The sequence below is a fragment of the Colias croceus genome, chromosome 23 (assembly GCF_905220415.1).
Source record: "Colias croceus chromosome 23, ilColCroc2.1".
In the NCBI taxonomy this organism is placed as follows: domain Eukaryota; kingdom Metazoa; phylum Arthropoda; class Insecta; order Lepidoptera; family Pieridae; genus Colias; species Colias croceus.
In genome coordinates this window covers 1912633-2034528 of record NC_059559.1, presented here as the reverse complement: position 1 = coordinate 2034528, position 121896 = coordinate 1912633, and the positions used below count along the sequence as shown (strand labels likewise).

Genomic DNA, 121896 nt, shown 5'->3' with positions numbered 1-121896 from the left:
GCATGACTGCATTTCTAGAATAAATGCACTTCTAGCATGGGCTAGCATGCATGCATTTCTAGCATGAATGCATTTCTAGCATGGGCTAGCATGCATACATTTCTAGCATGAATGCATTTCTAGCATGGGCTAGCATGCATTTCGAGCTTGAACGCATTTCTTGCATGGGCTAGCATGCATGCATTTCTAGCATGAATGCATTTCTAGCATGGGCTAGCATGCATGCATTTCTAGCATGAATGCATTTCTAGCATGACTGCATTTCTAGCATGAATGCATTTCTAGCATGCATGCATTTCTAGCATGAATGCATTTCTAGCATGGGCTAGCATGCATTTCTAGCATGAATGCATTTCTAGCATGAATGCATTTCTAGCATGACTGCATTTCTAGAATAAATTCATTTCTAGCATGGGCTAGCATGCATGCATTTCTAGCATGAATGCATTTCTAGCATGGGCTAGCATGGATTCATTTCTAGCATGAATGCATTTCTAGCATGAGCTAGCATGCATTTCTAGCACGAATGCATTTCTAGCATGAATGCATTTCTAGCATGGGGCATTTCTAGCATGAATGCATTTCTGGCATGGGCTAGCATGCATTTCTAGCATGAATGCATTTCTAGCATGGGCTAGCATGCATGCATTTCTAGCATGAATGCATTTCTAGCATGAATGCATTTCTAGCATGACTGCATTTCTAGAATAAATGCGTTTCTAGAATGGGCTAGCATGCATGCATTTCTAGCATGAATGTTTCTGTAGACATTTCCTGCCAAGAACTACGCAGTTGTGGAATAAGTTACCAGCTTCAGTGTTTCCTAATTATTACGATATGAGCACCTTCAAGAAGAAAGCCTATTCCTCTCTTAAAAATCAGCAAAAAGCTTCTAGAGACCCTGACACTGCGAACGCTCATGGGCGGCGACAACCTTGCAGAAGGTGAGTCGTCTGCTCTTTTGCTGGATTTGACATAAAAAAAAAAAAAAAAAAAAAAAGTAAATAGCACAGATAATATAGTAGATACTTTGCGGACTTAAATAGATTATTTTATTTTTCATATTAATTATTAGATATGTTATATTAATGGAATAGTTGCTGAATTAACAAACGTTATTTTCCTAGGACACGCATACAAAAAGTTTCATCAAAATCGGACAAGCATTTTTCAAGGTTACACACCGTGACAGTATGATTTGTCAAATATAACAAGACAATATTTAAACAAACACTTAAAGGAACATATTATTAAGAAAATAACATAATATTATGTATTTTAACCGTAATACAAAATCTTGCTGCACATAAATTGATGCGGTTTATGGTATGTGTAAGTTGGTGAGATTTTAAGAAACTTAATTTATTTCGTTTTAACTTGAAACAGTTATTACATTTTTAACTGTTATCGTACCGGCCATAGAGTTATTAATGTATAGACATGACTTTTAAAATCAAAGTTTTGAAGGCTACAGGTTTTATGAATAAGAAAATAACCGGGAATACGTACGCAAATTTATTTTAAATAATATTTATTTATTTGCTTCTTATTATTTTGTAGTACTTTTAATTTTATTTTGGGTTATTACTCACACATTTGATAAATTACAATAAAAAATTAATAAGACATAACAAGATATTACGTGAGAACTTTTACCTAGTTCAGAAAATATCTAGACGTATAGGAACATGCTTATTTCTATTATACACATGTATTTACTTTTCGCATTTTTTTAACTAGATATTGAACTACCTCAAATATGACACAAACCTTACAAAAAGATTTAAAAATTCTAGTCTATTCCTTCGCAACTCTATACCAAAGACATTCCAGTTTAATATTACCGTATGCACACAAACAAAAATCGAACACGTACGACGCACACATTCAAATAAAATACAAACTACACATGCATTCCAAATTCAGATGCACCGCGGAACTGAACTCTATGTCACGCGAATACGGTACAAATTCACATAACAGTAACTTATCGAGTTTGGTTTTTGATACCGTATTTTCCAGCTAGCGACACTGTGTTTATTTTGGTAGTAGTTTAGAGGCAATGCGTTGCAAGAGCAACACAGTGTCCAATTGTGTTGAAGTTGGAGTCGAGTTTACGAACATGCAGCGTTGGCATAGACACAATATTGACCTGTCGTTTATAGCGATTTATTTTTTTAATACTTTTTGGTGTCTTGTTGCGTATTATTTTTTGAACTGTTTATATTTTAATTATTAATTCCTGTAATAAAAAATAGAGCCAAACAAGTAAGCGTCATAATTAATTAAGAATTTGTACAAAGTCATTATATTGTCTTCACTTCATTCACAGCGTCCTCCTGAGTAATTTTAATTCCATTGAGTTAACTATTATGAAATAAGTTTTAGTTTTTTAATTGGTGTTTTTTTTAATTATAATATTATAATTATAATATTTCCTAAATGGTTTAATGGTTATGAGCTTTTTGTATGTTTGTTCCAGCAAAGCTATTCAATTGAACAATCGATATTTATGTAACTTTTTAATTTGTACACCGATTTATAATGACTTCAATTTATTACTATTTTAAATACATTTACCACACGGAATTTACTACATTTTTAATCTATTATAAAATATTTTCAAGTATCAAGAGCTACAGTCGCACTACACAATTTTCAGATTTAGCATTTAAACGTACGGTCTGCATGAATTATATATTTTTTGTGATCTTGACTAGGCATGCTTACTGGGTTTACTCGGTTTTATACTAGTTTTTTTACAGGCTTTACGTGGATACTATCTATCGAAATTGATTTTATAAAACGGTTGGACTTTTTGTTTGTTTGTTACGTTTTAACTTTGAATTGCTAGACCGATTTTAATAACTATTTAACCATGGACTTAAAATAATACTATTAAGATACAAAGTATTAAAAATTCTTCTTATAACCGAAATAATCAACTTTCTTTTTATTTTCGTATCTCCTAAACTACTAAACCATTATTGAAAAATCTTGAAAGTTGAACTACTATTTAACTACCTAGTGGAAGATTTTGGGACGAACAATAAGCTCAATGCAATGCAATTATTTCCGAGAAATGCATGAACAAGCAAACATGCATGCATATAATATGCCTACTTATTTGTGTGTGTTGGACTGTATTGAATGTAATTTCTATAGCAGTAAAAATTATTAGTATAAATCACTGATCCTGACTTCACTTGGGGTTAAAATAGGAAAAAGAATTGTTTCTTAGTACGTGCTAATATCTGGAACAACGGGTTCGATTATAAAAATTGTATCACTGACTAGCTGCTCCGCGCGGTTTCACCCCCGTGGCTCCACTCTTGTTGGTGTTAGCGTGATGATATAATATAGCCTATAAACCTTCCTCGATACACGGGCTATCTAACACCGAAAGAATTTTTCGGACCAGTAGTTCCCGAGATTAGCGTGTTCAAACAAACAAACTCTTCAGCTTTATAATATTAGTATAGACTATAGATCATATAGCTAGAGCGGAGCAATGCGGGTATCACGCATCAGTATCAGACACGGTATCAGATAGGAATGAAGTAATAATAAATTTTTTAAACACATTTTTAAATACCCTCTTTTCTCAAAATCGGTTAATAAACATATTAAAATTTAACACAAAAATATATCTAATTACATATTAAAAGTAATATGAACGGACCTTAGGCTAAACAAAAACTGTGCGGAAATGAGACAGACAGATGGAGTGGGAGCGAGACAGTGATATATGGTAAGGCTTTAAGTGCGAGGGAGATAGGGATATAATTAAAACTTTTGTCGCGTAGGATTTCTGAGGGAAAGGATGGTTGGAACAACGAAATGTGTGGAGCCGTTTAATTTAAAATTGATATTGATAATATGAAATGTGGAAATATAGGTAAATTTATATTCATTACCTATGTAGTTTTATTATAATTATCAATTATCAATATATGTCGTCGTACTTAATTCTGCGTTTTCACCATTGAAGTAAGAAGATTTATTTATTTATTTATTTATTTATTTAGTACATAATATTGGTTTTACAAAATCTCCAAACGAAACAAAAAGAAAAGTTATTACAACATTGTACAAATTAATATTGATGAAGCAGATTTTTAAACAACAAATAACCCAAAAGTCTGATTTTAAGTACCTATATTTGCGTTCACAGTTTTTGACGTGACAACGTCTTATAATTCGATAAAGCCGGCTGCACGCACGAAAAAACATGACTCATGCGGCGTTACCTCGCTCTGACTTATCTGAGGCGTTCCATGTAAGGCTTGAAGTGCGAGCGAGAGCACGGAACGAGCGACAAAGAAGCACAATCGGACGTTGTCTCGTTCAACTATCGTCAGTAAACCGACTTTACAGACAACCAATTTTTTTAACTTTAACTTATCTTAATTCTTAACTAATTTAAATTTTAAACATATTTTAAACAAGAAGAATACAAATTTCAAAAACAGCTAATTAAAATGCACTTTTCAAAAATTATTATAAAATATCGACTCCACACCATTCCCTATTCTGTTTACTGAGAATATATTTCAATGAATTCTCTTTCGTACCCTCTTAACCGATTGTGTTGTAAAAGTGTGTATGGTGTTAATTTTTTGGCACTTTAATGTCAAAATTAAAAAAGAAATTGGCTTGTTGACTTTATTTAAAACTAGCGGTCCGCCCCGGCTTCGCCCGTGGTACATGTTTACGCTTTCTCTAGATAAGAACCATCCTCGTACTTCAAGGAATATAATAAAAAAAGAATTATCGAAATCGGTCCACCCGTTCTCGAGTTATGCGCTTACCAACACATTTTGCGATTCATTTTTATATATAAGACTAGCGTTCCGCCCCGGCTTCGCCCGTGGTACATATTTACGCTTTCTCTACATAAGAACCATCCTCGTACTTCAAGGAATATAATAAAAAAAGAATTATCGAAATCGGTTCAGCCGTTCTCGAGTTATGCGCTTACCAACACATTTTGCGATTCATTTTTATATATAAGACTAGCGTTCCGCCCCGGCTCCGCCCGTGGTACATATTTACGCTTTCTCTACATAAGAACCATCCTCGTACTTCAAGGAATATAATAAAAAAAGAATTATCGAAATCGGTCCACCCGTTCTCGAGTTATGCGCTTACCAACACATTTTGCGATTCATTTTTAATAATTTTTATATATGTATAAGAAGATATATAAGAAGATTATATCGCCCCGGTTCCACCTGGTAGATATTTTTTGACGAATGTAAACAATGCAAAAATTATTAAAACGTGTTGAGCCATATTATACCTACTTATAATTTATGATTATATATTTATAATAGGTACTTAATATAACACGACTTTCTTTCATATAAATACAGATTAAAACAAAATTTTACTGAACCGATTTTAATAAAATTTTGCACACTGTGTTTTCTTTTATTCAGCTTAAATTAAAAATAGATTCTAATCATCTAAGATCATCAAAAATGGTTTAACTATTTTTTTTTTGCAAGTTCAACATTTGCAAACAATTGCTAAAAAAACATTTGCTAATAGTTAGAACTTAGAATATGTATCTTTAATACATATTCTAAGTTCTAACTATTATATATTAGCTTCTTATAATTAAAGGTTGTATTAAAATTACAATTATTTTTCCCATCGAACCCAGGTACACGACGTGGTCACAAAATGTCTATTGTAGTGTGAGTCACCCCTAAATTTTACCGGACTGCGGAGGAATCGTTTTTCGAATATGTATTTATAAATTGTATGTATGTATGTATGTATGTTTCTTTGTAAATTAAACGGCGTGATAGGTTTTAGCTTCAGAGGTATTTATTTATTTGTTTTTTCTGAAGGTTACTGTGTAGGTACATAAAATTACAATTTAAACAATGACATGTCTTCAAAATATTATATTTTTCTTGGTAGAAAATTGGTTGGGGCATAAAAATATATAATAATTTCGCAACGTTAACAAAAGTTAAACGTAGAAATTATTATTTCGCGCTGAGAAGTAATTTAAAATACTTACCTTAATTTATTATTCAACCAGAAACCAAAAAAATAAAAACGTTATGTAAATCACTACATAGTATAAAACAAAGTCGCTTTCTCTGTCCCTATGTCCCTTTGTATTCTTAAATCTTTAAAACTACCCAACAGATATTGATGCGGTTTTTTTTAATAGATGGATAGTGATTCAAGAGGAAGGTTTTAGTATATAATTTATTAGGTTTTAGACAAAGCGGGCGAAGCCGCGGTTGGTGAGCTAGTTATTAATAATGTAATGTGAGATATAAATAATTAAACTCAAAGTATTTGTGTGCAATTTGCAAATAATAATATAGAATGAATAAAAAAATCACTCCGTGTGGAACTAAGCTGTGTCATATCCATTTTGTTTAAATTGCTGTAGGGCTGTGACCACATTGGACGATTTTATTGTTTTATATTATTTTAATTAATTTTTTAAACTTATAAAAAATATATTAAAAAGATAATTATGTTTGATTTTACGCGAGTATGCGTGTGCGAAACGTCGGGAAAATAATATAATAATAAATCGCATTTTAAATCCGTTAAAACTTAAAATCTTTAATTTCTAAAAGATAATAATGTTTATTTTATAACAGAGTTTTCTGTTTATTGGTCATCAAGTTATTTAATATTTATGAAATAGTAATAACATTAGTTTACAGCAAAAAGTATATTTCATCAGAATCGATCTAGTTGGTAGTTCAATTGAAATAAATAATAATAAACGAAATTAAATAATAAATATTAAACATGTAGTAAAGTATTATTTGCAAAACCGGAATAATTAATACCTACCTCAGATAATACAATAATCGTATAATAATAATCATTAATAATCATTTGCTTATACAAGTAACATGTGCTCAGTGCTATTATCGATATATCGATATTCTATTATCGATATCGACGTTAATATTATTATTACAATACATCTGTTACCAAACTGAAGGAATCGAATGCCGTCCTATTTTTTACGACACCACGAAACAATGTTGTTTACAAAAAGCGTCTTAATTGCTATGAACAAAGAGTTTATTTTCATTTGTACGAATTATAAATTTACGTCTTCAACAAAATGTGCGCTTGTGTGCGTGAGTGTGAACAGTGAACACACTACACGATTTTTTATTGCAATTAATTATTTTAATCTGAATAATAATATAAAGATGTTTTTTAGTTTCTTTGTTAATCTATATATATAAAACTCAAAGGTGACTGATATAGTGATCTATCAACGCACAGCCCAAACCACTGGACGTATCGGGCTGAAATTTGGCATGCAGGTAGATGTCATTACGTAGGCGTCCCCTAAGAAAGGGTTTCCCGAAATTCTTGCGGGAATGGGGAAAAACGAGGATTCACGTACAAAGTCGTGGGCGGAAGCTAGTTACTTATATATCTCCAAAAGTACTTTACTGTTTACGAAAATGATTTCACTATGTATTAGATACTAGCGGTCCGCCCCGGCTTCGCCCGTGGTACATATTTCGCAATAAAAAGTAGCCTATGTCCTTTCTCGGGTATCAAAATATCTCCATACCAAATTTCATGTAAATTGGTTCAGTAGTTTAGCCGTGATTGAGTAACAGACAGCATTCGCGCATGCAAGCGTTCGCATATTTATAATTTTATAATTGTAAAATAATAATATAGGCTACATTTTTGAAGTGAAACTTCTGTAGGCACCTGAGAGTAATTTCAAGGTCGCGTCATGGCAATACCGTCACGTCATGGAGTAAGGCGACGATTTTGGTATCTTGAATCTTGCCAAAGAAGTTTCATTTCTCACGCGTGTAGTGTGCTTGGGACACGTTGTATTTTTTTACAACCCAGGCGAAGTCGGAGCAAGAAGCTTGTATTCATATATATAAACTTTATATATATTTTTCTGTCTGTCTATCAAAATCAAAGGTTGGTACTTCCAGAGATCTATCTCCCCGTCTAAATTTATCCAAATCCGTTCACCCTTTTCGACATGATAGAGATACAATCATTTCGAATTTATTATATTAATAGGAAACTAGGAAGAAGGTAATCATGTCTAACTTTCACGGTTAACTTTAATAGCTTGTAGTGAAAGTGACGTTAAATAATATCATAATTAACTAGCAAATACACGCGGTTTTGTCCGTATTTATGTGGTATTTATGTATTCAATAATTTGATTGCATGCTCTAAGATTTGTAATAAAACTAGGAAATACTTACAAAGGTACAATATTATTTTATATTATCCCTTTATGTTTGTGAAAGTCATGAAAATTGGTTTTATAATTTTAGTGTTTAGTCAAGACAGACAAAAAAAATCTAGGTATGCTTTTATATGCATTATATTATAATGAGTTGAAAATTTGTAATTAAAACATTAATTACAATTCTATTAATATATGTATTAAAAAACACATTTAAAATTAAAACCATGTTGCAATAAACCGTAAAAATTGTTAAACATATTTTCAATGTTATAATAAACTAGATTTCCGCCCACGGCTTCGCCCGCGTTTTCAAAGGAAAACCCGCATAGTTCACGTTTCCGTGGGATTTCCGGGATAAAACCTGCTCAGCGAAATGCAGCTTTCTAATGGTGAAAGAATTTTTTAAAATCGGTCCAGTAGTTTATGCGTGAAACCATACATACATATAAAATTACAAACCTTTCCTCTTTATAATATTAGTATAGATTAATAACGCAAGAATAAAACTGCATCTAATAGTATTATATTATCTGTGGCAATATGTATTTAAATTTATACATTCTGTGTGTCTTATATTTGTATGTTTGTCGTTGCAGCTTCTCGGAATTACTACACCTGTTTTGAAGAATTTTTGTGCTAAGGTTTACTATCATTAGCGTTACAGAAATATAAATATAATTAATGATATTAAATTATTAAATAATTACTTATGTATATCATTACCTACTCTAATCATTATAATACTTACTTGTTTGTAAGTGTGGATGTTTGTCACTCTTTCACGTAAAAAATGCTGCACGGATTTGGATGAACAAGGTCATAATATAACAGAGTTATAGAAAGACTTGATTTTGAGAATTCGTTCGCAAGTGCAACCGCGCGGCACAGCTAGTCAAAGTTTGTTTTTTGTATGAAATCGAAACAAATATATCATTCCTGTCAACCTTTTAGAAGTATTAAATTAAGTAGCCTATATTTAAATCATTCTTAAACTATTTTCAGTACAAATTTTGTCAAAATCGGTACTATGGTTTAGCCGTGTATAGCAAACAAACTTTCGCATATATGATATTATTAATTATTATATAGGACGGTATATAAATGTATAATATATTTGTATAATATAAAAATTGCGGCAATAACAATTAAAATTTAAACTGCACTTTTTGCTAAGTCGGTTAAAAATAAATTCCCGTCGTTTGTAATCAGCCGAAACCATAGTTACTGCGATTGTCTATGTGTGTGTTATCTACTCGGAGTATAGGCGGGTGCACACTGTATGCAGAATATATTTGTTTTTATTATTATTGTAGTAATTTATTTTTTATTTCTGTTTCTAAATCTAAGTTAAATATTAATATGTATAGTGTATACGTATCAAATGGATATTAACAATAAAAAAATATATATATCAAGATATTTGATTATTTCACAATAACTTATAGAATAGGTAGATCATAATTAGTATGTGCAAAAAATAGGAAACGACCAATGTAACACATTTATAAATAAATAGATATTTATACTATCTTTAAAAATATAACCATTTCTTGGAATCTTATGTTCTTATAATTGATAAAATATGATAATTGATAATGATTAGAATATATTATTAAAACCAATACGTAAAAATATTCTTATAATTTTAAAAGAATATATTTTTTATTAATTATAATAATGATAATGCTTATAAAATGATAATTTCCTATTATTCTCCGCCATCGCATTTCTTGTTTATAATAATTACTTAACTGTATTATTCTGAATAATATGCAGTTATTATATACATAGGTATTTAATACAAGTTCATTAAACCAATTTAGTATATTCGACAATTTATTCTCTACTCAAATTAGCGTAATCAAATATTTTTATTCAAATCAAAAATACTAAACATTTATACTATCTTAATTTCAAAACAGTGTTCGTAATAATAATATTGCAATAATAAACTTTCCAATAAATAAATAAACGGAAATAAGAAATAATTTATAAAAAATTAAATTAATAAAATATAATGTGTACACGGCCTTACGGAGCAAGTCTGTGTTTCGATGTAGAAGTGCCAAGGTTGTCAACCTTGTATTTAAATAGTTATCCGACTTGCCGAAAAGGATAATAATGTTTGTATATTAATTTTATTATAATTTAGTAAAATGTCTGTTAATTATGTTATATTGCGGTTGTAAATTATAAAATTAAATAACGTTTGTAAATAATAATTTTAAATATGAAAATACTTTTACTTTCATTTGATAGCTATGTCCTATAGAGAAATGGGTGAATGAATGAGTAAATGAATTTCATTTTTATAAGTTTGTAAAAAACTTATAAAAAAATGATATATTTCACTGAAGGTGTTGGAAGTTTATAAGTTAAATCAATTAAATAATACAATGGTTAATAATATTATACCTACAATGAAAAGCATAAAATACAACACATTAAATAATTACAAAAAAACCTCCTTCTTTTTTTGAAGCTGATTAAAAATACCAACGTTAACGAAATAAATTGAAATATATGAATAATAATGAATATGAAATAAATTAAATCTCAATTATCATAAAATATCATAATATTAAATGAAACACAATTACTCATCATTGTTTTCAAATTTTCATACATTCATACGCTTTATTTTATACATTTCCTAATAACAACTCATATTATTTTCTAAGAATTCAATATACAATGCACATCTAAATAATGTAGAGGCAATTTACTATCTCTTGCTATGACGTTTCATATTATTGTTGTGATACGTATGACCTTTATAAATTCGGAGATACATAATTGGGCAAAAACAATTAATATAAAAGCCAGAATAACATTTAATAAATAAACACGGAAAAATAATTAAAATTAAAACCATCAACCCTAGAGTCTCTGCGTGTGAGCGAATAAGCTATACAATGAAAGCACACAGATGTGGTCTTGCCGTCCGTCGAGGTGGCCGCGTTCTGTTTGTCAAAAATGTACGCGAACGAATTTTGAATTATTTTTGTCAAACGCCATATTGTTTTTATAGCCGATAATTGTCATCCGATTATACAGCCAGTGTATTTTTATTAGAATAATAAGTTTTGTGTATTATTACGATAGTTATATTTAATTGTTAATAAACTAATGTATAGATAATTCGTTAGTGGCAAATCGAACAGTGATCGCTGCTGTGAAAAAAGTGCGCGTAGATATGTTTAGTGATTTAAAAATAGGTTCGCTTGAAAAATAACTGTTTTGGCGTTCACAATGCAACATCTTGTTTTTTTGTTGCATTCAATTATTTTGAATAGAAAATGTGATTTGTGAATGGTGTTTGGATTACCGAAATAATATGGAGAAACCATCGTACAAGGTACGGATATTTTTAATTTTTTACGTAATATTATATTTCTGAGGTTTCATGTTTTAAATTTCGAAACAAAAGGTTGGCTGTAAGGGCTATAGTCCTTTGCCTCGTGGCGGGATAAAAAAAAAACTATAAAAAGAGAGCATGTGACATTTTTAATAGAATAAGTACATAAATTATAGATTAATTATTATGGGAATGTTTTTTTTATTAGTCATCTATTGTCTATGTCCTTCATTGTCTATTTTTGAAAATTCGGTTGTATTTATAATTTTTAATTTGTATAAACGGCTGTAATTAAAGAAAAAAATGAGGTTTCTTTGTGTTTAAAAGGAAAGAAAATTGTTATTAATTCGATGTTTGCTTGTGTGCGTCGAGCGCTAGGGTTGTGCCATAAGCTGAATATTGTCGATATATTTATTTTATATATTTTATAAATATTTTAGAATTATAATATATAAAGTAGGTAATTAGTGGTAATATTGATGATAGTGAGATTGATAATAATTAGTTTATAGTTAAAGTTTGTTGAGAGAGGGGTGGGGGAAAGAGAGGGGGATATGAAAGAGACAATAGCATTATAATTTCGAATTTGTTATGTATGTTTGTTTATTGATTGTGCATTTAATTAATTTAAATATTAATCGGGCACAATTAATTAGTATAAATAAACATTTCTTTTGTTTGTTTTCGTTTGGAATAATGATTTGTTATGTATTTTTTTATCTTTTATGTAAGTACCTAGATACGACTGTTATTTAATAAATAATGAATTCGAGAATGTTCGAAACGTTCACTGCAATAGATTAATTAAACTGGAATAGCGACTAACGTGAAATTGTAATTTTAAAGATTTAATGATATTATGACAAAGGCGCCATGGGAGTGAAACCGCGTGGCTTTTTAACCGACTTCAAAAAAAAGGAGGAGGTTATCAATTCGGCCGGTATATTTTTTAAAAGTAATCTAGATACTACATAATAGGTATATCATACTAATACTAGCGGTCCGCCCCGGCTTCGCCCGTGGTACATATTAACGTTTTCTCTACATAAGAACCATCCTCGTACTTCAAGGAATATAATAAAAAAAGAATTATCGAAATCGGTTCAGCCGTTCTCGAGTTATGGAATTACAACGAAAAGTGGCATTGATTTTTATATATTAGAGAGGTCGATCAACTTTTATTGGTCCGACGAGTACGGATCATGTCCCTGAAGGATAATTAATAAACATGAAATCATAAAGAGTTAAATTCGTTTTAATTATATTCCTTTTAATATTTTCTAGCATTATTGCGAACAATATTTTACTTGTTTTATTAATTTGTGCGTTGTTTCATGGTTGTCGAGGGACTAAATGCAATTTTCCAGTACTATCACATTTGTCCCCATGCCTTAATGCATTAACAAACTTCGCATCACGAACACATACTATCACGACCATAAATACCAAATACACTCCTTGTTTCAGTACATAATTATTGACATCCAAACATACAAACCATTTTTTTTTTATTGGATATAATACGATTTTCAGGCATTTTACTTTTGTCCCCATAAATCACCTACATGACACAGGTCTCACAGACAACCGTAATTTAGTTATGAAACCAAAACACATATGGCGCGGTAGATTCCTAAACAACAAGCTAAACACAATAATTAACTGTCGGGCTCAAACGCCACTTTGATTTGTATAAAATCACGGCAACAGTCGTCCGAGCGTTGTTGGTGAGTGTGGGGTGGCTTTTTTGTCAGTCCGTCAGACAACTGTGATTAAAACGTAAGTACTTGATGCATTGTTATCAATTATACTACACGAGATGCGCTTTCGTCTATATTTTAGTGTGAGCTGAGATTAATATATAAAATAACAATAGTATTTGCTTGGCGGCTCAAAATTTAAAAAATGTCCCGCGGACAACCAGTCACTTGGTCAACCAAAGTGGTTGTACCATGGACAATTTGGTTGTCCCTAGGACAATAATTATATAAAACTTATACTTTAACAGTTAAATAGTTCATGTTTTGTTTATTACTCGGCTGTTTCGGGAACACATTTTTATTACGCGATTTTATGTCTAGTTTAATTGTAATTTTAACATTTCAAAAATCAAGACGCTACTACTACAACTAAGATGTCCCCATATGAAAATCACATTATACTTCATTCATTCAGTTTTATCGAGAATCAGTTCATTTTAATTAAGTAAAATCAATAATACGATACGTAACAACCTCGCCTTAATAGTTTTTTTGTAAAAAATATCACTATTTCCGCTTTACTGAAACTTTTTTATCTATGAAACATTATTTGGTTGTTCAAAAGACATCATTCGTTTCAATTTTAATAAAAATATTTCGTATTTTGGGTGTAAATAGAACAAATATCAAAATATTATTTATTATTTAATATTAGAAGAATTTGTTTTAATTCTTAAGGGAATTTAACATTTAAAAAAGTACTATTGTGTAAGTTGTCCAAAGGACATTATTTCCCGTGAATAGATCTGTTCGTGAAGTTAAATCCACAAATGTATTTAATCAACATCACTGCTGCTTATATAATCTTAATCTACGAAGAATTATCTTCTAAATGAAATAGTAAAATGCTGAAAATTAAGTAAAAAAAAAAAATACGAGAAAATTATGATCGGGACCTTTAAAAATTGATTGACCCAGAGATAATATTACATGTACATCCATACTAATATTATAAAGCTAAAGAATTTGTTTGTTTGAACGCGCTAATCTCAGGAACTACTGGTACGATTTGAAAAATTCTTTCGGTGTAAGATAGCCCATTTATCGTGGCAAGCTAGGCTTTATATTATAATCACGCTAAGACCAACGGGACAGGAGCGGAGCACTGCGGGTAAAGCCGCGGGCACAGCTAGTATATTTTGATAAAATTTAATTGAAATCTATCAAAAATGTTAAGCATTTGTTATCTTATAATATAAAAATGAATCCCAAAATGTGTTGGTAAGCGCATAACTCGAGAACGGCTGAACCGATTTCGATAATCTTTTTTTATTATATTCCTTGAAGTACGAGGGTGGTTCTTATGTAGAGAAAACGTTTATATGTAGTACATATTATGTACCACGGGCGAAGCCGGGGCGGACCGCTAGTACCTAATATTTTAATCAAAATAATAATAATTATTTATTACCTCAGTAGTCAGTACCTATTTTATCAACTTCATACATTTTAAATGTTATGTTATCTGACTCACATAATAATAATTTACTTGATTATTTTTTCTCATATTGCTATCTCATTACCTACACTAATTGTTATTAATCTGTCATAAATATACCCAAATTGCTGAACCCATTTTGATGAAACTTACAAAATTGATAATCGTAAAATATTGCGAGTGACATCGCGTGGTAGCACTAGTTAAGAATTAAACTAGTATTGTAGTAACTACACATTCAAAAGAGTATCATACAAAACAATACAGCTATTTTTAACCTCGCTCGTAAAACGAAGTGCGCGCAGTTGATTATAAATAGACGGTCTAATTTTGATACTTTTCCCGTAGTGATGAATAATACGTATTTGAATTTTAATTTGATTTTTAACTAGGTTTTGATGTTGGGTTTGCTCGTGTTTTAGTTTTTTTTTTATAAAATACAGATTAATGCATATTTCATTAAAAATATAAAAAAATATCAACCCAAACAAACATGCATACAATATCAATTTATGTATTTTTATTTTGTCTTCTTATAAGGAATTCCTTAGGTAATATGCATTTTATAAAAAACAAACATTTTAATTTTTAATAGATAGTAATTGTAACAAATACTTGTATTAAAAAAAATAATTATTCATTATGAGCAATAACTAACTGTCATTAGTATTCAGAAACTATTAGAAATTCTCGAAATTTAGTGAATTTGATCATTTTCTGTATCAGTATAATTTTCTTTTTTAAACACTTGCTTACGTCTCATGTGTTATTGACCTGTGGGCTGTGCCGTAAACGACATGGTTTTTACAAATAAGTAGGTTTATTTCCTATTTTTGAATTCAAGATAAAAAAATAATCACATAATATCATTTTGCTAAAATGACAGAATAGTATTTTTTAATTTTATTTCTTGTTTACAGATAATATCTCTTTGATAATTTGTAGCTATGGCAATTTTCAATTCCAATAACATTCTATATTTTGAATTTATCCCAAAAAACAAAAAGTACTATATAAATTAGGTACTTAAGAAAAACAAGACTATTATAAAAAAAATATTCAAAAGCATTTTATATACCTACCTCTTATGTACATATAAGTAGCTACAATATATTGTATCATATAAATACAAGCAAACCCATGTGAAAGAAGTTAGTTGAAATATTGTCGTTCGCGTTTGGAAACGCGCCAACACTTCTTGAGAATTGTTAATTTTATAGAAACCTATATATAATACGTATATAAACGGCATTGCTGCAGAATGATTTGCTGTTAATTAAAAAAACTAACAAAACATTAAAAAAAATATGTGCGCGTGTACTAGTGTACACACGTAAGAAGTGAAACTTCATTATGACCATATTTTTCAAAAAATAATTTACTACATATGTATATGCAATTTTACAGAAATACGTCGAATCACGCGTGGTAGGGATAAGAAAAAGATCGCGGAAAAATGTCACCCGTAACGAAAAAATGTTACACTAAATTTTTTTCCAACCCCGATAAAGAAGTTTCACTTCAATAACTTTTTCGTAAAATATTCTTTGACATTTAAACGATCAAAGATGTATGCGCTCTTAATTTTTGAAGTGAAACTTTAGGAATACATGGTTGGATTACATTATATTAAAAAACACCATAAAACATTTCAATAAAACATCCCACTCGATAAAAAAAATTGACACACAAATTGGCGCCAAATCCGCCATATTTCTTTTCTTAATGACATTACTCAGGTCAATGAAAAATCTAACAACTTTCAAGGTAGAGTAAGAGTAAAGACAGGCTATTATATAAACTTAGTTTTAATATTACTTTTGTAGCAAAAATAAAACTTTATATTGGAGATACAAATAACTACGGTAACAGCTGGCGAGTGAAGCCGCGGGCGAATACTAGTTTATTATCCGACTGCGCTAAAAAGGTTATGTTTTTCGATTTTATCTATACCTATAAAAACTAGCTTTAGCAAACGTTGTTTTGCCTTACTCTTATCAATTAGGGGAATGAAAAATAGATGTCGGCCGATTTTCAGACCTACCCGATATGCACACAAAATTTCATAAGAATCGGTGCAGCTGTTTCGGAGGAGTATAGTAATATTGTGACGAGATAATTTTACATATAAATCTTTACTAATCTTATAAATCTGAAGAGTTTGTTTGAACAATGTCAGAAACTACTGGTGTAGTGCTGGTGGTAGCTGGTGTTTCGGTGTTAGATAGTCCATTTATCGAGGAAGGATTAATATTATTATCATCACGCTAAGACCAACAGGAGCGGAGCAATGCGGGTAAAACCGCGGGGCACAGCTAGGACATAATATTTGTCTTACATCTAATAATGTACAAAATGAAAGTTTTCTAACCAGTTTACTCATACCGGACATAACCATGGACAAACACACAAAAAAGTCAAGCATGAGTCGCACTAGAAATCGTAACAAAGGAATAAACTTTGTGAAACGCTGCCCTCATCCAATATAATATGGAAGAAACATTATACAGAATAGGGTGTTAGGGATAGGGTTTTCACTGCACAAGTTATTTATTTATTTATTTTTTTAAATATTTTTTTTAGATGTGACGATATTTTTTGGACTGTGCAATAAATGTATGTTACATACAGTAATGTAATAGTGGTTATTATTATGTGTGTTTTTTTGAAATACAATTTTTTTTAGTTGGTAATTTATTTATTTTTTATTGAAGTGAAACTTCTTTATCGTTGGGAGTAAAATTTCAAGCTCGCGTCATGGCAATACCTTTTAATATTTTTATGGTTGCCTGGAAGAGATTGCTTTTAAAATGTACAATGAGCCGCCTATTGTACACTTTTCAATTTTATGTATTCATTTATTTTAAATTTCTCTTACATGTACAATGAAAGATAAGATGTCATAAATAAATAAAAAATACCGCCACGTCATGGAGTAAGGCGGCGATTTTGGTATCTTTGAATCTTGCCAAAAAAGTTTCACTTCTGACACGTGTGCACAACGCTCTTTTTTATTTTTAAAGTCAACATTTACATTCTGTTTCCAGTCATTTTCAAATTTGTTGTGACATATAATTTAAGATAAAATACAGCAATCGCCTCCTTTTTTGACGTCGGATAAAAGTATTAAATCAATACCTATACAAATAATAATTATTATGTTCTTGTTCTATTACGTTGTTTGTACATACAATGTAATAATTAATTTAACTCAGGTATTTGCGATTATTTCCTAATTGATGTCTGTTATAATACAAACCGTTTAGAGGAAAAACATTGATTAATATTTTTAAGTGACTGTGCCAGGAGGAGTATGGTTTTCAAGTGCATTATGTATTTATGTTTATTTAGATGGATTTTTGCTTTTCAGTCACAATATTTTGATCAAAGAGTATTAAATATTTAAAATTTTAAATTACAGGTTTTTAGCGCCAAATCATATGAATTTAGAAGCCAAGACAATGATTTACTTCGACAAATCAAGCAATTTTTTTAATATCTTTCTTCTTTCGTACTTCGGTTAGTTTATGAGACAAAGAGTAGATCCTTATTTAAAGAATCAAAACATATCAAAATCAGTTCAGCAATTTCTGTTTAATAATAAACAGGCAGATTTACTTTTGCTTTAATTAATGAAGATCTAATCTTTGTTATAAGTTTATAACTATAAGTATTTGAAAATATCTGGCACTTAAAGATAAAAAATATTGTAACGGGAACATTTTTTATCGATTTTTTTAATATAGTAATTTATTCAAGCCGCGTACCAACCTTATAATATTAGAGCGGGAGAGAGATACACACCGTGCGGGTGCGAAAGAGACGGGTGTATTCATAATGCGCTTTCCTTTTTATGTCAATATCGAGTGGCGAAACTATGTTTTTTTTTTAATGTTTCTTAAATATCTTTTATAGTTCAGGATACATCGCCCATTTTTGCAAGTGACTACTATCAAGCTGATTTTCCGTTTGTAGCTTTATTTTTATGAGACACCGAATAATTTCGTGTACGAAACTCTCGATTGTGGTAGCTAACAGAGATAACAAGGATAAAATTTTTTGATTTGATGGTTCTCAAATATTTATTACGCAATTTGTAGGACAATATGTCTGTTGAATTATATAAACATTAACTAAGTGAAAACAAAAAAATCAGCTTGTTAGTAATCATTTATGATGACCTCGTTATCGATACACTTTGGAAAGGGGGACTCTTTGAACAAACCATAGATTTTGTAGGACAAATATTTTTTCGAATAATTTAGGTAATTATCTTGAGATTGAACAAAAAAAAATATTCAGTTAGTAATAAATATTTGAGAACCATCAAATCAAAATTTTTTATCCTTGTTATCTCTGTTAGCTACCACAATCGAGACTTTCGTACACGAAATTATTGGGCGTCTCATCAAAATAAAGCTACAAACGGAAAATTAGCTTGATAGTAGTCACTTGCAAAAATGGGCGATGTATCCTGAACTATTAGGGTTCAAATTTTTGATTTATTTTTTATTTTTAAATGTGTAGTTATTTGTTTTGTAATGTTTTGTATAGTTTTGAATTGATACATTTGCATTTTAAGTTTAAATTTGTGATTCGATTTTAATCTTAGTTTCAGTGTATTAAATAAACGCACTTATCTATGTACAAATTAATCTTAAAAGCAATAAGAACAGTTTTGATAATTATGTACATAATAGCTTTCCGCCCGCAGCTTCGCCCGCGTCTTCAAAGAAAAACCCGCTTAGTTCCCGTACACGTAGGATATCCGGGATAAAACCTATTATATGTGTTAATCCAAGAGACATATGCACTGATGGTCGGTGAAGCTCTGCAACCGGCCTTAACTAAATAAGAGACAACACCGGGGAACAAAGTAGTATAGCGTGTGAGATGCCAACACGGTCATACTTATTTATAGACATTATTAACTGTTTAAACATATGGTTGTTTCTTTATAATTAAATATTTTATAGTTATTTTAATTTTTAATAATATTGAGAGCGAAGTGTTTGTAAGTTTGTTTGTTTGTTGATCTGCAACGGATGTGTTTCTTTGTATACTTAAATAGATACTGGGTTGTGTAATTTGTGTAAATCTAGATTTAAATCTATCTGTACAAAGTTTCATCGAAATCGGTTTAGTGGTTCTGGTGTGATTCTACAAAAAGTAGGTACTTAAAATATGCAGCCCTTTTGGTTAAATGGCCTTACCTATGAATAAAATATCTAAAAATAAAAATACATCGAAATCCGTTCAGCAATACACAGACGCAGGCATAACAAACACAGTTACTTTCGTATTTTTCACATTTATAACATTGTATTATTATCTACACTAATATTATACAGAGGAAAACTTTGTTTGTTTGTTTGTTTGATTGTAATGAATAGGCTCATAAAATACTGGACCGATTTTAAAAATTCTTTCACCATTCGAAAGCTACATTATCCACGAGTAACATAGGCTAGGTTTTATCCAGGAAATCCCATGGGAACGGGATCTATGCGGGTTTTTCTTTGAAAACGCGGGCGAAGCCGCAGTCGGAAAGCTAGTAAACAATAAACGATTAAACTTAAACGTAATAAATCGCATTTTAAATCCGTTAAAATGCTATCTATTTTTTATTACCTACTTGTATCTTATCTTTCTTATCACAAACTGTAAACGAAATTTTTACAAAATATACGTCTTAGACAAGCTATCCGCCCGGCTTCGTCCGGTGTCCAAATGCACTTAGGGATCGCGTACATCTAACGGTGAAAGAATTATTGAAATCGGTTCAGCAGTTCCTGAGATTAGCGTGTTTAACGTAACCAGCTGTATACTATTTCTAGCTGTCCCGGCAAACGTTGTACTGTCTAACTCTTTTCAAGGTATGAAAAATAGATGTTGGCCGCTTCTCAGATCTACCCAATTACAAAATTTCATGAGAATCGGTCCAGCCGTTTCGGAGGAGTATAGTTACTAACATTGTGACACGAGAATTTTATATAACTAATAAAGAAGAGATTAGAAAGCTGAAGAGTATGTTTGTTTGTTAGCTTAAACGCCCTAATGTCCGGAACTCCGTAATTTAACTGTTAGATAGTCTATATATTATATCATCGCGCTAATACCAATGCGCGGAGCAATGCGGGTAAAACCGCAGGGCACAGCTAGTCATGTCATAAAATCGCTCCGTTGAAACGTGATAGAAACAAACATACTAACATTAGTAAGAATTAGAAGATATATTTGTTAAAAATAAAAGGCCGAGTCGCCACTGTGCTCAAACCCTTTACAACTGACTCATATCTTGAATAATGAAAGATAAGGATGTGTGCACACTGTTGTTGTATTTAATTAATTAGAATGAATGAATATTTCACATCGTTATCCGAATAATATATTTAAACATCCATACCATTTAGCAAAAGCTTTACGAGCCTATGAGATTTGCAAAAATAAAAAATAAGAAATTTCTTTTGGAAGGAAACATAATTATTATGAGTTTGTTAATAATTACTATAATAAATTTAACCTAATCCAAATGATAATCACTCAATCATTTATACTTACCGATTATTACTGTTGTTTATATTTGTTTTCCATTTTTTGGCTTCGACGTCGAATTTTTGATTTTTGTTTCCATACAATCAATAAAATTTTTATTTTAAAAAAATATTAAATATGTACCACAAAACAAAATCTGGTTTCCTTAACACTAAAAGCGACTCGCTCAAGTTCATTAGAAACACACACACACACATACTGACTTCTCATATACTAAAAACAAACAAAGAAGCATACTACAAGAATGCGCCAATGTGTATCGAGCCTAATGTATATCTATCCCGCTCGCACGTTCACTATCTACCCGGGGCGGTTTCAATTTTATACTTATTGATTCAGAGGCCGAGTTGGGGAGCGTTAGCATAAAAACATAAAAAAAATGTATGTAAAACAAAAAAAAAAAAATATAATTATTATTAGAAAACGGAATGTTTTTCTGATGAATTAGAAAAGTTAATCTTATAGTCGTAAATTTTTTAAATAAATTTTCTAATGTTGTTTTTAATTTTGAATTTGTGGTAATAAATAGAATAAAAATGCGTGAAATATGAATTATTGGAAGTTTTAAAATTTTAATATGTACCTGTTTATATTCTAAATGTATATTGTATTTAATTTAATTTTTATTCCAGTCAATTAGGTATTAATTTTAGTTTAAAAGATAAAAGTGACAAGTAAAACATTACTTATTACTAGCTTTCCGCCCGCGGCTTCGCCCGCGTTTTCGAAGAAACAGCCGCATAGTGTCCGTTCCCGTGGGATTTCCTGGATAAAACCTATCCTATGTATTAAGTTACCTCTTTATATGAGTGCTAAATATTTTTTGATCGGTTTCTAATTAACATTGTAATCGGTTCAGTAGTATTTGCGTGAAAGAGTAATAAACATACACACACACATCCATCCTCTCAAACTTTCGCATTTATAATATTAGTAGGATAGTAGGATATAGCGATAGGATATTAGGATAGGATTGCCTAACTTTTTTATTAGTTTCTTACTTAATTTAATAAATAACTGTTTTTGCTGACGGTATTTCACAAAATGGCCACATCCGCAGTTTGGATTGCCTGTAGGCTGCGTTCACATACGCACTAAATTATTTATGCTAAATCGCATAATTTGTGTTAATGTGTTTGTCCGTGCATACCTCCGAAACTGTGAAACATTGTGAATAACGAACGAATGATATTTTTATGAACATTTGATTCTCTAGTATTGTATTATGGACTTGGTTTTATTTGTTTGTTTTGAAAATTTGAAGTGTAACTTTTTTAGGCACGTTGAGAGTAAAATTTCAAGTTCGCGTCATGGAAATGCCGTCACGTCATGGAGTAAGGCCACGATTTTGGTATCTTTGGATCTTGCCATAGAAGTTTCACTTCTGACACGAGTGCTCGGCGCATACACTCTTTAAAAATCTAATAAATTTAATGAGTTAAAATTTTTAAAATGAAATTACTATGTTTCTTTTTCCTTAATCTTCGTTAACCAACTGAAGGAAAATAACCGGTCTTGTAAGGCTTCCATAGGGTTGAGAAATACTTATTTCAATGTACCTACATACTTTTGAAAACATAAGTAATAAAAAAAAAGATGTGTACACACGTAAGAAGTGAAACTTCTTTATGACCTTATTTTTCAAAAAATTACGTCGAATCTCGCGTGGTAGGGATAAGAAAAAGATGGCGCGTAACGGAAAAATGTTACACTAAATTTTTTTCCAACCCCGATAAAGACGTTTCACTTCAATAATTTTATTATTACAGCTGCTTCAGCAGATTAAATTTTATAATATTGTTTGAAAATAAGTTTTTTTTTACCCTGCAGGTTTTGATTCCCTTGTGAATGTCGAAAATTGCGAAGCTGTATCTTTTGACTGCGTTGGCTTATACGTTTGATTTTTTCACAGCTTCTAGGGACCGTAGACTTGAGTAGTCAATATAAAATTCAGCTTGATACTTCCACGCGTTGGTGGGGAAAAGGTTCTTGACAGACAGACAGACGGATAACAAAGCAATCCTCTAGGGGTCTGTTTTTTTTGCTTTTTTAGGTTCGAAACCCTAAAAATTGAGCTAAATCTACGTTATTGGAAGTTCTGAAATACATATTTTTCATAATTTATTAGTAATTTAAGTAGTTGATCAGCCTTCTGTGTCTTACCAGACCGAGACATTACATATTTTTCTTCTTCGTCTCAACCGGGAATCGAACCCAGGACCCCTCGGTTTTACGCTCTCGTCAACCACTGTACCAAGGAGGCGGTCAGGGGACTTTACTAACAAATTCTTTTTTTTACAGCTGGTAGGAGCGCCATGCGGTCAACATGGTCAATACACATTTTACAAAGCGCTGAGATTGACTGGACCTCTGGAAAGGATCATAGCCATAGGGGACTTCTTCTTCGTCAGAGTGTGGCAGGATTCTGAGCTGGTGTCCATTGGTAAGTGTATTGGACAATCATTTGGATAATTTTTTAAGAAAAAATGTCAAAAAAATGTCTTATAAGCCAGTTAATACGGGAGAGAAAAAAAACGATAGATTAAAATTATGGGAATTTTGGGAAAAATAACAAAAAACATGACTTAAAAAAATAGACTTATTTTTACCTCGAATGAAATAAATCTGTAAAGAATAAATAGGACAAATCTATTTACACACACTATACAATAGGTACGATATTTATTTTTATGCTGGGTCATTGTAATAGTATTTCGTAATGTTAAAAATGAAATACCAGTTAGGTACCTATCTACTTTTGGATAAAAAACCTTCTTTGTTTCATTTTTTGTATTCCATCTCCAGGGGAACTGCAGCTGCTCTGGACGGACCGCGTCTCCGACCAGACCCTGGTCTCCCTGCGCCTTTACTTCCTTCCTGAGAACACGCCTGATGGCAGGGGACAGCATGGCCAGGTGGGTGCAGATTAGAGCTTCTAGAATATTCTAGAACTGTCTAGAATTAGGGGGAACGAGAGCTGTAAAAAGCAAGAAAACAATTAGGTACAGTTTAGAGGTATAGGAAATACTAGAATTAGGGGGTGGTACGAGAGAAGTAAAAACCAAGAAAAAATGGTCTTTAAAATGGTCAGAAATGGACAACATTTTAATGGGTCTACCCGGAAGGTAGTTGAATAAAAAACAATCATCATAATCCGTTCGCTTAGTCGACAAAAAATACGTAAAAAATAACACTATAAAAATTATTGTGGCAAATAATTATTGCACTCAAAAGTCAAAACGTTAGATTATGCTAAAGATATATTTTTTTATTATTTTATTATGTTCTGTTCATCTAAATAATACCTACCGTACGGACTACGTAGATGTTCAATTTTTAAAGAAAAAAATAATAATATAGAGAACAAAAATATATCTCGAGCAAAATACCACAGAGCATGCAAAAAAATCTTTATATATCTTAATGTACAGTATATTTTCTATGTAAATAGGTATCTAATTTTATATACTAAGTAATCATTTACATTAATTCGTAAGTCACATTTCACACAAATTCGTTGAGGCGTTTGAAACTATACCTAGCCAACTGCACAAAATAAATCTAATCTTCCTAACTGCATCTAGTTAAGAAAAATCTAAAATGTTCACAGTATAGGTAGTATAATAAATAATAATAATATCTGTGACAATAATATTTATCATGTTAGAATATTATCAAAATTGATCTAGCAATTAAAAAGCTACAAAGCAAAACTTGACAAACATGAATATTCCACTAAACGTTATCTGTGCGAAGTGACAAAAAAAATTTAAACAAAGCATTCAAAATGTCGAAAATCAGTCGTTCTTCTGTCTCGCTCTTACCCATAGCGCTGTCTCGCTCTAATCCCTATTTGGTAACGCCAACTATTTCATGGATGAAATTACTGTTCGTACGATTTAATTCATAAGAAATAGCGATTTATTTCATAAGCTGAAGCGTTATTATACGCGCTTATTAGCTTTATCTGTATGTTTGTGTGTAAGTGGATTCGATGTTGACCCACTTTAAATGGACAGATTTAATTTTAACTTGTACACTTATCAAGGATCGGTGACAATACAATACATGAGGATATCTTTATGAGTTTATAAGCGTTTCACATTAACTGTGTATTATTTTAATAATTTCGGTAGAGTATTTTCGATAATTATCGAAATTTAAATTGAATTGAATTGGTAACTTTCATCACTGATATGACTATATTTTATTGAAACAATGTAAAATACATACTATTTTTATAAATATGTTTGTTTAATAAAAAAATATTATTTTTCGTCATCACAAGTCGTAAAAAGTGACAAAAAAATAATAAGACGTGTTTTTATCAAAAATCGAAAATATTTAAAAATAGAACACTCAACATTCGAACCAAACACAACCCCAAGTATATAGAGCAAGGAGAATTGATCCTTATAACATTGCAATAACGGTGAAATTCCCCTGCACTAGTGCTAGAGTAATTTTCTAGTACGTTATGGGTTTTGGTACTGCGGTGCAATCGTTTTGATATTTTGATTATTATTTTTAATGGCGATAAATGAATAATAAAAAATAATTTATTGGCAGCTTTGAGATTTACGATGTTTTGCCGTGATGATGTGAGATATGCATTTTAAAGTCGATTTCTTTTGTGTGGAAGGAATGTTCTCAATTCTATATTTTATTTATTTTTAAACGTTGTAATAAAAGATTGTGAAAGTGATTATATGCAGCTTTTAAATGCAGAAATAGAATGTTAATTATGTTATTTTTTATTCTCAAATTTTTTAAATATTAAAAAAAATATACAATTTTCAAATTGTTGCAATATAATTACATATTTCAATTTTGCGCACTATATGATCACTGTCATGATCTGTGACTGTCACGGTCATGATACCTGTACATTAATTGCCTCGTACTCGAACTGAATGAATTTTTATTGATAAGCTTATTCTTTCATAATTATCTAATATCTATGAAAAAATATAAAAAATATATAACCATACCACATATATAAAAAATATATAACAACTTACCAATTCTCACTCAAACACTAAAATAAACCGATTAAAATTAATTGACGATACGAGTTAAATGTACGAAATAATAATAATTTATTCAAATATTATAAATATCAAAGTATTTCACTCGCGCTATACAATGCCACGTCGCGTTGGCTACATGAGGATTTTAACACAGGAACTGGCATGGAGCTGTTATTGTTCCTTTTTTTATTTATTTTTAATTAACATACTCGAATTTGAATTATTTAAATTTAAATTAATTAAATGTTGATCTTATTAATAACTGGTTTTTGATGAGTTGAATGAAATAAATAGTACATTATCGAATTTTGATCGTATTACTGATAAATGTCAATGTACTTGTGGAAAAAACAATGAACCGATAAGGTTTAGATCAAGGAAATATTGATGACTAAATATGGCGACCATTTTGATGTCAGGTGCAAACTTATCGCGAGACGCCAACGAGGAGTTTTAAAATGTTATTGTGATTAATGCTGTGGATATTAATGTATAGCAAATATCTGTAATAAATAGGTAGATTTTAATTATTTATATTGAATCACTTATAATATTATACGAATATGTAGTTATTAATGGCAATAAAAGTTATCAGTATACCTACTTTATAAAATGTACTAAAGTTTTAGAACGTCATGGTATAATTCTATTTATAAGTATGTTTCTTTATAAAAACTATACTTAATTTAAATTTTAATCCGTTTTTTTCCTTGTTTGTTTTACGAGCTTTTTTACATATTTTTTGTTAATTAAACGTGATTTACCTATCTTCATTTTAAATCTCATCTTTATTAAATGCTCGAACTCTTTATGATCACTTTTTTGTGTTTTCCGAAACTTGGCACACATCATCATTTTTCGAAGTCGGTAAAAATTCGAAAAGTCTCGTCCTATTTACGATTGGTTCGGATCTAGGTATTCGTATCTTATCGCGGGTTCACTCTCCGTAAATAACTGATAACCGCTAACGTTAGAGTACAGTTGTAGAGAGAAGTTTAATTATTTGTTTGTTTGTTTATCTGTACAGAAGAAAAGAACAGGTTTGCTTAGTTCAAAGTACTTGATATTTTGTTGTTTTGTTGACAATTGAAGACACAAATTTATTCCTACAATTATGCTTGATTATAATTATTATTGTAGTGAAACTTTTTAGGCGAGTTGAGAGCAAAATTTCAAGATCGCGTCATGGCAATACCGTCACGTCGTGGCGTTAGGCGACGATTTTAGTATCTTTGAATCTTGCCAAAGAAGTTTCACTTCTGACACGTGTACTTTGCACACGATTTTTTTTATTATTTACTAGCGGTCTGCCCGGGCTTCGTCCGTGGTACATTATAACGTTTTCTCTCCATACGAACCAACATGGACTTCAAGGAAAAAAGAATTATCGAAATCGGTCCACCCGTTCACGCGTGATGCCGCGGCGGTGACCAAAAACGGGTTTCATTTTTATTAGGTACTATTTATTTCAAAGGCAAAATATAAATATTTTCATTTTAACCTGAACGTCATTTCCGCCAATAAATTTAAGTATCTGATAATAATAACAAAACATTCCAAACATTATGATACATATGCAGATAATTTACATAATTTTACGCTGTAGCTATAAATAAAAAAAATTGTATATTTATAAATTATGGTCGGATCTAAAACTCGATATGTTTCTTTGTATTATTTAACCTGACATTTTAAATACCAGTGTCAAGAGCAGATTGACAAGTTGTATTTATAAGTCTGTTATAGATTTATGAATTTTAGATCTAATAGAGAGCGAATATTAGATAAGGTTTTGTTTGTTTGTTACGATTTATGTTAAAAACGTGTCTGGTTTAGGTAATTATTTTTATTATTATACCTAAACTATATTTTAATATACAAAAGAGACATCAAAATATAAGCATGCAGTAGTGGATTTCAGATTAATTATTTTAAACGTAGCTGCGAATATGCAATATCTGATGTACAGCATTTAACCGTATAAAAAATACACATTTTTACACGACTGTACTGAAAAGTAATAATAATGATATTTTGTAAGGCGAACGAAATACCTTTTTTTAATGTTCGCACAGATAAGCGATACAGTGGTTCCCAACGTTTAATAATTGAATTGAATTAGCTGGAATTTATTCAATACGTTCGTTTTATCACCATTTAATCCACACTTTTACGTACATAAAACAGTTAATTAACGCGCGTTTTAGCTTTTTACGACTACAAATGAAAAAGGAATAAAGTCGAACTATGTATTCCCAGACGAAGTCATTGGACGCAACTAGTTCATAAATGCTTAATTTCCTGTTAATTTATGTATTCAGTAGAATTTATGCGACAATTTTTTCAAAGTATTTTTATGTTTTGTATGGAGTAAATAAAACACTTATCTACCTACTAATAATAACTAACCTTACCTCACTACGTCGGTAATAGTGTTTATCAGATATCAACAAAACTGTTATTGCATTCGTATAACAATATCGATTCTGAAAATTTTCCGTATTTGAAGACATATTTTTTGTCCGTATATTATGTCTTTTTTACAACATTACTTCGACTATAAGCAAAATTATTTGTGTTCCGTTTTTAAAATAGATTAATATATGCATGTTATATCTCTTTCAATAAGGTTATTTGACATAAGAACGAAAGAAAAACAAAGGTTTGAACAACGACAGTTTATAAGTACGTTATTCTGAATTTTACAACATAAAATTAATTCATTGTAATAAAGCACATTCCGTTTCTTGTTTACGTGCGGCGACGTTTGATACCTATCTTCGCGTTTACATATCATTATTTTTAGTCTATCCGTTCCCGAGCATTCCAGTCTCATACCCATATACGTAAACAAAACATCTGCAACGTATAATTGATATGTTTACTTAAATAAAATTACTATTAAGTTTATTGTTTGGTGTTTCGCAGTTTTGAATATACATTTTTTGTATCAATAAGTACGGAGGCAGCTCCACGGCCTTCCCTTTTCCGTTCAGTAATTATTTATGAACATGACACAGGGCTGCCAACCTACGCGATTATATTTGTTTTTTTAGCGTGCTGTGGTTGGTAACTTGTAAGTTAGGTGTGGGATTCGATACTCGATGTGATTTTTTTATTATAGCTATTAAGGAAATATTTGTAAGTAATTAAAGATAAGTAATTGAGGAAATCCTCACGATATTATTAAATATGAAAATAACTCTGTCTGTCTGTCTCTTCTATACACCTCAACCACTGAACCAATTTAGATGAAATTTGGTACACAGATACTTTGATACCCGAGAGAGGACAAATAATAGTTTTTTATCCCGCTAATCCCAATTCCCACGGGATCACGAACTATGCGGGTTTTCCTATATACACAGGTGAAACCGCGGGCGCAAAGCTATTAGTGTATATTTTCATCAATATTTTTGTTAAAATGGAATATGTTATCATATATATATATCTATGTTATTCTCAATACGTGTAGTAATAAAATATTAAATTTGGAAGTAGCTACGTAAACGAGGACTTGACCATTCAAAAATGTGTGAATGTCGAATGACTATCACTACATAGTATAAAACTAAGTCGCTTTCTCTGTCCCTATGTCCCTTTATATGCTTAAGTCTTTAAAACTACGCAACGGATTTTGATGCGGTTTTTTTAATAGATAGAGTGATTCAAGAGGAAGGTTTTAGTATATAATTTATTAGGTTTTAGACAAAGCGGGCGAAGCCGCGGCCAGAAAGCTAGTTTATATAAAAGCTATAATAACTAGACCATACAGGCTGATTAGTTTTACATAAAATACTTAATATATTTCTGACGAAGCCAGTCGTGCCGACCTTGGCCCCAATTTTAAGAGTTTTTACTTTATCTGTATATTTTTAATTTTTTAATCTATGGTTTTTAATAAATATGTTTATTTATGTACAAATAAATATTTATTATACTTACCTAAATATTTTAATTTGTAATTGTAATTAAACATAAGATATTTTAATTGTCTATAAAAAATATACAAAGAAACAAATACTGTATTTATCTATATCTATACATATACATAATAAATAATTATACCTTATTAGCCTGGGCGTAAAATAGGATACTTTTCATCCTGGAAAAATACGTGGAAAAAAAATAAATCTTAATTTTTCAGTTTTATCCATAGACGTCGTTCTATAGAACCGCGAACACACGTTGCGTTATCCGCAGTGGATTCTTTTTTTATAAGATGTCATTATCAGAGTTACTCAAAATGGAGAAATAAGCAATCCACGCGAAGACGGACATCCGCGCGGACGAAGTCGCGGGCGGAAGCTAGTTCTAAATACATATATTATCTATACTAATGTTATAAAGTTTAAGAGTTTGTTTGTTTGGTCTGATTTGAAAAATTCCGGAACTACTGGTCCGATTTGAAAAATTCTTTCGGTGTTAGATAGCCCATTTATCGAGGAAGGTTATAGGCTATTATATATCATCACGCTACGACCAACAGGATTGGAGACACGGGGGTGAAACCGCGGGGCTCAGCTATAGTTATAAATAAAATAAAATCGTTTCCTAATAAGTAGGTACTTAGAATATTCGTAAATTTTATCATATTTCTAAATAGGTACGGTATAAAATTTCATAGCAGATCTTCCTGCTTACTGCTTAAGTACCTCAATAACTTAAATAACATTATGCTCAATATGAATACAATAATTAAATCATATTTAATATCACTGCTTGACCGATTTTGATGTAATTTTGTGCATTCGGTAGGTCTGAGAATAAGTAAAAAATTATTTTTATACCCCTAAGTAGGTTTACGTAGCACTTTTTTATAAATTAAATACAAATATTATAATTCGTATTAGTTAGTAGTAACTCGTAATGCCATTCGCATTCCAAAAATAATTCCAACTGGCTCGAATCCGTTCCAATATTTGTAAGATTACACGTTCCAAATTCAAATACCTACTTCCTGTTTGTTCTCAATAAAATAACTGTTCTCCAAAAAGGTTGAATTGTTAAATAAAATTAATATTAACAGTCTATTCTCGCCCTAAGTGTCTAGTTAGCGCAGATTATATCTTAAAAAAATAAAAAAAATCTCTTACGTCACCAGCATTGAGCACCAGCCCTAATAAAGTTGAATTTTTATTCGAAACACAATTTTCTCAAATCTCAACCTTATCTCACTAAAATTAAAGTTTTTATTTCGATACCGATACTTACAGATTCTACTCACGCTCGACCTGCAAGAGCATTCCAATTTTGAAACGTTCTAAATTCGTTTTCAAATATTTGATATTCGACTTTATCTGGTTGTATTAGAGTTCGCTTTTGATTCCGTTTTATTGCGGTTTTGTTAATGTGTGCGTGACCATAAAATTAGTTGTTTCTGTGTGCGTATATTAAAGGTTGGTTTGTGTATGGAAAACGGTTGTAACTTGGATTTTATTATTGTCTTTCATATCAATTTTGACATTAAATTATACATGTTATAAATCTTTAAATTATTTTGATTGTATAACGATATTATTTATATAATCGTATTTGTAACGGTATTGCCAATAGAGACGTGATCCTAAAACTTTACCCTTCAACTTATCTCTAACAAATTACTTCGTAGAGATCAAATGATATATGAATTTCATTTAAACAATCTTATTTAAAAGTCGTGAACTGATAAACTTTAACAGACGTTTGTTGTCAAAATCAATGTAGAATTTTGATACAGTTAGTAGCTTTCGTATCGATTATATTTAAATGCGTGTAAGATGTAGATCATACTTTAAACCTTTAAAAATCAAAGGACATTCTTTTAACTACCACATCATTACGAATTAAATACAATAACGATCTCTAAATAGATGTGAAATAATCATTTCCATCACAAAATTATAATACGTATAAAATATAAAAGAAACAAAGTTGCAACCGTGTTCCCGTGCGCCGCATAAATATCAACAATGAAGGTAATTTCTCTGAACGCTCTAGCCCCGCACCTGGCTTTGCTTGTTTTTTTTATTTATTTATTTAATTTATTGCACGTGCTAATATAATTACTGAAATGTATGTACGGAAGATTTTTTTACGCTATTCCATAGTAATGTAGGAAGTGATATTTATTTATATAAGATTTACTTAGATTACTAGTTTTTAGTGTGGGTTTGTGTTTGAAACGTGGTTTAGTGATTAGACTGGATAAGTAGATAGGAAACCTGCATTAATATCGATCCATCCGTTTAGGAGTTACTTCAAAACTACTTATAAAATATAAATTATAATATGATTTTGGATTATGTTAACTGTATTTCTTGTGTTTTATTTTACGCGAGTATTATGTACATTTGAAAAATAAAGACTTTTAAGGGTTTTAAACGTGATTTATTCATTAAGGGCCGATTTTTCAATCCTTGGTTAAAATTTATCCGTCCAATAAAGTACTACACGAACATTTTAAAATGTCACCTTTAAACTGTCATATACGGACAATTAGAATATATTTTTGAAATGGTAGTTTAATGCGTTATTCGATGAATAAGTTTTAACCAACAATTGAAAATACAGCCCTAAGTAGTAAATAGTGTTATTTATAATTTAATATTACAAATTAATAAAATTGTTAATATACATACAAATTATTCCAATCTACCTATAATCCAGAGTCAAAACAAACACATAAATAGTAGGCAGTAAAAAGAAGCAGATGTATGGTTGACAGTCACTCCTAAATTGATGAACACATTTCGATAAAATTGAGTATACATATAAATATTAAATATAGTGACACTATTGTTCTTGTATTTCTATCTACATGCATAGCAAGTTGTGTAGACCATGAGCTATCTACATATCACATTTCATCAAAACCGGTTCAGTAGTTTTTGCGTGACTTCATCTTCGAAGAAAGTCGATCTGTGAAACAGATGTAATAATGCATCTGTCACATACCCCACATGGGACTTTTAAAACCTAGATATAATATATAAAAAATAAAAACCGGCCAAGTGCGAGTCGGACTCGCGCACCGAGGGTTCCGTACAAACCTGCAATTAAAAAAAATATATTATGTGATGTAACTAAAAATTTTTTGGTTTTCGTAATTTTTTCTTTATCTATGCTATAAGACGTTGCTTCGTACCAAATTTCAAGATTCTGAGTTCACGGGAAGCACCCTGTAGGTTTTGATTCCCTTGCAAGTGTCGAAAATTTGCGGCATAAACGGCTGTATCTTTTGATTGCGTTGGCTTAGAAGTTTGATTTTTTCACAGCTTCAAGGGACAGTAGACGGTAGACCTGAGTAATTGATATAAATTTCAGCTTCATACCTGCACGCGTTCCTGAGAAAAAGGGTCTTGACAGACGGACGGACGGACGGACAGACGGACAACAAAGTGATCCTATAAGGGTTCCGTTTTTTCCTTTTGAGGTACGGAACCCTAAAAATTATCAGAAACAACCTGGTTTTGTCTGCTTTCACGGACAAAACCACGGGCATAGGCTAGTATTTCTATAACCGATTTGATATTCGAGTACATAAGCAACCACCTTGCAAAATATTAGCAAAATCTCTTCAGTAGTTTTGCTCCTATGAACAAAACCACGGGCATAAGCTTTCTATTGCGTATGTGTTATTGTACGCAAGCTACAACATCTCAAAGTTTCATCAAAATCTGTTCAGTCCTTTGACCATGATTGAAGAACAAACATACACACATTCATAAAAAAACATTAGCATAAATAACACAAGTAATTATTTTTTGCACAAACGAAGTCAGGCTAAAAGTTTATAGTTAAAAGCATTAAAATAATTTATTTTATATTATACATATTTCTGTGGATGGACAAAAAATAACAAGTCAAACATCAGCCTTCCCCTTGTGGACGACGCGCTGTGGTATGTAACTGTCTTTATTTTAACCGACTTTGATAAATGTATGGAAAAAAAATGAGTGCGTGTACAAGTGTACACACGTAAGAAGTGAAACTTCTTTATGACCTTATTTTTCAAAAAAAAGTACAGTATATGCAACTTTACAGAAATACGTCGAATTACGCGTGGTAGGGATAAGAAAAAGATGGCGCGTAACGGAAAAATGTCACGCGTAACGAAAAAATGTTACACTAAATTTTTTTCCAACCCCGATAAAGAAGTTTCACTTCAAAGAAGTATATTTTTAACTGTGATCCGCTTCTTAAATTAATACAGAATCATTGCAAAAAACAGTAATGGTAGATATGGTTTTAACTTATCTATACATATAATAAAATCGTAGGAAAGTGAAAACTGTACATTGAATATTTTTTTAAAAGAATACCTGGGCCGTGATCTATAATCGATATAGAAGCCAAAAACATAGTTTTTAGAATTTTTGTCTGTTTGTCTGTTTGTCTGTTTGTCTGTTTGTCTGTTTGTCTGTTTGTCTGTTTGTCTGTTTGTCTGTATGTTTGTGCGAGCTAATCTCGAAAAGTACTGCATAGATTGACTTCAAATTTTGCATGAATATTACTAACAGGTCGGGTGAGGCTATAGGCTACATATTATCAAGCTATCATCTACGGGGGAGGAGCTGTGAACCTTTATTTTTCTTACGTATTCCGTGTATTACGACAGCGTACAATCTAAAGACTCATGTTTAAATGTTGGTTTCGAGTAAGCCATGCTATTATCTAGCTTTACAAAATAAAAACTATGTCATTTACGTAATTTGGGCAGAGAAACAGTTTAATGAATTTAGTAGTATAAAGACAAATTAGAAACAGCGCCATCTATTAAATGTTATAAAAATCAAATCAATTTACACGTTAACTATTGGAAATTAATAATCAAATGACGCATATATAAATGTTGTTTGACAATATCTAGATTGACACTATAAAAATTATGCCATTTAAGTAACTTGGGAAGAGAAACATAGCTTAAAGAATGTAAGTTGTATAATGTTAATTTTGTAACAGCGCCATCTATGAGATTTCGTAAAAATAAAATCAATTTACATGTTAACACTACTGAACACAATGTTAAAAATTAATAATTTAAATATAATTATGTTATTTATTTATTTAACTCTTTAACCCATATCTTCCGTTCCCTATAAGATATATTTCGTGTAAATAATAAACTACATTTTTTTTAAAGTGAGGGTACCTACTTAGATGTTTATTATTTTAAGTAAAAATAGACACCATTATCTACAGTTAATCTAATGATTGTGTTCCAAAGAGTATAATAATATATTGTTGTGTTCATTAGTTACAATTTTTAAAATCTTCGTGTTTTATAAATTTACTAGCTTACCGCCCGCGGCTTCGTCCGCTTTGTCTAAAACCTAATAAATTATGTACTAAAACCTTCCTCTTGAATCAGTCTATCTATTAAAAAAACCGCATCAAAATCTGTTGCGAAGTTTTAAAGATTTAAGCATACAAAGGGACATAGGGACATAGGGACACAGAAAGCGACTTTTTTTATACTATGTAGTGATATTTATAAAGCAATTGAATGCCATAAAACCAAAAATATCAAATGCAATCTTCGTGTTTTGTGAATTTTCACCATCATGCGTTCCCACAAAAGGTAAGTTGTTACTTACAGGTATTTATTGAAATGAAATGAAATGAATGATTCTTTTATTATTTTGAGGTGCATTGGGAACAGTAGTTTTTGATAAAATTTTATTTGTAAGTAGCTTTTTTTATAGATTTACAGTTAACTTTTGATTTTTTTATTCAATGCTAATAAAATTATATCGCCTTTGGAAGACGATTTCTGCTGATATTTTTACTACACCACTTGAAAATTGATGATTTGATGATAAAGACAGTAGCAGCGAGGATTAAGTGGAAATTAGTAATCATCCGCTTCGTCAATTTTTGACTGAAGTTAATGTCCAACGTCCAATGGTTCAATCATTGGAAGTATCTCGGGAAATTTTGGAGGATATTTTTCAGGAAGGAGAGGAGGGGCAGCCAACCACATATCAAACTACTACGTTTTAGTACCGAAAAAAATGTTATTGCCAAATGGAACGTAAATTTTGCACTCACAACTTTACAAGTAATGTTTTTATTTTGACTTTGCGGTTATCTGATTATAATATTTATCGTTATGGCTATCGACGTACCGACCGTACTGGGATCAGAGTAGGTACATGATATACAGTTCATCATCCAGGATTGCTTAGAGCATTTTCACACTGAAAAAGATGTTTTCTTTGAATCGTAGTTGCTTCATTTATTTATTTTTAATCATTTTAAATAATATGTTTTATATTTTATAAATATATCATTTTCATTATTTAAGTAGATAAAATAAATTATGTAACGGTTTTATAAGAAAACACATTATATTTGTTAGGCGACGGTGATTTCTTCCAGGCAAAAGAAATCATCTTCAGGATGGAATCATCCTGGATCATCTTCAGAATCATCTTCTGAATCATCTTCAGAATCATCTTCAGGATGGAATCATCATCATGGATCCAGATGGGGGTCAAGTGACGCGGGCCACGTACCACAAACATGCTTAGTTTGTGGTATCGAGCGCGAAAGATAGTCATCGTGTTTTTAGTAAAGTTACTATGTAAACTAACGTAATTTAATACTTAGGTACATATTCTATAATGGTGTGCTCAAACTGTTAATCTACATATTTTAATTTAGATTATTATTTGATACTAAGTAATGTAGAATTTAAACCACATTCATGTTTTCTTCAGATTTTAAGATTTTCTTATCAGAGTGTTCAATTTTAATGTACCTAGTTAAATTTTATAAGAGACAATAATTAAGAAAATTTTAAAATAAAGTGTCACGTATTTTTTTTAAACAACGAATGACGAAAAACGACCTAATCGCGGACGAAGTCGCGGGCAACAGCTAGTATTAAAAAATCCTGCATAATGATGGTTCGAAACCGGTCGTAATCTTTACGTGTTAATTTAAAAATTAAATAAAACAAATTAAACACGTTACGTATCGTTTTAACTTCTAAACTGTATGTTTTTATTTGTAATGTATCTTGCTTGAACAAATACATTTTTAATAATTTTGACATTATGTATGTCTAAAGTTGCCCTCTTAAATTGCAATAAAGATTAATTAAGGTAAAATCGATTAAGTCGACTTAGAAAATTCTCCTACCATTGGAAAGCTACCTCCATATTTACCGAGTAACATATAGGCTAATTTTATTTGTAAGTTTTTAGGGCAAGATTCTTTATTTCTTGCATTATTATAACAGTTACATACCTCAATGCGCCAACCCTTCCCCTAGCGAGGGAAGGGGGCGGAATTAAATGTGCGAAAGGGACAGACGATGTCCTATTAACAGGGAATGTATGGAGTCGTATTTTATACATTTTTTATTTTCAACATCATTTTTTTGGAATATTTGCATGAAGTTTAAAATTTAATCATAATACTGTTCTTGCATAAGCTAATCCTGCTATGTGAAAGCAAACTATTAAAAGGTATACTTAATTAGGTTTTGTATGTACGTAAATAAAACACCCGTACACTCTACAGTCTACACGGGTAAGATTAGTATTATTATTCATTAAACAATATTTTTTACAGAAGGTACGTCTAACGTTGTTTATTTTTTTACTATTAGCGAGCCCGCGAATTAAAAAAAGTATTTTAAAGTTAATGTGTTATTCTGATACTCAATTTATATCACTGCCAAGTATCATCAAAATCCGTTTAATGGTTTTCCCATGAAGGAGGCATACATCGATCTAGTTTATTAATAAGATATATTCATGCGAGTAGCACCGCGTCGCGTAGCTAGCTTGTAATATAATAGATAATAAATAACAATGAATACGTCACAGCGTAAATACATAATATCTTATCTGCTTGTTGACAATACATAGATATCTCAAGAATTTATTTTTATTTATAAACTTGTGAACAGAATAATTATTAACCGACTTTGAAAAAGATGTTATATTCCTATATTGTCTATTTTATAATATGGTCGTGAATTTTCTCTAAAATTCCGATAAATGTTTGTCAAAGTTCGTAAATTTAAAATTGAAAACAAAGTGGAAAACCTTACAAAAAGTATTAAATTAAATGGCTACTTTAATATTAGAAAACAACAGAATAATAAATGTGAAGTAACAAACACAAAGGCCACACAAAGGCTTCAGCTAATGTTTTAAATCCAATACAAAGTAACGTTTTAATTGCAATAATTTCATTTATTTACGGAGTTTCACATAAAAACTCGTTTCTTTTATATGTATGTGAAACACACACTATCGCATTTGATTTAACGTAGTAATAATAATTCGAAATTTTATCACTTGTTCGTAGTTTTTACGATTATTATATACTACTTGTGTATATTAACATATATCTAAATCTGTTTGTCCTAAATATACTAAAGAAGTTTTTGATAAAAAAGAATCAAAGCTTGCAATTAAAATATATACAGTACTAGTTTTTAATTATTAGCATAATATAAAAATAGGTACTAGTATTATATTGTTTGAAAAATTTTATAATATGAAATATGAATTTATTTATATAATTAATATTTTGTCACACTTGTTTATATATGATATCAGATATACGTAAGATAGTATACATACTTATAAGTGCAAAAGTATCTTTGTCTGTGTGTTACACTTTCACGAAAATATTTGAAAACCCAGGGTCAAAGATTTTGGTATTCTAGATCAAGATGAAATTGTTCGCACGTGTAAAACCGCGGGGCAATGTAAGCAAAAATGCAACATGCCCTGTATAGTTTGGTATGAAATTCCATGTAGAGTTTAAGTAAGAAGCCTTACCTAATGTATTTGTAAGTTTATAACATTATTATTATTCGTAAAGTACAAAAAACTTGGATACATTAAGACAAAACCAAGATACGTTTATTAAAACAAAAATAAAATTCTAAAAATAAAATTATAATCACACATCGACTCCATGTATTTTTTGTTCCGCAGTAAATAATGAGCGTGCTCCGGCATTTAGGGTTGACACAGGATAATTATTTATATTAATTTGAACGTATTTTTCTTTTGCAATACAGTTAATGTGTTTGTAAATGCTGCACCGATTTAAATGCGATTTTGATATAGAAAAACTTGTTGTATGATAGTGATAAGAATAATTAAATAGAATGCAGTTTATTTGAATGTAAGAAAGTAAATCTATACTAATATTTAAAAGCTGAAGAATTTGTTTATTTGTACGCGCTAATCTCAGGAACAACGTCAGATTTGAAAAGCTTTTTCATTGTTAGATAGTCCATTTATCTAGGAGGCATATAGCTATTAGCTACCATCACGCTAAGGCCAAAGAGCGGAGCGGAAAAACAACAGAAACAAGAGCGGAGTAATGCGGGTAAAACCGCGAGGCACAGCTAGTTTAGTTATAAGTATTTGTCTTCACTCTAAGTACCTATTCATTTAGTTAACTTAAATTATTTATATTTTAAACCTTCAAGAGATAAATAACAAAACCTTCCAGAGAAAAGTTTTATTGAATATTATTAAAAAAAATCTTTAAAATTAATAAATAAAATATCAAAGTCACAGCCCCGTGCCCTCGAGTTTCGCTAAACTCGCTCCGGATAACGACGCAACTGAGATTTCCAGTTCATTTTCTATTTTTATGGAAAAATTTTAGTATTGGATTAGTTTGTTTGTTTAAGTTTTGTTATGATTAGTGTGAAAGATTTAAGTGATTCTTTGTTAGAGATAACGAAAAATTAAAATTTACTTATGTTATTATCAATTTATTAAGAAAGAACTCACTCAACTCACAACAGTAATCAAGTAGTGATTTTATATATGAAATTATCGTAACGGATATAAAGGGATTTTGTCGTTATCATTTATTTTAATTACTTTCATTTTAAAAACATATTACGGAAACTATAATATCTATTGCTATGAAACAGAATAAAAATACGATGAAAATAAATAGATAAATTAGCTATAATCTTTCAATTTTATTATTCTCATTTATATATTGCTAAAATGCTAATTCATATTATAATAATGAAATACGTATAAAAATATTAAAAATAATATATAAAAACTCATTTGCGCACTTTTCCTCTGCGTCCGATAATGTTTCGTAAGCGGAATGGTGTAGCGCGACTGAAAGATGTTGAAACTTTAAATTATTTCTATTAATATTTAATTATTTGAATATAAAATTTATTTAAATTACACTTTATATACTTATCTATTGAAATACACTGTTCAAAGTGTATGTATTAGTAGTTATGTATGATGTTAAAGTTTTATCGATAACAGTGTATCCGTTTTATGTTTAATGTTTACATTAATAGTTTACACTTGTAATTAATTTTCATATCTATAATATTAATCATTTTTTGAAGGTTTAAGTGTATTTTTAACGGATTAAATATATAGCATAGTTTTATTACGATAAAGATATTATGTGAAAGTTGTTTGTTCGTCCTTCCCACTTCCTGTCTCCGCGGTTCAGTGGTTAATGTATTAATTAAAAGGTAATGGGTTCGATTTTTATTGAGTAAATAAAATATGCTATATAATATTATATAATAGCATAGATTTGTAGGTAAGTTTGAAAAGAATATTTAAAGAAAATTCGATTTTTTAATGTATTTAGGACAAATGTGCCATGAATTTGAATTATAGGGTGAAATGACTTTTATTTTTCTCTCTTTAAAGGGACTGATAGGGGTGAAAAAAAAATATCGTCTCAAAAAAACGCATAGAAATTGATTCATCTCTTTGCCTTGTACTAACATATAAAACAGGTAAACGAATAGCTTAAACTACTTATTTAATTCTAGACCATGTATTTAATATAAAAATGAATTTCAAAATGTATTGGTAAGCGCAAAACTCAAGAACGGATTAACCGATTTCGTTAATAATTTTTTTGTAGTATTATTCCTTGAAGTACGAGGACGGTTCTTATGGAGAGAAAACATAAACAATATGTACCACGAGTAAAGCCGGAGAGGACCGCTAGTAACGAATAAAAAAATGGCATTGTTACGTAGGTACGTAACCGTTCGCGACGTACAGACAAACAGACAAAAGAACAAAGCAGCTAGCTCGCTTCATAAACACGCCTTAATTAAATGACTACTTATCGTTAATTAAGAATAAAAAAATCTTATCAATAAATTAACCGGTTATACGAGTTTGCATTTGGGTTGATTCGGAGTGTACACGGGCGTTTGTAACGCGGCTTTTTAGGAGCGTATTTTAGTAACATCTACTTTTTGAAGTGAAACTTCTTTTGAAATAATGAAAATTTCAAGGTCGCGACATGGCAGTACCGTCACGTCATGGAGTAAAGCGATGATTTTGGTACCTTTGAAGTTTCACTTCTGACACGTGTGCTCGGCACTCACGCTCTTTTTTAGTTACGGCTACTTTTTTACTTGCACTAGATCTCGCCCCGGCTTCACACTAAGACTTTTTGGTAAGATATGATCTAACGAAAAAAAAAAACATTAATATCCGTTCAGCCATTCTTGAGTTGTTTCAATACACGACTTTCTTTCCAGTAGTCGAAATTAAAACATAACCAAAAATAAAATAATACGTACCCATAAACAGAGTCACGAAATTTAAACTAACTTTGTTTGTAGCGATTTTATCATGATGACTCGAAAATAGATATGTATATTGATTTAGATGATTTTACCTTTTTAAACACACTTTTAATTAGCTTCACTTGTATGTTTGTATAAGTAACCGATTCCTTTAGGCCGGTTGCAGAGTTTCACCGACCATCAGTGCGTACGTCAGGTGCGCTTGTCATATTATGTACTAGCTTCCGCCCGCGACTCCGTCCGCGCAGGATAAAAAGTATCCTATTTTATGCCCAGGATAATAAGGTATAATTATACTAAGTTTCATCGAAATCGAACCTTTAGTTTTCACGTGATGCCTTCACATACAGACAGACAGACAGACAGACAGACGGACAGACAGACAGACAAAAAATTTTTTAATCACATATTTGGGTTTAGTATCGATCCAGTAACACCCCCTGCTATTTATTTTTTCAATATTTTCAATGTACAGAATTGACCCTTCTACAGATTTATTATATGTACTAGCTGTGCCCGCGACTTCGTCCGCGTGGAATAGCGACTGCCTAGTAGTTACTACTTTACATACAATTATTTAGTAAACACGTACTACCATAAACAATTCATAGAATTGTTAATAGAATTTATTACTAATCTAAGCTAAAAAACTTACGTACTTTCTGGAAATCCGGGGCATTTTCCGGGGATATCCGTGAAATGCCTGTAAAATATCTGGAAAATACCCCGGAAAATGTGTGAAAATGTCCGGGAAATACCCGGAAAATATCCGGAAAATGCGTGAAAATGTTAGGGAAAAGCGTGGAAAATGCCTGAAAAATCTCCGGAAAATGCCAGGGAAATGCCTGGAAAATCCCCGGAAATTTCCTGGGAATTACCCAGAAAATTCCCGGAAAATATCTGGAAAACGCGTGAAAATGTCCGTAAAAGCGTGGAAAATGCCTGGATAATCTCCGGAAAATGTCAGGGAAATGTCAGGAAAATGCCTGGGAAATGCCTGGAAAATATCTGGAAAATATCCGGAAAATGCGTGAAAATGTCCGGAAAAAGCGTGGAAAATGCCACTTCAAATTTGCGAAGTAATTAAAGCAGACAACCAAAAAAAGAAAAAGAAAGCTAAAATCTTTCATATTAATTAATGATATTCATATTTCATATTATGTACTTAATGTATGGGAGGGTTTAAAGATATTTTTTTTGATGTTTCTCGATTTATTTAAAAAAAAATGATTACGGCCATTATTAGGTTAAGTACTTTCGATATCAGTTTAAAGTTTTTTGTTATCTGTAATACTTACAAAAAAAAAATCGCCTGTGCATACTGAACGATTACACCTTGTACATGAATGCCTTAGCAAATGTTCGCCGTGATTATTTAAATGATCATAATTTTTTTTATTAATGAACCAATTGACATGAATTAAACACTAAATGACAAAAAAAATTAACTACAGTTTTGGGTTCGGGATCAATTTAATAATTAGTAATTACACCTGCTAATATTTTTTTACATATTTTCATTGTAAAATCGTAACATAATTTCCTTTATGTATTGTTCTATTAACACATAGATAATATCTTCCCAAGGTACTAAATTTTAATAAAAAAGTTGTTTTTGTTATTTATATCTAAAAAAGAGTATTTATATTAGACAGAAATAAACATAAAATTTTTATAAGTTTTATGGAAGCTGAATGTAATGCAAATGGGCAAATATAAAAGTAAAATTAGGTATTTAAAATAAATAAATGTAACAACTACCAATTACAGAAAAACTTCTTTTTCGGTTGAAAATTGCTGGATCATGAGTATAATTCTTTATCTCTTACCTTGGGCAGTCTGGAAGAGATCGCTAGTAAGCGATAAGACCGCCTTATGTACATACCGTGTTAATCCATTTGGTATGATTGTAAATATTTTACTTGGTGTGGTACGTATATTACCACACCAAATAATTGATAAATAATATGTACTCTGATCCCAGTACGATCTGTACCGCGATAGCCATAACGATAATAAAATAATCAGATTACAGTAAAGCACGATTAAAAATCATACTTGTACAGTAGCTGTTGTGAACGTGCAATATTTACGTTTCAAAATAACATTTTTTTTTTGGTACTAAAACGTAGGTAGATTCTCACGCACGCACGCTGATACGTGGTTGGCTGCCTCTTTTCTCATTCCCGAAAAATATCCTCTAAAATTACCCAAGATTCTTCCAATGATTGTACCATACGTTGGAAATTAACTTTAGTCAACAATTGACCACGCGCCAGGATACTTATTTCTACTACATCCTCATGCAAATCGTTAATTTTTATGAACATTTAATCTGTAAATAAAAAAAATGAAAAGATTACTTTACCTAATTTTATTAAAAAGCTACTAACAAATAAAATTCTATCAAGAACTAAAGTGACCTTCTTTGGGCGTTTAATATAGTCTTGTAAAAGTTATACATAAAAATAAAATTTCATCATTTTCTTATTTTGTCGTAACTTCAATTCTAATAAAAAACATGAGTCTAACTATATAATTAATTAATAAAGAATAAATATAAAAGCTACAACTTACCTTTTGTGGGAACGCAAGAAGGATTTATTAAAATGTCACAATTAACTGTTAATAGTGTCTTGTTTGACATCAAATAATGAACATCTACCCTCACTTGTAAAATTTTATTTAGTATATTCACATAAAATATAAGCACCTGAAGTGGACTCTGGGAAGACATGGGTTAAAAAGTTAATTAAATAAGTACAATTAAAAACCCCACCAACATCATATTATTTAATTTTTAATTATAAATTTGCAAGAAGCGTTAAACATGTAAATTGATTTGATTTTAATGAAGTCTCATAGATGGCGCTGTTTCAAATTTGTCTTTATACTACTAAGATTCATTAAACTGTTTCTCTGCCAAAATTACGTAAATGACGTATTTTTTATAGTGTAAAGCTAGATAATAGCGTGGCTTACCCAAAAACAACATTTAAACATGAGTCTTTAGATTGTACGCTGTGTAATACACGGAATACGTTAGAAAAATAAAGGTTCACAGCTCCTCCCCCGGAGGTGATAGCATGATAATGTGTATATAAAAGCCTCACCCGACCTGTTAGTAATATTCATGCAAAATTTGAAGTCAATCTATGCGGTACTTTTCGAGATTAGCTCGGACAAATATACAGACAAACAGACAAACAGACAAACCGACAAACAGACAAACAGACAAAAATTCTAAAAACTATGTTTTTGGCTTCTATATCGATTATAGATCATGGATTATGTATTCTTTTAAAAAAATATTCAATGTACAGTTTTGACTTTCCTACGATTTTATTATATGTATAGATAGATGGAAATACGCGTGCGTTAGGTCGGTCTAGCTATGAGCCAGGGGGGGCACACTCAAAACTCTCATGTAAACGCATAGACGACAGCGACGCGGGCGGTGAGTGGTATAACTAAAATTAAAAAAAAGCCGCCATCTTGTAATGATGTGCGACTGTCATTGTCAACCATAGTTTTCAACTTTCGGACGGACGTTGATGCGATTTCGAGGTTATCTCATTAATTGTTTTTGTTAAATATATCTGGTTATCTTTTAAGTTTTTGTTTTGGTTAAGTTTTGTTTTGTTATTTTGTTACTTGTTTTATTGTTGTTAACTGTTGTGAACGTTGTGATCATGAGTTTTCAACGGAGGAGAATACACGCTAGAAGCTTAGAACTTTTTAAAAACTTGAGAATCCTGCCTCTTGCATGTATTTATATCAAAGAAATTTGTATTTTCATAAAAAAACATCCTCAATATTTTAAAACTAATAAAGAAATTGGAAAATTAACAAGATATCCAAACAATTTGTTTTTACCGAGGCCTAAATTAACTTTGTACAAAAAAAATGTTCCCTATATATTAGGTATTCAGATATTTAATAAAATCCCAAAAGACTTGCAAGGGGTTCCTCTTCCAGGATTTAAAAATAAATTAAATAAATACTTATTAGAGAATTGTTTTTACAACCTAAATGAATTTCTGTATGATATGAAAAATGTCTAAATAATATAAAATAATGATATTGATATTAATTGATTGACTGTATGACTTATGATTTATGTATAACCTAATTTTAAGTGACAATACTCCTGACTCGTATTTTTACTATCTACTTATAAATATCTAATCATTTTCATTCATTATGTCAATTATTAATAATAATTATTGTATGCTATGTAGTTATAGTAAAAACATGAATGTTCCTTAATTCTGATCTTAATATCTTTGTATGTACCATGTTTTTATGCAATAAATGATTTATTTATTTATTTATTTAGAACAAAAGCTTTAGTTATTTCAGTGACTGCACTGAAATAACTAAAGCTTTTGGTTTTAGCAGATTTTAGAGGTTTTAGCAAGTGTATAGTATATAAATCTCAATTTCAATTTAATAAACGTGAATACCGCTAAAGAAATTGTTTTTTATTCTCACCCCTGGTTGCCCTCATTACTTATTTATTATTTACTCAACTTACAAGGCAACTTATGGAGTGAGAGTATGTTTACAAAAATATTACTAACGCCACAAAAAGAGTGTTGTCACGAAAACGACGCTTTTCTTGGTGTTAGTAATATTTTTGTAAATATACTTTCGCTCCATATCTGGTGCTAAATGTCGATATGCATACTGCATAGCTATATATATATATACCCCTTTAAAGCATTAGTTATCCTACAAAGTTGCAGATGGCAGCACGTTCCATACAATCACTTATTACCACAGAGTAGCCACTCTATCTCAGTTATACATCCTTCCTCTATGCTATGAGCCTATGAACGGTTTTATGAATTTCCATACATATGACAAGCGCGACTGACGTAAGCACTGATGGTCGGTGAGGCTCTGCAACCGGCCTTAAACTCTATTTTGTTTTTGACACACATTTAATTCAAACTTTGTACACTTGTCAAAGATCGGTGACAAATGAAAATACAATAATTATTTTTTAGTTTTTTTTTTTCAAATTGTATTAATTGTTTCGTATGCGATAAAAAATTTTGCGTAGCGAATGACACAAATATTAAGCGGTTTAAAGGCAGGACAAACGCTCGTGTGTGAAGATCGCTTTAATAAGTAAAAACATAATTATTGAACCGAATTGGGAATAAAGAATTCAGTCTAAAAAGACAAATTCCAAGCTACATCTCAGCGTAAATTTCATTCAAAACCGTTCAGCTATTTTATGTGTTTAAAACATACAAATTATGATATAAATCAATACAAAAGTAGATTATAAAACACTAGCTTTCCGCCCGCGGTGTTGCCCGCGTTTTTAAAGAAAAGCCCGCATAGTTCCCGTTCCCGAGAGATTTCCTGGATAAAACCTATACATTGTGTTAATCTAAGTGACCCTCTACTTGTGTGCTAAATTTCATTGTAATCGGTTCAGTAGTATTTGCGTGAAAGAGTGACAAACATACATACAAATAACACATATACATACGACCATCCCCACAAACTTTCACATTTATAATATTAGTAGGATAGCCTATTGGCAACAGTGAAATAATTTTTCAAATCGTTATTCCTGAGATTAGCGCGATCAAACAAACAAACTCATAACTCCATAATAGTACAGTATGATGTAATAACCGTATACTCAATTATTAAAAGTCGGTTAAGCCAATACGCAAGGGCCGTCACATTTAACTCGCGTTATCGATTCTCTACTAATAATAGAAGTGTATTAATTCCCACTACAAGACATAAGCGGTAGCGATTTATTATATTAGCTTTGTCTGCTTAGTAAATTCGTGCAGTACTTTTGTGAGTTTAGCCCGGACATTCATATAGACAGACAATAATTTTAAAAACTATATTTTTGGCTTCGATATTGATTGTAGATCACGCCTCAAGTATTCTTAAATCTTCTAAAATCTACAGTTTTGACTTTCCTACGATTTTATCATATCTATACTTGCGGTCCGTGTGTACAATGTACATACATATATAACCTTTATCACTCAGGGATCACATACATATCACATAACAATAAAAAAATTCTTTAGGTGATCGAATTTTTAAAATTCATCTTTGCTTTTGGATATCGACTCTATAAACTTATCTCTCTATTTTTTAAAACACATCGTATGTAGGCTACATACGAGGTGTTTAAAAAATACAATCCAATCTCTAATAAGTAAAAGTAACAAGCAAAATCTTACATTCTACCAGCATACGTCTTACATTATAATTATTATATTAAGTACGGAAAATATTTTTCTTTTTTCTCTTGTTATGAACGATATCAATAACTTTTTCTATATTTCGAACGTAAAAACGAAAAAAATACTTTTATTTTTATTTTAATTAAAACGCTTGCGCTTATACCTCAAAGCGATCCGGTTCGAACCAGCCTAAACCAAAGCAATGGTCGCTCCACGTTGATGATTATAATTTAAATCTTTTGAAAGAAAATGTATTATTGCGTTTCAACTTATTTCGATTAAATCACATGACTATCAATGTTATGCTTAGATGTTATGTATGTTGTGGTATATATGACAAAATGGGTGAATCTATTTTGATGTTTTTTTCCATGAGTAATGGTATCTATAAATGATCAATTGTCTAGGTTTCTATAAATAGATTGAAGAGAAGGACAGCGTTTAGAGACCTTTTAGGGTTCCGAAACACAAAAGGAATAAACATTCCGTCTTAAATTTATATTAAATACTCAAGTCTACTCTCCCTTCATGCTGTGAAAGAATCAAACTTATAAGCCAACACAATAAAAAATATACAGCCGATGAATGCTGCAAATTTTAGCAATTTACGAAATTTACAAGGGAATCAAAACCTAAGGAAGGAACGAAGCAACGTCTTATAACACAGATAAAGGAAAAATTGTGAAAAGTATAGATTTACAATCACAACATTAAAGAAACAGGTTTATACAGAAGTACAGAACCCTTGGTGTGCGAGTCCGATTCGTACTCGGCTAGTTTTTTGAAGTGGATAATTTTCGTCTGTATTATGATTCCGAGACAATCGTTCTCAAATCGCTACCGCTCATGACATGTCCACAATCCAGTTAGGACCGGTTCAGAGCGGATTACCGCCCCACAGTTGATTTAACCGGGCTTAACCGATATTTTGGAGGGGGTGGGTAATGGGGGGAGTTATAATAAAAACAATGTTGCTTTTTATGTGATTTGATTGTGTGAAATTTTAATTGCGCAATGTTTGTGTATGTGTGTGTGTGTCTTTGGATTTTCTTGTGTGTCCGATATTATTATATTTGAAAGATTTAAATTTAAGGGGCCATCCATAAAGTACGTCACACTAATTTCATGAGATTTTGAGCACCCCCCCGTCCTTGTCACAGGTGGTCACATTTCTAAGACCCCCCCCCTCCCTAGTGTGACGTCACATGTTTTGCAATTTAACATCGAAAAATTATTAAATTAAAACAGCAGTTCCGAAATTAGTTTTATTTCCATTTAAATTACCTAAGTACTTTTTTATGAAATCAACATAATATGAAATATTTGAAACAATTACAAAAAAAATAAACTAATGTTATTCATTAGTTTATTTTTTTGTTTTTGTCATATATAAATTGTCAACAAAACAATTTAAACCGTATTGCCCTAAAGATAGAGTTGGACATATTTTTTAGTTTAATTTATATTTCAAATTACGCGATTAGTACCTCTAGATTTTTAAATGTGATGTCACGAAACTTAGGACCCCTCCCACCCCTTGTCACACCGTGTCACACTTTGTCGACCCCCTCCCCCCCTCTTTACGTGTGACGTACTTTATGGATGGCCCCTAATATATTTTATATGAATTATAGAGGAAAATCAATATAAAAATGCGAAGCATGTATCTATATTGTAAACAGATTGTAAGAGATGGATTTCCGTCTAATATTATAATGTGTGAAACGTAAATATTTGTTCAATTATTACTCAAAAACGAATGAACTGTTATTGCAAATATGTAGTATCTAACTATTACTGTACTATCACAGATTCGTAATGCCTCTTCTTATATCTACTGAATGAATAAATTGATATTATTATAAGTAATTTAAAATCAAAATGGCTGCCGCAGTGATTAGAACAATAGTATTGATTTTTTATTTTTATAATAATACGCAGTAGATATTTTTTGCCCTTTTCTTATATGTTATAATACTTAATTCTATTTATTTTTGAAGTGAAACTTCTTTAGGCGCGTTGGGAGTAAAATTTCAAGGTCGCGTCATGGCAATACCGTCACGTCAATTGCAATGGCAACGATTTTGGTATCTTTGAATCTTGCCAAAGAAGTTTCACTTCTGACGCGTGTGCTCGGCACACACACTCTTTTTTATGTATGTTATATGTTTTCATTTTGCTAATATTTTCATGCTAATGCTATTTCTTTTTATAAATACATTTTGGTTTTAAAAATGAATATCATTGAAATGTTTCTTTTCTTTGTTTTCGTATCACAATGCGGATTTGTCGAATGTATGTGCAGTGTGCGAGAGAGACAAGTTAGAGTGAGATAGGTATACGAATATTAGATTAGTTTTGTATGAAAATGAAATAATTGACAATATTTTAATTTTTTTACATACTTTTGAATTAATATTAATATTATAAAGGCTAATAATACGCCATGATAATTATTTGATGATTTATTAGCATGTTTGTTGCAGAGGTAATATTGTAGGTATACACACAAACAGCTGAACGGTTTTCGATGGAATATTACTATTAGATAGATCAATAATATACCGATAAATGTAACTAAATACAATCAGAACAGCGTGTACAACTAGTATACTATAATTAAATAAACAAACAACAAATCAATAACCAATCGAAATATTCAAAAGAAAAAACGAGAAAAACCGCGCGCAATCGTTTGTCCAACAAAAAATACCGATTTCCTAATCTACAAAATTCTGTAGGATATTAATAAGTTAAGTAAACAATTTGATTTTGTATCTTATTGCCAAGGAATAGAGTTGAAAATGTGAAGATTAAATTTGTTAGGAACTTGTGACGTTCAGCAAATGAGTTGTTTTGAAAATTCGAACGCTCGTACTGCGAGCAAGGGTTCTTGATACTTGAATAATATTGTTTTATTGAAAATTTTTATTAAATAAGTATTGCGTTTTGATTTTGTTTTAATTATTTGTCTTTTATTGAATTTATTGAATATTTAGATATTGTAGTATTAATTTGTATTTGATGTTCTTCAATTAGTGTACCATGTATGTATACTTACGTCTCCATACCAAATTAAATTTATATGAAAATATTAAGTAAATTAAATATGTTTTTGTTCTTTATGGTGAGTAAATATTTAATATTGTTACAAATACTTTAATTAAGTGATTTCACAAAATCTTATCTGTATGCAATCAGAACTAAACCTGTTTGATTAACAAGATATCCATCGAAGTACGTTAAAAGATAAAAATCTTTGGAAACAGAGAAATTTTAAATTTTGCTGTCATTCAAACGATGTGAAACAGTACTTTTAACCAACTTAAAAAAGTGTAATGGTTATTATCCCCTTGTCTAGGGGAAAGACTTTGACATAATATATTAATGAATGACTTAATTCTCAAATCTTAGCACTAAGACATTTACCCGACTGTATCTGAATGAGTATGTTTTTAAATAAGTTCTATAGTATAAACTATAAACCATTAATAAATATATCTGCATTAAAATGATTAAAAGCACAAACGCTTTTATTTTCATTCAAAAAATTTCCTCAATAGTTTCATTTAACATAAATTATTTTTTTACTACTTATTTAATAGTTTTCCTCAAGCCGATGGACTTTAAACATAATGGTTTTAGTTTTATTTTCTGCAAGAAATCTATATCATTGACATTAAATATTATGATTTTTTCTATATCTTGTTTAGCAATACTCGAACGGGTCTAGCACCGGAAGTATAATGAGTTAGTGTGTCGAAATTATTATAGAAACCTTTAAGCAATTAATAAAATAAATACACGTAAAACATTGGAATTTTTGAATAAATTATAATATATAAGTTTTATCTCTAATCGTATATGTCAGCGCATAAAATCATAATATATTTTTAACCTCGAAAGCCCTTTATCTATAAAATTACATAGAATTTGTCTGTCTGTTGTCATAATAATTGTTTTTTACAGCCTATCTATTGGTTCCCGTTAATCTGCAAAACGGGTACCGATTTTAAAGGGACTTTCACTAGCAGGTAGCAGATTTTAGAAAAATAATAATTAAGGCATGCTGTAATATTACTCAACGTACAAAAAATCACGGTTGTCAGTACAATTAATTTTAGTTTTATCAACGAATTTGTATCGTAAAACAAATCATTGGTGTTTCGGACGTTTATTATGTTTGTACTACATAATCTCAGAAATAATTGATTACACGGCAATAATAAAATTCCGAGATAAGCTTATCATTGTCCATAAGTACATTACTATAACAGAGAAATTTCACTGCAAGTTTGTAGGGCTAACCGATGTCGGCCATTTTGTATTTTATAGTTTATACTGCAGTAAAAATTATCAGACGCTATAATCTTTTAACAGTACAAGTGATTTAATCAAATGACATATTCTTCATTAAATTTTAAACAATGTTGATAATGTTTTTGTGTGTTTACGAATTTTGTAAGAGTGCCTCATGTTATAAATTCTGTCTGTCTATACACGACATTACCTATTTAATTGAAATTTTGTATAAAACAGTTTGCCGTTTTTGACAAACAAGACTGTCAAAAACGGCAAAAATCACCTCCTACGGGAATGGGTGGCAGTTTTTGAAGTGAAGCTTCCTTAGGCGGTTTGAGAGTTAAAATTCAAGGTCATGGCATTACCGTCACGTCATTGAGTAAGGCGACGATTTTGGTATCTTTGAATCTTGCCAGAAGTTTCACTACTGACATGTGTGCTCGTTACACGCTCTTATTTGGTTTTGTCCATGGCTGAAACCGCGTGGCACAACTAGTTATATCAAATGTTACAGTGCGTTGAACCATACCTGTGTACGTAATCGTGATATACTGTTTTGTTTTATGCGAAGATAATAAATATTTTTCATACCTATGACTAACTATTGTGACTATTATTGCATAATATTTCAATTATCATATTTAATAATGGGCTTGTACAAGATTCGATCGATAAAACAGTAGACTTTATACTTATACCTTGCGTAAAAAATATATTTATTCAATTATTTATTTTTATTAAAAGGAAAACAATATAAAAACAATAAAAGGGCACAGAAAACAGGTCAATGTCAAGTTTTTGAGTTATTTTTTAGCAAAAATTTGATAGCAAAACAACATGGTGTCTAAAAAGAGACAGGTTTTTAAAGTAGTTCTATCTGTAGTATAATCTAGATATTAACCAAGGTTTTTGTTAAAATCAGAGTGTCAGCTGTAATGTGATATGCTGAGCTAAAACCTATTTAGTACCTACATTCCATACCAACAATAAATCTATACTAATCCATACTAATATTATAAATGCGAAAGTAACTCTGTCTGTCTGTCTGTTACTCAATCACGCCTTAACTACTGAACCAATTTGCATGTAATTTTGTATAGAGATATTTTGATACCCGAGAAAGGACATAGGCTACTTTTTACCCCGGGACATAGAATAGGTTTTATCACGGAAACCCCGCGGGATCGGGAACTATGCGGGTTTTTCTTTGACTGCGCAGGCGAAGCCGCGGTCAGAAAGCTAGTATTATAAATGCGAAAGTAACTCTGTCTGTCTGTCTGTCTGTCTGTTACTCAATCACGTCTTAACTACTGAACCAATTTGCATGAAATTTGGTATAGAGATATTTTGATACCCGAGAAAGGACATAGGATAGGTTTTATCCCGGAAATCCCACGGGAACGGGAACTATGCGGGTTTTTCTTTGACTGCGCGGGCGATGCCGTTGGTGGAAAGCTAGTAATTTTATAAAGCTGTAGAGTTTGTTTGTTGTTTGTTTGAACGCGCTAATCTCAAGAACTACTAGTCCGATTTGAAAAATTATTTCGGTGTTTGATAGCCCATTCATCGAAGAGGCTATAAACTATAATATATATCATCACGCTAAGACCAACAGGAGCAGAGCCACGCGGGTGAAACTGCGGAGCGCAGCTAGTATTACATCATTTATCTGTTTAAACTAAATTTAGCTTATAATACGAACAGACAAGAAACACATACAATTTCACGCACATAATTTTAAAACTTTATGTTCGTACACAAATTAAATTATGTACGTCCTTTATTTGCGATCGATATAAATAATAAATATAAACAATAGTTAAATCTGAACGGGCAGTAAAAATAATTTGTGCCTAGTGTCATACGTAGGAGCGATTTAATAATAATTATGTATGTTTATTTGATTCTCGCGACGATAGCGGCAACTACGAGGCAGTTACGTAAGCGTCATATAATAGACTTAGGCTCATTATACACGGCCGTGAGATGTTTTTCAATTTGTACTGTTATATTAAATTTTTAATGTTTTAATGGCGCTTTACTTGGAAAGTTATAAACTAGCTTTTTGTATGGGATGCACGTGGAATTTGTGCTACTGGAAGTAATTTTTACTGCGGTATTAAATAGTTATGTATTTGCTTTAATTATGAAATGTTACCAATGATTTGTCTCAAATGCGTTTTTAACCGGCTTCAAAAAAAAATGAGGACGTTCTCCATTCAACTGTATATTTTATGGGTGTTTTACCTCAAAACTTCCTACTGGTTGAACCGATTTTGATGATTCTTTTGTTATTTGAAAGTGTAAGAACGGTGCCTTCCGATAGGTCCTATTGAAATTTTGTTCAGTTCTGACCACTTGAAGGTGGTTTAGCTTGTGTTAAAAAAAAGTAATAGTTTTATTTATTCAATCGGTTTTAGCGTGAGAACAAGAATCAGTCAAGTTTATTTATGCAGTTATAATTATAAATTATAATTTATAGGTTTTGTTCAGCCTAGAAGTCAAATGGCTCATTTATTTGTGTTTCTTATTATATTGTAAGTAAATAACATTGATAAATGATGTGCTTTAAACTTTAAAGGCGCAAATAAATATTAAACTTATTTTATTAAGATTGTTATAAAGTGTTACAGTAAATACTAATATAATGTACAATTATTCATATAAATAGTAGTAATCGTATTATTTAAATTTAAATTCTTTAATTTAAATCATCAGTAAGGACAACAATTTCGAAAGATAATTGTTGTTTCTATAATTGTTCGAAAAAGAAATTAAATATTTTCGGGATTAGAAATTCTATTGTTAAATCCAACATAGTAACGGAACGGATTAGATAAAATGCAAAAATAAATAAAATAAGTGAAAGTATCAAAACATTTTGAGCGCTGTAACCGACCCGGCTCTCATCTTTCACTGCTTACCAGGGACGTACTTTGTATTTTATTTTTGCAATTAATTTTAATTGAATATTTTTTACACCAAATATTATATTAAAGTAAGTGCTCTTTTTGTTTCCTTTTCAAGGATTTGCGGAATGACAATCAATGAAAGGAGAACTTAAAACTGCGTTCTGTTTTGTTTTACTTTTTGTAGTGCATTTAAATATTCAAAATTTTATATTTCAATCGGAATTTGTTTATTTTGTACAGTTTTAACGTAGGACTGAAAATTCAATGCGTGTTTATAATTTTGATCAAATACTTCAAATAAAAATGGATCGTTTGCATTTTGCGGTTGTAATTTTCTTACAATAACGCGTATTTATTGGCCTGTTTTAAAAAAAATATTTTTATGATATTTACTAAGAATTACTCATGTCACAATCGTATACTTTACATGTAAAGTTTTATTTATACATATTTGATTTGCTCTTCCATTTAAAATTTTATTTTCAATTAAAAATTAATAAAAAATAGTTTCTACAATCTATACCTCATTTATATTTATGTTTATATTAATAATCTATAATAGATATAGCTATTTTCTTAATAATTAAAGCATTATAATAAACACGTTAATAATTGAGAACCATACTTCAATTTTAGACACGTTGGTTGAACGCGTCAGTGTTATAATATTATTGTAATACATGATTCAAGGATGATATCATTTTACGTTTGTTTATTTTTAAATCACATCGTTTCTTTATTATATTATGTTGAATATATCAATAGTGAGTATTTAGCATGGGCGGTATCTATCACTACATAGTATAAAACAAAATCGCTTTCTCTGTCTCTATGTATACTGAAATCTTTAAATCTACGCAATAGATTTTGATTCAGTTTTTTTTAAATATAAAGTATTTTTTTTTTAATTCAAGAAGAGGTTTTAGTATATAATTATAAGGTTTTAGACAAAGCGGGGTAGGCCGCGGTTGGAAAGCTAGTAATATAATGTGAGAATAATAATAATTTAACTATATTAAGCAGCCATTACATGTAGGACTAAAATTGCCTTAATTTGTCAAATGAAATTGTATAGTTTAGAAATGAAAGGAAAAGGAATAATTTATACGTGGATAATAATTTTTTCTCAAAAAGTGATACTACTAATGAAAACAAATTGAAGTCCAATAACAATTAAGTAATTAACTTTTCAAATACGAATCCATTTATACATGCGGAAATAAATGTCATTTTCTTTACAAACACTATAAAAGTAATTTTCGATCAACCTTATTTGCTAAAATATATGTTTTGAAGTGAAACTTTTTTAGGCGCGTTGAGACTTGAGAGTACCTAAAATTTCAACGTCGAGTCATGGCAATAACGTCACGTCGTGGAGTACGGTGATGATTTTGGTATCTATGTCTAATAATGTCGTATAATCTTGCGAAAGAAGTTTCAATTCTGACGCTCGCTCGGCTCCTTGTAAGTCGATTAAAGCATATCAAAATCTTACAATAAATTCAGTCTCTTTTCCAGTCGTCAAAATGACATTAATACATGTTTTTTGAAGTCGGTTATCAATTAAGAAACCTGTGTAGCCAAAGATTCTCGGATCAATTACCCCTGTAACGTTTAGGGCTTCATGTGAAGGGGTGGGTCGATAATTCACGACTCCAAATAAGCTAAAGTGTTGGATTGTGTGTTTGTTGTATTACTTAATTGGCGTAATTAGGATTATGTATCTGTGGTTTTTGGATTTGTGATTTATGGATTATCGTATCATAGTTTTTTAATCAAAAACAAATCAATCGATTTATGTGCTATTTTTAGTCTTTGGTCAGTCTGAGAATAGATCGTAAACTTTTTTTTATAACTCTAAGTGATAGAGGGGTTTTGATCTTGAAAGGACAACGTTTACCGGTCAGGTAGGAAGTGTATGTATTTAAAATTACGTGTTAGTCATGTGGTCATACCACGTACAACTCAAAAACGGCTAAACAGATTTAAATAATTGTCGGTATAGTGGATTAGCCTTTTAGGGTGATAACTGTTAAAATTATTTGATAAATAACGTACCATATAATACTACCACGTGGAATTGAGGCTTGTAAATAATAAATGTTAAGTTAGCTAGGTTGGGTTGATCTGTAATTGGTTCGATTTTGAAATAATTTTGATTGACGTGGCATTTAAAAGTAAATTTGTTGATATTGGCTAGAATTTTTATCAGTTTATGGAATTATTTATTATTTATGTAGGATTCGTTTAACTTCTCAGTATTTATGGTACGATTTATTTATTAAGTTTATGTTTCATTTAAAATATGAATAATACACGTTCGTCAATGTTAATCTAAATTGAATGTTATATAACATGATTCGTATTAATAGATAGAGATAGTGTCTGATTGTCTGATACCTACTTATAATTTTATAAAAATATTTTCATAGTCCCTGGCTATTTTAGATCTTATCTAATATGTGTTAGTTGAATTAATGGAGTTATGAATTTTAATCAATTTCTTTAGTTACTGTACAAAATTTTATATTTATTTCCTTAGCATAAAAATAACATAGATAACGACATACTTGTCATATAAAATATTTATCATCATATAAACTTTTTTAGTTACGTTTAAAGTGAATAATGGACAAATTATTATTGTTTATTTATTCAATTACTTAACATTATTTAAGTAGTAAATCGTAAAGTGGTACTTAGTAGAAATTATTTAACCATTTAATTTTTTTAAAAGCAAGTGCAATACAAAGTACATAATATATTATTTCATCTAGTATCATTTAGAAGCTACTTTAGTCAACTAATAATAAACTGTACAATTATAGTGTTATCTTTTAAACACAAAGATTTGAAGGATAATGTTATTATGTATATCATTTCTGCTTAAATAATAATAATAATTAATTACTATACACTAATGTTCTATTTTAAAAACATTGTTATTGCATAATTTTAGATAATTTTTGTCACTGCAAATTTAAATAATAATAATACCTATTATTATTAATTTTCGCGTCCACTCCGGCCCTGTGCCCCCCCTCCCGCCTCACCCCATTCCGTGTTATTGAGAATTTATGTCCGTAAAGCTGTGTTTACATGTATTGAATGTTTGTTTATACTATTTATTTAATTATTCGTACATTTATAATATGATAAATAGTATGTTATAATATTTTAGCTAGTTTCTTAGTGGCGATTTTTTAAATTGATATTGTTTATTACAATTTTTACATTTTAGGTTTATTACGCAATTCCGTTTTAATGAAAAATAACCTGTACCCTAACCATACTTTCAATAAAATGTTTTCGTTATTTGAGAACTTAGGTTAATAGTTCTTTTTACTTATAAAGAATTAAATAAAAAATTACTTCTAATATTCTTTGATAAGTAAGTTCGCTAGCACATTCCACATAAAGTTTTAAGAGATCCTATACATCGGTATTAACCAATACTACAAATAAATCAAACATTTAATCCGTTAAAAACTTCCAAATTTCATAAACTGCCAAAAATATTCACAATAATACATACCAGTGTGCACACACCCTTATGTTAGGAGCGATGCACTCATAGACCGAGCTATCAATTTTGTGTGTGTGTGTGTGTGTTTCGTGACACACTGTACAGCGTGATTCGGTTTTGGTAATGAATAAATGTGATTAAATTTAATATTTTATGCATTTTCGGACTATTCTGTTTAAATGGTGTTTTTTATCGAAGGTCATGTGTTCAACTACTAAGTTTCTGAATATTTTAAACGAAGATAACGTATTTTTAGCAATTCTGTACATACTACTATGTACTAATTTATATCTTATCTTAGTTCGATGTTGCTGCATGGTTTTTTTCAAACTCATACATTTATTTATTCAATTAGACTTCTTCTAGAAGCGTTTTTGAATCGCCATAACATATTTATTTTTAACATAACATTTACCATCGTGCAATTTGCAAAACGGTTAAACTGCGTTTGGATAATTATTCAGAAATCTATAATAGTGTACACACCTTTACAATGCTTTTTTGGATTAAAACATATGCAAAAACACTTTAATTTACTATGCGACTATGAGTATTTTCCGGCAAGGTCAACAGAACTCCGACTTAGATTACGTTTCTGTAATTCAATTTTATTTTATTTATGTAACCTACTTTTTAACCTTTATACATTTTATGAGTTATGTCAAAAGACAATAATATTAAATATTAATAAAAGAAAAGGCGAGAGTGTCTTATTCATTCTTTACAAAATTCAATGAATTATTCAAATGTTTATGCCTTATGAATAAAGTCTCATCTTGCGTTATTATTCAAAGACTAATCTTAATAAATTTTAATAATAAAAAACAGGACCTTTAAAATCGGAGGCACTATGTTCTTGGCTATCCTTGGCTTTTTCAGCTAAATGGCTCTGAAAAAAGACCGATGACTCATCGCAAGTTTTACTTTTAAAGTAAGCTAAAATAAAACATAGGTATCTCGTTTCAGTATTATTAGTTATTACATTATTATAATGACTTCACTGTGGCTTCACTCCATGGTATCTGGTAATCATAAATAATTCTATATACGCTACTGTCACAGATAAAATAATACCATACTACTATAGTGCCACAAACTTATCTGACCCGGTGACACTGATGTCACTTTTTTTAATTTAAACAAAATATTCCGTATGAAAAGTCTGTGAAAATGTGACATTTCAAAATGGCGGCACGTAGTTCCAGTTTTTGTCACCGGGGCAGATAAGTTTGTGGCACTATACTATCAATTTGACCGCTTCCTTGGTACAGTGGTTGACGCGTGAGCACTGAGCGTAAAACCAAGGGGTCCTGGGTTCGATTCCCGGTGGAGACCGCGAAAAAAAAAATCTACTATCTGATCACCTACTTGTCCCTAAAGAAAATCGATCAGTGAAACCGATGTATAATGCATCTGCCCCTTACCCCACGAGAGGACATGGGACTTCACTTCTACTTCTTTACTACTATCAAAATTCTAGTCTATATTGTCTATTAATATAATATCTATCAAATGTATAAGTAATGTAAAATATTTTATCTTCAACATCGGTTTTTACGTGAAAGAGTAACAAACATTCAAACATACTCACAAACTTTTGCGTTATAAATGTAAAAGTAACAAATAAAATGTACAAAGCATTAACCATATTACAATATAATTTGATTGGATTACATGATTGTTATATAAAGAAATAAAAACAAATAATAATAATTATTGTAACAAAAAACAACACCATGTATCATCACCCTATTTCAAGGAAACAACGCACACACACACACACACACACACACAGCGTGTCGCACACATGGACACGTGTTACAATTATAACTTTAATTAATTTATTTATTATAATCCGAATGTAGTAACTTACTGTATGTTTGTTGTGATTTTTTTTAATATTGGGATGTATGTCTGTTCGATGGTAGCATGGAAACTGATGAACCGATCGTTATGGTTTTTTTTCATAAGCAAGCTTAAGTAAATGTTAAAATTGGTATTCTAAGGAATCGTTTCCAAGGATATTTAAAAAATTTTAGGACAAAGTCGGGTTAACATCTAGTATTATTTTGAATTATCTTTATGGGTCCTTTATTTTCAAATACCATTTTAGATTAGTCTAAATTTACCTTTTTTAAATATATTTTTATATTTTGAACGCTATTTTTATATATACCGTGATCTAGCTTCAGCGTGCAGCTCTGCTTCCTATTCGTAAACAGTCCATTAAAAATTCCATATACATCTGTTCAGCCGTTCTTGCGTGATTGACATCATAATTTTTTCACTTTTATATTAATAGCGATAATAGTTACCCATTCATCATATTAACAAGATTAATGTATCCGTTACGTATATGTAATTACAATTAAAGGACAGACAAACAAACAATTACTATATATAGTACGAAAGTATTACTTTTGTACATTCTCACAAAATGCCGGCATAAATTGAACTCCCTATTCTGAACGAATCTAAAATAAGATTAATAATTTTATTTTCATTATGACTTACAATTTTTGAAGTGAAACTTCTTTATCGGGTTGGAAAAAAATTTAGTGTAACATTTTTTCGTTACGCGTGACATTTTTTCCGTTACGCGCCATCTTTTTCTTATCCCTACCACGCGTGATTCGACGTATTTCTGTAAAGTTGCATATAGTAAATTATTTTTTGAAAAATAAGGTCATAAAGAAGTTTCACTTTTTACACGTGTGTGCAATAGTACACGCACACATTTTTTTTTTAAACTAGCCAAAATACTTTTCTTAATGTACATTTTAAAATTTGATAGCGGCTTGGCGATATCACAAATAATTGCGATAAATAAATTTCAATTTCCAGTTATATTATAAATAATGATGTACATCTTTTTTTATATATTATTAGTAGCTATAATCAAAAGAAACTTCAAAATACGAGTAAAGCATTAAACACAAAAATATAACATTTAATTTTTCCTTTATTTTATCATCAAATGACGTAATAACAATTAACATTTAAATAGAATTTATATAAAAAATCAAATTACTGTCATGCAATATGCATATTTGACTTATATAGCGTTACAATGCAAAAAAAATCTTAATAAGATCGTGATATTATTGCTTTCATTACAAAAATTTTATATACTTAGTACCGCCCGTGGCTGCTCTAGGTATATACTAATCTAATATTATTAAGCTGAAGAGTTTGTTTGTTTGTCGCTTGTTTGAACGCGATAATCTCGGGAACTACTTGTCCGATTTGAAATAAATTTAATTCTTTCGGTGTTAGATAGCCCATTTATCGAGGAAGGCTATAGGCTTTATATTATCACTCTAAGGTCTAAGACCAACCGGAGCGGAGCAATGCGAGTGAAACCGCGGGGAACAGCTAGTAAGTTATAAGTTTCCTTCCCATACTTATATTTCAAGTTTTGCGATTAAAAGATATCCTATACAAATATCAAAAGTTTCATCTATCTATCGAATCAAAATTCACTATAAACTGTTTAATGGTTAATTGGTTAAGCTTTGAAGCAAACAGACTTACAAAATAACCACTCATTTTCTAATGTTTAGTATAGTTTTTCGACAATTTTGTATTTTATAAATTTATAATTTTAAGGACGGTTATTTACTATTCTTTAAAAATATGTATGTCGCAAGCATATCAGCCGTTCAAAATACCATATTACGAAGTTAATAAAAGGTCGCCGTTTAATTAAGCGGCTAGGCTGTTAATTAAACCGTTGAATTGGCTATGACTTTTATGTATGAGATACATACTACATTTATCTATTATTGAAATATATATAAATTAAAAGCGATATAGTTTCGACATAGAATCGATATCGCCCGACTCCCAGAATACGGCCGCCTTGTTACTTATTTGAAAGCAATTTTAGTCCCCCCTTCATTTAGAAATACAGGCACGGACTGTGTGTTTATTATTATTCATATAATATGTAATAATTGATTTCTTGATAATAAACATAAAAGTTAGTAAATAGAATACCTATGTTCACGTGGGATATTTCAATAAAATTAAATATTCTATTAATAAACCAATATGTCAATAAATGTTAATGTCATATAAAATATTTTTTAACTAGTCAAATTCTGTGAAATACGGAGTCACGATAATATTATACTTAGATCATTCAGTAAATATTATATGAGGTAATCCGTATTATGTGAAAGAGTTTATATTTGCCCTTGTATAATGTTAATATTTTGGCAATTTTCAAATATAATAAGGACACAAGCAAACATATTTTCATTTTTCAACGAATACACTCAAGTTTCTATTTGTATATATCGATTGAACTAAAATTGTTATTATATAACTTGATACCGCTTGTTATTTTGTTCTTAACATTAACATTTATCTGTTAAAAAAATCAAACCTTCTACGCAAAATTAAATTGTCACACGAAATCCCGAGCCCGGCCCTGTCCACCTCCCGCCCCCTTTCAAATAATTCCACAGGGCCGTACTAAGCGAGGTTTAACGCTAATTAATTATTTAGTTTTCGCTCACCTTCTTAATGGATTGTTCTTATTTATTCAACGTTTTATGTGCTTACGAAAATTAATTCTACCTAAAGAAATAACAGATTTGTGATGGGGGTTATAAATTTATTATTATTTATTTTCATCAACAACAACAATTTCGTGTAATATCAGTTAAATGTTATTTATACATTACATTGGTGTGGCTATTTGATTAAATGTCTGAGAATCATTCAGACTATCGATAAATTAAAGAAAGAAGTTTTAATGTTCAAACAGTAAAGTTTTGCAGCCAGGTTCTGTGTTGTGTTTAAATGTATATGTTTTATTGCTTGTTTTTAACTTACTTCTCTATTTAATAGAATGGCTGAACACACTTCACTGTGCGTAATACAATACATAAATAAATGTATAAAACAAAACCCAATACCTAACGTCTTTTGAGTCAGACTTGCGGACGAAAGCCCTTTATCACCCGCAAGTCTGACTCTTCTTATTAAAATTTGTTCTATGATCTGTTGATTGTAGAAAATCCTTATGACTATACTACTTTGCTAAATAAAATACAAATCATTATCGAACTGCCCCTTTTAAACCCTTTACAGTCTTCTTTTATTTACTCACTCACTTCTGTTTCTGTCAGTCACAGTTCTTTCTATTAATTTTCTATTTATTGACTAATTTTTTATTCTTATTTGTACTTTTCTCCCTGCACAATAAACAAATTTTGTTTGATTCTTTTAAAAGACATTCTACAGTACTTTTCTAACCAAAATCCTCCTCTTTCCAGGACGAAGTACTCGCAATCAACGACAAAGTGGTCCTGCGTGCTGAGGACCTCCTCTCCTGGGTGTGCTCCGGTACGGGCTGGCGCTGGGGGCTCCGCGCAGTATGGCGGGGCGCGTGCGCTCCGCCCAGTGAGCCGAAGCATACTGCGCCATTGCATCATACGAGACTGGACTTTAGTGATGTTGAGAGAGAGAAGAGTGCTATGTGTAAGTATTTTGATAATTGACCTTAAACTCAAACTGAAACATTTATTTATTCAATAAGCACCCTTGAATCGTCATAACTTTTTTAACATTTACCACCGATTCGGAAAGGAGTATCTATGGAGAAGAACCGTCAAGAAATCTTTAGTTGCTCATAATCGGGGGTAGGCGAAAAATAATGACTTCATCAAGATGCTTGAGGCGAGCCACCGCGCTTACTCGCTGACACAGGCTCTAGTATTCGACGATGATGATTTCGTTCTAAATTATGAAACTATCTTTACCTCCCCCAGCCTTAGACAATAATAAATAATGAAACTTTTACCTAATACAATATAGACAGTTTTGTTATAGTGGTCCTCTTATTTATTTATTTTTTTATGTCAGAGCAAGCAAAGGAGCACGTGGGCCACCTGATGTTAAGTGGTCACCACCGCCCCCATAAACACTTGCAACACTAGGAGTGCTACAAGTTTATGGACAAATAAGCTCTTATTGATTGTGATATGCAACACGATTAACAAAGACAGTATTGGCATGGTACTACTCTTATTGACGATTATGATACCTAATTCAATCATATTTTTTCCTTCCAGCACTAGACACCGACAGTCCAGGCGTCGTAGTATTCTCCTACCCCCGCTACTGCAGATACCGTGCACTAGCGGCCAGACTGGACGGCATCCAATCCGCCTGGCTGCGGGACTCGCTGGTGGCCGCGCTCGGCGGGTACGCGGCACCCACCAGTAATACCCGGATACTGTACTGCAAGGTGCGTGTATACAGACACACATACACATATACTAATAACAAAAGAATACCGTGCTACGAGGCGAATCTCACACACACAGACACACACAAAAACACTAATAATACATGAGAATACTTCCAATTCTGCACTGCAAGGTGAGGGCACACATAGACACACACAAGACATGCACACTAATAACACAAGGCAAGGCGACTCTATGGCAAAGTGAACCACGCACAAATGTAGATTAAGGCTGGTTGCAGAGCTTGACCGACCATCAGTGCGTACGTCAGTCGCGCTTGTCATATGTATGGAAATTCATAAAACCGTTCATAGCTAGACCGACCATACGCACGCGTATTGTCATGCGTATTAGTGTCATAGTCATACAATTGTTGATTCGTATCGTCAGGACCGACGGTACGCACTGACGGTCGGTCAAGCTCTGCAACCAACCTGATACCCACAGCTCTTGACTATAGAATAAGGTAGCTGTTGCTGTCCGTCCATCCCTATGTATGCTTAAATCTTTGAAACTACGCAACGGATTTTGATGAGGTTTTAATTAATAGATAGATTGGTTATTGAGGAACGTTTTAGTATATAATTTGCTTAATTTTCTACAAAGCTGCGCGAGTAACGCTAGTTGTTACAAATAAACAAAATTATCCCTTATATAAAATCTTAACCTCTACAGGACACCTTCGAGTACCCAGAACTGGAAGGCCACGAGTTCGTATGCAACCATCTCGCGCCGAAACTAAAAGGACGACCACGTGGTCGGCGGCGGGCACGGGCGCGGTCGCGTGACCGTGACCACGACCCTGACCGTGACCGTGACTCGCGGTCGAGTGACAGTGACGTCACGCCGACGGAGCCGAGGGTGAGCATGTGTTTAATGTTTAAACGAGATTAATCTTCTGGAAGGAAGATGTTTTTATGAATGTGGGATGAATGATGGTGATGAAAGACTGATGATGATGATGATAATGATTATGTACCGGTATTTGTTATAATTAAAATTATTGTTGTTTGAAAACCAGATTTTGATTTAGTTACTTGTTTTTTCTCACCCACTTTTTGTTTTGTTTATTTCCTGTACTTTAAGGGTTGTCTGGTAGAGATCGATACCTAGCGATAAGGCCGCTTTTTGCTTATTTTATATTTTTATAGCAATAAAGGATTTTCATTCATTCATTAATATTATTGTTTCGAGTTTTGATATTATATGAGATTTTATTTTTTTGTATTCTTGTTTTTTTATTTAGTTTCAATAGTAACAAGGTAAATTATTATTGAGTAAAAGCATGATACATATTAATTTCAAGTATACCTGAAATGACAATGTATAAACTTATTTCCAGACACCACGCCGAGTATCCCTCCGAAACGGCGGCGACAAACAGAGTGAAGAAGAAGACGAAACAGAGAGCAGAGTGGCGGAGAGAGAAGATAGAGATAGAGAGGAGAGAGAAGAGAAGAGACCGGATAGAGACGAGAAGAGACAGGAGAGCGTGAAGGATGAAGAGTTCCTACAGCAGTTGAGAGAGTTTTATAAAGACAGGAGTTATATGAAGATTGCGCATACGAAAAATAGTATGTATTTAGTTTTATTTAATTTATCTGATTAATAATAAAATATTTTTGCCCGTGTGTACGCTATAAGAAATACTAATAAGCAATAACAATATTAGTAAGTATTTTTTTTTTTCATAAATTTGGTTTTAACCTTATGTATTTTAGTATTTGTAAAAATATCTAATTTGAACTGACGATAACGTACCTAATTAGTGGAGGTATAATTCATTGTTTGCTTGAACATTGTTACAGCAGTTTCAAATGATTTTCAATGTTATTGAGTCAGTTAACTTAGATTTCAATTTGCGATTGAGTCTATATTTACGCCTGAATTCAAAATTGAATTAGCTTAAGGAATAACTACATATTTTTAACTCAAAATTTTCAATTTTGTTCCCATTATCCAGTATGTCTGAATTTAAATTTAGCTTTAATGTAATTTAATTATAATTTATACATTATTAGTATTATTATTTGATTATAATATATTATTATTTACTTCCAGTATCCCTCCGCAAATTATACGGACGGGTTAGATCTTGTGGCGGCTACGAAGCGGCGTGCAGAGGGCGGGTTTGGAAGTTACTGTATGGAGGTCTAGCGCCGAGGGCTAGGAGGCTATATGAGAGGTGAGAAAATAAAATAAAAAGTTTTATTTTTTTATATAAAAAGGATTTTTTTAATTTGAAAAAAACAGGGAGGCTGTATGGAGGTGACGGGGGAGATACATATTGAAGCGAGGAAAAATGAAAATAAAATTTTAAATTTTGGATTTTTTTAAATTACTGGATAGAAAAAGAGAAAAGTAAAAGTGCATAAAGAGTAGAAAGAAGTGCATAAACTCAGAAATTATATACCTAGGGCACCATTGGCCATAATATCAAAATTCAAAAAAATATATGAACTTACAACTAAAACTCTGACCTAAATTTATTTATTTACCTCCTTCCAGATTCCTGCTTCTCTTCGAGAACCATCAACGACGGGAAAACCCAAAACTCTTCCCCAAATTAAACGGCAAAATAGACGAACCAAAAACCATAGACACGATAGACGTCACCGACTCGCCTCTACGCGACATAGACAACAAAACCGACTTGCCAGAAAAGAGGTTACGCACTCCAAGCCCGAAAGCCGACGAAAAACTCATTTTGGACAATGAAACTGGGGAATTACTAAAAGAGGACATGAATATTACCTCAAAACCCGCGGAGGAGTTAAATAGGGAGTTTCTAGAGTCGCTAACAAAGGAGAAGGAAGAGGAAAAGGGGGAAGATGAGGGAAAGAGGGGAGAGGAGGGAAAGAGGGGAGAGGAGGGAAAAGGGGAGGTGAAGATATCGGTGAAGCCGGTGGAAAAGTTGATAGATGTGGGGGTTGAAGATAGGAAAGATGGCAAAGAGTTTCTAAATGAACTCGCGCAGAAGTTGCATTTAGGTACGTTATGTTATTGTGAATCTTAAAGTAGATAGATCATCTTTACTATTATATCTTTATTAGCTGCGCTCTATTGCAACCATATTATATAGCCTATAGCCTTCCTCGATAAATTGGCTATCTAACACCGAAATAATTTTTCAAATCGGACCAGTAGTTTCTGAGATTAGCACGTTCAAACAAACAAACAAAGCTCAGCTTTATAATATTAAGTATTGATTTTATTACTAGCTGTGACCCGCGGTTTCACCCGCATTGCTCCGCTCCTATTGGTCTTAACGGGTCATATATTATGTTGACCCGACCTGGTAGTAGTAATATTCATGCAAAATCCATGCAGTACTTTTTGAGCTTAGCGCGTATATACAGACGAACAGATTTAACTATATTTATAGCTCCGATGTCGATTGTAGATCACTCCCCAAGTATTCTTTTAAAAAAATATTCAATGTACAGTTTTGACTTTCCTACAAATTTATTATATGTATAGATTCTAGCACATAAGCATCATCGTAATTCGTTCTGTGGTTTTCGCATAACAAACATACATTCTTAAAATACTTCTTCTCGATATTTCTCGTGTTTGTAACTATCATCAATTTTTTTCTGGAATTTTGCATAATAAAAATTATTCGTTTTTTTTTTCATACATTTTTGACATGTTTTTGTATTATTTACAGGTAATTCAGACACGACAATACTAAAGGAGCTATCAGACGCGCAGAGTAGCATTGCTTCGAACGCATTAACTAGCCTATCGACTTTAAGTGAGAAATACGCAGTAAACGGCCATAATTCAGTCACAGCAGTTAATTTAGATCAGGTAATTATTTATTTACTAGATTTACGCCCGCGGCTTCGCCCGTGTTTTCAAAGAAAATTCCTATAGTTCCTGTTCCTGTGGGATTTGCTATAACTTGAGGTAGAAAATGAAACAAAATAAGTTTTACGAACATTCAAGAATACAGAATTACAAAATCTTCACAAGCCACACAATAATTCTGCTAACAAACAGACCCAAGTCAATTAAATTCAATAGTGTAATTTTATTTAATACTAGCTGTGCCGCGCGGATTCACCCCCGTGGCTCCGCTCGTGCTGTTCATAGCGTGATATATCCTTCCTCGATAAATGGGCTATCTAACACCGAAAGAATTTTTTCAAATCGGACAAGTAGTTCCCGAGATTAGCGCGTTTAAACAATCAAACAAACTCTTCAGCTTTATAATATTAGTATAGCTGTGCCGCGCTGTTGCGGGCGAACATGGGAAAGAAATCAAGTATTTCTATAACTCATGTGTTATCCAAATGTACAACCTACATTACTGTAAAATTTCACCATAATCGGTCCACTACAACATATATACATTTAGGATATTAGTTTTTGGTGCAACAAACGTATTTTTTTAATGTTTTGCAGCAAACAACAAAAAAATAATAATTTTATTACTAAATATTTCGCTTTTTGCCGCTCGGTTGCCTGGCAGAGATCACTGATCTTGATCACTGAGAAACTTCTTTATCGGGATTCGAAAAAAATGTAGTGTAACATTTTTTCGTTACGCGTGACATTTTTCCGTTACGCGCCATCTTTTTCTTATCCCTACCACACGTGATTCGACGTATTACTGTAAAGTTTAAAGTTTAAAATTATTTTTTGAAAAATAAGGTCATAAAGAAGTTTCACTTCTTACGTGTGTACACTAGTACACGCAACTATAAATAAATTTTTGTTATTGTATTTTAATAATTTGATAATGTACTTAAATAATTCTATATAATTTCGAGAACTGTTGTGAATGCTGTGTACACATGTTATTGATAAATGCATAATATTAATGAATCGGTGGTAAATGTTAAAAATACTTATGTAATGACGATTCAAAAGTGCTACTAAAAGTAGTCTAATTGAATAAATAAATATTTGAGTTTGAGAATTTATAATGTCTATTGTATGAATGTCAAATGTATTTATTGTTGGTGTGCCAAATAAATATAAATAAATAAACAGTTAAATAACTCAATACATGTAATTTGCAGCACAAAGCACGTCCGGCCGGCCGCAGCTCGCTGCGAGCTGTGCGCGTCAAACCGACCCGACCGCACCAACCGAACAACACACGTGAGTTTATAACTACCCACATAAAGGGGTTTCACGGCCAGGGATGAAACTTGGATATTTTAAAAGAGCAATATATTGTGAGCATAAGTTATTATGGACATAAACCATGAAACGTATTAGGAACAGAGATATTTGGTTATGTATTATACATTTACCTTGTGGTACGGGAGCTAGCAACGTTTTAAATGATGGAATTTCACTTATTTCGATGATATTTATTTTGCAATAAAAAATGTATGTCTGATGGATCTATCTAAAGGCAAAAGACTAAAAATTACACGTTAAAAAAAGACTTTAAATTAAGGACATTTTCCTGTGCAGATAAGATGCGCACTAATAAACGCAACCACTACGGCCAGCCAGACAGCCCGGACTATAACCGAAATAGCAAGAGGAACAGCATATCAAAAAACCAACTATACTAAAATTCTCTCTTGTCAACGTTGCTACCTCCTATACGATAGATTCTAGATGATTGATTATAAGATTTTTGTGAGTTTTTTAGGTTCCTCCTTTATTTATTTAAGAATTTTAATCAAAACGTTGTATATGAACGCTTATATCTGCAATATATTGCTCTTTTAAAATATCCAAGTTTCATCATTGGCCGCGAAATGTACGCGACGCCACTAGCCCATTCAAAAGTACCTAAACCTCTTTATTATTTTTATTTATTTATTTAATACATTAATACAATAATAGTATATTAAATTAAGCTGGCGCAAACATTATCTCTTTAGAAAGAATTTATTTTAATACAGTGTAAACTCTATATAACGTCACTTAAGGGACCGTGCAATTTTCGACGTTATAGAGAGTGGTCGTTAAATAAAATTGCGTGATTGGTCCCGAGACAGGAATATTTTTTGACATTGCCTATGAAACCATGTTATCATCACTTGATCAAGGTCTTCATATTGAGGTTTCTTCAATTTTTTGGCAGATCGTCCATCTTCTTCGGCATGCAGAATTTTTTATTTAACGTGTAACTAACGAAAGCCAACTAGTTGAGTTGAACATGTGTAAGTTCATTCACACAACAAACAAACGACTGCATTTCTTAGAATCTTCGGTATGTCAGTAAAAAAGAATGTACACAACTACATTTTCATTGATTTCGGCAACTTAGTCAGTACTTCCTAGTAATTGGTAATGTCTTATTGTGGTCGTTAATTAGAGTGAGCGTGATGCTATATGGAGTGTATTATTGTATAGACAACAATATAAACCAACCAAAGTCGAGAAATCTTGACGTAATACGGAGTTTGACGTTAAATGGAGTGTCGTTATATAGAGTTTACACCTTTATTACTTACACACGGAAAAAATATAAATACATACATAGTTTTTTGGTCCATGATAAATACAAAAAAGAGCGTGAGTGTTAGGCGCGTTGAGAGTAAAATTTCAAGCTCGTATCATGGCAATACCGTCACGTCATGGAGCCGACATAAGTTTCACTTCTGACACGAGTACTCTATGAAACAAAATAAACTTTTTTTTTTATTCCAGCCCCACAACCAGCAGTTCGCGTAGAAGCGTCCCCACCACCACCGGCCCCAGTCACCAACTTTGGTATTCACCACCCCGCACCACCACCCCCACATAGTGATGATGAAATCGTTGAGGTAAATATATATGTACTAATATTATAAAGTTGAAGAGTTTGTTTGAACGCGCTAATCTCAGGAACTACTGGTCCGATTTGAAAAATTATTTCGGTATTAGATAGCCCATTTATCGAGGAAGGCTATAGGCTATATATCATCAAGCTAAGACAAACAGGCTGAGCAATGCAGGTGAAACCGCGGGGAACAGTTACTAGTTCATAAATAATGTTACACTTTCGTTACACATACGTTACATGTAACGTCATAATCAAACTTTTTTGTAAGTATTAATATAACAATGAATAAAACAATCCAATAATTTTCATTTCCAGGTACCATACAAACCAAAAACACCAGAAATCATAGACTTAGACGAGTACCCGGAGAGTCCACAGAGCGTCAAGAAGAAAAAGCTGGAAATCCTCAAAGAACGGGGTTTAGAAGTTACTGCCGTACCACCGACCCCTATTTGGCCGACACCCCTAGCAACACCTTTGACCCCCATAACCCCGTTAATAAACCCCGCGCCTATTATTCTTAACCCCGCAGTACAACATCAAATAATGACGCAAGCGCAACTATTCCAAATGTATAATATTATCCCACCAAATTACGGTAATGGCCTTCAACCCCCAAAAGTTATTCAAGCCACCAGCGCCTTTGGAACATGTGGGCCAGAGAAAACAGTTTACGGCAACCCCAAAGACCCCTTCATGCCGCCCCCACACGTGCTCCAAGGAACCCCCATCAAACCCCAAAGGGCCATACAACCCTCTGTACCGACCCCTCAAGATATCCTCGACCTAACTTGCAAATCCCAATCTCCGCCCCCACAAAAACCAGCTGTGGAAATAGTTAGAATACCACAATCTGTGACTCCCACGCCGCAAAATTTGACCAAAAACTACACGCTTCTAGATGGTAAAGCGGTGGTCGGTTCCAACTTGGAAATAACGCTCGTCAACCCGAAAACACCTACGCAAAAACGGCCGCCGCAAAAACGGTCCTCGAACGGCAAATTCACATCAGCAAAAACGCCAACACCACCGAAAGATTACCCCAAACCGTTCCCATCTCCATCTGGGGTCAAAAAGGCCCCCATAGTGGTCCCCAACTACCAAATATCGCGCGATGACGTATCCCCAACCAGTTCAACGGGGTCAAAGGACTCGCAAAACGCGATGCCAAACAATTTGCTTACAAATGTGTTCAAAGGTCAGAATTTGACCCAAATGATGGATATGCAAAAGGGCCCCGTCAACCCCTTCATGGACCCGATGTATATGAACGCGTTCTACAGTAGTTTGGGCCAAATGGACCAGAGACAATTGGCCCTGTATAGGGACTTTATGGCCAATCAGTTTAGGGGTTACTCGGGCCTTTTGAACATTGGAACGCCGACAACGAAAAATTAGTGTGCTCTAGTCGGTTAAGTCGGATTTGCGTTATGAAGTGTGTTCTTATTCTGTTTTTTGCGCGGCTTTGTTATTTAACTGTTTTAAAACGAGATTTAAAACCGGTTTCACAATTTGCTACTAATGTTTTACCATTTTTAACACTTTTTGTACATTGTCTGTCATTTTGACAGAACTAAATATGACATGTAGGAGTTGTGAAACCGGCCGTAAATGTCTTATAGAGAATGTGTTATGTGTTATTATTATCCAAACAGGGAGTTGAGTTTCTTAAATTTCCATTTTAATTGAAAATTTGTTTTTATTTTACGAAATATTATGCTAATAATAACAATTGTATTTCTATTATTTATGGATGTTTTTTTAATATCTGTTTAATTTTACTTTTATCGAATTGCTAAATGGCGGCAAAATAGGGATTAATTGAAAATACTTACTTTTATCCATCCCTTATTTTAATTGATTATGAAATATGAATTGCATGAAAAATAATTTTAAAAATTGGCACATTTTAATTTGCGATTATTAAATTTTATTTTTTTATTTGAGATTTTTTTTTAATAATATTAATGGTTGTTTATTTTGTTTTAATCACTTTTGTGTCAAATGTCTTGGCAGCTATTATATAACTAATTTTATTTCTTATATTATGTATATATTAAAAATTCATAGCGCAAATCGTAAATGTGATAATATGTCAACGTGTGTTCCGATCTCTCGTTAATTTCCAATTTTATTTAGTGTTTCATCTAATTCGATATAGTATTCCATTTTTGTAAATATAATGTAAAAAACGGTATTTTTTCCTTGTAACTGCCAAAAAATGTGACGTAACAACGGTTTCAAAATGGCCGATAGTCCAATTTGAATTAGGAATTGATATGGCCGTCTCTTTCGCACGGATTTCGTGTGACAGGGACAGCGCTACGTCACGTGATAGGCGGAATTTAGTTGAATTATTAGTTAGGATAAAATAATGTTGTTTCTAGGGTAATTTTTTAAATTCGCAACTGTATATATTGCATCGATGTCCGTTGGAATCGAAACTGTTCGACGGACTGAAGCAAATACGTCAGTAAGTTCACTGTACAAAATTAAAGTTATGAAAAGTATGCTTTTTTCTTTTATTTTATTCCTTCCTTTTTTCCTTTTATTACATTGAAATAATCAAATGTCTAGACGACATGTCTCATGAGCTATACGAATAAAACATATAAATATGTTCATAAATCATTTTAATAGCCCTACAATATGGGTCCGACCCGGCTTCGACCGTGGGCCCTGAAGGGAAAGTATGTACTTGAAATACTGGAGATAGCAAATTTAGCGGAAAAGAAACATTCCTTTACTATTATAAAGAAAAAGAACTGCATTCAAAGATTTTCGAAAGTTCACTTGCTTCGACCGGGAATCGGACAAGCCAAAAATTAAAAAAATTAAAATTTGTTATTTCATCCTTCCAATCGACACAAGTAATGTAAAAGATAATTCATTTTTAATTTTCATAAAAATATTTGCTAAGAAATAGAAATATCATGGAATCGAAATGGTGAAATTATTTTCGGTCCAGTAGGTCCGTATTAGCGCTTAAAAAAATAAACAAACTCCACCTTACATAATTCGAAATACTAATTGTCTGTGCCAAATTTCATCAAAATCGGTCCAGTAGTTTATGCGTGAAAACCATAATATATACATACATAATTACAAACCTTTCCTCTTTATAATCACAGATTTATAATATTAGTATAGATTAGATAGATTAGATAATATAGACCCAAAGAGTTAAAACGTACACAGAAATATAAACTCAAGTCTCAATAGTAAGCTATAAGGCTACAAAATAAAAATGAATTTAAAAATAACACCCACAAACGAAATAAGAAAATACTGAAAATAGTATCCGCTGATGTCCTCTATTTGTGTTACCTACATTTCACTTCATTGCTTTAAAGCGCCATCTACATTTTTTAACCAGGCTTTATGTACTTGTCACAATTTTATTTTAGCGCCATCTATCGGAATAAAAAAAATCGGAGTGATTTAAATAGTTACTGTGAAAGACTTGATTATCATATTTAATTATTTTAAGTTTACTGCGGTAAAATGTATAGTTTTTGTCAGACGACTCAGCGTCGTGTTTTAATTTGATCGTGAGGGATATCTAATAACTGAATTTAAATTATTATTATTCTACAGTCAATTTAACATTTCATATTTTTAATTAGTTTAGACATTAATAGTTTAATATGTTAAAACAAGGGATAAAGTTGAATAGTTCCTTGGATTTGATGAGCGCATTTGTTTTTGTTCTCTATAAATATTTTCAGTATTTTCGATAGAACTTAGCCCTAATTTAGATCTCAATACTTTTTTCGGCGAAGTCAACAACCAAAAATATTATTAGCAACTTCAGACTGTCATTTAGAAATTAAAGACCTAATCCGAACCTCCATGACCACGCTCGCTGCACAGTGTGCGAAACATTTACTAATATTTAAAAAATTTTTGGTGCGAAACGGAATAATCATCACTAGGTACATACCTACATAGTATAAAACAAAGTCGCTTTCTCTGTCCCTATGTCCCTTTGTATGCATCGGATTTTGATGCAGATTTTTTTTAATAGATAGAGTGATTCAAGAGGAAGGTTTTGTTAAGGATTGCGGGGATGATTAAAGATACAAACTTTGATCATTGAAGCGTGCCTTTATTAATCACACAACAACATGGGGAACCTCTTACATCTTGCAGATTACAGACTATATAAAACTTCCTTCATAACTGACAGTTGACACAGTGTCACAACCAACGCAGTGTTGCTACATACAATATTATATAAATCATTGTTAATCAACACCTCCCCCCAATGATTTATATCAACAGAACTAACATTACCTACAATGAATAAGTAAGAACTAACAAAACAATAATTTGTATTAACCAAAACTAACAAACTAAAAATACACAATGCGAACTGAACTTTATTCCAATCCTAATTTAGGTACAAAATAATTATGGGAGATTTTATTTAATGGTTTCGTAAAAATATCAGCAATTTGTTGCTTTGTAGGTATATACATAACACAAATTTCCTTACATTCTATTTTATGTTTAACAAAGTTGTATTTTACATCCACATGTTTCATTCTTTTTTGATCAGGATTACATACAGAAAATATTGTACTTTTATTGTCTTCATATATGGTAGTGGTATTACAATTAACGTCTAACTCATTTAATAATTTCCTAATCCAACAAGCCTCTAGAGTTGCTTCATTGAGGGAGTATAACTCTGCCTCAGTAGTGCTTAAAGCTACAGTGCTTTGCTTTTTGCAACGCCAAATAACACTGTTATCAAATACTTTAAATATATAACCAGTTACAGATTTCCTATCTTTATCTACAGCAAAACTTGCATCAGCATATCCAACTAGTGGTTCGGAATTACAATTCTTAGTATATTTTAAATTATAATTAATGGTACCTTTAACATATCTTAAAATCCTTTTCAAGCATTGCCATAACCTTTCTGATGGTCTAGATTGATATCTTGCTAAATATGAAACAGAAGCACACAAATCAGGTCTTGAACCTACTACAGCATACATTAAAGAACCTATACAAGCTCTGCATTTATGCTCTAAAGAGTAATCAATCGTACAATCATCAAGATTAACATTAACTTCCATGGGTGATTCACTAGTATTTGCTTCAGACATACCAAATTTTGTTAATATAGACTCTAAATACTCTTTCTGGTTAATATACAAACAATCACTATCTTGAATAATATTAATACCCAGATATTTTAAATTTTTAGATCCTAGATCTTTCATTTTAAATTCTGTATATAACATTTCTTTAACATTATTTATCCTTAAATTGTCCTCACCCAAAATTAGTAAATCATCCACATACAACAAAATGTAAATACCATCCTTAAAATATAAACAATAATCACTTTCTGCTCTTTGAAATCCTTTACTCTTCATAAAACTATAAAATTTATTATACCAATTTTTTGAAGATTTTTTAAGACCATACAGTGATTTATTCAATTTCAAAACATAATTTTTATCTATATTTATACCAGGTGGGGGCTTTAAGTATACAACATCATCAATTTCACCATGAAGGAAAGCACCTTTAACATCCATTTGATGAATTAAATAGTTCCTTTGAACAGCTAATGATAAAAGAACTCTGAGAGTTTGTAATTTCAAAACAGGAGAATAAATTTCATTAAAGCTACCTTCCTGTTGAAATCCCCTTGCAACTAATCTAGCTTTAAATACATCACCCGCCTTTTTTGTAAAAATCCATCTACATTCAATTAACTTAACATCGTTTGGTTTTTCTACAACTTCCCAAGTTTTGTTATCCTCTAAAGATTTAATTTCCTCATTTACCGCTTCATACCACCTATCCTTATCGTCATAAGAATCTATATCATTATACTTTTCTGGAACATTACCATTAGAACAAGACAAAAATGATGCCATTAATATATCACCTAAATCTGAATCATCAGTAACAAAATCTTGTAAATATTTTGGTTTAGTTTTCTTTCTATTTTCCCTAGAATTAACATTATCTATATTCCTTTCTTCAAATTGTAATGATTCTAAATTATTATCAGAAATTAAAATTTTCTCAGTACTATTGGTTTGGGTTTTATCAGGACTACTACTACCAACCTTCTCCTTCCTATCCGAGATAGACTCCGCATCAATACTAACCGTTTCAGGTGACTCTGAACATGTTTCTTCCCTAAACAATACGTTTCGTTCTATGCATATTCTCCTTTTATTATCATCCCATAATCTATATCCCCCTGGAGCATAACCAACCATTTTCAATTTAATACCACGAGGGTCTAACTTCATTCGGAGTTTTTGAGGAATATGTGCATATGCAGATGACCCAAACATTCTGAAATTAGATACATTAGGACGTCTTCCTTCCCACATTTCAAATGGTGTAACATTAAGAGAAGCAGTGGGACTACGATTAGTGACATATACCGCATATCTCAGGGCCTCGCCCCAAAGCTCTTTAGAAAGTTGTGAATCTAACAATAATGCACGCGCCTTTTCAGTCAGAGTACGATTCATTCTCTCAGCTACTCCGTTCATTTCAGGATTATATGCAGCAGTATACTGCAATACTATGCCCTTTTCATCACAAAAAGATTTAAAATTTCTAGAAATATACTCACCACCATTATCTGACTTTAACTTCAATATACCATGACCAAAATGATTACTAGCATAATTATAATATGTCTTGAAATATTCAAAAACTTCAGACTTGTCTCTTAATAAGTAAACTGCAGTGAAATGGGTAAAATCATCTATGAAAGTAACAAAATATTTATATCCGTCCCACGTAGACGGGCTAACAGAACAAACATCGGTATGTACTAGTTCTAAGGGTTTCCTAGCCTTATACATTCTCCCATTAAAAGGAAGGCGTGTAATATTAGCAAGTATGCATGATTCACAATGTTTATTTTCTAAATTTTTTTCTTTCAAATCAGTTAAACCATCAACCATATTTTTATTTACTAAAGTTTTCAAACTACTATAGCTTAAGTGAGAAAATCTTTTATGCCAAATTTCTACTAAATTATCTTTTGTGTCTGATTTTTCACCATAATAACAATCATTAAATATTACTTCAAATTCTACAAAATAAAGGGATCCTAGTCTATGCCCAACCATAAACAATTCATTGGTTTGTGAGAAAACTTTAACTTCCCCTTCATTGAAGATGATCTTTAAACCATGTTTTTCCATTTTGGAAACAGATATTAAATTTTTCCTTAATTGTGGTACATAATACACATCATTTAATATAATGTTAACCTTAAAATCACTTAAATAACATTTTATTTTTCCTATACCAACAGCTTCTAAATCAACATCATTTTTGGCAGCTGAAATTTTAATTGGCTTATCCAGTTTACAATAATTAGAGAATAAATTAATGTCATTTACAAGATGAAATGAACTACCTGAGTCTATAACACATTTAAAACTATTCTTATTCTGCTGTTCAGTGTCAGCGCTAAAGGACATAAAACTTACAAATTTGTTACCTTCAGTATTTTCAGTGCCTGTAAGAAATGACTTTCCTCTACCTCTCCCCTGGGTCTGATGACGAGTAGCCTTACTGTCGTCTCGGCCTCCGTTGTACTTCCAGTCGCCACGTCCACGGCTGTGAAGTCTCCAGTCACCAGTCCTGTGTCGTGCCTGCTGAGTGCTCCTACACTGAAATTTTTTGTGTCCGGGGCGTCCACATCCATAACACAAAAAGATTGAAGAATCAAGGGATTTGATCGCTCCTCTGTTTCGTTTTTCCTCTTCTCCAAGCAGTCTGTTTTTCACAAAGTCCATTTTCAATTCCTCCATAGTTTCCAACGCCGTGATAATGCCTTCATAAGATTTCGGCATGGATAGTAGTAAATAGTTAACCTTTTCTTCTTCCGAGAGCTCACTGCCAGCATCCCCGAGTTGTGCAAATAGCTTTTCCATGTCAATAAAATGTTCCATTAAAGGTTTCCGTTCGTCGAATTTCATATCGGATAATTCTCTTCTTATAAATAATTTAGATCGTGTACCTTTCTTCTTAAAGCTGTCTTCCATGCTTTTAATCATTTGATATGCAGATCTGTCCTTCAAGTATTCGAGATGACTGTCGGCGGTTGCCGCTATTATAATAGCCTGGGCTTTAGCTTCCAATTGCTTGTTATTTGTAGATTTACTGAAATCCTCCTTTTCGATCGCCTCTATTGCTCCATTATCCCGCAGGATACTTTTCAATCTAAACTCCCATGCGTTGTAATTGTCCCCCGCGAAAGGGACAATTTGATATTTCTCTTTTGACATTTTGTCCTTTAATATTTATAAATTTACTTTAAAACCGATGGCTTTACTTGGCTGTGTTCCTGGGCCCATAACCCTGTTAAGGATTGCGGGGATGATTAAAGATACAAACTTTGATCATTGAAGCGTGCCTTTATTAATCACACAACAACATGGGGAACCTCTTATAGCGGCAGTACACATGGGGCCAAGGCGTTGGGCCAACGTGTTGGGAAAAAATGAAGGATATCAAGATTCCTGTTCACACATTGGCGTACTGATCATTCTGCATTGGCGCTTCAAAGATGGACGTAGTCCGTAGAAGTTCTTGCAGCCGCGGCAATTTATTTATACAGTGCGTTTAATAATTAATTATTACGTACATGTGCACCAATAACTCTTGAGTGTACTCTGCCGTCTGCGATGATACCATTTTCCAATCTCTATTTTCCTTTTTTTATTTCTGTATAAATGAAACATTATTAAAAAATATGTTTAGATTTTTTCAAATGTTTAAAATGTGTACATTTTACATTTAATTTAATTTTAACTACCTATAAAACGAAACTTTAATGATTACGGACGGATGTATTGATTGGTGATATTTGATAATATTATTTATGTAATAAAGCAAATTTTGATCAAAATCATGTGTGATGTGTGGTGTGCGTGGAGAGAAATAAAACGAATGATGGTTGGTTATACACTGACTTTTATTAGAGAAATTACCCCTTTTTATAATAAAATGTAAATAGGTACTTAAACTAAATATCTATCCGATTACAGGCGTCGGATTACTATCTCTAGTTACTAATTAAGGAGAAATAATATGATATTCCAGTAACAATTAAAATAATTAAATATAATATTCTTTATAGTTTTTAAAGACACGTGTGACCTAAATTCCTTAGTGATATCTGATAGGAGTCACATTATATTTATATATAGGTATAAGTACACACCTATACCTAATACCTACATTACATCTCTCTCCTTTTTTTAAAAAAAAAAATATCTAATACATTTTTTTTTATATATGATACGGTATTGTTCTATTTTTATGAACTATATTTTCTCTACCATTTTGTAATATTTTTACATTGAAATCCATATCACTTATTACTTTGTATGGTCCCATATAAACTTGATCCAACTTTTCTCTATTTTCTTTTTTAACAAGTAATAGATCTCCCTCTTTATAGTTAATTGAATTTGTTGTTTTATCATAATTGATTTTTCTACGTAATTTGGACTGTATTAAATTTTCTCTTGCTTCTTGCTGGGATTTTTGTAGCCTGTATTTTAACTCAATAGGGTAGTTATCAAAATTGTAAATTGGATCAATTTTATTTACAAGATTACTTGGTATACCACACAATTTACCAAATACAAGTTCATAAGGTGTATATTGTGTTTCACTATGAACCGTTGTATTATATCCAAAACACCAATATTGTAACCAAGAGCTCCAATTTTGAGTTTGGTTGTTAGTTTGAATCCTTAGAAACGCTCCCAATGTTTTGTGCGAGTTTTCTAAAGAACCAATACTTTCGTGATGATATGCTGTTGATTGTATTTGCTTTACTTCTAACAATCTACAAACATCTTTCATAGTTGCTGAAATGAACTCAGTACCTCTGTCAGTTGCAATCGTCTGTGGAATACCGTAACGTAAAATAAAATTATCAACGAAAGCACGAGCTACTGTGTCTGTTTCCTTATTTGGTATTGGGTATGCTTCCACGTATTTCGTCAACTCACATTGTAGTGTTAGTATATAGGCATTTCCATTAACATCTCGTGTTATTGGACCAACTGTATCAAGAAATATTTTTTCAAAAGCTGAAGATGCAGTGCTAGTAATGCACATAGGTTGCTTCACTTGCTTATGAAATTTCTGCTTTTGACATTGCTCACACTTATTCACAAAGTTATATATGTCATTGTCCATATTTGTCCAGTAGTAACGTTTCTTTATGTTATTCGTCATTCTTCTTATACCAGCATGTCCACTGCTTGGTAATATATGAAAATCATTTAGTATGACCTTTTTGTCATCCATATTTTCTATTTTTACTACACCTTTTAATATGCATATCCGTGGTCCTTGCCACTTATTTATATTTTTTACTTCCTGAGCTAGCTCTTTTATTAATTTTTCATTTCTTTCATTTTTTATTATGCATAATTCTTGAATATTTTCTTTGTTACAGAATTGTTCTAATTCTCTCACTGCGAAAGCTCGTTTCAACCATGATCTAGAATTAGGATTCATTGTAACCATATTCCTTGAAGGTGTATACATAAATGTTTTTTCTTTACTATGGACATTTTCTGAACATGTCTCGTTCTTCGTATATTCGTTAGTCTCCAAATTGAATTCTATCGAATTTTTTGTCCGTTTAAGTATTTCTACGACTCTTGGGTGATCAGTCCAATCGTCAGCTTTTTCATCGTTATCCTTCTTCTTATTTTCCATTTCATCCATCATTTTTCTTTGTTTTCTAGTCATAACCATGAGGCAATTGACTTTATTATTAATAGACTTTAGGTCGTCCGTTGTTAATACTATACGAGATAAAGCGTCTGCAGCGACATTATCTTTTCCTCGCGTGTATTCTATTACAAAATCGTATTCTTCTAAACATAGCCTGAATTTGGTAAGTCGACTCGATGGGTCTTTCATGTTGAATAAGTATATCAATGGTCTATGATCTGTACAAATTTTGAACTTTCTTCCATAAATGTAAGGTCGAAAATATTTGATAGCCCATACAATTGCTAAAAGTTCCTTTTCTATCACAGGATAGTTTCTTTCAGCTTTGTTTAAAGTACGACTGGCATATGCTACTGGTCTTTTGTCTTGATTTGATAAAACAGCTCCAATCGCTAACCCTGAAGCGTCTGTATGAATAATGAACTCATTACTTTCTTCAAAATTTGGATATTGCAATAAAGGCGGGTTACATAGTGTATGTTTTAAAGTTTCAAAAGAATTTTGACAATCTGTAGTCCAATTGAAGTTAACATTTTTTCTGGTTAAATTATTTAAACTTGCTGTAATGTTTGCAAAATTTGGTATGAACTTTCTATAATAATTGGCAAACGCAACAAACCTTTTGACTTCATCTGCGTTTTTAGGAGTTGGATAATTTTGCATGACTTTAATCTTTTCTGGATCTGGTCTTATACCTTCTGGTGTAACGATGTGACCTAGGTACAAAAGATCTTTTTTCAAAAAATTACATTTTAATGGGTTTAATTTCATATTTACTTTTCTTAAACGTGAGAATACATCAATGAGATTTTTATTATGCTGATTTAAATTTCTTCCCATCACAATAATATCATCCAGGTAGACTATGCATTTTTCATAATTTAATCCTGATAATGCAATTGTCATCGCTCTACTGAATGCGCTAGGGCTTGTTTTTAGACCCATTGGTAAACGTTTCATTTGATAATGTTTATCAGCTACAAATGCTGTATATTTTCGGCTTTCTGCATCTAATTTCATTTGATAATAGCCCTGATTGAGATCTAAGTGACTAAAATACATAGCTCCTGATAAAGAGTCCAATATTTCGGTAATATTTGGCAATGGGAACTTATCGTCTTTGATACAATCATTTAGTTTTCTGTAATCTAGTACAACTCTCCATTTCTTTTCACCATTTGCTCCTATTTTCTTAGGCACTATCAGTAATGGGCTGGACCATTCTGAAGTTGATTCCTCGATAATATCGTTGTCTATCATTTCCTGTATTTGTTTACTAATTTCCGCTTTCTGTGAATGAGGTAGTCTGTAAGGTTTAGAGTAAACTGGATTGGTATTTTCTTTTAGGTGTATTTTCTGTTCGTATAAATTGCAAGTGTTCAGTCGATCACCCGACAAGTGGAATATATCTGCAAACTTAGCACATATACTTGCAATACTTTTCTGTTCTTCTGTGTTCATGTTTTCTAGTTTCAGTAAATCGAATAACCTTTTAACTCTTTCTCCATTGTTTGTTACTTCTTCAAATGTAAAGCATTCAAACTCGTCTAAAGGTATTATTTCGGGTGTGAAACAATGTAAAACTACTTCTGTTTCCCTAGTATTCATAATATGTATCGATATTTTTCCATTTCTGGCTTTATTCAAAGTATTAGCTATGAATACTCCATCACACACCTCTTTTGAAGTTATTACACAGTTGCTAGTATGGTTCGTTTTTATATTAATTATTTTTTCACATCTGGGTGGCAGTTTTATGCTTGTTGTGTTTATATCTTCTGTTGAAAACATGTCTATTGGTATTGTTGTATACTTTGAATCTGTTTGAAGCGTTAATGTTTGGTTTTCAAAATTTAGTAATGATTTGTATCTCGACAAAAAGTCTTGCCCGAGTATACCGTCAATGTTTAATGGTAATGTTTTAAATATATGAAATTTATGTTCAAATTTTTCATTTTTACATTTCAATGTTAATTTTGTATATCTGTCTGAGGTTATTTTTCCACCAATGCCCTTAATTTGTGTTGTTTTTTGGGTAACTTTGTGTTTAGTATGTTGTATAGCAATATCTTTAATTATAGATAAGGATGCTCCAGTGTCTAATAGAAAATTTAGTTTTTTATGATTTATATAAAATTTTACTGAATTCATGTTGTTATAACTTAATACGAATTCATTATTGTCGAAAAAACCACTTCGGTATCGAGCTTTGCTCATCTTCGTCCTCTTCGTTTTGCGAACTTTGGGCCAAATTTACCTGCTGATACTGGTTTCTGTTTTTATGAGTATATGGTTGAGTACTACGGGTATTTGATTTATTCCTTCCGTTTGTTTTACCTCGACCTCTTTGAAAATTCCCTTGATTCCTACCACATGAATAGTTGGTGAATGTATTCTTAAATTGTGTTTTTGGTGACCTTGAATTAGTATAGGAATATGATTTTCCACAGTGTCTAGATCCTTGGAGTCCCCGATGATAGGGTCTTCCTTTTGCAAAGAATACTTGGTCAGATGATGGAGAAGTCATCGTTACTTCCTCATCCTTTGCGCCTTGAATAGCGTCCTTTAACGAATTGTAATTTCGTGCAGCTATAACAGTTTTCAATCTGTCATTCCGTAGACCATCGGCGAATTTATGTATTGCCTGTTTTTCATTTATGGATTTCAGAATACTGAACGTGTCTGAATTTCCTTTTGATTGTGAGATGGTAAGGTTAACAAACAGTTGCTCGAGCTCTGTTCCAAATTTATCTATCGACCGATTTCCTTGATAACAATTTAATAGTTTTTTCTGCAAAGCGATTTCTGACTTAGTAGTTAGGAGGTGCTTTTTCATGTCACTAACCATTTCTTCTACGCTACTATAGGTATCTTTTAATCTTAATTTCGCGTTTCGTGACAACCGTGTCTTGCAAACAAATTGAATAAGATTTGTAATACTTTCTTTTGAAATCATTGTCACATATAATTCAATAGCATCTATTAACTGCAGAGTGACATTTTCTGTGTCGTCCATTACGGGCAACAGAGAAACTGCCGTTTTTAATTCAAATTCTGGTTTTGTCGACATGATTGTCATAAGATTTTTGATTTTATCAAAAAGACTATCTATTTCTAATGTTACACTTAATTCTTCTACTTTAATTTCTACCACTTGTATATAGTTTTTATACTCCTTGTATATTTGTTTAGCTACTTCGTATTTTTCGAATGCTGTTTCACTTTTAAGACGTTTAATTCCAAACTTAACTAAATATTGCTTAATTTCTAGCAAATCATTTAAATATTTTTGTAATATTATATTAGACATTTATGTTTATTATTATATATTTATATATATTATTTTTTTTAAGCATAAGTTTAACTAATATCTTAATTATATTTCTACATAAAGGATAAACGTGATTAAATAAAAATAGATTAGAGAGAAAGGAAAAATTGCCACTTACAAGTATACTGCGAGTCACTGCACACACTAATTGCCACTTTTGAACTGGGTTTTCAAGTTGTGTTTTACTTTTTATATCCCTTTAAACCGAGGCGCGACGTGACTTCAAAACTATTTCCGTAGCTTGCCGCTGTATCTTCTTTGTAAGTCGCTTGTGCATCTTCTTGTAAACAGAATACGCCAATATTATTCCACAAATGACTGCTATTACCACGGTCAAATTGAACATAGTTTCTGATTTTTCCCAGGGTGCGATGTTGTTTGGTGCGTAGTTGTTCTGTCCGCTCTGTGTTATAAATACTTCTTCTTTTTCGACTTCTTTAGATTGCTGCTTGCCCATTTTGTCTTTACCAATCTGCGTATGTAGAATCTCTTTCCTGACTTATTTTGTATAAAAATAACACGCTACCGCTATAAACTTCTTCAATCTTTGCAAGTACGTCCGGTTATCGGTGCGACTGGTGTAATTCTCCATAATAATTTATTATGAAGCCTTCGGCTCTCCGTATGAAGATGAAACCGACTCCGATTTCAGCGCCAAATAAGGAACGTAATTCTAGAACACTGTTATCCGACGCGCTCGCACTGGCAGGGTCGCCATGTGATGTGTGGTGTGCGTGGAGAGAAATAAAACGAATGATGGTTGGTTATACACTGACTTTTATTAGAGAAATTACCCCTTTTTATAATAAAATGTAAATAGGTACTTAAACTAAATATCTATCCGATTACAGGCGTCGGATTACTATCTCTAGTTACTAATTAAGGAGAAATAATATGATATTCCAGTAACAATTAAAATAATTAAATATAATATTCTTTATAGTTTTTAAAGACACGTGTGACCTAAATTCCTTAGTGATATCTGATAGGAGTCACATTATATTTATATATAGGTATAAGTACACACCTATACCTAATACCTACATTACACATGCTCATTGTTTATTGTTATTTAATTTTTAAGAACAAGTAACTGTTTCATACTATTTTACTCATTTTTAATATATTCATTTTTTTATCGCAAATGTATGAAAGTGAGTTATGAAAAACATCTAGAATAATATAATACTTAAATAGAAAATAAAACATCTAATTTATTGAGTCATATGGTTTTTATTTTTGTGTAGTTCATGCAGTGGATTCCAAATTATTCCTTCATGTCGATACAATTCTACGAATTGTAAAACCTCATTGCTTGTCCACATCGGCGCCGCCATCGCTATCGGAACATGGAAACGTAAATTTCATTGACGCGCAACGATACTGTCTCCACTGACGAGTAACAATAAACTGAACAAGACACCAACGTGTGAACGCTGTTTGCGGAGCGCGCCAAGATCCTTTGAAGTGTGCACAAAAAACCGACAACATTCGGTTGGCCTGCCAATATTGGCGCCAACTAGGTTAATGAAGCCAACATACCGCCAAGTAGCTCTCTACACGTTGGCCCAACCCATTGGCCCAACACGTTGGCCCCATGTGTACTGCCACCATTACATCTTGCAGATTACAGACTATATAAAACTTCCTTCATAACTGACAGTTGACACAGTGTCACAACCAACGCAGTGTTGCTACATACAATATTATATAAATCATTGTTAATCAACAGGTTTTAGTATATAATTTATTAGGTTTTAGACAAAGCGGGCGAAGCCGCGGGCGGTAAGCTAGTAATACATATAATGAATAAATTACGCTTAGTAATTACGTTTAAAAATCGTGAAAGGCTTTGACTGGCATGTTTTTTTGTGGGAAAGTAAATCCTATCATAATATTAAAAAACAAAGTCGCTTTCTCTGTCCCTATGTCCCTTTGTATGCTTAAATCTTGAAAACTACGCAACCGATTTTGATGCGGTTTTTTTTATTAGATAGAGTGATTCAAGAGGAACGTTTTAGTATATTACTTTTATTATATTAGGTTTTAGACAAAGCGGGCGAAGCCGCGGGAGGAAAGCTAGTATTAGATAAATCAGTAACTTTTCTACCTCATATTGAGAATGTAACAAAAAAAGCCTCCCAAAATGCTAGGGTTCATATTACGAAATACGGAAAATTTTAGTTTGGTCCGAACTAAAATTATTATACAACTGCTTGGTACGAAGATTACTTGCTCTGTGGTACGAAGAGCCTTGGAATACTGTAGTTCCGTTTGGAACTTTGGAGACTCCTGTCTCACCCCACTATGCTACTCACATGCACTCAAAAGGGTACAAAAAACATTCAAGGCACTTAGCTTTTTCTGAAGGGAAGCTGAGACAACTACCCACATATAAATTAAAATACGTGCTTTGCATATAAGATACAGCATAATTATTGATGCATCGTTTCTATACAAACTCCTACTTATGAAATAAAATTGACTGCCCCAGTTTATTGAGCCAAATCAGATTTCGCGTACTATGACATCCCCGTAACTGTATTACACCTTTTTACCCTCCAATACGACAAACTGTTCTTGGTTCTAATTCACCACTTCTTAAAATGTATAAAATTTTGATACTATGATAGGCTTATAGTATATTCGTGAACAAAATCTCAGAACATTATATAAATTTAAAGTCAATTTACATTTATAAGTTAATTACATTTTTTGTTTTCTCATAGATCTCAACGTAAAAAAATATTTAGATGTAAGATACTGTCACTGTTTTCTTTTGTTATTTTTTTTTTTCAATTAATCCTTGTATATCTTGTATTAGCATAATATGTAACCGTTTTATTTCGCATGTGGTGTTAGCGCTTAATTAGTTATTACATTTATTTTAAAAAAGAAATGCGTCTGGAATTTTATAAGTATTTTTTACGTACCTACTCAGCGTTTGCAAAACTATAACCTCTTTTGAGCTTAGTATACCAACAGTGGAACACCCTGTATACATATAAATAAAAATGAAACCCGTTTTCGAACGATTTCGATAATTCTTTTTTTTATTATATTCCTTGAAGTACGTGGATGGTTCAAGTAGAGAAAACGTAAATATGTACCTCGGGCGAACCCGGGGCGGACAGCTAGTAGTTAAAAAAAACCGAAAGCCAAGTCGTGAGCGCAAAACAATTAGTACCTACTTAAAACATTTAACAAGGAACAACAATTGTGTGCAATAGAGGATAATATATATATTTTAATGTTGGTATTTAATGATTAACAAAAATAGCATTGTTTATTAAAATTAATTTAAGAGAAATAATATTACAAAGCTAAAGACTTTGTTTGTTTGTTTGTTTGAACGCGCTAATCTCAGGAACTACTAGTCCGATTTGAAAAATTCTTTCGGTCTTAGATAGCCCATTCAAAGAGGAAGGCATAGTCTATTTCATCACGCTAAGACCAACAGGAGCGGAGCTACGCGGGTGAAACCGCGGAGCGCAGCTAGTTACAGATATGATGTATGATGTACGTCATTGTTCAGAAGGAAATAATAAGCCGTTTTATTAATATTTAATTAATTAAGAATGATAATGTCTCTTACGTATTATACTTATTATTTTTTTAATAATTAATTATAGTAAACTAATGTTTTTAGTGGGTTATTTCATATTTGATACACTTTTAGGTAGTAACGTTAATTTGATGATACCTAGGTTAATTTTTTAAATGTGCCTGTAAGAACCATGAAAAGTGAAAACTGTCCGGCTCTTGAGGTACCTACCATCTTTTTATAGGTCCCCAAGTAACATATATAAAATTTAGCTTTTAAACTATAATGAAAGTTAGGTACTATTTTATACACCTTTACTACCTGTCCCCTGCCAAAGTAACCACAACCCAAACTTGATAGTCGCTGGTCGTTCATAAGATTTAAATCTGTTTATGAGACATAAATACAGAGAAACTTTCAACTTTTCTAAAATAAGGAAGGTCTGGCCGTCGTGGGCTCTTAATCTATAATTGCTATGCAAAATTGATGTTTTTTCTGCTTGTCCTTTAATGTATGTCACATAAAAATATACGAAGCACAAAATCTTGTAGACCACGCGAGTGAAGCCGCGGATGGAATATGTATAATCTATCAAAAAGCACTGCATGGATTAACTTCAAATTTGGCACAGAGACAGATTGAGATCTGAGGAAGGACATAGGATAGGTTTTTATCCCGAAAATCCCACGGGAACGGGAAGTATGCGGGTTTTTCTTTGACTACGCGGGTGAAGCCGCTGGCGTAAAGCTCGACGCTCGTATACGTATATCTTTACCAATAATAAAATGGTCATGGTCTGTATTTAATATTATTAAAATAACCGCTTTTTACTAAATGCATATGTGTACAGGGTACCTACATATAGTTAGCAAAATAGTAATATAATTTGTTTTTGCTGTCTGTATGTATGTTTGCCTCTAAAACGGCAGGACCGATTTTGACAAGACTTTCTCTGACAGGTAGCCGATGCAATAAGAGATAACTTATGCACATTTTATTCTCATATTTCATAAGGATTAGCAACTTATGATTAAAAGGAAAAAGTCATTTACGCGCGGGACGCATCTCTTTTCGTATAATAAATATGAGATTACATTTAATTACAAATAACAATAATAATACATAATATTAGGTTTTCGTTTTCCTGTTTTAAACAGGATAACAAAAAGCATATAAATAAATTTTCGGAGGAATTTACAATATTAAAATCGAACCACAAAATGTACGTATCGGTTGCCTTAATTGTTAATATTTTCATTTATTCTAATTCTGTAAATAGCTTGAATATCATAGACAATAAAATCAGTGAACCCGATGAAAACATTCAAAGTGCGCACATGAGTAAAGTATTCAAAAATGTCAATAAAAATGAGACTATGATGTCAGACTATGAGAATGGATTACGAAGAAAACTTGAGAACAACGTCCACTTTGAAGAAGGTAAAGCGACTGCAACGCCGACGCCTGTTTTAAGATACCAAAGACAAACCAATGAAAAAAACCAAATCGACTTAGATTATGAAAACGATGGTAAATTTATAACCGTTCCCCCCCGCACTGTTAATATTTTTCCAAAAATACCGAGAATAACACCTGATGGTCGTAAGTTTACACCCAGTACACCGGTCCCGGTCTATAAAGCAGTCAGAGAACGTTTATGTCCCAGGTATTTCTACTCGATGATTTTAAGAAGAGTTATGGTGTACTACGATGAGAAATGCAATGATCTGTTCCCTCTTAATCCGTTAAAACCATGGCCGAAATCTGTCACGACGGGAAAAAACGATTTATTTGGACAAAATCACAGACAAATTAATACATGGGATTCCGATTTTCAACTAGGTACCTACCTTCGTACCTACCTTCTTACCTACCTTACCGGTACCTTTTCCTACCTTCTCGATCCCTTTTCCTACCTTCCCGATAACTTTTCCTACCTTCCCGGGCTTTCCTCCATTCAAACCTAGATTATTTAATTTAAATTTTAAATAAATTAAAATAACTTGAAAGGAGGTTTTATTTTATAATTGTATATAACTATAAGAATGTTAGGTACAAATCGTTCTTACCTTACCTTTAGTTAGTCGACTTCCTTTTCAGAAGCAGGAAATTAAGCGAGGTACTTCATTTATCAATATAAACGATAAATGGAAATTATACTGCTTATAACTATTAGGTTTGATACTACCTACATCCTAAATTAAATAGTGACTATGAACCCTCAAATAATACAATATTATAAGAGATACGATAAATGAAACAATATTAAAAAAAATACATACGGAGACTCGAAATTAAGAACCTATAAATTATTATTAAACGGTTGATTTAAATATATTAACAACGATCTTATTACGGAAGTTGTGCCTCCCGTTTTTACAATCATTGCTCTGCTCCTATAGTCTTCCTCGATAATTATTGACAGAATTTTTCAAAGACAGCAGTTTCTGAGATAAGCATGAATGAACAAAATAACTCTTCAACCTTCTAACTAATATTAGTATTATCACGTTGAGTCTCAGTCTACTCGAGAAGGAAGAGATTCATTCGGTAAATAGTTTTAATCTGTTAAAAATATGAATGTTAGGTCAAAGGTTAGCTCATTTTTTTGGATTGGGAATGCGATCCTCATTTTTTTTTGCGCAAACGTATTATAGTCGAGCCAATTTATAGGCAACATTTGACGTCTATCAATTTTATCTTCGAAGAGAGGTAACCTGCTTAAAAACATCGATTTAAGTGTATTAATCGATACGGATTTGAAACATTTGTCAATCGAATTTATTAATTTATGATGATTTTTATTCACAAGTAATCAATGCATTCGATTCTAGATGTCAGATTTCGATTTTTAGAGTAACGTCTCTAGTATTTAAAAAGAAAAAAGGTTTATTGACACAACATTGTAGCGACGTCAGTTCTTCAATTCAGAAATTGTTTATTATGTTTAGGATGGTTTATCAGTAAAATGAAATCTTAAAATTACTTGTATCGGTCATTATTATTATAAATATGTAATCGTAATTGAAAAAAGTTAAGCAAATGTGCAGTTCTAACAAAACGAAATATCATGTTATTCTATGTCGTCGTTACTAGGTTACGTTGTTGAATTTTGTTGAACTGTCAAATGTTGCCTATTAAAATGGCTCTACTATAGTAATCAAGATAAGTTGTAGTATTAAGAAGTACTAATGATTATTTCCTTTTAATTTTAAGGCTTGAACCAAAAGAATGACATTCACTTAGATAAGAACCTTTTCATGAAATAAAATAATGAATATCTTCATGACTTTACTATTTAGTAATATAGATTCCGGCCAAATATTATTTTACAGCCTCGGACTCCGCCAACATTAATTCTATAAACACATTTCGTCCGCACGTATTGAAAAAGTCACGAATATTTTTATCTACCCGCGACTTTTATTATCAGAGCATTAGACCAAAATAAAAGAATTTGATTTTTAAAGCGTACATTTTGACTTGAGAAGTGTTTGATTTTGCACTTTTATTTTGAAAAGAGAATGTAGTACATAATATAAAAAAAATGGTCGTATATGGCAACTTTGCTTACCTATTTTTACAAAAAAGTAGCTTTGAGATGAAGCCTGGAGATAATAAAAATAATTAATTTATGATAAGTATAGTACTTACATCATACATGTGTCGTTTTCTATAAAAGTCCAAACTTGCAATTTTATCGCTGCGTCTATAATTTGCACAGAACAGTAAAAATGTTACAGTCAAAACCCTGAACCAGTCAATATCCTTATTGACGGTTATTAAGGTTATTGACTAAGGGCATCGGTTAATATCCTTATTGACTGATTTTATCTGATAAAATCAGTTAATAATTTGTAAATCCATACTAATATTATAAATGCGAAAGTAACTCTGTCTGTCTGTCTGTCTGTTACTCAATCACGCCTAAACTACTGAACCAATTTTCATGAAATTTGGTATGGAGATATTTGGATACCCGAGAAAGGACATAGGCAACTTTTTATCCCGGGAAAATGACGCAATTCCGGAAATCCCACGGGAACGGGAACTATGCGCGTTTTTCTTTGACTGCGCGGACGAAGCCGCGGGCGGGAACCTAGTAATTTATAAAATAATAAATAATTTGACGAATTACACTGAGGTGTTTATAAAAACGGCACTTGAAACACGTCCCGACGAAACTACAACATCACTAGGGATGTACCTGTTTATTTTGTAGTTTATCGATATCACGTTTTGTGTAAGGAATACAAGTATAGGGTTATAAAAAAATACAACATAAGTTACAATTGCTTTATTTGCACGAAAAATATAAACAGTGGTTATAATGTTCATCATCATCATCATCATCATCACCATTGCGTTCAACTCAATCACGGAGAAGAAAGAAGGTAGTCCTGAAAACCTCAAACAAGTTTCCTATTTTTATGGATTCTATTACAAAAACAAATATGTACATAATGTGTATTTTAACTCTCTTCAAAAACAGCAATAGGTTCTCAATTTGAAATAAATACATTGCTGGAATATGTGTATTTCCTAATCGGTGGCATTTCCATAAAATTCTTATTCAGCGGAATTATTGAATATGACACAAATCTATGAAATAATTGGTACTTCTACTACTAAGCCACTAAACCGACGCCCACACACCAAACACTCAGCACTTCAAATATCTCTCACTTCTCTCATAAATACCTTTCAAATAGCTACCGTAAAACCAAAATGAAATTTTGTGCCTATTGCAAAATATATATTATATCCCCCCCCCCCCCGGCTTCACACGGGTAAACCTGAAAATCCATTCAGTAGTTTCAAAGATTATTCAAACGGGTAAACCTAAAAACCCATTCAGTAGTTTCAAAGATTATTCACACGGGTAAACCTGAAAACCCATTCAGTAGTTTCAAAGATTATTCACACGGGTAAACCTGAAAACCCATTCAGTAGTTTCAAAGATTATTCACACGGGTAAACCTGAAAATCCATTCAGTAGTTTCAAAGATTATTCACACGGGTAAACCTGAAAACCCATTCAGTAGTTTCAAAGATTATTCACACGGGTAAACCTGAAAATCCATTCAGTAGTTTCAAAGATTATTCACACGGGTAAACCTGAAAATCCATTCAGTAGTTTCAAAGATTATTCACACGGGTAAACCTGAAAATCCATTCAGTAGTTTCAAAGATTATTGCGAACTGAAACACGATGCAATATTTGATTATTTATGAATAATTGGATGGAAAGAAGTAGAAAAAGAAAAGCATGATTAGGATGTGTGATATGTTTTAAAGCAATTTTGTATGCACAGTGGGACACCGCAAGTTTCACAAGAAAAGGTGGTTTTTATTGACTTCCTCCCTTCCCGAAGGCAAACAACACACCGTTTTCGAAAAGAGCGGTTTTCTGCTGAATTACCACGGGTTTGTGGCAGCAAAGTGGGCCAATGTGCAACAGGTATCAGTCTCCCAAGTTCTTGGTGCTGTGATCTACTGCTGGATACAGCATAACTGCGACCTTGAGGACAATGAGAAAGGTGATTTGCGAGGATAGAGTCTACTAGTTGAAGGCGGAAAGCTAAATGATCATGTAATTTATTAGTGGATGACTGAAGAAGAATACGTGAATTAAGGATGGAAACACTGAGCAGCCATTTGAAAAGTTTCATGGACCATTTTTGACAACGTTTCCGTTCCAATAAATAAGGCTCTAGCATTTGATCTTTGAGATCCACTCCCCCCATGAATTTATTATAGTCCAGTACCACTTGTGGTTTGTATGGTACTGCACGAGACATATGTTTAGATTGAACTCTAGGCAAGGCAGTATATGAACCATGACAAGTAGAAATCATGGTTATACGTTTTTTGTCTTGCCATGATAACACCGAGACATCGCCGGAATGTCTGGCAATAATCTCTCCCCTTTTTAGCGGAGCCTTATTTATTAGAACGGGAACATCTCGGTGGGATGGTGTTATAGTTCCGATGAGGTCGGTGCCGTTACGTTTAAGAAATCTAGCTAAAAGAGGTGAATTATACCAAAAATCCATAAATAATCGATATCCTTTGCGAAGCAAAGGTGCCATTAGCTTTTTTACGACAGCTGTTCTTTTAAGTACACCATGTGCCTGTTCTAAATCCGCTGAGGATTCTTTACCCGTGTAAACAATAAACGACCAAAGGTAGCCAGTGACACTCTCACACAATTCGAAAGTTTTGATTCCAAACTTCGCAGATTTTGACCAAATATCCGATCTCCCCTTCGAAAGCGTTAAGCTCTCGTCTATACAAATATCTTTGTCTAATACATAATTCGACTGAAATTTCTCATTTAGGTGCAATATTATTGGTCTTAATCTGTATAGACGATCAGAGGTATAAGCATCATAACCGGGGTCGACTTCTATAAAATTGAGGGCTCTTGTCAAATTTTCATACCTCTTGCGAGTGAAGATCCGTTTGAAGACTTCGGTCATTAAGAGTGGATGGGTGGAAAAACAACTGGTGATGGTTGGCATTTTTATGATGCCCAGCATCATCCAGAAAGAAAAAAGGCACAAAATTTCGTGGATGTTGGTAGCGTACCATTCAGACTGGAAAGAGGAAGACGTTATTTCAGAAGCATACTGGTTCGCCCCAGACACAATCAGATCTAAGATGCCATCGTCCCAATAGGAACGAAAAGCATCATAGGCCGAATTAAATACCTGAGTCGAACCAGTAACTACTGGTAAAAACGTTTCCTCCTTCCCCTGAAATGACTCCATAGAAGTCCATTCAAAGTCCCTACATTCATCAGCATCGAAAAACTCATCATCATCTTCATTCTCGCTTTCCGTTCCTCTTTCAGGCCTGTTCCTATCGCGACCTTGCATTCTGTTATTATAAATATCCATTACCATATTTCTCAATTCATCTGGCACATCATCATCTGTCACCCAAATTTCATTCAATGGGTGTCCTACCTCCCACTGAGGACCCCTACGGCCTTGCCCACGCCCACGTACACTCCTTACTCGTCCACCCCGATTGCCTCGCCCTCCAACCCTTCGGCCACCCCTTCGTCCACTCCTTCTTTCACTCAAATTTTTGGACATAAAAATAGTGTGGGCGTCAGCGGTCAAAAATGTGTTTGGGTCTTCGGCTTCCAATGGCGTGCGATCTTCGTCATTAATTCCTACAACCACTCTTGGCGCTCTGCAAAAACAATTGCTATTATTAGACAAATAATTTCATTCAGTAAACCGAAATAAAAAAAAGTAACTAAAGATATGCTAATTTGTATTTACACAGAAGACATAAGACATTGTAAAACATAAACAAAAAAAAAATGCCGAACTTTTATGACAGAGAAATATTTTATTCTGTATAGATAAATTTAAATAAATCTTACGATTCAGATGGCTGAAGCCAAATTGGGGACCTCGACCTCGCTCTTAAGTCGCTCCTCCCTTCTATACTCTCGCGTTTTGGCGATTTAAGTGGCGAATAGGGAAGAGCGTCTGGTGTCTGCGGCCGGCTCCCCTCTTCATCGTAATCCTAAAACATACAAAATATTATCTAACCCAATCGTACTTAAAAAAAAAAAATAAAGGAAGAAGAAATAATATTAGCCAATCTTAGAACATCACACCATATAAACAATATGCAGATATCAGATCTATAAAACCTTTTCCCAAAATGACTGGTGTCCATTAACTCCATAATATGGAACAATTAAACATTTTTATCTTATATAAAGTTATACAAGTTGCAAATCAAATTGTGTTTTACCTCCACGTCACGTTGATACTCCTCCTCTTCGTCTGCATAAAGTAGCTTTAAGAAATCTACTGGGTTAAAGACGGCCTCGTGCGAAGACGACATTCTGCAAGGATAAAGTAATAACAATTAAACCAATTTAAAATCATCAATACATAATTTTTTTTACAGATTGCGGAAAAAAATATGTATTGATGATTACATACATACAAATATACATACGATTATGAAATTATACACCCATATTTAGAAACTCATACAGACAAACATACACAAAAACTTCAATTCTCACAATATCACATACATCCAATCAAATCAACAAACTCCCTTTTTTTGGAAGAAGTTAAATATCAAATGTAATAAATTTTATTTAGGTACTTTATTCTGGCGAATAGACAAACTTTTATAATATTAATATATACAAATACATGAACATACACACATAATGTAATTTTGTTGTTTTCATTGATATTGTTGAGTTTGATTATTTGTTTGCTAACGCAAAAATGTTTGATTGATATTTTTTATGTTTGATTGATATTTATTGTATAATTATTTTTAGACATTATTTTTACTTTTATTGGTTAATAATATTAAGAAAGAATTAATAATTATGATTTCCCCCTTGACATAATATTGTGTTTTATGGGCAACAATCCCTTTACCTTTCCAAATAAAAGAACTAAACTTAATTTGTATCTGTTGACTCGTCCCCCCGCAGAAAATGACAGACTCTTTGACTATAAAAGAATTGCGCGTGTCGTCTCCGGTTTAATGCTCTAAGGAACCATACCAAAAAAAATTGTTGGTCGCAAAAAGTGAAGTGCGCGTGCTCATTGCAATTAAGCACTTGCTCCAAAGTCCTCTCTTCTAGATATCCAATCACAGACCCAAATCTTTCTCTTTCTTTTCTTTTTTTGACTAGCAGATATAAGCTTCTGGATGCATTGCATCGCCAGCAAAAGAATGATCTTGTTTAGCTCCATACGGATAGCTGTTTGATTGTCCATGACTTTATTTGAACTGACAGAGAGCAAGGAAGCACGCTATAAAATGGCATGTGTATTTGAATGTCTGCTTTGAGCATGCTTATACAGGAGCATACTTAAAACTAGCATGCTTATTGCTAGAAAATGTAAACTGCTCATCGCATCGCAGCATGCTCGTATTGAGCATACTCAATAGCACGGTTTTAAGCATGCTATTTTAGAGCATGTGTAACAGTAGCTTATGTTTGAGAAGTTGTTTTGCCCACGGTACCATAAGAATTATTTAAGAACCCGCCGCCATTTTCAGATCTACTTTCTATATGCTCGCGTTATATCAACAAAATACAAATCCGCCATTTTGATACATCAAAAAGGTACAGAACTCTCGTGTTTTTATTACAAAATTTATAACAAAAATTGAATAAGATCAATTAATGTGAATGGAAACTACCTAGTTACAATTATGTGTTTTAGTAATTTTATAGTATTCACGAACATAAATCGCCATGAATTCCCCGGAAATATGCGACTGTGCGATTACCTGCCGGTAGTCACTTTTGAACTTGAAAATCACTGATATTACAATGTATTTTTTACAACCAATCATCTACAGAGCTTCAATATATGCACAATAAGTAATAACACAGTTTGTAACAGTTAAATCCAATAAAATATAGTACTTTTACCTTACAAAAATCCAAAAACCACGCACACGCAATGAGTAAAGTAGGTAGGCAAAAGGGCACCACAGAGCAAGTAATATAGGAGCAAAAGGGGAACACTGTGGGGAACGCCACCGGCCACCAAGTACCAACAAAGAGAATACAAATACTTTATTGTAACTATTCAATTCACATTCAATTCAATTCACTATTGTTCACTGACAAACAAACAAAGACCGTTGCAAAGACCTATTATTGCTCAGTGTATACTATGGTGACAACTGACAAGTGAGAGCGTTTAGGTTAATTTAATTGCTCTTAAGCGTCTTATTCACGGTCCATCTTGACGTACGTCCCGCCAAGGTCATACACGATGCACGACGCATATTCACGGTCCATCCCCGCTGTACGTCAGCTCAAGGCTGCCAGTGTTGCCACCGAAGTATCAAGCTACCCACCAGAAGAGACCTCTGAAACCACCAGAAATCCACTGTGCTGGATGTATAAAGAGTAAATAAATATTTTTAAAAATGTGTTTTTTTGTACTTTTTGCAGTACCTAAGAATTTTTCATTATTTTTAAATGAATTATATGAATCCAAACATTCCAAATCTAAATTTATTTCAAGAGCTCATTTTTAATTAATTTTCAATGAAGCTCGGTTTCTCTCTTCCCGCCACTTCACATTCATGACCGAAAAGACTCTTTCAGTAAATGCTGAAGTGGCGGGAACAGAGAGTATAATATAGCTAATCATTTTTTTTAAACAAACAAATTCGTTAGGACATTTTTTTTAAATAAATTGCCATTTTTCTGCAGTGGACTTTTGCATAAAATCTTTGTTATTCAACAATTCGCCTTGGAGTTCTTTTAAAATAATAACTTCTGAATATAAACTGTCCATGTGTACTAGGTTGATCCAAAAGTAATGATAATTGGGTATTTCCTGTGTACATAAAAATATAAAATAACTGTTTCTTGCTTGCTCATGTACTCACTACGTTATCACAAAACTAAACTAACTACTAAGTTATCACAAAAAAATCATATCAATAGGCCACGTTTCCAAGTATTTACATTAATTTCTGTTGGCAACACTGATCTGCTGTACAGCAAGCCTATTCACTGTCCATCTGCACGACGTTCGCGGTGGTGGGGGTGCTCGCTGGACGAAAAATTGGTCGTGCACATCCAGCAACGTAATAATAATAATTATTGACTTACGTCAACACTATTCACGGTCGTTTTGCGTCGTGCATCGTGTATGACCTTGGCGGGACGTACGTCAAGATGGACCGTGAATAAGACGTTTTAGGTTTTCACATTATCACATATCCGTTAACGGATACAATTTGCTCACATTGTCCGATAAAATCGTTCCGATATCATCATGAGTGTTGCCAGAAATTTTTAGAGAAAACCTCACAGAAAACCTCGAGAAAACTTAACTAAATTGATAAAAAAAGGTATAATTAAAAAAAAAACAAAGTCGTAATACATACATTAAAAATAACTACGTTAAAAAAAAAACAACTTCAAAAAAATAAAAATGTAAAAAAGATTTGATATCATTTGTAATTACTGCATATTATTTAGATGTGCTATTAACTAAATAGTTTTGATATCGTTCATTTATATAGTATATGTTAACACATTATAAATTAAATTATTAAGTTATACAATCTTTGTTCAAATTTTCTTTTATTTTTCTTATTACACTGTAATATCCTAAAATAATATTGTCACCCGTTCAAATATATTTGTAATATGATTGTTGTAATTTCCTGTAAGTAAAGATACTTTAATTATTTTATTGTTATAAGCAATTATTTTAGAATTAAGAGTTTTCAAACTTTGTATTCTTTGTTGTAAATTCAAAATTAAAATAAAATCATTGTGAAATCTCCTCCTTTTTTGAAGTCGGTTATAAAAAAAGCACTCAATGACAAAATAGGTACAATAAACAGCACAACCAACATCCGAGTAGGAGGAGGAGCAAGGCAGAATGAGTTAAAATAAAGATGATAGACACGAATGTTTTCGAAGATAGATATTTGAATTTATAAGAACACAATATATTTTTGTTTACTTCAGTTCAGTCAATTGCCGTATACTTTAATACGGTAATTAAAATAGCTGCCGTATTTATAATGTCTATAAATACTTAAATGTGTGTTTTCTTAATAAAAAAAGGTTTCTTTTAATAGAAAGGGTTATAGGTAAAAGAAAAGATTTTTTTTTAAGATTTAGCGCCATAAAAGACTGAAAATACACAAACTAGTGCTTTTTTGCTGTTGGTATACTGCCTTTTCGAAAATTGAGTTGGCAACACTGAACATTATCGTCCGATAGCCGCTGCCATATCGGTGTCGGCTCCGATATTCGATATCGGACTGGACAATGTGAAAGACATAATATTATATTATACATTTTACTTACCTCCGATATCGGATATCGGCTATCGGCGTCCGATATCCGGTATCGGATCGGATAATGTGCAAACGCTCTGACACACCAAACAGTGCCGAAACGAAGATAAATAAAAATAAAGTAGCGTTCATAATTCACTGATTTTTTTTTCTCGTTTTGGCAAGAAGATAATATAACTATTTGCCAGTGTCAAGTATGTATTATAACCAAATTATAACTGAATTCTTTCGATAATCGATTGACTTGGTGGACTATCCATGTGTGTCTATGACTATATAACAAAAGTAGACTCTAAATCCCGCGTTTTTCGGTTTATAAAGTCGAATGAAAGAACCAAAGAATATAATACATATATGTATAACATTTTTGGAAACTAATAAAGAAATTTTTCATTTTCATTTTCAATAGGTACTCACCTTTTGCGAGGACGTCCGACGTAGAGCAGAAGCACAGAGCTGAGAGCAAGTTATGCGGTCAACGATCGGCGATCGGGGCGTATGGTTATATAGCTCACCTTATTGCTGACATGAGGGCCAAGCCCACATCACACTTCTATTTGTTTTTACTATTCTGTGATAATTAGGCTATTTGTTACTGATTTTGTTACTATAATATTATACTTACTATCCGTGTTTTCCAATTACAACACTAGAGCGCATTATGTGGCATAATGCTTAACGTTGAATGTTCCAAATACAGCAACGCTTCGCACCACCTTCGCACAATCGAGCACTCTTAAAAGTAATGCGCGTGAATTGATGCGTGCAATCGATTTATCGTTAGTAATTATTAAATGTTGGAAAAAAATTTAAACCTTTCGTTTCATTGTAGTTTTTTTGAAATAATCAAAGTTATTTCAAATTGTGTTAAAAAATTAATATACAGTGCGACATAAAAGAGATGAAATGAATTAATTTGGAACTAATTTTTTTTTCATTATCTGGCAACCCTGAATTATCAATGCAGCTGTCAAGTTGAATAAAAATTTGTTGTTTATTTGGTGAAGTTGAGATAAAATTGTTATTTTAAACAAGAAATTTACTCAAAAAAGGAGAAATCATGAAAAAGGTTAAACGTAGCTGTGTCCGTGATGCCATATATAAAGTTTTCATTCGGTGTTTCTCATAATTTCAAGCTGAAAAACGAGAAAAATATTTGGAAAACGTTTACAGACGTACAGCAGATTATACCGGTGAGATACCATTTATTTTTGCTCAGTACTACGTAAAATAGAATATTCCATTAGTGACGAGTGTTTAATGTACGTATCTATGGCGATTATTACGTTTTTGAAATTTAATTTGAGGTTATTTGTATGTAAACAAAAACTAGTTTTTATAGTGCGACCAGCACAATTTGAGTCAAGAAGTTATATCCAATCAAACCAGCCTTAAATAGTATAGTGATAACTATTTTCATACAGCTATCTATGAATCCTTACTTGCTACTTACTAGAGTGGACGCAGGGATCCCAAGTGAGTCTTGGCCTCCGACATAAAAAAAAATAGTTTTAAGCTACTAAATAAATATGTTAAATGTACTATTTGATTTTATTCATCTTAATTCGTTTGTTATAGGGGTTTCTGAAAGCACAGTACGCAGGATAGTGGAGCAAGGGAGTAAAAATGAAGGAGAATATCTACAAAAAATAAATAAAAATATGTAGTTTTCAAATCACCTTGTTTTTTTTTTACCTGACGGACCCAGAAGGAGAGTAATGTGTTTGAGCCTTAGGTTTGAGCTGTATGTATGTATGTTTGTTTGTTCGTATGTTTGATTCTATGTGCGCCTCTGCTGTCTAAATGGCTTGACCGATTTCTATAAACTAATTCCAAATACATTTAAGTAAAATTTGACCTAGGTAGGTCATTTAAAATACTAATGTATTTTTGTCTTAAATTTACACGATGATGAATGAAACAACTTTAAATCGCGGTATTTATTACTTTTTATTTTTTTGATTTTTATTCTATAGTATCAAGATTGCTTGCGTCGCAGTATCAGTGTTGCTATATGAGTGACGGTGGCGCCCTCATTTTTTGTCATCTCTTTTGTGTCGCACTGTAAGTATAGATGAAGATATAAACATTGAAAAAAATGTTAATGAAATAATTAAAATCCAAATTACTTAAAATAACCGTAAATAGTTTTCAACTGTGTTTTCAACCAATTATTATGTATACCACTTTATTTACACATTATTGAGGTCTTAGATTGAGGTTATTGCTAACTCTATTGCCTCCTCTACACTACTCGCGAAGTTCCTCGGCGAAGTACTCGGCCGAAGTCCGCGGTGCTACACTACACACTCGTTCAACTTCGCGAGAGCGCATACATTTTTATTCAGAACGAACTTCGGGTAACTTCGTGCCCTTTGACTCGGGCGCAAAAACCGACAACAAACGGAAGTCGGCCGAGGCGAGGTAAAGTCGGACGAAGTAAGCCGAAGTGCCTCTCTACATTATTCTATTCGTCTAACCTCGTTCAACTTCGCGAGTAGTGTAGAGGGGGTGTCAGAATATTTTTTTTTTTCAGCACTGAACTTAGCGCAACCTGCTGGTGCGTTTCACGTTCCAATGATTAAGCATCAGCATAATTCGGCATTGTGCGCCACTGTGTCGCATTATGCTTTAACGAATTTTCTGTAACTGTACTTACGTACTTACTGTACTTACTGTAACTGTACGTATGTACCACAGATTAGTTATACGTCTATAACTAATCTGTGGTACATTATTGCTTGCTCTGCATAGTTGCTCTGTGTGGTACTTACTTAATATTCCTATATAGTTATCTGTGTGGCCAAGAGCCAACTCAGAGAGCCAAGAGGCTATATTACTTGCTCTGTGCCAAGAGGCAAGAAATGTCACAATGTCGTTTGTTTGTCAATGTAAACTGAGTAATATTGTTTTCATAAAAAAATATATGATTTATTAGTCGAATTTAAAATAGACATTGAGTATTTAATAACATCTACATATTATACCGTATTGTTGTTTATATGAAAAAAAAAATATAGGTACGCGTTAACATAACCTAATTGTTGAGCATCATTTTTCGTCATGGCTTTGCAGCTTTCTAGAAGGGAAGTAGAAGATTTGCGTTCTTCTATAGACCGAGCAATATACAGAACAATTGGTAAATCTGATAGTTCACTGTTATCGACAGTATCTTCATGTTTAACCAATGGGTAAGTTTGTTTTGGCAACATTCACGAACTGCAAATTCAAAATAAATACGCCTCCTGCGTTCTTTTTTACCTGAGAAAATTATAATAAGTCGTATAGCTTACAAAATTATTGTAATTTACAGTTCAATGTACAATGGTTCTGTAAATTTAGACTGAGACAACTTAATCTAATTGATGTATACTAATCTATACTAATATTATAAAGAGAAAAGGATTGTATGTATGTATGGTTATCACACATAACTTACTGGACCGATTTTGATAAAATATGGCACAGATAATCTTTAGACCCTGAGAAAGAACATAGGCTATCTTTTATTGCGAAATATGTACCACGGGCGAAGCCGGGGCAGACCGCTAGTTGATGTATAAAACTGTGATTAATATAGGATTTAACTTGAGATTGGTTCAAATGTATTTTAACAATGAACATACAGATTAGTTACTGAGACAATAAGAAGCTAAAAAAAGAAATTTGCATAAAAATTTCACTTGTAGATACGAGCGCCGAAAAATTATAGACAGGCTGTCATCGCACATTGATTCGAAAAAAGCAAGCAAACTCACTGATAAGGTAATAGCTCTCGCACAAGAGCTGATTTCTTCGTCCAAGTCGCAGAAACGCAAACATGACAGCAGCGATAAAGAGAAAGACATCAAAAGGTATTTTAATTTGTTTAACCGACTTTGAAAAAAGATTCTCAATTGGAATGTGTTTTTTTTCGGGTTTGATAACTCAAAAATTTTGAAAAGCTGGTGCTTTTCTGGTTGGTGGTATATAAATATTGTTTTTTGGAATGGGCGAACCAATTTTAATACATAATACTATAATTTAAAGCCTTCTGATGGCATTTACATTTTGTTTACTTCTGACAATTTAAAACCAGTTTAATCATAGCTAACATAACATTTAGTTCCATCAAGAGGTAACAATACAAAGTCTAAATTATAATAAATTACAATAAAATATAAATATAAAATATTTTTAGATCACGCCACGATGATAAATACGAGTCGCGTGACGACAGACGCGACCGCCACGACAAAGAACGGGAACGGGAGAGGGAAAAGGAGCGGGATGAGAATAAGAAGAACGACAACGGGATCGAGATACCGTCCATCCTGCCTGAGGGGGAGACTGTGGGATCCAAGATGGCGGGCTTGAGTGCTGATAAAATTAAGGTCAGTTTAACTTAAAAAATTAAAGGATTTCCATAGGTAGGTCAGCTTATTTATGGATATGATAATATTTCTATAATAAAACTTATTTCTAACACAAGATTAATATACATAATTTTAAACTAGAAGATTCTGTAAATTAGTGAAACTTCATCTTTCTCAGTACATTTATCAGATTTCTCAATTTATTTTCCAGCACAAACTCAGTGTTTAAATGAAAGTTTAATTGTTTGTCTCTCTGTTACATCGCAATGGAGTGATTTTATTTAATCTAATATATAAAAATCAATGCCACTTTTCGTTGTAATTCCATAACTCGAGAACGGCTGAACCGATTTCGATAATTCTTTTTTTATTATATTCCTTGAAGTACGAGGATGGTTCTTATGTAGAGAAAACGTTAATATGTACCACGGGCGAAGCCGGGGCGGACCGCTAGTCTAATATATAAAAATCAATGCCACTTTTCGTTGTAATTCCATAACTCGAGAACGGCTGAACCGATTTCGATAATTCTTTTTTTATTATATTCCTTGAAGTACGAGGATGGTTCTTATGTAGAGAAAACGTTAATATGTACCACGGGCGAAGCCGGGGCGGACCGCTAGTAAATCTATAAATATCAAATTGCCTATGGGTTATTCTTTTTATTTGCGGCCGTATGCTTATTTTCTATAACATCAGTACAATTTTTATTTCAGCTAATGATGGCGAACGCTCAAAAAGAGATCGAGGAACGCAAACGGGCCCTCATGGCCCTCAAAGGGGATAAGGGTAACGTCACAGTAGCGGCACAAACGGCGCAACAGATAAAGGTGCAAATGCAGCAGAGCAGTGCGATGCCACCGCCCAGTGTGATCAAACCCATGCTGTATTCCAAGCCAGGTAACACGTATATATTAATATGTGAGTGTGTGTGTGTGTTTGTGCATTTGTGTTAGACTAAATACAATACTGTGTAGTAGTTAGACCGTATTTACCTTTATTCGAAGGTTCGAACCTAGGTAGGTATGTGTGTAGAATTTTAATTTTAGAAGTATAACTTAAAAAAAATACACGAATTTGGTTTCATGCAAAATCAGGTAACACAGTTAAATGTGTGAATTTTTTAATAAGATTTTTCTCAATTTTCAGCTGCCGGCGCGATGTCAGCTGAAGAGATGGAGAAACAACAGAAAATAGCCGAACTACAGGCTCGGATACAAAGGAAATTGGCTGGTGAGATTTGTAACATATCTTAATAATCTCGTGTCACAATGTTTGTCCTCAATGAACTCCTAAACCATTTAACCGATTATAATAAAATTCGCACACCATGTGCAGTTCGATCCAACTTGAGAGATAGGATAGTTTAAATCTCAAATCTTTTAGAGAAAGCGGGCGAAGCCGCGGGCGGTAAGCTAGTATTTAACTGCAGACTGCGCTAAAAGGTGTTTATAAATATGCATTTGCTGTCATTTTGCCACTATTTCTGTTACTGTTACTTTTCAACCGACTTGATATTTAATTATGTTTATAATTATATAACATTAAAATGGTTTATTAATGAGAAATTATAAAAATATAAAAAAAAAAAAAATCCAGAGGCTTAGGCGTCGTCCCGGCAAGGCAAAAAGACGCGGGTTCGAATCCCGCCTAATAAATAATTTATCGTTTGATGTTTAGTTTTATAGCATTCAACTATAAATGATTTATTAATAAATTTTAAACAAAAAAGACGTGTGTCACTCGGGGACTGTGCGGTTGCGCTATTGCATGCTATGCCTTCAAGCCACACCTCCGCCCGTCGGAGTGGGGAGCGTGAGGTTTTTTCGTTACGGAATTTCTGGATTCGGTCCCCGCGCTCAAGCCCCGCGATAGAAGCTATGCGATAGCTTAAAATATAGTAAAATTGACCTCATTTTTTTTGGTTAATAATAAATAAATTTTTTCGTATATTTTAGGTGGGGCATTACAAGCGGGTCTATCCGGCCCCGCCCCATTGATATTAGACCGTGAGGGACGAACGGTGGACCCCGCGGGACGGAGGGTGCATCTCACGCAAGTTGTGCCCACTTTGAAGGTGAGATATTGTGATCGAATATATTTGTTATATATTGAATGGTGTAGGTAAGTGTTGTTGGTCTGTAAGAATTTTCTTTTTTTTTTCAATTGTTCAAATAATATATACGGTTGCAATCGACGAGCAACTTTTTTTTAAGTTTAAGAAACTTCATTAGGCGCGTTGAGAGTAAAATTTGTAATGTCGCGTCATGGCAATACTGTTACGTTATGCCAATGCCGTGGAGTAAGGCGATGATTTTGGTATCTTTGAAATTTGAATCAACTCAAAGAAGTTTCACTTCTGACACGTGTGCTCGGCACATACGCTCTTTTAACCGACTTCAAAAAAAGGAGGAGGCTATTAATTCGGTCGGTATGTTTTTTATTACCGATTACTCCGAGGTCTCTGAACCGATTTACGTGATTCTTTTTTTGTTCGATGCGGGACGGTGTCGAATTGGTCCCATAAAAATTTTATTCGGATATGCCCAGTAGTTTTTATTTTATGAGCATTTTTGTTTGTTGTCTTGTAAATGTTGCAAATGCAAGTTTGAAGTCGGTTGTTTTTAACGCAGTTATTCTTGTAGTTATTTATTCTATAATGTCGTTAGCACCAAGTGATAATGAAACGTTGTTTTTAATTTTTTTTCTCAATCCCCCGCAGGCGAATATCCGAGCGAAGCGTCGCGAAGAGTTCAAAGCTCAGCTCTTGGGCCAGGCGTCGGTGGAGCCGAGCGCTGAAGCATCGTGGGTTGATGCTCGCGTGACCAACAAGCCGGCAGTACGGGCACGCAGGGCACTAAGGTTCCACGAGCCCGGCAAGTTCCGCCAGATGGCTGAACGGCTGCGGATGAAGGTGAACTCAAACCACAGAATACATAATAGTAGCTAAACGCTACAGAACGGACACTCTCCGCCTCCCGCCAAAATTAAACACTTACCTCACCCCGCACGATCAGCCTTGTTATGGTACCCATTTCCCCGCAAGGACGATACCAACGACGTCTTTAGACGAAACGCAACGAAGATTGACAACATTAATCCAATTGACTTAAAGTAATTTTATTATTTTGGACTTGTGATTATCGTTTTTCGTAGAAAATGGTTAGATTGTGCTGTCTACGGATGTATTTCATCAGAAAAACGCGATTTTTTTTTACGCTAGTCACAAATGTGCCGACCATAAAGCGTTAACACACACATTTGCAATCTCTACAGTGTGACTGTCAAAACGATAATTTTGTATGGAGTGTCCGGGGTGTGCTCAAACTCAAACTCAACTCGAACATTTATTTTATCAACTAGCTTTCCACACGCGTTAAAGTCAAAGATTTATTAGTTAGTTGTTAGTTCAGAGAGCCTATTACAGCATTAAGATATATGTGGAAGATAAAAACCCATGGAGGGTTGTCGCGTAAAAACCACAGGACAGTTCTTTGGCATATTATGATAATATATACGTACAGTTACTTACATATTTTGTAAAATTAAATTGTAATACTGAAATGATTTAAAAGAGCAACTATGGAGTTTCTTGCCGGTTCTTCTCCTTTCCGAATTATACTGCTTTCCGAATCGGTGGTAAATGTTAAAAATAATTATGTATTGACGTATCAAAAGTGCTTCTCGAAGAAGTCTAATTGAATAAATAAATGTTAGAGCTTGAGTTAAGAAGAACCCGCATAGTTCCCGTTCCCGTGGGATTTCCGGGATAAAACGTATCCTATGTCCTTTCTCGGGTATCAACATATCTCTATATCAAATTTCATACAAATTGGTTCAGTAGTTAAGGCGTGATTGAGTAACAGACAGACAGACAGAGTTACTTTCGCATTTATAATATTAGTATGGATTAGACTTCATTTAGAAGCACTTTTGAATCAAAATCTATCTTTACTAATATTATAAAGCTGAAGAGTTTGTTAGTTTGTTTGAACGCGCTAATCGCTTTCTCGGGTATCAAAATATCTCTATACCAAATTTCATACAAATTGGTTCAGTAGTTAAGGCGTGATTGAGTAACAGACAGACAGACAGAGTTACTTTCGCATTTATAATATTAAAAAGTATGGATTTCAGTTCAATCTGTTAAAGGTTTCTACTTCAAAAGCGAGTTGCAAGATTTCACCCGAACATACATACATTGCATTTTAATAAGCAAAATATTCCCGTACTAAATTTAGCACTGTTTTTTTGTTCATCCGTCAGGCTCAACTAGAAAAGCTACAGAACGAAATATCTCAAATCGCGCGAAAAACCGGTATTTCTTCGGCCACGAAACTTGCGCTATTGGCGGCTGATGTACCGGATTCGGATCGAGTTCCAGATATAGAATGGTGAGAATTACCGTATTTTAGTTCTTATTTATTTATTCTTGCTGGCCTTATTGCCCGAAAGCAATCCCTTCCAGGCAATTGGGGCAAAATTGCCATTTATTTGTAATCGTAAATTAGTTGTAAAAATATCAAAATTGTAAGGTACTTGTGTTTTATTTGCTTTTTAGATCAAAAATAAAAGTACCTGAATCATTCATCTTTTTTTGTTTAATCATCATCAGCTTATTCTAAACAGTCGTAAGCGCAAAAAATACAGTGTAATGGGACCGTTTCAAGTGAATCTTCTTTTGGCGCGTTGAGAGTAAAATTTTAAGGTCATCTAATTTAAGGTTGCGTTATGGCAATACCGTCACGTGACGTCTTGCCAAAGAAGTTTCACTTCTGACACGTGTGCTCGGCACACACACTTTTTTATTTATACATATATTCTTAAAATATGCGATAAAAATGAAATAAAATATTTTCTATGATTACAATACAGAGATGAAGAAATTACTTTTTTCGTTCGTGGTTTTGTAAAAAACTAGCTTTCCGCCCGCGGCTTCGCCCGCTTTGTCTAAAACCTAATAAATGATATACCTTCCTCTTCAATCACTCTATTAAAAAATAACTGCATCAAAATACGTTGCGTAGTTTTAAAGATTTAAGCATACATAGGGACCGAGGAAGCGACTTTGTTTTATACTAAGTGATTAGTAGGATAAATAAATAATTATAAAATATAGTCGAGCCAATTTAATAGGCAACATTTGACGTCTATCAATTTCATCTACGAAGAGAGGTAACCTGCTTAAAAACATCGATTAAAGTGAATTAATCGATACGGATTTGAAACATTTGTCAATCGAATTTATTAATTTTTGATGATTTTTATTCACAAGTAATCATGCATTCGATTCTAGATGTCAGATTTCGATTTTTAGAGTAACGTCTCTAGTATTTAAAAAGAAAAAAGGTTTATTGACACAAAATTGTAGCGACGTCAGTTCTTCAATTCAGAAATTGTTTATTATGTTATTATTATGGTTTATCAGTAAAATAAAATCTTAAAATTACTTGTATCGGTCATTATTACTATAAATATGTAATCGTAATTGAAAAAAGTTAAGCAAATGTGCAGTTCTAACAAAACGAAATATCATGTTATTCTATGTCGTCGTTACTAGGTTACGTTGTTGAATTTTGTTGAACTGTCAAATGTTGCCTATTAAAATGGCTCTACTATAATGACAATTATTAATGACATTCCCAGGTGGGACAGCGTGATACTATTAACGCCGGAAGAACGCGAAGCGAAGCGAAGCACAAGCGACGCGAACGACGCTCGCACACACACACAGCGCGTCACTGATTGTAATATCGGTGATGATGATATTGTGGACAATCTGAATGGTGATGCTATCACCAATTTAGTGGAACACCCGCAGCAGTTGAGGCCACCGAGTGAGTTGATTAGTTAGTGAGTGAGTTGGTTGGTTAACTCACCGACTAACATAATGAGTTGTGAGCGTATGGGTTGGACAGCTCGTTTGTGGGTACTGTAGTGTATCTATGAAATAGATATATACATTGTCTCACGTACACCAGTGGTGGGGTTAGTTCATAGCTGTCATTAGTCTGTAGTTGTCAGTCGACGGCCGATGCCGGACTGAAATGGATGAGCGCCCGCACTAATGAGTGTAGGAGTGAGCCAGTGCAATTCTACATAAATATTATATGTATACAGGGTTACAGGTTAAGTCAACCTATTCCTGTTAAGAGCGTGTAGCAGGAGTCAAAACAAACTGATTTGATCTATAATACCATATCAAAAAGTTAGCCGTTGAAGAGTTATTGCAATTTTAAATTTTTTTCTTAATAAATAAGTAAGACACTAAGTGAGTAAATAAGCTTGTTAGGCAGTGAGTGAGTACGATAAAATGTTGCTAATTGTAATATTAATGGAAACGATATAGTCGACAATCTGATGTTTAGTTAGTGAGTGAGTGAGTTGGTTGGTTTGTGAGTGAGTTGGTTAATAAGCAAGTGAGTGACTTTGTTTCATACTATGTAGTGATAGTGATTAATCAATCTTTCGCCCACAGCCGAACCGCTCAAACCAACGTACATGCCAGTCTTTCTTACCAAAAAAGAGAGGAAGAAGTTGAGGAGACAGAGCAGAAGAGAAGCGTGGAAGGAGGAGCAGGAGAAGGTGCGGCTCGGGCTCGAAGCACCGCCTGAACCGAAGCTTAGGTGCGTATACATTCACACATACAAAAAGAGATAAACATGTATACACTATTATTTATAATAAGAAAGAAAGAAAGATCATTTATTTGACTCCACAGTATTAACACACAATAATTAAAATAATATAATATGCTAGCTTTCCGCAGGCGGCTCCGCCTGCGATTTCAAAGAAAAACTCGAATAGTTCCCGTTCCCGTGGAATTTCCGGGATAAAACCTATCCTATATTACTCGTCGATAATGTAGCTTTCGAATGGTGAATTTTTAAAATCAGTCCAGTAGTTTATGAGCCTATTCATTACAATTAAACAAACAAACAAACAAAGATTTCCTCTTTATAATATTGTATAGTGTAGATTAACATGCACTCGTCACAAAAAGGTACACACGCTTAAAAAGATGTACACGCTCCCGTACACACACAAATACACACAACACGAAGAACGGACGCGCACACACTCGCAAAAGCATGTATCACACGCACATTACAAACACACACACAACACAACAAGTGATAACTGCGTAAAAAACAACCGACTTCAAACTTGCACTTGCAACATTTACAAATACAGACAAAAATGCTCATAAAATAAAAACTACTGGGCCTATCCAAATAAAATTTTTATGGGACCAATTCGACACCATCCCGCATCGAACAAAAAAAGAATCACGTAAATCGGCTTAGAAACCTCGGAGTAATCGGTGTACATACATAAAAAAAAACATACCGGCCGAATTGATAACCTCCTCCTTTTTTTGAAGTCGGTTAAAAAGAGATTTACACGCTATACAAAATATGAGACTGCAGAGACTAGAACTAGACTAGTTCTGCCTTACTCTTATCATTTAGATTTTAGAGGTATGCAAAATAGATGATATAATCCTCAGACCTACCCGATACCCGATATATATTATATAGATAGGTTTCTATAAAACTCAAAGGTGACTGATATAGTGATCTATCAACGCACAGCCCAAACCACTGGACGTATCGAGCTGAAATTTGGCATGCAGGTAGGTGTTAGGACGTATGCATCCGCTAAGAAAGGATTTCCCGAAATTCTTGCGGGAATGGGGAAAAACGGGGATGCACGTACAAAGTCGTGGGCGGAAGCTAGTTTCACATATTCATATAGTTGTCAATTGTGTGTTTAGCTGTCGAAACCTATAAAATGCCGCCTTCCTTTCAATCGAAGTGCATTCGTACCGATCGTGTCTTAGTTTTCAAACGTTGTTTATACAACGTTTCAAACAACTACCCTTGTTATCAACTGACTACATCAATTTGGCGGTTGTGTAAAATCGCAGTACTTCCTTATTACATTCAAACTAATATTCAAAATAGTAAATTTTAAAATTAGATTAATTTATTTTGTTCTATTTATCTTTCGTACAGGATATCGAACCTAATGCGGGCGTTAGGCACGGAAGCGGTACAAGACCCGACCGCCATTGAGGCGAAAGTTCGAGAACAGATCGCGAAGAGACAAAAGACACATTTGGAGGCGAACAAAGCTAGAGCGCTTACTAAGGAGCAGAAGAGAGAGAAGGTAAGAGATTGTGGGATTAGAAGGACATAAAGTGAGTTGGAGAAGAGTAAGAGAAAGAGCGTGTGTGCCAAGCAAACTTTTCAGAAGTGAAACTTCTTCAAAGTCCTCGCCTTACTCCATGACGTGATGGTATTGGCATGACGCGACCTTGAAATTTTAATGTCAACGCGCCTAAAAAAAATTACTTCGAAAAGTTTTCGCGGAGATAATCTATTTGTGTCATCTTTTTTGTAAATGTTGGCACATTCTTTGGTAGAAGTTCGTAGAATAGAGTAAGAGAATAAAGTATGTTGGCTTGTAAATAATTGAATGATTTTCATGAAGTGACCTCTTAGAAGAGAAAAAATGTGAAAAGGAGATATTATAATTATTTGCATTAAAATAATGGTCTTTTTATCCTACTAATTATAAATGCGAAAGTTTGTGAGTATGTGTGTGTTTGTTAGCCTTTCACGCAAATACTACTGAACCGATTACAATGAAATTTAGCACACATATAGAGGGTAACTTGGATTAACACATAGGATAGGTTTTATCCCGGAAATCCCACGGGAACGGGAACAATGCGGGTTCTCTTTTGAAAACGCGGGCGAAGCCGCGGGCGGAAATCTAGTGTGTAAATATTTGATTGATTTTTATAAAACGGCCTCTTCGAGTAGACAAAATGTGAAAAGGAGATATATATTGATTATTTGCATTAAAATAATGGTCTTTTTATATTTACAGGTTGATAGAAAAATTCGAGAGGACACAACTATGGGCGTGCATGTTGCTGTGTACAGGTAAGATAAATAATTGATACTATATAGTACTTACTAGTGGTCCGCCCCGGCTTCGCCCGTGGTACCTACATGTTTAAACTATCCTATCTCTCAAGTTGGATCGAACTGCACATGGTGTGCGAATTTTATTATAATCGGTTTAGTGGTTTAGGAGTCCATTGAGGACAAACATTGTGACACGAGATTTATATATATTAAGATTTTTTGCTTAATTTCGTTTTACTATAGTAAAGTTTTAAATTGTAAGAGTTGCATATTTCTTTTTAACCGACTTCAAAAGGAGGTTAAAAATTCGGCCGGTATATTTTTTTTTTATGTATGTACACCGATTACTCCGAGGTTTCTGAACCGATTTACGTGATTCTTTTTTGTACGATGCGGGATGGTTTCGAGATGGTCCCTTAAAAATTTTATTCGGATAGGCCCAGTAGTTTTTATTTAATGAGCATTTTTGTCTGTATTTGTAAATGTTGCAAGTGCAAGTTTGAAGTCGGTTGTTTTTAACGCAGTTATCACTTGTCCACCAATAATGTGCGAGGAATGTGTTTTAAAAACCAATTATATCGCTTCATTTAGTTTGAAGTTTGACTCGTTTAGCGTTTGAAGTGATATGATTGATTTTTAAAAAACACATTCCTCGTTACACATCCTCGTAAGGTAGGTAAAAACACCCTAATTCTCGACGAAAAACAGTGGACTTTAGTCGTTAGGTTTTCACATCTTATTATTAGTTGTATGCAAAAAAACTTAGACAAAATAAATTCTTAATAATTATTTATCACGTTTTGGACGTTTTTTTTTTCAATTTTTTGGATTTAAGGAACATCGTTCCAAAAATTATTAAGAATCCGTTCCACCGTTCTTGAGTTATAAATGGCATAACCAGCTCACATTGTTGGTTTTTTGACGTGACAACGTCTTAAATTAGGTTGCGGCTGGGAGTCACTTATGAAAAAGTGTAACGCTCGGTAACGTTACGATGAGTCACCGAACGAGAGAGAGACGTTGTCACGTAAAATCTTCGCCCGTAAAACCGACTTTACAGGCAACCATTTTTTTTATTACTAAAATATATTGATAGAGATCAAATCCTGCGTTTCCGTTTAAAAATATTCAAATCTTAAATGTTTTTTCCTATTGCAAAGTTTTTAACACAATTTAAGCTTTTACGCCATTTTTTTTTTTATTTACAGGGTGAAAGACCTATTCGAGTGTGCGTCAGCGAAATTCAAAGTGGAAGTGAACGCACAACAACTTCACATGACGGGATGTGTTGTGTTGCATCGGGGTTGTTGTGTCATTGTTGTGGAGGGGGGGCCGAAACAACACGCTAAGTATAAGAGGTATATCTATACTAATAATAACTTTCCGCCCGCGGCTTCGCCCGCGTTTTCAGAGAAAACCCCGCACAGTTCCCTTTCCCGTGGGATTTCTGGGATAAAACCTATCCTATCTCTTAAGTTGGATCGAACTGCACATGGTGTGCGAATTTTATTATAATCGGTTAAGTGGTTTAGGAGTCCATTGAGGACAAACATTGTGACACGAGATTTATATATATTAAGATTAAGATTATAAAGCTGAAGAGTTTTTTTGTTTGTTTGAACGCGCTAATCTCGGGAACTACTTGTCCGATGTGAAAAATTCTTCGGTGTTAGATAGCTCGGTGGTAAAATACTGCACCGATTTAAATGCGATTTTGTGAAAATTGATATAGAAAAACTTGTTGTATGATAGTGATAAGAATAATTAAATAGAATGCAGTTTATTTGAATGTAAGAAAGTAAATCTATACTAATATATAAAAGCTGAAGAATTTGTTTATTTGTACGCGCTAATCTCAGGAACAACGTCAGATTTGAAAAGCTATTTCATTGTTAGATAGTCTATTTATCGGGGAAGGCTATAGGCTATATCACGCTAAGACCAACAGGAGCGGAGCACTGCGGGTAAAACCGCGTGACACACCTAGTAACTTATAATGAATAAATAACATTAATAAAAATCTTTATCATCATAATATAATGCACAAAACCGGCCAAGTGCGAGTCGGATTCGCACACCGAGGTTCCGTATAAACTTGATTTTTTACATGTGTACAACTGAAAATATGTACTTTTGATTTGCTATAAGACGTTGCTTTTTTACCAAATTTCAAGATTCTGTGTTCACTGAATGTACCCTGTAGCAAATATTCCCTTGCTAATGTCGAAATTTTCAACAAAAACGGCAGTATATTTTTGTATACAATGATGTTAGCTACTGAAATAATGCGAATAGGACTTAAAAATCTCTATTACTAAGATGTTAAATTTGTATTTACTTACTTATGATTTGATTTTAATTTGTTTAATGTTGACTTGCTTCAAGTGTATGCCAAGTACCTATTCAAATTCAAATTCAAATTCAAATTATATTTATTTGCAAGAATGTAGTTACAGATTCTAGATGTTTTAATTACAATGTTATGTGGCTAATACATTCTACCCATTGATTGGGTGTGCAAATATTAAAAAAGAAAGTTAATTAGTCTAATTATTTATCACACACAATTCAGTTTACACTACTTCAAAGTCATAAATTCTTCAATGTCATAAAATTGTTTTACCATTAGCCAGTTCGTCAGTTTATTTTTGAAAAGATTTACTGGTAGTTCCTTAAAATTGTCCGGTATTTTATTATATATTTTAATTGCCATAAATATTACACTGTTTTTAGCTTTGTTGATTCTACACGTTGTATTAAGATGAATAAATAAATAAATAAATTTCTCCCCATTTTTCAGACTAATGTTGCACCGTATCAAATGGGAGGAGGAAACGGTGAAAGAAACAGACGGTACAGAAGTGCCGAATTCGTGCCAACTCGTGTGGGAGGGCACTACGGCACACAGATCCTTTGGGGAGATTAAGTTTAAGGTGATACTCGAAGTCAAATATTCATATAAATTACTTATTTAAGCTTATCCTTCTCCTACTATACCACTATTCTACACTCTTAGTCTTATAGTGGTATCCTTACCTTAAAAAAACAATCATAAGTAGCGACGTTGCCGCTCCGTATGACGAGCAGTTGATGCGACGTTGCCGCTCCGTATGACGAGCAGTTGATGCGACGTTGCCGCTCCGTATGACGAGCAGTTGATGCGACGTTGCCGCTCCGTATGACGAGCAGTTGATGCGACGTTGCCGCTCCGTATGACGAGCAGTTGATGCGACGTTGCCGCTCCGTAGATTATGCGCAGGATGTAAACTATCATCATGTAATGGTCAATTGACAAAAGCGTGCACGCTACGTGACGTGGATAATTATATACCTTACCTATATTTTTGAAGTGAAACCTCTTTATCGGGGTTGGAAAAAAAATTTAGTGTAACATTTTTCCGTTACGCGCCATCTCTTTTTTATCCTTACCACGCGCGATTCGACGTATTTCTGTAAAGTTGCATATATTAAATTATTTTTTTGAAAAATAAGGTCATATAGAAGTTTCACTTCTTACGTGTGTACACTAGTACACGCACACATTTTTATATTTTATTTTTTTAGTTAACACGTGTACGTAAAACCGAATTAGCTTCAATTCCTACTGCGAGCCAACGAGATTAGACGGCTTAGACGTTAAAATGAGATGGCATGATTCACTATGCGAAAAAGAGACAACTGGAGTAAAATGTCTCCAATTAGCCACCTTTCGCCTTGCTACCGTTCCGTTCTTATATAATACTAGCTTACCGCCCGCGGCTTCGCACGCTTTGTCTAAAACCTAATAAATTATATACCTACTAAAACCTTCCTCTTGTATCACTCTATCTATTAAAAAAAACCGAATCAAAATCCGTTGCGTAGTTTTAAAGATTTAAGCATACACGGATATAGGGATCTACATAACCATACGGACATAGGGACAGAGAAAGCGACTTTGTTTTATACTATGTAGTGATGTTTTTAATGTTTAAACAAAACTATTGCACCGATTTATAAGCCAATTACAGATGACACCTTAATTCTAACAGAGGCTATAGGTAGTTTTTGTTGTTTTTTTTCTCCACAGTTTCAGCAATTCTCTTATAATAATCTCTCTCTATTAGATTTTTATACGAATTATTTTTTTACAGGTGATGCCAACAGAAAAGCAAGCGAGGGAACTATTCCAAAAGCACAAAGTCGAACACTACTGGGACCTAGCGTACAGTGGTGCGGTTCTAGGTTCTATAGACGAACCCTAGGTTCGATAGATTTGGAGAAATACACGGCTGGATCGATTTTGATGTAACAACATGTACTGCAAAGTGAAGATGACATATATGTTAAATAAAGAATTAAAAAAAGCATGTATGCCGAGTGTCAAGTGTCAGAAGTGAAACTTCTTTGGCAAGATTCAAAGTTACCAAAATCGTCGCCTTACTCCATGACGTGACGGTATTGCCATGACGCGATCTTGAAATTTTACTTATTGTATTGTCACCGATCCTTGATAAGTGTACAAAGTTTGAGTTAAATCTGTCTATTTATATTCAACTAGCTTACCGCCCGCGGCTTCGCCCGCTTTGTCTAAAACCTAATAAATTATACACTAAAACCTTCCTCTTGAATCACTCTGTCTATTAAAAAGAAACCACATCAAAATCCGTTGAGTAGTTTCAAAAATTTAAGCATACAAATGGACATAGGGACAGAGAAAGCGACTTTGTTTTATACTATGTAGTGATGTAGTGATATCAAACCATTTTTTACTTTTACTAAGAGTAAAACAAGTAACAGTTTGAATGTACATCGTCACCGTCTATTTACGTAAAAAGGACTGAAGCGTTGTAAATGAAAATTTCACATAATAAAGATACTTGCAGACTTAGAATACATATATACAGGGAGTCCCACTATTGGTATACTAAGCGCGTAGGGACTTGTAGTTTTGCATACACTGATCTCGTAAAAAATACATAAACAACGAAATTACTTCAGTAAATTTTTCCTGAAAATCCATGTTTTCTTCTCTAGCTTCGCGCAGCCGGCATACCGCTTCGCTAATGTGAGCATTTTGTCTATGAAAACATATCTTAAACGATAGCTCACATGCTGGTGGCAAAGCTGAGTGAGTTGAGTGTACACATAGAGTTTTAAGAATTCATCTGTTTGAAAAAAAACTGCGTCTGGAATTTTATAAGTATTTTTTACGTACTCAGCGGATGCAAAACTATAACCTCCTTTGAGCTTAGTATACCAACAGTGGGATACCCTTATAAACTGACGGAGAAGCGATATATGCGAACAAACTAACAGTTAAAGCCGTTCTGCGTTAGATAAAGATGGAATATACATTTAAACCATAAGCTGAAAAGAATTAGCAACGTGACTGATTAAACACAACCAAGCTAAATTAGCGTAATTCATACGGAACGTGTTTTTATGCTTTATACAGGGTGTAATCGTTAAGTGTGCACATGGCGATTATTTCGTAACTATAATGCCTCCTCCACACTACTCGCGAAGTTCCTCGGCGAAGTACTCGGCCGAAGTTGACTGAAGTCCGCGGTGCTACACTACACACTCGTTCAACTTCGCGAGGAACGCATACGTTCATATTCAGAACGAACTTCAGGTAACTTCGTGCCCTTTGACTCGGGCGCAAAAACCGACAACAAACGGAAGTCGGCCGAGGCGAGGTAAAGTTGGACGAAGTAAGCCGAAGTGCCTCTCTACATTATTCTATTCGTCTAACCTCGTTCAACTTCGCGAGTAATGTGGAGGAGGCATTACAGATATAAAAAAACTTTTAACTGATATCGAAAGTTAGTTACCTAATGAGTAAATTGGCCATTCATATCTCATACTAAAATATGTATGGGAGGGTTTAAAGTTATTTTTTTAGATATTTCTCCTTTTATTTTAAAAAAATTACTATGGCCATTTTTACGCCATACGCCATTTTGGCCTTATATTTTATCTGCAATAGTTACGGAATAATCGCTTGTGCACACTTAACGATTACACCCTGTTTATGTATTCTTAGCTTGAAGGCATACTGATCTTGTCAGTTATTAGATATTTTCAATAAAAAATCTAGGACCCAAAATAATTATATTTTTATGTAATGTTGGACAGATTTTGAAATACGGTGTGAAAATAATGATTGTAAAAAATATTAGTAATGTAAGTTACTTGTAAATTTTAAGTGTAATAAAGTATAGAATATGTATTTTGTTTTATTTTGTATCTTTTTAGGTTAAGAGATAAGGAAGAGATTGAGATTACTTTAAAATCTAAAAAATATGCTTTCAATCTAAATTCAAATAAATTTCTTTTCTTAGTTAAAAAAAGAAATGTATTTTAAAATGTATAAAACAGTTATCATAATACTATACACTAGCGATCCGCCCAGGTTTCGCCCGTCGGATATATTAGAGCCTTTACAGGGATTACATATATATCCGACGAGGGAAAGATTTTTTTAAATAGGTCCTAGGGCCGTATTAAGAAGTCTTATTCCAAGTCAGTTTACGCCGTGAATTGAACTGACTTGCAAATTCATATATACGTAATACCATAATAATTAACCAAGGCTGGTTATGGCGATCATAATATGAATTTGGCAAGTCAGTTTTCACGGCGTAAACTGACTGGAAATAAGTGCCCTTACGCACTAGCGGTTAGCCGCTTTCCCATTTTAATATGCAACCGCTCATGATTGTACGCACTTCATAATAGCGGTTGCATATTAAAATGGGAAAGCGCGCGCGGTTAGCCGCCCCCGCGGTTAACCGCTAGTGCGTAAGGGCACTAAGAGGTCATAATACGGCCCCAGGTGATCTTATGAATATAAATAAATCTGGGGGCACGGTAGTGCCCCCGCCAAGACTAGCCAAAGAAGAAAGCGAAGCGCACGGGCACTACCTATCTTTTCTCGAAGCGCTTCGACGTTTTTTTGAACCCTCATAACTTGGGTTTGGATTATGCTAGATCAACAAAATTTTCGGGATATATTGTCAATAGCGGACTTATTGAACATATTAAGTTTTAATTACATTAGCTTTTATATTTCAGATTTTATTTATATCTAAAAAACGCTAATTTCGTCACTGACTCACTGATGATCATCAAAATTCTTAAGGTATTTCCTAATGTCCTAGAAAGCTGAAATTTTGTATGTAAGCTAGTATTAGCACACAAACAACAAAAAAATTATAAAACTT

The 121896-nt window shown here is 32.6% G+C and overlaps 3 protein-coding genes and 1 long non-coding RNA gene across 5 annotated transcripts; 3 read left to right on the top strand and 1 right to left on the bottom strand.

Annotated features, from left to right (window-relative positions):
* The first annotated feature begins 11173 nt into the window (after positions 1-11173).
* LOC123702226 lies at positions 11174-74418 on the top strand. The gene is made up of 13 exons (XM_045649913.1): positions 11174-11591; positions 23646-23787; positions 24150-24259; positions 64195-64399; positions 64993-65168; positions 65845-66030; positions 66512-66743; positions 67231-67354; positions 67678-68159; positions 68840-68982; positions 70200-70281; positions 71794-71909; positions 72224-74418. Exons 1-13 carry the CDS (start codon positions 11571-11573, stop codon positions 73304-73306), a joined length of 3102 nt encoding a protein of 1033 aa, XP_045505869.1. The 5' UTR covers positions 11174-11570; the 3' UTR covers positions 73307-74418.
* Positions 74419-93829: 19411 nt separating this feature from the next.
* Positions 93830-99196, bottom strand: LOC123702393 (piggyBac transposable element-derived protein 4-like). Of its 2 annotated transcripts, XR_006752866.1 has the most exons (5): positions 98990-99196; positions 97327-97420; positions 96947-97092; positions 94712-96750; positions 93830-94665 (listed from the first exon to the last, which is right to left on the bottom strand). XR_006752866.1 is itself a non-coding variant. In XM_045650137.1 (4 exons), exons 2-4 carry the CDS (start codon positions 97417-97419, stop codon positions 94821-94823), a joined length of 2169 nt encoding a protein of 722 aa, XP_045506093.1. In that variant the 5' UTR covers position 97420; positions 98990-99196; the 3' UTR covers positions 93830-94820. The 2 variants fall into 2 exon arrangements, 1 of the variants encoding a protein (XP_045506093.1); XM_045650137.1 differs by having other exon boundaries at positions 93830-96750.
* A 3090-nt stretch (positions 99197-102286) lies between these two features.
* Positions 102287-103069, top strand: LOC123702324. Its single transcript, XR_006752854.1, has 2 exons — positions 102287-102587; positions 102973-103069. It is a non-coding gene; the product is annotated as an uncharacterized LOC123702324 (long non-coding RNA).
* A 1189-nt stretch (positions 103070-104258) lies between these two features.
* Positions 104259-119021, top strand: LOC123702422 (U4/U6 small nuclear ribonucleoprotein Prp3). Its single transcript, XM_045650172.1, has 15 exons — positions 104259-104585; positions 105084-105248; positions 105575-105767; positions 106466-106649; positions 106899-106982; positions 107708-107826; positions 108472-108663; positions 110016-110143; positions 111396-111586; positions 112228-112375; positions 113768-113921; positions 114648-114703; positions 115897-116046; positions 117489-117621; positions 118822-119021. The coding sequence occupies exons 1-15, from the start codon at positions 104458-104460 to the stop codon at positions 118930-118932; spliced, it is 2136 nt and encodes a 711-aa protein (XP_045506128.1). The 5' UTR covers positions 104259-104457; the 3' UTR covers positions 118933-119021.
* The last annotated feature ends 2875 nt before the right edge of the window (positions 119022-121896 follow it).

Coding starts and splice junctions, on each gene's coding strand:
- LOC123702226 (XM_045649913.1), top strand. CDS start 11,571: ATGGAGAAACCATCGTACAAG. Junction 66,031..66,511: donor TCACGCCGACGGAGCCGAGG/GTGAGCATGTGT, acceptor ACTTATTTCCAG/ACACCACGCCGAGTATCCCT. Junction 70,282..71,793: donor GCACCAACCGAACAACACAC/GTGAGTTTATAA, acceptor TTTTTATTCCAG/CCCCACAACCAGCAGTTCGC.
- LOC123702393 (XM_045650137.1), bottom strand. CDS start 97,419: ATGTCGTCTTCGCACGAGGCCGTCTTTAACCCAGTAGATTTCTTAAAG. Junction 97,093..97,326: donor AGTATCAACGTGACGTGGAG/GTAAAACACAAT, acceptor TGTATGTTTTAG/GATTACGATGAAGAGGGGAG. Junction 96,751..96,946: donor TGGCTTCAGCCATCTGAATC/GTAAGATTTATT, acceptor TTGTTTTTGCAG/AGCGCCAAGAGTGGTTGTAG.
- LOC123702422 (XM_045650172.1), top strand. CDS start 104,458: ATGGCTTTGCAGCTTTCTAGAAGGGAAGTAGAAGATTTGCGTTCTTCT. Junction 105,249..105,574: donor AAAGAGAAAGACATCAAAAG/GTATTTTAATTT, acceptor AAATATTTTTAG/ATCACGCCACGATGATAAAT. Junction 113,922..114,647: donor AGGAGCAGAAGAGAGAGAAG/GTAAGAGATTGT, acceptor TTATATTTACAG/GTTGATAGAAAAATTCGAGA.